Raw genomic sequence first — 129,789 nt, 5'->3', positions numbered from 1 at the left:
CTGTGGCGACCCCTGATAAATAAGGGACTAAGCTTTAAGAAAATGAATGAATGAATGTTTTTGGATTCTTCTATGAATATGAAAACTGCATTTATTTGAAACAACATTTGTTTGCAACAGTACACATGTATAGTGTCAATTATGACAAATTTAAACAAAAATATGAACATTTAATTTTACACATTACTTGTCTCAAACTTTTGTTAATATCTGCAGCTGAGTAATTAAAGGTCCTCTGTTCAGCAATATGTATATATTTATGCTTTCATGGACAAAGCCCTTTTAAAACATTAAAAAGTCACCACAGTCTCTCTCATTCATTTTATATTAAAAGACTTAAGATGTTTAAATCAATGCGACTTCTTTTCTAAATATTGCAATCATATTCCATAACAGCTTGTAAATAAGAGAAGTGGAATGCAATCTAAGAAAAACTGGTTTCATTCAAGGAGTTGTGCAACTCTATTTATTTAGACACTCACAGGCTGCTTGGAACATGAAATCATGTTTATCATCAATGTTGCAACTGTTATCTGTGGTTATGATTAAGACAGGAAATGCCACAGACATTTTCATATTTATAATATTTATTTGTTTGGCATTCAGACACTGTGCTTCTCAATGACACTTTAAGTGAAATGTTCTCCAAAGAACAATTTTCTCAATGCTTGAAGAACAATTTCAAAACATAAAGAACAGTTTCCACACTTTTAACATTAGTTTTAGATAATATTTAATAATATATGTTAATTTTGTAGGTTGGTTGGTTGGTCTTACACTTTGCAGGCGATGTATAAAGGATAGTTCACTATTTACTGAACCTCAAGTGGCTGTAAACCTTTATGGGTTTCTTTAATTTGTTGAACATTCATTTATTCATTTTCTTTTCGGCTTAGTCCCTTTATTAATCAGGGGTCACCACAGTGGAATGAACCGCCTACTTATCCAGGATATGTTTTTACACAGTGGATGCCCTTCCAGCTGCAACCGATCACTGGGAAACATCCATACACACTCATTCACACACATACACTACAGACAATTTAGCTTACTCAATTCACCTGTAGTGTTTTGGACTTGTGGGGGAAACCGGAGTACCCGGAGGAAACCCACGCGAACACGGGGAGAACAATCAGCGACCTTCTTGCTGTGAGGCAATCGTTCTATCCACTGCACCACCATGACACCCTCTGTTGAACACAAAAGAATATCTTTTAAAGAACGTCGAAAACCTCCATTTTCCCAGTATTGGGTTGTTGCTGGAAGGGAATCCGCTGCATAAAACATATGCCAGAAAAGTTGGTGGTTCATTCCTCTGTGGCAACCCCTGATAAATAAGAGACCAAGCCAAAGAAAAAAATTATTAAACCTGCAACCATTGACTTCCATGGTAGGAAAAACAAATACTAAAGTCAAATGTTACAGGTTTTCAGCATTCTTTAAACTATCTTATTTTGCTTTCAACAGAATACAGAAACTCAAATACGTTGGGAAAAAGTAAAGAGCGAGTAAATGATGACAGAATTTTCAGTTTTGGGTAAACTATCTCTTTAAAGTTGTTGTTTAAAATCTCATTATAAATGCCCAACTTCTCATAGTAGTTAGGTACTTTTATTTGTGTATTTACACTGACCCCAAAGATCCTACTGACCCCAAACTTTTCACAGGTAGTGTATATTTATGGGCATGTGTTTCAAAAATAACAGTACTCATACAGCCATTATTAGCTGAATACATTTGACATTTGACATTGAACATTAATAAATAAATAAAGAGCATGATCCAGCGAAATGTCTAATCCGATACCATTATGTTCATCATTATGAGTGTATTTTGTTAAATTTAAGTGGTGTTTTCACTCAGCAGATGATAAGGTTATATGATTTCACAGCATCAGAAATACATAACTAGGTTTGTAGTTACAGCATGTCTCCTCCTTTTGTTTAGGTGTAAACAAGTATATTTATGAAGGCCAAAACTAGCAAAAATGGACAGAATATGATAGAGTTGCTGTGCTAAAAGAGAAAATGTAAAGTCATGAGATATATCTTTTATATTTTGTAACTGCTTATGCAATCCATCCATGTAAACGCTCAGGCAATCCATCTCATGAACACTTGATGATAATTATTGTGGAACCAACATCACTACTTGCTATACACTTTATACACATTTACACTTATTTAACAACACACTTTACTTGCCAATGTGCACATAACAGCTGCACATATAACGTTGTATATAGTAATAAACACGTACATACACTTGTCAATTTGTATATTTGCATTCACTACTTGTATTTTTTTAAATATATTTATTATCTGTTTTTTTGTCCTGTCTCTGTTATCCTGTTGCACTGTAGAAGCTCTGTCACGAAAACAAATTCCTCGTATGTGTGAACATACCTGGCAATAAAGCTCTTTCTGATTCTGATTCTGATAAACCCGTCATAATTAAGGTAAAATATTGAAGCAGATCATAATTTTAATGTGTTATAACTTATGATGAGAGGTGTGTTATGAACAGAGCTGAAAAAATAGATGGTTGGTTAAATTTTGAAAGTTAATGTTTGACATCTTCAAAAAATAATTAATTTACCTGAGAGAGTGCTGATAGTTTTGAAGGTTGAGTTGCTTTGTCAGTTACAGATTTGAAAAACAAAAAGGCGGGAAATAAAGAACCCTAAACTCACACAGAGTTCTTCAGGATGTTTCTAATTTAAACCATTACTATTGAAAAGTACCTTTCAAGAACCATCTTTGTTTTTAGAGTGCACTATAAAGAACCTGAACTACACTGTTCCTATTTACTGTGACCTTTTATGTGAAGCTGCTTTGACACAATCCACATTGTATAAGCGCTATATAAATAAAGGTGAATTGAATTGAATTGAAAACCTTTGGTGGAATGAAAACGTTCTTAATGGAACCACCAATTCCATTACAGAATCATTACTTACAAAACCAAAGAATACTTTGGGGTTTACCATCAACCATACTGCACTACTAAAACAGAGGACATTTACACCCTCTGACCCAGACATGAAGGAGAGTCCAAGGCTGAAGTGACAGACCATGGCAGCAGTAGGTGACTGGACGCTTGAGTGAGTCTTATTACAGACCCCCTGATGAGTGTAGACCAGCCTTGCACACACGTCCCCTGTCCTGCTCCAGCTGTAGAGGAGCTGCTCATCTTTCATAATTCATCACGAGGGCCTAGACACAATGCAGACTCTGCCCGCAGGCTCTGCTTCTATGTGAACCGCGCTGCATTATGCATAAGATCTGTTACGTTGTGTGCTTGAGAGTGAGCGAAGGTCTGCCCTCTGCCTCGTTGAGTGATTGGGAAAGAGGGCAAATGTCAATGTGTATTGTGATGACCCAGATGATTTGTGAAAATGCTCCTCACGAGTTACACAGCAGGTCAGCATGAAACTGTCACTATGCTGAATTGCACGCAAGGATGACCATGGTATGTGTTTAAGTGGTTAAAAGTAAAGATCTCACGCTGTGAAGCCCCTTCATTTACTCATACTCATACAGTACGTGGAGTGTTTTTAATTTCTGTAGCATTTCATACAATCCTGACTGTCAAAGGTATATGATCTTTCATCTGGGTGAAACAAGTTCAGTTTATTTGCCTCATTTATTACCTCAGAATGGTGGTTTTGTTGTTAATATATATATATATATTTTTGTAAAAGATGGTTCTTAGATTTTTTTTAAATTCTAATTGGAAGCATATAATTGTGAAGAACTCTTTTATGCTGTGTGACTTTAGAGTTCTTTGTTTCCCGCCTTTTTTCAAATCTGTAACTGACAAAGCTTTGCTAGTTACAGATTTGAAAAAAAGCACCTTTATTTACTCATCCTTGCATTGTTTTAAACCTGTGATGTGTCGAGTCATTTTAATTTCTGTAGCATTTCATACAATCCTGGCTGTCAAAGGTGTATGAAGTTTCATCTGTGTGGAACAACTTCAGTTTATTTGGCTCGTTTATTTCCATAGAATGCTGGTTTTGTTCTAGATATATAATTTTTTTTGTAAAAGATGGTCCTTAAAAGATTCTTTAGAAATTCTATTTAGAAGCATATCATTGTGAAGAACCCTTTAATGCGGTGTGAGTTTAGAAAAAAGCTTTGTCAGTTACAGATTTGAAAAAAGGCGGGAAACAAAAAACTCTTGCCCATTCCTGGTTTAAGGAGCTCAAGCATCAACTATAAAAACTGTCAACACTTTTTCAACATAGTAAATCTTTCTAAAAATGTCTGAACATTTTAACTTTCAAAATGTAGCTTGCTTTTAATCATAGATATTTACAGTAGATATTGGATATGGACCCTGAGCATGCGTCAATAGTGCCACCACATTTACTACAGTACTCCCAGGACAAATATCATTCAACCGCAAAGCCAATGTTAAGATGCTGGACTTTAGCGCTGTGTACGGGTGTAGTGACGAGAGAACAAAGAAAACAAAGCACAAAGGCAGAACATTTCATAGGTAAGATTTAGTTTTGTTTTTGTATGTCATAAACTTTTTTGCTAAACAAGTATTGATGATAATAAAGTCTCTTACTGCACTGACTCTAATTCAAAGTAGCAGCAATTCGCACTAAATACTAGGTTTAAGCTAGTTTTGTTAAATAAAATAAGCAAACAATTTAAATAAAATTTGACAAAAAGATGCTGCAGTGCTAGAAAATTGTATTATTGTCAGCTAAGTGAACTAATCGTTCATAACAGGAATTCATTCACAAACTAATCGCTCCCTCCGTTAGAATGAAAAGTGAAAGCAAGAGAGACACTGTGTTTCAAGACACGGATTAGATCAAATTTAACAGGGAGGGATGATAATACATTTCCATGCACACAAACACATGCTCTTTGTCGGCAATGCGCATGCGGTCACTCTTACATCAATATAGAAAAGTGATGTAAAATTATAATTTTTGTAATTTAAAAAAATATTTGCATACTGACAACCGGGAACACTCCCGATCATAGACATATGTATATATGTGTATATATCTTTGGCTCTGGATGACCAGTCCTCCACTGCATCTTGGTCCCGCCTTCATTTCAAAGGAGCGCTACCCTGTACTAAAATGGCAGCTCTATTGACGCATTCGTTTTAATAGACAACAATGCGTAGACAATGCGTAAGCGACATCTTTTGTAAATGTCTAATGTCCATGGCTTTTAATCATATTTTTTCTGTTTTAAATTTAACAGAGCTGTTCAGTTGACTAGCCTATACCGCACTACTCTTCTCCACAGGATAAGACATGGAGATATTGAATTTATGATCCAAATATATATCTTAGGTTTTGCAGAAACAGATATCCCATGATTTCACTTTTTAACACAGTAACTGTATTAAATTGTCTCAATTTTTTGGCTTTCATAAACATACTTGTTTACAACCCAAACAAAAGGCAGAGACATGCTGTAACTACAAACCCATTTGTGTACAGATGCTGTGAAATCTAATAACCTCGTCATTTTGAGAGAAAATGCCACTCAATTTTAGTAAAACACACTCACAATGGTTGACATAAAGGCAATATAGAGGATTGTGATGACATTTAACTTGACATTTAACATCTATGTCCTGTTCCACTGATTTATTAATGTTTATTCATTTTCAGTGTCAGTTTACATTTATTAACGTAGTCAGCTAATAACTAAGTACTATAGTTTTTGCTAAAGGTTAACAAAAAAAAAACAACAACAAAAAAACAATAAAATAAAACGCTTATATTTAACACCAAAGAGGGTTCTGCTATTCTAACACGACAAAGAATCCCAAAATGGTGTGCTCAGACCATTTTTCCTAGAGTGTCATTTAACGATGATTCAGTTCAGGTATAATGTGTCAGTTGAAGGATGTGACTAACTATAGAACAGCTCAAACAACAACAACTAAGTAATCCATAGGCAACAGTGACAAGAATCGAAACCCACCAACTGACAGAAATGGAGAAACAATAGGAGAAACCAGGCTCTCAGAATAATTATTTTATGTTAAGTTCCACTGTTACCAACATAGTACAGCTATGAAACAACATAATTTCACTCACAATCAGCATCTCAAACTAGTTTGGTTGGAGCAACAGCTCTCAGCCTGTGCAGACTTTCCTCCTCGTATGATGTATCGACTTTAATATAATTCAAATAATAAAACTTGTTAGTTACAGCAATAGTCTGATATTATATCAAACTCATAATGTATCGCTCCATCACCTGCATGATGTCATTAACAGCGGTACAGTACTAATCAGCCTGGTCTTAAGAAAAAGTTTTGTTTTTATTCATATTTCTGCATAGCCTTGGTTCTGTAGTTTTTTCCATAGTATTGCAACTATGGCTTGTTGTTCCCTCACACTTTCCACCTCCCCTGTTTTTTTTTCTTGATATTTCTGGATCTGATAATATCTCTTTTACTTATTTTAAATAAACAGTACTTCAACTTACACTTACTCATTTCAGTTAGTAGCCAAGACAGCATTTGTATTTTTTCGTTTACATATTTCATAAAATATTAAATAGTTTTATTATGTTAATTATGTTCAGCTTGGATTTAAAACTACCAAGAACAAATTATAGTTTCAGATTACCAGTGACAGCGCTGTATATTGCCCTTCTTTAAAATGGCCGGTTTTAACTGTTTCTATCACTGCAAAACAATGCTAATTCCACTATTATCATAAAGCAATCAACACATCTACCATGTGTAATAAAAATACAGTAAAACTATGGTACAGCTACAGTAAAAATATGGTTAAAAAAGATTAACAATAAGTTTCATTATGATGAAAGCTTCGCAGAATTCCTTTTGTGGCACTTCACTTTTTATTTTAATTATTATTATTATTATTATTATTTTGTACAGTACATTAAACATTGTTGAATGTTTATTGCGTTCTTTCAGTGCCGTGTGTTACTGTGATGTTTAGTAATTGTTTTTTGGTAGTGCTTTGCCTGTGTATTATAAAAATATGATGTAGACATTAGTGTTTCATAACAATGGGTTAATATTTGTACATGTTGTCAGAAATATGACAGCTTCAAAATTATGAAATTTTGCTACCATATTTTTTACAGATTTTTTACTTATAGTATATAGAAGTATAGTTCAAAATCTCTTTGTCTTATTTCTCCTCGTCTCAAATTCTTTTGTCTTATCTCTTTCGTTTTTTTGTGTTCAACAAAAAATATAATATCACACAATTGGAATGACATAGATTGAATAAATGATAGCATATCGTTTTTCGGAAAATTTAGAGCAACACATTACACTCAAAAAATGACGTGTTGTTTGTTCAAACTGCATATTTAAAATCAGCTGAAACAACACAATTCTTGAGTTTTTATAGAACTAGTTAATTGTTTTATGTTCGATCCACTTAAATTTGTAAAAATGTATACGTTAACCTAATTCCTTCATGTTTTCCCAACAGAAATCGCTTAAATGGACCCCAGCATTTTTTACAGTGTACAATCTTCAATCAAAAGTGGCCTACATCTGATTGATTCCTTCATTTTACTGGAACATCACCATTTCTTTACATCAAATTAGTCACAACACTCTCAGAGTTCCGTGCAGTAACTCATGCAGTCATTATGAGTCACTCAATACAAGTCTTACCGGTTCACGAAGCAGCTTAGACGCTCTTTTATATGGAGGAGTGAAAGGATCTGCGCACTCTGAGTCAAAGACAACCACTTCATTAAAGATTTATAGCCTCGAGAGATGCAAAGACATTTCAGTTTAGAGTACAAATACTAGTATTGTCCAGCGTACAATGAAAAATATGCACTCCTTACAGCGGGATTTCTTTCAGAGGCTGTAGTTTTATCGTCGCAAATGTTTCGATACATGTACATTCAGCAAGAGGAAGCTATCTGTCTATGTGGACATATGTAAACTAGCTAATAATGATCAAGTTTGTGAGGGACGCAGTGAAGGGGAAGTGAAGGAGTGTGAAAGAATGACAAGTGACAGTTGTGCTGGGCAGATATTTGGTTGCGGATGTGTTTGGGGTTTGGAAATTTCAAGCAGTTTGACCCCGCTTGGAATGTGGCCATGTCTGCGAAGCTCTTTTTTTTGTCTGCAAAACTGCCAGAGGGCTTGTGAAATTCAGTCAATGGCACGACAGGATCTCAAACAGACATCTACAGTTCCACGAGAAACCTGCAAAGAATTACAAACCCAACAGGACGAAACATGTCTCCGAAGCTTTATCTTTATTTAATATTTGAAGCATTTTTCACACTTTTTGTAATATTACACTGCAGTGTTCTTTTAGTGTTTATATATATATATATATATATATATATATATATATATATATATATATATATATATATATATATATATATATATATATATATATATATATATATATATACTTTTATAGTGGCAAATAAGTTCTTTTCATTGCCTTTAAAGTAAAATAATTAAACATAAACATAGGAGACTGAAAAAAGGCTGATTTTAGGAGAAAATTTCAGACGGCATTTAAAGGTTTTTGCTTCTAAACTCTTCATATGTCAGGCCCGTAGCCAGGGGGGGTTCGGGTGGTTCAAAAGGTCCACCCCTCACTAACAAATATCCAGAATTTGTCCCATACATGAGCTCACTTATCCTATTGTGAATTCTCTGCCATAATAAATTGTGAAAATAATCCATTAAAGAAGGCTGGAACACCGAGCGGAATCCTGTGTTGGCTGTAGCTTCAGTGACTGAGGAAAGTTCAATGTGCTGGCCAGTTTGCTATTTAAATGAATGATATTTAAATGACAATAAGCTAGTTTTTAATTTAAAACTTTAACAGATTGCTTTTTTTTCTAATGATATATGGTGTAAAGCTTTAGGAAATGTTTTTGGTACATCAAAAAATCTGGTTATGATGACCATCCAAAAAGCCAATCCAGCAAAAAAATACTGTAGTGCTTAAAATGTTACTAAAAAATCTACCTATTTAAACCTCATAATTATATAGAAAATGACTGCAAAAAGGACCACTTTTTAAGAAAAAAGAACCACCCCTTTCACCAGGCTGGCTGAGGGCTAGTATGTATATAATGACAGATTTTCATATTTATATTTCAGTTTTGCATTTAAATGAATGTGTTCTATGAAGCTATAAATTAGATATTTCCAAGCTGATTTATTGGTTAATTCATTAGTTAAGACATGCAGTAACAAAATTGCAGTTGTGGTACTAATCTAAGAAAATTATTTAATAATGTGGTGGAATCATTTTTACACCTCATTCATTCATTCATTCATTCATTCATTTTCTTTTCGGCTTAGTCCTTTTATTAATCAGGGTCGCCACAGTGGACTGAACCACCAACTTATCCAGCATATGTTTTTCACCGCGGATGCCCTTCCAGCCACAACCAAACACTGGGGAAATGTTTTACACCCCAATAAAATATCATTCTTATTCACAAGCAAAATTAACACATGCAGAAACAAAATTGCAATATTGGTACATTATTTAATTTTTACACCCCAGTAAAATATAAAATACAATTCAAATTTACAAGATATTATGATATTAACAATATAAAAAGTATTATATTTTGTAGATTTTTTTGGAATATTTAGATTTTTCATTTTATTCACTTTTTGATTTTATTCACTATAACCTTCTATTTTTTATTACATATGTATATTGTTAATTGATTTTTTCTTTCAATTTTACAAACAGTTCATAAATATAAATATAAATTACATATTCTGTTTATTGTACAGTTTATCAGACCCTCCACAGTCTCGTTTCTGCTATCTGTTTTGGTCACTGCAATTGAAAAAGCCCAGCGAATTCCAGAGTTATGAAAAAAGTGAGAAAAAAAACGTCATCCCTTATCATTTGACTTTGTTCTGCATCGTGGTAACTAAATAGGAGGAAACTCATTGCATTCATATTTTTATGCAACTCTGAAAACTCCCACCATGATTATTTTCATGCCATTAAACAGAAACAAGCTGACAAGTTCTCCAGTTCCTCACTTTGTAGATGTCCTTTCATTTGTGTTAACTGAAGCTTCTTAATAATGCATTTCATTCAATTTCTAACCTCAAATCAAATTCATATCTCTGCTTTTAGCACTTTATAATCTGTACAATGTATTTATTTTGGTAGTCAAAGACCAGAATAATGGTTAAGTAAAGTTTTTGATTAAGTAAAGTTTGTTTTGCTGGTGTTTATTAGCTTATCTCCACCCTGCCATCCAAGCATTCTTGTATGCATGTCTAAATTGTTAAAAGTGCCTACCAAGGTGATATTTGTAACTATACTCATCGACTGAAGTTTTTGTGTTTAGATCTTGTTGTCTCTGTTTTCAGGGCTTGTCTTGGTTACTTTCTAACGTGATGCTAATCAAGAAAAACAACAACAACGCCCTGACGACACCCAATGACTGATACTGCTTACAATATTGTTCATGTGGGTCTCGGTCTGTTTTCTGTCAGATATCTTGATCTCGGTTTCAGATACTGAGCTTTTGTCTGGATGTCTGGTCTTGCTTTGACAGACTCCAGGATTGCGGTTATCAGCAAACCAGAGCATCTGAAATCTCTCATTTTGCTTTGATGCACAACGAAAGTGATAAACATACACGATACAGGGTAAATGTGTGGGATGGAGATAACTAATATTTCATTAAAATGAGTCAGAAATGGGGTTTAGTGACTCTAGAGATTACTATGAAATGGACATGGTGTAACTCAAAGTTTAAAAAACATAAACATTGTTTGGTTGTGGTGAAGTTAGCAATAAGCTAACTTTAAAAATTCACTTTAATTCTTTGGCTGTCATCTTCAGTGTTATAAATATGACTTCAAATGACACTGTAGGTTTGAGCGGGCATCACAATATTTGCTAAACAAGCCTGTGTGAATGTTGAGACTGTTTGAGAGCAATTAGCTTTTACACATGGTCAGTGAGGCAGAGATGATGTTTTTTTAGCACACTGTTGTTTTTAGCAGCAATGTTCACCTGAAAGTTGGCAGATATAAAATAACAGACAGTCAACTTCACAGTCTTTGTTGTTTTGTTAAGGGCTTTATGAGTTTCCCAGCATGCATTATGGCATGAATAAATCATTCAGTTAGTGATAAAAGATTAACATTTTACTTTGTGCCTTATTGTTTTTTGGCATCGCTGTTAGTTTTTTCTCTTGTGTTGATGTTCAAAGGTCTTGGTGCTAATTTTTATATAAAAAATGAGCTTGGAATTTTAATTTTAAAGTGTTTGGGGTCTTAATAAACACTTATTTTGAATAAAGCTATTCTAATGTTGATTAATATTTCACCACAGAACATATTGACTAATGTCAGAACACATTGACTATTGACTAACATATTGACCACTAATCCAAATTGACTGATCATTTTTAAACAATCGACGTCTTTAATTTTGCTATAAGTTTGAGAAACATGGATCTATATTTTATTTGATTTAACATTTAGCTTTATTCATTATACTTCTTAGGTCACAGTCTCCACGCCAGATAAATCAGATCCAGTCCCTGACGGCAGATCTTGTCAGGAAATGTCAGTTTCTCCTGGTATTTGGACAAGTCAGCAGTTTCCAATACCCAAACTTGTTAACCAGTATTCAACTGAATTAGCAGGCTATAATCAATATAGGAGTCGACTGTGGAAGAAAGCCAGAGAAGAGCAGAAGCAGGAGGCTAAAATGTGCAAATGAAGAAACTAAGATTTATAAATGATTATATACTCATAACTGAAGTTATCAATGCAAAATAAATAATAGAAAAAAACAAAACATAATATAATATAGAGTTGATTTCATTTAAAGCACACACTGGTTATTACAAATTTCAGATTCTACATACTTTATTTGATTATTTGGTCACACTTTATTTTGATGGTCCATTTGAGTATTAGTAGACTGTCTCCTTAATATCTGTTGATACTGCTCCTTCAACAGACATTTAACTGACGATAAGAAGCTTTGCAAGTACATGTCAACTAACACTAACCCTAACCGCAACCCCAACCCCAACCGTCTACTTATAATCTAATGAGAATTAGTTGTTAAATTCAACAAACAGACCATCAAAATAAAGTGTGACCGATTATTTTAATAATAGGAAACGCTGGCTAGTGTGAAATATAATATCCCACACCTTCAGCAGTTTAAGGTTAATGTTATGACTAAGATTACACTGCAGTGCATGTAAACTTTATAGCACTCGAACCTCAAAGAAATCAAAGGATCTCTACATGTGGTCTGCCTTTTAGTTCCTTTTAGAAGTTATCAAATATTTACATGCCCGTACCATCATAATCCTCTGATAAAAGCTTCTCTTATATAACCTCACATCACACAAAAAAGCAATAAAAATCCAAACTCTGTGCCCTTTAGAAATGTACAAAAGAACGGCCTGCTGTTTTATGCTACATTATATCATTGGGCCTTTTTTTAAATGCTAAATAAATGACTGAAAAGGAAAACACCTCATAATTGTAGTGCAAGTGGAAGTACAATAAAAAGCCCTTCTCTTTTATATATGTTATAATAGCACAGTTTGATATGCAACAAATCTATGTAACAGGGAGGCAAGGGGGGAAAGAACCCTGGGGAAACAGAGGAGCTATAAACTCACATATGGAGCAGGAGAAGGTGAAGGGCTCTCAGCAGACACTGTGATAATGGACGCTTTGCATTTTCCGGGTCATGCTAAAGCTCTCACAAACTGCGAGATGGTCTTCAGCCATTACCAACCACAAATTGATTGATTCCTGTAAGCATTAGGAAGCTTAAAATACTTAAGTTGCTGAAAAGGACACACACACAACAATTACCGCCCCTCGCTCTATTTCCTTATGAGCTCTGGAGTCAATACTGTGTCATTCACACACATGTGGCTTCACTGTAATGTTAGTTCAGACACAATTAAAGTATTCGTTTTAGATCATTTTACTCAAGACTCTGAAACATAAATGTGACAAGATAAACCAAACAGGGGTTTTCAGCAGCAAACTTTTGCGAGAATGGTTCTTCAAACTATTTTTGGTTTACTTAGAGATGCAGATATGAGCTGTGTGTCAGCTAAAGCTTTAGATCCAGGTTATTTTTTGGTTTTCAGAAGTTTACACTGTAAAACCCAACAGTCAACTTTATTAAATATTAAAATTAAATATTTGTAGTAACTCAAAATTTATTGAAAGTTAATTTTACTCATTTGAAAAGAGTTTTGAACTCAGTGTTGAAGGTAATGAGTTAATTAAATACATCATTACCTAAACCTAAATGGAGCAAGTTCACAGTACTCATATAGATTAGTTTTTAAACTCAAATGGTTGTGGCAATCAGTTTCCTCAAACAGTTTGAGTTACCTCAACTTATTGGGTTTTACAGTACTCAGTTGGTTTGAGTTCTCTTCATTTATTGGGTTTTACTGTGCTCAAATTACTTCGTTTACTCAAATGGATTAAGTTCACAGTACTCATTAGGATAAGTTTTTTTTAACTTAAATAGTTTTTTGCAATCGTTTTTCTCAAATGGTTTGAGTTACCTTAACTTTTTGGGTTTTATGTTGTAGTAATTGCTAGTAATTATAGAACTATGCAAAGTAAATGATACTGTGTTTATTTTAGTATTTCAGCCTGATTTCATGAGGAAAGTAACTACGTTTTGTTAGTTAAGTGGCTAATGCAAGTTCAGTCGTACGAAAAGATAGCGTTGAATATTTACAGTACAAAACTTTGTCAATGAATGCTACAGCGTATTAAGTTAACTATACTTAACTTAATACGCTGTAGCATTCATTGCCAAAGTGTTGTACTGTAAATATTCGACGCTATCTCACAGCAATTCGTATCTTTTTGATTTAGTGGCAAATTCGTATGAAATATTATGATCTCATATATATATATATATATGACCGTTTTTACTACAGTTAACTATTGTGTATTGTAGTTCATATAGTACATATAAATAGTTGTAAAAAAAGTATCATTTGTTACTATGGGTGTTGTATTACCATAGCATCTATAGTCCACAACAGGTAACTATATTACATATTTACAGATTAATTCAGGCACTTTACTATAGTATGGCTCAAAACCAATAAACAGTAGCTTTTACAATAAATTATTATAGAATTTTTCTTTCATGAGGAATTATGAAAGCTTTGGTTGCTTAATTAAGATTTGATTGATGAAATGTGCATCAACTGAATTGTTGTTGTGTCAAATGTTATGTTGCGTAAAATGAACTGGAGTTTCATATGTATACTACAATATGAACACATTTGTAAAATGAGCGTAAGGCCTTTGCCTTTCATATAAACCTCTTCTCATACCAAATGATCAACTAAGTTATTATTTGTTGTTCCTAAGACTTGGATAGGTAACAAGCCTTTTGTCAGGTAGTATCAATAAATCATGAATGAATACGATTTGTAAAGTTTAGGTAAGCAAAGACTATAAACGAAACCTCAGTTGTGGCTGTAAATAAATTTGTTTATACTCATGAAAGCTTAAAAGTGTTTATTATAACACCTTTGTTACACTGTGTTTTACAGCATTGACCAGTGTAACCTAGCACTAGCATATCTGATGATTTCTTGGATGCAATGGCCAATCAGAGGTATTTCCTTCACTGTTTCTGTGGGGAAATTGAACAATTCTAATAATTATAAACTGCCAATAAGCTCCTAGATTGATAATCTATTGTATTTTAAATCCATCGTTTCACATTATTTGAACTTAATAAGCAATAATAGTGTTATTTGTTTATAAAATCTACACTACCCATGATTTCTTTGCTACATGATTTCTAATTAAAGCTAAGTGCACAGTCTTGTACCTTTGTCTATTTGACGAATTCTCATGAAGTTATGTAATGTTGTAATTCACTTATAACTTTCAGCTTTGGTTCATGGTTTACAACACAACAGAAATACTTTTTTTATCCTTATGGATAAATGTTACCGGAACAAATGTTGCTGAAACAGTGGACGGGCACTAATGCACTCTTTAAACCTTATAGTCAAGTTAGACATCAAATTAAATTTATTGAGGAATAAAACAAGGCTGTTATGCTTACAGTCTTTACAATGCAATTTATGATCTGAGAGCACACAATTTTCCCAACTCATAACATTCAACATTTAATGAGGGTTTAGTTCTTAATGAGGGTTGTACTGTAAATTTAGAGATTTACAGTGCGTTTACACAAATATAAACATAAAATAATTCAGTATTTTTACTAGTTCAATCCAGTTAGTGTGTTGTATTTTTATCACTTACAGCCTCGTTTTCACTCCTGAAAAATATAAAATATGATGCTGCCTTGTTTAATGTATACCGCTCAAAGCACAATTTGAACTTTTGTTTGGTTTTTCATGCTTCACAAATTATAACAAACAGTGTGGACACTGTATAAAACATTCATTGACTCATTGAATTAGGCCTGTGCTGATAAGAAATAGAATTGATTATTTACAGTGTCAGATGAGCTCTTATTTTACTTCACATTTCTCCACATTAGCTGCATTCCTGCACTTTGTGTCTCACTATATATCACAGATGTATATTTTAGGCTAAATTTATAGTGATCATGTCTTTGGTTGTCTGTAATGGTGCAAAAGATAACGCTAACTTTTATAGTGACCTAAATAGAAATATTTGGTCAGGAAACCTAAACCAAATGCTAAACCACTTACTTTAAAGCTGCTAAATTCTCATAAAGCATTCTCTAGCATTTATTTAGCCCATAGACCAAAAAATGGGTCACACTTTCCATTTGCTATTATTAGTTAACATTAAAAATACTTCCAAAACATTAACATATAGACTTATTTTTGTGTATTTTTAACAATGAGACAAATCCTTCTGTATCTTGCAACCAGTTTTAATATTATGTTTATATTTAGTGTTAATATACAGTGTTAGGGAAAGTTACTTTTAAAAGTTAATGCGTTACAATATTGAGTAATTCCCTAAAAAGTAACTAGTTACTTAGGTACTTTTCATGGCAAGTAATGCGTTACGTTACTTTTGAGTTACTTTTTATTATCTGGCTGAGGCTTGATCTCTTTCAGAACTTGTCTATCTTTTTTTAAAAGAGGAGTTCTGCAATTAACAAGGTATAACCTGTATAACCTATAACCTTCATTTACCATTTAAATATATTTTAGGATAATTTTATCGGAGAACTGACCCCAGAGATATACATGCTATATATACAGATTATTGAAAGTTTAAAGCAATGTGTCTGCTACTTTTGTACTACTTGTCTTAAGTAAAATCACTGTCGATTGAGGCAATCCCCTTTTCCTTTTCTTCAATATGTTCAAAATAATGAACACACTCTCTCATTGACTGTGTGATTCATTGTGACTCTAATTTCAATTCAGCAATTTATTTTTAAAAGCTAATGAATTAAACAAAAAACTATCTTGCTTTTTCATTTACATTTTCAAAAACATAACTCAAATATTATCACTTATTTTTTAAACATAATGTGTTACTTTCCTCGTTACTTAGAAAAGTAATATTATTACATAACTCGCATTCCTTGTAATGTGTTACCCCAACACTGATAATTTATATTTTAACCAGGCGTCAAGAAATATTTAGCTTTTTACTTCATTTTTCTAAGAATGTTGCCATGAATATCATATTTGGGTCAAGTATGGGGGAAAATAAGTTTAAATAAATTATCATTTAAAACAAATAAAAAATTATATATTATGTTATATGACTTAAATTGGTTTGGTTGGTGATTTGGGTTGAAACAACTAAAAGGACTTGACTTTACACGCATTGTAAAAACCAATCTGTAACTTTAATTAAAGGGATATGTCATCCAAAAATAGGATCTCTGTCATCATTTACCCACCTGTTACTAGTTCAAAACCTGTTTGAAATTCTTTCTTCTGTTAAGAAGATATGCTGGTAGCTGGCACTCATTGACTTTCATAGTTACTATAAAAGTCAAAGAGTACCATCAACCAGCATTTAAAAAATATATATTGTCTTTTGTCTCCAGTAGATGAAAGATACTCATAAAAGTTTAAAACCACATAAGGAAGAGTAAATGGTGAGGCAAATTTCATTTTTGGGAGAACTATCCTTTTAAAAAGTGTATAAACCTGTTGCCTTAAAGGGGCCATGAAACCCCCCTCTTTCGGTTCAAGTCTACCTGAGAATTTTTCAGAGGAAGGAGTGGGCGTGGCCAGCAGAGCAGGGGGAAAAAAGGGGAGCGAAAATCTGTTGTCAGTTGGCTCACAAAATGAGACACAAACCGTGAGGAGACATATGATTTTATAGTTTACAAAGTTAAAATGCAAAGAAATAAACAGTAATTTAATGCTCTACTACATTTGTTGTTCGTAATTTCATATAAACATAACCACAATTTGTTATATCATTATAAAGATAACCATGTAAACACTATAAATGAGGACTTCTCTCCTCCTGAATCCCCGCGTTTGAACGCAGACACAGTGGATAGCAGTGCAGCAGGTCTCTTACCCTGTCTATTCCGATCATTATCCCTGCCAGTAATCTGGAGGATTTTAAACATGGGCGAACACAGCAGCACAGATAGGCGATGGGTCTGAATGGCAACGAACTCAACTGATAAAAGACAAAGTTCGCCATCCTCCAATTCTTATACAGCTCTCTCGACAAAAATGCTTGCTGCAAACCAACAGCTTTGCTGTATCTGCCCTGACAGCATCAGGGAGAAACACATGCAACAAACCTCGTGAATCATGGAAACAAACACAAAATGTTACGACCCTTCATGAACGGCAAAATACAGCTTGCCATTCGCGGATGTGGTCTCACCCAGTCATTGAGTCTCACAGCTTGGCTGGTCTGCCTTGCCTTCGTGCTTGCACATGCTCTCATAAATAATTAAGAAGCAGGGTCTTCTCATAGGATAAGAAAACTCTGCTATGATTAATAATGAGAAACCGACGTGTCATCACTCCATTAGCAAATACTAGCGTGATAATTTTGATCCCAAAAATTATTTTAAACCCACAAGATGAAATTAGCTGACAAAAGCTCAAAATTATCTAATTTTTCCCACAATTAAAGCTGGCAGGTGCTAACGTTGTCTTAACTGATGCTCAACACACGCAAAACTGTTAAAATAAATTTTAAAAAGTACTCCAGGGTATCTTGAACCTTTAAGGTGACAAGTAGACATAACTTTAAAAAAGTGAGACGACTCAGTTTAACTTGTAACTTAAGTTGCCTTAACTTCATTTGACTTATATTAACGCACATAGTTCATTTACTTAATATATTTCAGCAACAGGTTTACTCCCTTTTAAGTAGTCCATTAATCTCTTTTTACAGTGCCTACACACATACATTACAATCCTCTACTTTAAGCTGCATTGTGAAACTCACATGCCAGTAATTGCAGTTGTCAGTCACAAACACAACGTGATCACAACATCTGAGCGACTGTTCTAGTGACTTCCTCATTAACATGTTAAATGTTTTCTAGAAATGGCATTGCTAAAGAGAACACATGTACGGAGACACCATGTTATTCAAAGCCTGAGGCCGAGAGCTGTTCTCGCTGTGCCTCTTTTTGAAAAACACTGAAACCGGCATATCTACCAGAAAACGGCCCAAGGCTGAAGGCTCTAATCTCTAATGATTTGTGCATCACCTGCACCGGATCTGCTGGATCAGTCTTTCAGAGCTTTAGCAACTCACTACACATGAAAGTCATTTCAAGAACTGCCTCATGAACTTGTCATCTCTTTGAACAAAAATTGATTCAGAAATCACATTACAGAGAAAAAAGAACCAAAACCCCCTGCCCCAAAGTGTTTTATGTATGCCTTTATACTGTGTTTTTGTTTGTGTTTGTTTTGTTTTAACAGGCCTCAGAGGGGCGAAGGATTATCTGATCCCAAAGACTTTGGGAAAATGATCTGTTTCAGTTTTTCAGGGCCTGTGAGGTCATTTACTGTTTTCACAGGATGATGTCATGATCAAGTAACTACCGGTTACACCAGAATAATGTCACAAAACCCCCAATTTAAATGCCTCAAGTGCTTCAAAAGTCTAAAATAAATAAGTAAAATCATAATATAATATAATATAATATAATATAATATAATATAATATAATATAATATAATATAATATAACGTAATATAATGTAATATAATATAATATAATATAACATAACATAACGTAATATAATTGTAATGTAATGTTATATAATATAATATAATATAATATAATATAATATAATATAATATAATATAATATAATATAATATAATATAATATAATATAATATAATATAATGTAACGTAACGTAACGTAACATAATATAATGTAATGTAATGTAATATTATATATTATATTACATTACATTACATTATATTATGTTACGTTACGTTACGTTACGTTACGTTATATTATATTATATTATATTATATTATAACGTAACGTAACGTAACGTAATATAATATAATATAATATAATATAATATAATATAATATAATATAATATAATATAATATAATATAACGTAATATAATGTAATATAATATAATATAATATAATATAACATAACATAACGTAATATAATTGTAATGTAATGTTATATAATGTAATATAATATAATATAATATAATATAATATAATATAATATAATATAAGATAATATAATATAATATAATATAATATAATATAATGTAACGTAACGTAACGTAATGTAATGTAATGTAATGTAATATAATATAATATAATATAATATAATATAACATAATATAACATAATATAACTCAAATAACAACAGGGCATGGGCTCCGTTTTCAGGGAAAGCAAGATCTGCTCATGTGTGTAATTTCATTTTAATTACAAAATTGCATTTAATTACAAAATTAATATAAAACTATAGTATAATATTTGCATGAAAGAATTTTATTATGAGGTCTATTACGATACAACGTTTTAACTTCTGATTTGATACCGATATTGCAGCCTTCAGTACAAACCGATACCGATACAAATCCGATACAATAATCAGCACAAATCATGAGTATTTCACTTTTACCTATTTCGTTAAGTGGAATGTATGAACAGCTAGATCAAACTGAGAACAAAGTCAGCAACAATGAGTATGGAAAAAACAATCAATTTATTAGCTATTGGTTGCATAAATGTGAACCTTTTACATAAGAATACATAAAAAGAATTAAAGAATATTGAATAAATAAAAAAATATTTTTTAAAGTGCAAAATACTAATTAAAGGTCACTTCAGTTATTTATTTTTTACCATCAGCAAATGGTAGAAACAGCTGAGAGCTGGAACATAAGAAAAAAAATATTGTTAACTGACCAACTGCTAAAGGTTGAGTGTCCAAAGCTTAAATTTCACACACAGCTGAAAAATATCTTTTAGACAAGATTTGATGATTCACTTTTGTTGGTAGTTCATTTGTTTGTGCATTTCTATATACAGCGAGGAAAATAAGTATTGAACACGTCACCATTTTTTTCAGAAAACATATTTCTAAAGGTGCAGTTGATTTGAAAATTTTCCCTGATGTTGGTAACAACCAAAGAAATCCATATATGCAAAGAAAACAAATCAAATTAGTCTACAAATTAAGTTATGTGAAATGAAATGAAATGACGCAGGGACAAAGTAATGAACACATAAAGAAAGGGAGGTGTAGAAAGGCATTGAAACTCCAGACTGCAGCTGAAATCTCTCAGGAGTTCTTCAGCAACCCTCGACCATTCGCCAGTTTAAATTAATATTAGCATATCCAACATGTGCATAAAAATAGGTGGATGGAAACGTAGCTAATGATCCAAAACACAGCCAAGGAAACTCTCGGATGGTTTCAGAGAAAGAAAATCAAGCTGTAGAATGGCCCAGCCAATCACCTGAGTTGAATTCAATATAAAATACAAATTAAAGATCAGATTTGATAGACAAGACCGACAGAGCCATCAAGACTTTTACACTCTGCCGAAGTCTGTGTAAAAAAACTCTGCCATCATTAAAAAAGACTTTTATATAAAATATTCAATACGTCTCCATAGTTCAGTACTTTCTCCTTGTGTCATTCCATTGTTATTATACATAACTAGTTTTTCACTTTTTTTGTTTTGTTTTATTTTTACGTTTGTATTGTTTGAGTCTTTACCAAAATATGGTTCAATTCCATGTCAACACCTCAGTTGGATGTTAAATTCTTAAAATTAAGGTCCCACTTTATATTAAGTGGCCTTTACTACCATATACTTACATCTAAAAGTGAATACAACGCACACTGAAAAAAGTGTTGCATGCAAAACTGTTGCAAACAATTTATTTGTGTTGAATTTAAACAAACAAATTAAATTTAATAATGGTCAACTTAATTTGTTTGTTTAAATTCAGCCCAAATAAATTTTTACAACCACTTAACGTAAAAAAATGAGTAAATCCAAGGAATCATATTTGAATAATTTTTTTCAGTGTACTGTCTTCATAATGTGTTGCAGAACCCTTCTGGTGCTCTTGAGGTGGGATGCGGGTATGAGTTAGGAACAGGTTTGGTGGTATGGGTAGGTTTAAGGGTGGGTTTAGATGTAAGGGATGGTAAACAGTGTAATTATACATGTTATTATACAGTTACAGATGTAATTTCATGCAGGTACTTAATCAAGCATAAGTACAATGTAAAAACACAGTAAGTACATTCTACAGAATTATTAATTTCAATGTAAGTACATATTAGTTATGGCCACTTAATATAAAGTGGGAGCAAAAACAATAATAACAATATAATTCCAGAAATGAATCAAATAAAATAAAATATTAGATGCAATGGGCAGCAGTGTGCAGTTAAAAACAAACAAGCCAATCTTCTCCCTGGGTTCTCACTGCCAAGCACAGTGAGATGAACTAATGAAGCATTCATGCATTTGAGTTTGGCTATTGACTGACACTGGTGCAGGTCATTAAGGTCACCAACACCTCCCACAGACCTGTAGATTACGTCAGGGTCAAAGTGTCACCCTCCATCCTCCATTACATTCAGTATAATGAGGCTCTGCTGCTTACAGGCTCTCATTCACACTCTTCAGCTTCCCTCTCTCACACTTTTAATTGCCAAGGAAGCTCGCACGTGTTTTGGGGCCCCTGATTTGTACTCATTTGAGGCCAGTGCTTTATCAATGCTGGTTCACCTTGTCTGAGGTGTCACCATCGCAGTGAATCATCTTGTGAGGAATATTCAGCACTTTATTTGTCTAAAATGCAAAACTGCCGGCGGCTTTGTTCATTTGCGTCAGGCAAATCAAAGCAAGCAGAGTTCATGCTAGAAAACAATGCTTTATACTACAAAATATGCTGGCTACACAATAAAAAACTATTTTATAAGACTTTCAAAATATTATAGACCACAAACATGAGGACAATAAATACTTGATTCAATCATTTTGCTTATATAGTGTGGTGTGTGTCATGATGTGTTAAACACAACACAACACACACACCAAGATTTTCAACCGGAATGGGGAAGTCTTGCAATATTATTCGAGACTTCAGAATAAACACGGTGGACGATAGTCAGGAAGAAATTGTGTTTGATAGTGTTTGGAATTGTTTAACAGGAAATTCATGGCAAAATAATATACGCTACACTTACAAAAATATTTGTCCACTTGTTCCAACTAATTTAAAATGAGCCGAGTCAACACAATTCTTTTTTTTTTGTTGTGGGGGGGGGGGGGGGGGGGGGGGGCTTAATTGTTTTATATTAAATCCACTTAAATTTGTAAAAACAGTTAACTTAAACGGTTTGTGTTGGAAAAACATAGAGGAAATTTGTGGATCCCAGCATTTTTTTTTCCGTGTTTATACGTATTGACAGATACCCAGCAAACAATTTTGTGTTTAATAGGAGTCTAATCGACATCTAAACGTAGACAGCTGGGCTGTAAAAACAACGTAAACAAGCCTAAACTTGGGCTGTCAGTGAAAGTCTAATAGACGTCTAAGAATAGCCCAAAACTAGTCGTCAAACAGGCATCTTAGACAGACTTTATGTGAAGTCAATCATTACTGTTTATTTGATGACTAGTCGAGTTTTGGCCTATTTTTAGATCTCTATTTTCATTGACAGCCCAAATTTAGCCTTGTTTTAGCCCAGACGACTATGTTTATTGGACATCCATTAGACATCTTTTAACCACAAAAAAATGCTTGCTGGGAAGTATTTCCATAAATTAACAAGCTGATCTTTCATCTCTGTTGTCCAAATCCATTTGCTTTTGTGCTGCCCCATCGCTTCTATACCTTCTGTCAGGATTGCTTTTGATTGGATATTGTTTCGTTTTGTTGGTTTGTATAACATCTGACAAACGCCATCATCCAAAAAATATTGACCAAAACATAGGGACACTTATAAAACAGTATTTACTTGTAAAATGTATTAATAATTTCATGTTTTTAAACAACTGATATGAATAACAACTTCAATTTTCTATGTCTGAAGTTTTTTTCTAAATAACAGTTTTTAGCATAATAAAATATTAAAGCTGTAGGTTCAACTGGGCTGAGGACAAGGACAATGACATGGTTTGTACATTTGTAAAGTGTTTGTAATAAAGAACGAAAATCTGAGAACCAAATGATTGACATATTGCTTTAAAGAACAACTCACAGAAACCAACCATCTGTCCATTTTAGAAATTTTTGGGATGAAATACTTTTCGCTGTATTTATGTTTTTTTTTTTTATTCAGGGACAGATAATGTAAGTTTCTGGTAGAATGTCCCCACTACATGTGACCCTGGACCACAAAACCAGTAATAAAGTGTACGTTTTTGTCATAACCTTTCCGTTGACATGTGGTATTGGAAATATTTGGCCAAGATACAACTATTTGAACACAGGGTTCAGAAAATTGTACTTAAAATTGTCCAAATTAAGTTCTTGCATAGTACTCAAAATGCATAGTACCCAAAATTACATGTACACTTTTAAAGATACAGATTGTTCAAATAACTTATTTAAAACAAACTGAAACAACACAATTTTTTTAAAAATTTTGGGACAACCTAATTGTTTTATGTTCAATCCACTTAAATTTGTAAAAACTAATAAGTTAACCTAATTCCTTAGGTTACTTTTTAGGAACTAAAATGTTTAAAATTAAAAATGTTTTTGAGCGCAAATCCATCATGTGGAACCCAGCGTCTTTTACAGTGTACAGGAAATTTACAAAATATCTTCATAGATTTATTATTATATTATTATATTATTATTATATATATATACACTTCATAGAATTATTATTTCTTATTATAATATTCCAATGATAAATCGATACATTTTGACTCATTGAATGTATTGTTGGCTAAATATACCTGTGGGATAAATATGAACATTATTTATGTTATCCCAACACAAATAGATTAAAAGGCACCTATGATGAAAATCATCTTTTGTAAGCTGTTCGGACAGAACTGTGTGTAGGTATAGTGTGTCCACAGTCATATTGAAGTGATAGAAGCACAATAAGTCTCCCTTTTTTTATTTCGTTACGTTAAAATCCAAATATCCCTCCTATTTTGAGGTCCACGTGATGTAGGAGTGCAGTTTCCCCACCCACCAATTTGATTGACAGCCGCTCATAAACATGCCTCCATAGTAATGCCAGGATGTGCGCAATGCAACTGAGATTAAAAGATCTGTTCAGCGCTCTGTGATCATCAGTCATCATCGAAAGTTTTACATGCTTTAACATTTTTAAAACGGTGCATGTTTGTAATGAATTACAGCGATTTTACCGTATTTATCACCACAGCCCCATGTTAGTACAATTCTAAAAGAAGACACTTCAATCCCGGTTTGTGGACGTTAAATCAGGTTTATTTTGTACATTAACATAACAGATATTCATACAGCAGTGGATATTAATGTGTATCCTGTCACATTTGCCATTGAAAAACAGTGCAAAGTTAAACGCGTGTGTCCAATGTGTGTGTGTATCTATGTGTGTGTGTAAAGACATTGTGTGTGACTCATCAATGCAGCTCTATAACAAATACATCATAATAATTGGGAAAGTTCTTACAGTTGTATTTCTTGCAAACGTTACGTGAGATCCGCTTCCTTCATATCTGTCACTGTGCTGTTGAGGTACTCTCTGACAGGCACATGCACGGTGGATGGGGAGAACTAGCATTAAAGGCACAGGCAACAAAAACAGCTACAATGTGTTCAGAGAAAAAATTCAAATATTCTCAAATGTATAATAAATAATCTGATGGGTGTTTTGAGCTGAGGTTTTACAGACACATTCTGAAGACACAAAAGACTTATCTTAAATCTTGAAAAAGGGGTAAAGTAGGTGCCCTTTAACATATCATAACAAATTAAGGTGGATTGAACATAAAACAATTAAGTTCTCTCCAAAAAATATCCAGAATTGTGTTGTTTCAGCTCATTTTAAATAAGTAGCTTGAACAAGCAACCAAAATCTTTTATTCGAGTGTACTGTGCCCTGTTTATGAACTCTCTCTGAGTTGTCCTTTGAGAGAGAATCATCGTGGTTTGCCTTTGTTCTTCGTTCATTCATTCTCGTATCTATCAGGCGGGCTATTAGGAGGTGTGAGGAAGTACAATGCAAACCGAATGAGATGAGGGAACACCCCACCCCGTTCGCCCACCTGCTTTTGAGATGTGTGTGAGATGGGGGGTTTCAGCTAATATTGGGGCAATAAAATGCAAAAGAGGAGAAAAAAAGGTGGTTTGGTGGCTAACAGGGAGGAGGGTTAGATAATGGAGGGAGAAAGAAAAAGAAAGATGCAAATGGTACCAGGTTCAGATTGTATCAGGCAATGAAAGAGATTCTTGTTTTGCTTTGCTACAGGTTTAACCTGATTTTATGATTTGCATATTACTTGATGGCCATAGCTATTATTATTGGTTGTATATTATTGCAGCCTTAGGCACACTGCTGAGGATTAAAATACATGTCAAGGCACATTCTGCTTAAAAATGATAGGAAATGGTGTTAGTTCATCACCTATTATACTGACGAAGATCAGAACACCATGGTCAGGAATTAAATAATTTGTTTCTAATTCATCAACGTTTTATACTATTTTGTTCTTTCACTTTATGTAAAATGTTCACAATATGTCATTTTTTATGTTGCTTAATGACTAAATAATTGCTATATTGTAATAAGAGATTGCATTGTTAGTTCATCCAAATATGATTTTTTTTTATTCGGTATATGAAGGTTTCTAGCTCAAATTTCTAGCATAAAAACGTTAAAGGTCCGTTTACAGTAAAATATATAAAAATATTTCAGTGTATTATAAATGGTTAATAGAAAAGATGGGCTGCAGTTTCCATTCTGTGCTTAAAACTGTTTGGAGTAAAGATCAAAATTGTATATTTAGTGATGAACATTGAAAGAAAAATTGGCCAAAACTGTAAAGTAATGTCAAAAAAATTAGGAGGAGTACGCTTAATACAATTAAAAACTTTGAATCATTTTTATTGGACTCCAAGCTTTTTGTGGCTTGGGTTGAAGGACTCCGCTGAATGCTGGAGATGTGAGAGGGAAGAAGGAGACTTGATGCATGCTCATGCAGGGGCGTAGCAATCAGGGGAACTTTCAGAGACAAACCATTTAGAAACAGGTGATCAATAATTATATGAACGTATGATCTCATACAGCCGTCCCCCCCACTTTTAAAATGTCCGCTACGCCCCTCTGCTCATGTTAATACAGGAATTTTGGGTTAAAGTGCACAGTTACATTCAGGATGTTTCTGGATGCTGCTTTTTGTTTTGTCCTGGAATATGTACTGAGAGAACGGTTCATGGGGTCTGGTGTGAAGATGTCTGAGTGGATTCAAATAAGTATTATGATTGGAAGACAAATCATTATGAGGGGATGGCATTCAGCAGGTCCACCATCATTTCAAGAATGGGTTACAGAATTGGAGAAGGTGGCAGCATATGAAAAAATGACATATAGATTACTTGATACAGGCCGGTAGCCAGGGGGGTTTGGGTAGTTCCGAAGGCCCACCCCTCACTGAAAAAGATCCAGAATTTGTTCCAGACATGAGCTCATTTGTCCTCTTTTGACTGCTTTGCCACCATGGTCAAAATAACCCATCGAAAAATGGCTTTAAGACCAAGCTAATTCAGGATAGTGCTTAATATGTCACTAAAATGCAGCATTTAAATGTATAATAATTAAATTATATCATTATATAATCATATTTCATAATTAAATAGAAAATGTGATAAAGTTGATGTTTATCTGAGAAGATGAGGAAATTTCCTGGCATTTTTGGAGGATGAATAACGTCACTGTGTTGGGCCGCACGATAAAAGTGTGATTATTTTATTTATTTATCTATTATTATTGTTGTGTTTTTAATATTATTTTTTACTAATATTATTTTGTGGGTGGGTGCTTTTGATTTATTGAGATTATATTATTTATTTGGATTTACTGCATTTATGATAGCAACATCATCCAATTATCCAATTACTGTAACTGCCACTGTTGGGAAGGGGAGGGGAAAAGGATTGATTAAAGGATGTAAAAATGTGAAAACTGATGGCACTGTTAAATATATATATATACACACACACAATTGATTATCTTCTTATTTGTAGTGTGAGCACTTATCGTATATTGCTGATGAGTGTATATATGCTGGAATAAATCGATAGAGATCAATGGGATCCAGGTTACCATCTCGTAAATTTCCAGAATGTTTTGAGTTGTAACAACACATTCCCATTTTTATGGGAATCAATGGAATCCTGACTAATTTCAAATATTCTTTGAGTTGTAACAACTCATTTTTGATATACTTATCTCCTATTCTTTTAGTGGTGCATATCCCATAATGTGCATTGTTGCCATGACAATTTAAAAGGATGTCTGCTTTCTGGTGTAATAAAGTGAATGGATATTACATTTTTTCTTGGAAGAGTTTAAGCTAATAATTTTAGAGATTTTTTTTTCATGTTTTATATTTTACTATAATTTTAATATTTAAAGCAAATGCTGTCATATGATCAGATCTCTAGTGTGGAGCACTGGCTGTTGTCCAACTCATTATGCAAACCAAAAGTCTCACTGAATATTTAACTTTTGGCAAAATGAATATTTTGGAAGTGTATTCAAACTTCTGTGGTTATTTTGATGAAAGTAACAAACAGAACCATCTTGCATGTGATTTTGCATTTCTGATTTTATTATTTTTGCAAGAAGAATATGATTCAATGCCAAAAGTATTTGTCAAACTAGTGCTTCTCATACATTCTGACTGAGGTTCACAAGCTTCAAGACAACATTCAAATTTATGCAATCAGTCTTAATCAAATACTGTGGTAATAATATTTTAGTAGCTGGATTGAAAGTCTTGTTAACAGGTTTTAGGCATGATTTGGTTATGCGGCAAGCATAATAGTGTAAACATAAATGTGTTAGCTCATTTCTAATAACTGATTTATTTTATCTTTGCCATGATGACAGTAAATAATATTTGACTAGATAATTTTCAAGACACTTCTATACAGCTTAAAGTGACATTTAAAGGCTTAACTATGTTAATTGGGCAAGTTATTGTATAACTTTGGTTTGTATAACTTTATAACTGTTGTATAACTTTGGTAAGGTTTGTTTTAGACTATTAAAAAAATATAGCTTAAATGGGTTAATAATTTTGACCTTAAAATATTTCTTAAAAATTAAAAACTGCTTTTATTCTAGCCGAAATTAAAAACAAATAAGACTTTCTCCAGAAGAAAAAATATTATCAGACATACTGTCAAAATTCCCTTGCTCTGTTAAACATGATTTGGGAAATATATATGAAAAAAGATTTCAGAGGGGGTTTAATAATTCTGATTTCAACTGTATCTCAACTCTAATTTTGTGGCCCAGAATCATTCCAAAACACTGTGAGATGATCCTAGTTTCCAATAAATAAAACCAAGTAGTGAGTAATATCAAATAGGGAAGTTCAAGAAACCATTGTTGAGTCAGCTTTGTTTGAAGTGAAACATAATATTACGAAAATGATACTTAAATATAACCGCAGAACATCACAGGACAAGATAAGAGAAGTCTCATCAAGTGTTTTCTAGTAGGTTGGTAAATCAGTTTAGGTTCATGGCGAAGGGGAGGAGCCTCGGGGCCGATTTATAACCGCCCATCACCGCTTCAACAGATGCGACACGTGGGGATCTACCTCAAAGTTTGAATTTACTGACGTACGCAACGTTTGTTGTACTTTCCAGAACATTATCCAGCATCGACGCTCGTAAGGCAAGGATATTATTTCTCAGGAGTGAAACACTATCGCAGACTGCAGAAAGATGCAGCGGACCGCCTTTTTAACGTGCCTGCTCACCGTGTCCCTCATGAATCAAGGTAAAACTTGAATGTTTTTTCCCTCTCCCTCTTTCTCTTTGAGTTACAGAACGTTTGCATGTCTTTTTTAGATCGGTTACCATATGGACTAGCAAAACAAAACACTTTTCAAGAACATCTAAATTATATAGAAACATGTTATGAGATTATAAAGCTTACCGTTTGAAGTCTTTCTGAAAGGAAAACGTGTGGGTCACAATATCACTGTGAATTGTTTTCAGCACTTTTGTTGTTGATTTATTAGCAAGAAAATATCTATTAACTATATTCATCCACGTGTAAAAGTTAAAATTATTTTTCATGCGCGGTTTTGTCCCGCCTCCCCTTTCACTGGGCTACCTTTTCCTTGCACCTGTTTCACATGTGGAAAAAACCGCAGGATATTATCATGTAGTCAAGCCTACAACCTAAATATCTGGTTACGTTAGTAGTTTTGAGTAAATATAAATCTATTTGAGCCTCTTTTTATTGCCTTTTGTCTTCCGTGTCTGTTTCGTATCTGTCTGTGTGTGCGTTTATTAAGTGATTGATCTGTAGGGCGCTGTTTTCTCGTAGCGTTTGTTGTCGAAAGTGCATTGGTGGTATTATATTCAGGTAATCAAATAAAGGGCACAAAAGCCCGGCTCTTAAACATCTGTTTTCTCAGGCACCAGCCAGTCTGTCAGTGCTACTTTAAAGAGACTCATTCGCCTTTTGGGCTGTTAGACCAAAAGCATAATGATAGTGTGTCATGTGCTGAAAGATTGTTAGGTTGAAAGACAAGCTTGAGTTGTGACTGTCTTGTTCTTTGGTGTGAGGGAGGAAAGATTTATTTCTACTAAAGCAGCAGTGGATAAGATTAAAGTTTAACTTAAAATAGTGATAAATCTCTGTTTGAAATGCAGCTTAATCATTATTTTATTATTGTTGAGTGTAACTAGTTTTCAACCTGAATGCGAGTTAGATTTTGGTTCAATCATGTCATGTGCGAGTCATTTTTGTGTGTATTGTTACTTAATTTACGCCTGTGACTGTTTGTCTACTAAATTGGTTTAAGAGCCAAACTGAGTTTACAACTAGTAGTTGTAGCATCTGTTTGTTTTTTGTTCTCTCTCTCTCTCTCTCTCTCTCTCTCTCTCTCTCTCTCTCTCTCTCTCTCTCTCTCTCTCTCTCCACCCCTCCCCCACAACCCCCCTCAAAACACACCATCTGCAATGTCACACCCGGTTTTACTAGTTTAGCTGGTGGGTTTCTGTCAGTTTTTTTTGTACAAATTATATATATTTTTTATATATATGTCTTTCTGTGATAAACACTGCATTGAGGATAAATTTAGCTGTAACTGCGACACTGAGTTGCCTGAAGACAAATTTTCAGCCTCAACTCTTGCATTTAAACTTGCACAACTAGTTTTTTTTTTAACTGCTTATGTCTTTGTGTTAATTTTTGATGTGAAAATTCTATTCAAATTGTGATTGCAGGTGTATTTTGCAGTCTGAAACCTTTTGTGTAATCCATTGAACTGGTTAGTTGGTAGTACTTAAGTAAATGGGGTATATGCAGGGGATTTAAATGCACCCTTTCTACTTTTATTTATATTGCTGTTTTTTATATAACTCAATCATCTTTTTGACATTTTAAATTAATGCAATCTCTACATTTTTAAGTGATTAATTTTTTTTAAAATGAATTTACAACTAAAAATAATAAATATATATTTTTTATAAATTTTACTGTTGGACTGCTCCATGATGGATATCCATATTATGGTATATGATATTTTTGGTGATATTATTATTATTATTATTATTATTATTACATAAATACGATATTATAATTATATTTGATTGTATACAAAAAATACATTAAAATTGTATTTGTTTAACTCTCACCATAAAAATATGGTAGAAAACTATGATGCATATAGTTTATAGGTATAATTTATACTTCTAGATATTTATCGAGGGGCCCCAGATTTCCTAGGGCCCTAAGCGGTCGCTTGCCTTGCTTATTGGTTAAATACATATATGCGGAAAGACTTTAAATTAAGTAACCAAGGTTAAGTGCTTCCGGTGAACTGTATGCCGTTACAAAATCAGCACGTTTAAGTTCTGTTTTCTTTAAAAATCAACTATCCTCACTGCCTGATTGATATACGATAGAAAGTGGGTCTCAGAATGTTTAAGAAGCACTGCATTAAGTTACATTTTTCCACACCATGTCTTTAAAATATGAACATTTATTTTACCTCAGTAAATTCAATGGAGTTTCTGCGCTAGCCTGCTAATCCTTACGAGCATGTATGTGTAAACAGCTATTCATCTAGTTTTTTCGCTTGAACAACTGAATGAATGCTGAAGTCTATTAAACTGATTGTATTTTTTTATTACGTCGATGCTTTAAAAGTAACCGTATGAAACTGAAAATAGTTATATTAACCGTACACCAGAGGTTTATCAGTATGGGAATAAACACTAGCTGTGCATATACCCTATAGTTTATATAGGCACTGTTTACGACTGTTATTAAGATCCAATTTACACGTGGACAATGTTAAATAAAGGTGTGAAAATGATTTTGACCTTGTCCATACTTAAATACTCAGAGGTAGTCGAAAATACATTTGACCAATTTGCTTTGTGTAAACATGAAAAACTCAAACTTTCCACCTACTGATGAAACACGTGTGCACTGTTGGATGGGCTGTTGTTGACTAATGCTAACCATTTGGGATTTAAAGGGATCGTTCACGCAAAAATGAAATGACCTCATGATTTATTCTCCCTCATGTGGTTTCTTTCTTCTGATGCCCACAAAAGAGGTTTTGAATGCTGGTTGCTGGCACCCATTGACTTCAAGAGTAGGGGGTTTACACCGTAAAACCTGACTTTATGAAATGAAATGAGTGTAGTTAACTCAAAATTTACTAGAAGTTAATTCTACTCATTTGAAAAGAGTTTTGAACTCCGTGCTGAAGGTAATGAGTAAATTAAATACCTCATTACTTCAATTTATATGGAGCAAGTACTCGTTTTTAACTCAGATGGTTTGTGGCAATCAGTTTCCTCAAACGGTTTGAGTTGCCTTAAGACTTAACTTATTGGGTTTTACAGTACTCCGTTGGTTTGAGTTCTCTTCATTTATTGGGTTTTACTGTGCTCAAATTGCTTCATTTACTTAAATGTATTTAGTTTACAGCACTCATTAGGATTAGTTTTTGAATTTAAATGGTTTGTTGCAATCGGTTTCCTCAAATGGTTTGTTACCTTAACTTTTTGGGTTTTACAGTGTATGTAACATAATATATGCCGGCAACCAGCATTATTCAAAATATCATCTTTTGTGATCAGCAGAAGAAACCCAAATAGGTTTTGAGCAAGTGAGGGGTGAATAAATGACAATTTTCATTTTAGGGTGAACTAACACCTTTAACACCCGAAATTGCACGTTTAGTTTAATGGTGAACAAAAATGTAAAAAGTTGAATGTTCTTTTACCTGTGAATATAACCGAATAAAAGACAGAGCAGAAATAAAATCTGCTTTTCTTCGTATTGATGCGTGTTCATTTGTAACTTTCCATGAATGTATTTTCACAGTGTTGGATTGAATGATCAGAAAAAGCCCATTCATACACCCGCCTAATAGCATCTCTCCTCAAAGAAATCCAGAAGGTGGTCGAAAGTGGACAAAAGAGACCGATTAAAGCACCAGGTGTAAATGAGAATGTGTCTCTCTCTTCTACTTGCGATACAATCCAAAGTTGTAAAGGGCGATGAAGACCATTTTATTCATGTTTTAAATACAAGACATCTTTTATTCAGTAATGAATCGCCCACTTAGTTACCCGTCTGCCCTGTTGCATCGTCTAAACCCATTTTATCGACCTATTATAAAAGAAAGCAAACACAGTGCAACAAATGACTGTTTGCTTAGATTCCAGTCTGATGCATAGCATTCATTCAGACATTTTATTAATATGCTTCTCTCTTCTTTCGTGCTCTTATCTTTTATCTTGTAGTTTTCTCTTTGCAGTGGCCTTCATAAGAACTAGTTTATCTGTCATCAGGAAAAACAAGAGAGCAGTTGTCTTCTTGTGAGGAAAATTAGACAAGACACATTGTTTTACAACAGGATAGGCGTGTGTGTGCTTAGCAGTGGTGCTCTTGACTTGCAGAAATGCATCTATTCAGATGCATGAAGTCCCCTATGGCTCCTCTGAAACCTCCAGTGCACTTGCTTGCATCCACCCTGCATTTCGGGACAAAAAAGTCAGGTTGTTTCACTCTTGTTATTCGGTTTCTCCAAGACCTCCTCTGGACCCCTGTGGACTATATTGTCCGGCAGGTTTTCTTTAACTAATGCTTGTACAATTGCGACATCTCCCACGGACTCTTCTCCATTTGTAATTAAATTCAACTGTATACTTCCCACAGAGAAACCGTTATCTCACCCGACTCCTTTAAATGCCCTTCAGTTGAAAAAGACACCAAGTTACCATATGAATTACTGCCGCACATACTTCTGTTCCCATCATGCATTTCAAAAGCACCACTGAGAATGAAGTATTGCATGTATTTCGAGAGATGTTTGTTAACCGTGGTGCGGTTGATGCGACTAAATTTGATTTGCAAATGCTTGTCATTTTGTTGACTACATCCTGAATGCTCTTAATGTTAGACTTTTTTTTTTAAGAGGTCTTGCTGTTTTTTCCCCCCCAAGGTTGTGTCTGAGAGGAAGCATCTGTACTGTATATGTTCTATTGAAAGCTCTTAATCCTACACTATTTGAGTCAGTACTCAGGAAATGAAAGCGGCCATTACAATAAAGCTGCCTCCCCCTCTTTCCCGCCTTCTCTCTCTCCCCCATCTCTCTTTATCTCTAGTAAGGTGAGGCCAGAGGCACAATCCTAAATCATTTTTACTCCTGCCCCCTTCACTTCAGCTTGTTTCTTCATGTGTCACCTTTCTTTCTAAAGAACCCCCTAAGTGATTGTTGCAGTTGTATTAAAAGGTTGGCTTTCCATTGCACAATACATAGTGCCTCAATTATCTCTGTGGTTTTAACCACATGTTCCTTCCACATTGTTTTTGGCTGCATTTCTCAGCTATGTTAGCACACAGGTGTGCAGCTGATTAAATTTTTATATGAAGCGTTTAATTTATTACCCAGTTAATATAGTTTTTACTATTCTATTGTTATGAAATAATTGGCGGAGGGTAATTTACAAAAAGGGAAAAATTATGTTTTAATTGTGCAAGCTTATGAAAACGACACACACCGATATTTTCAGTGTGAAGTACAAAAATGTGGTTTGTGGCAAGTGTGATGTCATGCATATAGGTGTGTGCAATTTGACTATTTGATTGTGGAGTATTAAAATGTCTTCCCAATATGCTTTGCTAACATTGCCATAAATATCTACCTTTTTTTATTTTATATTTGGTCACATTGTAAGGCTTAGTCTGCCTTAGTCTGGCTGTACTGCTTAGACAACTTGCAGAATAGTAAAATCAACATCAGAAAGATTAATGATAAAATCATGAATTGTGGTTTTGCTGGAAAATGTTTTGATGTGATATATTTCCCCATATCACCCAACTCTTCATGCATTTTCAGGTCTACACAAACACCTGACAACCAAAACATTATTGCTCATGTGCAGACTAGGCCTGAGCTGGTATTAGATTCTGACAGTATGATAACCTTGGATAAAAATATCACGGTTTCACGGCATTGTGATTATTGTGCTAAAATATATTCTTTTTAAATGTCTGGTAAAAAACCAAAACTTTTTACTCTTTTGAACAAAATATATTTTATTTTGAGAAACATTTAAAATATTTGAAGCAAAACGCATGTCAGGCTGAATAATTCAAGTGAGTCGATGACTTCTGCTGTTTTCATTTGTTTCAAAAACACAGATTTCGGCACAATTTAAAAACAGCATCTTTGGATATCTTTTCTGCTGGAGATACCGTTGTCCTAAAGTAAAAATAAAATGTAAATAAAAAATCTTACATATACAGAACCTTAGGAACGGTATGGCAAAAAATGTTGCTGGTTTTAAAACCTTGACTTTTCCAAGCCGCGGTACACCTTGAACGGTTATCATCTCATGCCTAGTGCAGGCGTCTTGCGTTTCTTTAAAACGTGACCTTGTCATCTACTGGCCTGAAATGAGTAATACAGCTTTTTTAGTTATTTTCAAGAATCACTGCAGCATTGAGACTGACAAGTAGGTTGGGTTAAGGCTATCCGCTTAAGTCGTGACGTATGAAATACTGTTTCCAGGTGCAAGCCACTAAGTTGAATTAAGAAAATATTCGTTTGTAGCCACTTTTTAGTCATATCACACATTAAAGTGAATTTTATATAAAATCTTGGTGTACACAACAGTCTCTGGACTTGCTGCATCACTGACACCAATATTTTACCAATTTATAAAAATTAATCACTTTCTGGCCATCGTATATTAGGCATGGATCTATATATACATATTCCGATCATGATTTTCGAAAGTATTAAATCACTTTGTTTAATATTATTTATTTATTTATTTGATAATTTGTTGAGTCTCTCATACAGTTTGATAGAGTGCTTGGACCTGGAAGCCGATTTGCAACGTCACACTTAACAAGCGGATATGGGATTTAGCTATGATTACTGGGCATTCGCACATCAATAAGGTGTAATTTTTAGGTCACTGTACAGTAATTACTATTTTTGCATTACTTTTAAGGGAAGGTGTAGGGTTGTGGTAGGGGTGACCAAACTCTGTCCTGGAGGGCTTTGTGATTAGCCCTCCAGGAGTGTGATTAGCTGGTTCAGGTGTGTCTTATTGTGGTTAGAGCTAAACTATAGGACACCGGCCCTCCAGAACTGAGTTTGAGAACCACTTGTGTAGATGTTAATAAAAGACAATAGGTTAGACTAAATAAATCAATCAAAGTCCAATTTTGAGATCATGTCCCAACTGTTTGGAGCTGGTTCCGATCAGCAATATCAAAAATGTATATAAAAAAATAACAGCTGATCAGTAAAAGTGTGTTCAAATATACATGACTTGTAAACATGTAACAGTTTTCATGAAATCCAGTCATTTGCATGCTATTGGTTGGTTTCTGAAGCACACAGTAGAAAATCTTTTCCTTTTGTGTGTTCTAGCAAATAAATGCAGATTGTGCGTTTAGTGTTTGTTTCGGGTTTGCAATGATTGCATCTCTTTTATTACTCTTGCGATCTGTGAGATAACCCAGTTTGTTATCAAGTGAATAATTTGAATGCATTATACTTTTTTACTAGTTTATTTATCTGTTAAATAAAAAAGCAGCATCTTAAAAGCTGGAGTTTTATTGCTTCATAACAGGATCTAGATTGTAATCGTAATTTGTCAATCATTTTTTTGACAGGTAGCAATTAAGGTTTAGACCACTGTTTTAAATTCTCGTCCAAATAGCTTTAAAGTCAACATATTTTTTTCCCCAAAGAAAAATTCCAAAGAATAAGACTGTCTTTTGTGTAACTTCCTCTGAAACCGCTTAACTGATGATGTCATATACTGTAAAGGCTCTGTTCATCAGATGATGTTTAACCAAGTTCCTAAATCTGAGTGACAACTGATTAATTCTAAATCTTAATTGTATCTGATATTTTTCAGTTTACGGAAGTACCGCAGGTTGCAAAGAGCAAATTTACACTGAATTTAAAAACAAACATCTTTCGGTTCAAAAGTCAGCTTTTTAATGACACTGCTATAACGTGACGTTGGTTAATGCATACTGATATGAAAAGGCAGAGGCTTTGATGGTGCTTCTTTGGAAAAGTTTCCTTTTCTAAGCAGCACCTCTTGCTTCTTTCCCATAGTCCTTTGACATTACAACTTTTGAAGTTGGCTTTAGAAAAGGAGAATAAAGTTTTCTTTCATTTGTGGGAACTTTGATGTTGTCTGCTTTTTAGCTGGCATGCCTGCACTAGTTAAAGTAAACCACACCTGTCCCAGGTGTCTTTGCTCTCTGTCAACATGAGCCATACCTGTGGCTTTCCAAAATGGCACAGATTTGTAGTGTTGTCAACATCAGTATGGGTTAAATTTGACATTCAGAACAGTAGGTATAGTTTACCCAAAAATAACATTCCTGTCAATAATTACTTGCCCACATCTTGTTCCAAACATGTTTCAGAACACAAATGAAGATATTTTGGATTAAATTCCTCCATCACAATGGGTCCAGAAAGATACCAAGAACGTCGTCAGATCAGTTTGTGTGTGATCAGTGGTTCAACCAATTTTATAAAGCTACAAGAATACTTTTAGTATTTTTGCCAAAAAAAAAAAAAAAAGCACACTAAAAGCTACTTTATTTGACCAATTTTTTCTCTTCAGCATCAGTTCAAGTTGCTCTCTGTACATATAACTTGGTAAACGTGTGAATATTTTGACAAAGGATGACTTGGATTTTTACCCTTTTTTTTTTTTTTTTTTTTTTACATTTTTAAAAAAAAATGTATCTTTTATGCGCAGTAAATAATTTTCAGCTTTTATTTTTTAGCTTAATAAAATTGAACCTCTGATGACAAATGCACCTTTCTGACAATGTTCTTGGTACCTTTCTGGGCTTTGAAAGTTTCAGGACCCTTCCTGTCTATTGAATGTCAGAGAGCTCTCGGATTTCATAAAAACAGATAATGACCATTGTGACCTTTTTAACAGACCTGACCAGTCCCTGAACTGCACAGGAATGTGGAACATCTCTAACCTTTTGTTTCACAGCCTCCTATTTAGGGCAATATGAAATGGGTTTCTCCATAAAAAAAATGTTGGCTCTGTTTTTATTTTTCTTGGACCTTCATTCATTCATTCATTCATTTTCTTTTCGGCTCAGAAATGCCAACTGACCCAGCCGGGGCTCAAACAAGCAACCTTGTTGCTGTGAGGCGAATATGCTACCCACTGTGCCACCGTGTTGCCCTTTTCGTGGACCTTTTTATTTTTATAAAAAAAATACGATCATAAAGTTCACGCAATTGTTCCAAAACAGTGTGTTTTATTTAGTGTAATTTATAGCAATATATTTCTGTCACAAGTTTATCCAAATTTTTATTTTGTGTGTGTGTTTACTTTTTCCATGAAATGACTTTTCTGAGACTTTTTTGAGATTTTCTCAAATTTAAGTATTTGAAGTGATTTTCAGGGCAGTTCATGTGTTTGAGACATCAGATGCAGAAAAAACTGAGCATCACATTTACCTGAATTTATGTCGCAAGCAAAACCATTGCATTAATTCACATTAACAGCTAAATAGTTTAATATAGGCCTGTGCAGTTTATCGAAGCTGATTGTCATGCGCATTCTGTCAGTAAACTTGGTTCTATAGTAAACCTCCAGCAAATGCTGTTTGTGGAGATGCTGTTTGTGAACTACCGTTTGTGTAGTAAATGCTGCTGCATGTGAAAAATACTAAAATAATAGTGTTTCCTCTAGGATTTTTTCCAGCTGTGGTGGCAGGCCTTTTACACGGATCTTCCAATTACCTATGGTGTTATTTCAATGACGAATGTCATGAATGAGCACAGTATTACAAGTCTAGATCACATTCATGTAATATACGAGCATGCAAATCTATTGATTTGCACGCTGATTTCCTCTGTTCGTGCACAAAACTTCTTGCACTTCCTCAATTATATGCTGCTAAAGTGCAGATTTTCTTGTGCGCTCAAATAAACGCTGCTGAAGTGTGATTTGGTGCGTTTATGTAACAAGTATGTCTCCAACATTGATTGAATTTGCTAGGAATATTTATGAGTGTCTCCAATAGACCTACCAATAGACCTCCAATAGACCTACCGGCATTAATGTGTCCTGAAGTAAAGTGAAACCACTATAAACTCCAGCAAGATCAAGTCATTGTATGCAGAACCATAGACCTTTATCTATAAAGTATAATTATGGAAAATGTGTTCATCTTAACTGAAAGCTACGTTGTGTTTGCTAGCCTCATTCATCGTGCACCTGTCAGTCAGCATGTCACCTTAAAGGGTCAAACAAATAACGCACAGCCTTACTATGACTACAGAAAAGTTTGCGCTGTTATAATTCACTTACGTTTTGGTACGTTTTATAATGAAGCGCTATATAAAACTGTATTGTAGCTATGGTGGGAATGAATTTTGGTATGGCGCACCGCCATGCAAGAATGAATGTAGCGGAAACCATGTAATATATCATATGACATGTTTTTACTTAACTCTCTTCGTAACTTCGAGTGTTGAAATTGTGAAATGATTCTATAGTCATGTGATAATTACTCTTGAATCAATACAATTTAATGAATCTTCTGTTTATTAGCCATATGGAGATTCCTTTGAGAGTTTCTTCTTTGGGGTGTACTTGTAGTGTCCGGAAGAGATCGCCCTCTGGCTTTAGGAGGACAGATAAGATGTGCAAGATAATCACTGTTTTTGATTGACTCCCCAGCCTTAGTTTAATGTTCACAGATGCTATACCAAAGTGTAAATTCTAAAATGCAGTAAATTATCATTTTATGACTGGATTTCCGTCACATTGTGCTGAAAAAGACAGAGTGGTCTCATTAGTATTAGTGATTTACCATCACGTCAGAGACTATTAAACTTAACATAATTCTTGAGAAAAAAATCTCTCCAGCAGAAGGCCTTGAGCCTGTACTTCCCTGAGTTCTTGCTGTGTATTTTTATTTTTTTAATTCAGTTTCCCTCCCTGCAGAGGAAAGCTAACTGTTTCACTGCACACACCCACCAGCCATGCTTTCTGAAATCAATATTTGCTCTGCTTTTGTTTACGTAGCTTAAGGTGGTCTGCATGCTGGGGGCCGAATTGTTTTGCGCCCCTCTCACAACTTGGGAGGCGGCCCTTTCAGAGCCGAGCCCAGAGAAAGAGCTTATTTAACTCTCAATGCAAGCTTGCTGACCTCTGTGTTTTGGCACCAAATTTGATTGGTATCTCTGTGGCTGCAAGCAAACGCTGCTGTTATGAACACAAGGGGCCCTGCTGGATCTTGTGGAATGCAAATGCCCCGAGCCCCGAGGCATCTTGGAGCAAGGGAGGCTGGTTTTGGGAGAGATAAAGGCACTGTCTTTCTGTCTATAAATGTAAAAAATACGAGACACCTTGCTGCCTTGTGAAACCCTTTGAGAATATATGTCCAGCAGAACAGCTTGCATGTCAGGAATGTTGTTAATCAAAGACTACAAGAAGCTTTTGGGTCTAATTGCATGAAGATAAATCGTGAAGATTGCAGGTCTAAAATTCTTTTAACTTCCACATCGTGATAATCAGATCTACATTCTGAAGAGCCTGTTAATTTTTATACAGTGCATCATGCAAGCCTAGGTATACTCATGTCTTGGTTAACTGATAACAGATGAACTTTTATGACTTCCTGTTAACTTTGATGCAAATTTCATGTTCCCACCAGGCTCTAACTTGAAACCTGTGTAATATAATCAGTTCATTTGCACATTTGTTTATTTATTCAGTGACACCTCTTCTGTTATAACCATGTTGTAATATCAGAATTTTTTGAAAAGTTTTACTTGAAATCAATTCTTGAAAAGAAAATCTTATTATACTTTTTCTGTTCAGCTTCTTAACTGCTTAAATATTTGAAAAACTTAATCAAACAAAAGTCATGTCTAATTAACTTGCTGAAGATGGAAATGTATATTTTATGACAAGATAAAATTATTTACTAGTGTAATTGCATGTGGTAGGTAGGGCTGCACAATTCTGGCTAAAATGAGACTCACGATTTTTTTTTGCTTTAAATCAAGATCAGGATTTTCTCACGATTCTGTAGATGTAGAATAAAGGGTAACATGAGTAGATTATTATTTCTCAAATATGGTAAAACAACAATAATAATATTAGGCCTATGTCTAGCTCTACTATTGGATAAATGTAAATTTTGTATAGACTTTGAATGGTGCACTTGAGCAGACTTTAAATATGTCCTGTTTGTTAATTCACAATAAAGTGAAGACATCAGAATAGAACTATTTATAATTCTAAAAATGAATTATTGTGTTTGAGACATGCTTGCAATCTGTCATTGACAGCATTATTAGACCATTTTTTACTGGTAAAATAAGACATTTGTAAATATCAGTTTCAACTCCTGCATTATATTTAACATTATATAGGCTAGAGTGGTTATACTGACACTGTTAAACATTTATTTTCATGCACAATACTTTGTTTTCCCTATGAAAGAAAAAAAAATGCGACATGATCAGTTAAATGACGTGTGTGCCGGTTTCACTTTCACTACTGCGTGTGGTTCATGTCATGGCTGTCGTCACTCTGAGAAAAAAAATACTTTTAAATCAAACTACCCATGCGGCTCCCAAATGATCACTCTGTGCAACAAACTGAACGTTATTTACAACTTTATTACCTGTTGTTCACTGCCTATGCAGGTTCTGTTCACTAAAGTAGACATGGCGGGCATCTCTCGGTAGTAAACAATTAGTGCATCAGCTCATGTGTGGTTTCGTGGTCACCAATACATCAAGACATTTTACATTTAAGGAAGAAATGACATTTTTGGGTGAATTATACCTTGTAAATACAGTATGTGACACTTTTAACACCATTTGGCGGTGTCCATGATGCTGAGCAAAGTATATAAAACAATGTGAAGACTTGTGAAACCACCTTTTTACGCTTCTCTCTTGATGTTAAAAATATAATTTGCTGAATCGTACAAAAGCAGAATTAAGATTGGGTGTAGGGTCGAATCGATATCGCGATCTTTTATCGATTTAATCGTGAATTATAGTTGACCAGGAGCCACAGAATTGTATTTAATTTCTGTATTTACACATAGTTCATATGAATTATGCAAAACAAATGCTTTTCTTGGTTAGAAATTGTCTCATTTCGAGTCTAACTATCTACATTTCAAAGCGAATACAAGATTTTAAATTATTTAATAAATTATTTGTGCCTCAGTAGACAAATGACGACATGGAATGAACGTGTTGGTGTTTGAAAGCAGGAGACACCGAGCACAGGTGATCTTGACAGTTCTAGAGGTAATTAATAATATAATAACACTAATATTGAAATGTTTAAGGTGTTTTAGAATGACCAAAACAACATTTCCGATGCCTTACAATGTGCTCAGCCTTCTGGTTTGTCCATTCACACACATTTTTATCATCACATGATCTCTTATAACAAAATCAAATTTTTTTTTAAATTTAATGCACATACAGGAATTTATTCGGTAAAAGTGTTTCCATCGTAGTTTATTCGCATTTTTTCTTATCGAATTAAAAGTTTATTCTCAGTTATGCGCATATGGTTTTTTTATGTATATTTTCAAAATTTGTGCGCATCTTGTGATTTCCATCAATCGTTTTATTATGCTTGTATCTAAAATGCTCAAAATAGAAATGCTCAAAAAAAAAGGTGGATGGAAACATAGCTACTGATAAAATCATTCAGTCAGTTGTTCTCATTTTAATTGTGCAAGTATTTCAAAACCAACATGACTACAAAGTAAATATTTAAAGGACTGTGCCTATATAAGCCGTATACAGTTGTCCACTTTTGACTTGGATCAAAAAAGTTAATCAAAGTTGTTCTAAGACAAGCACAGGTATTGTTTTTGGTTTTAGAACTTTGATGTAAGGTTTGTTCCCCTTCAAATTTTGACTTCTGCAGTATATTGTTTCTTACAATGAAAATATATCAAATGAGAAGCTTCAGAAATACTGTATTTGTTTGGTACACATGATTAAAATGGGTCCCATACATTTTAGACCCTTTAATGCACACCCTACTAACAAAAAGTACGTTTTTAAGAGCACATGCTTTTAACTGATTTTCTTTCTAAGATCATCACGGATAATCTTAGATTTTTAGATTCTGCAGCGGCAGCAAAATGAACAGTCTATCATAACCTTGAGCTGGTAAATTGCTTTTGGGGTTAATGGACCTCCACGGAAGCTGCTTGACTGTATTTTGTTAATAGTTCTCTATTTAGTTTAATAGCCGCTCACGAATGGGGGCCCGGTGGTAATTCCTTTGGGTCAGTGTTGAATCTGCCATGATCTGCTGTCAGACGCAGACATTCTTGAGGGTCCCTGGGGGGCCCCTGCAATCAAATACATAATTTAAAACTTAATGGATGGGATTTCTGAGTGCACTTATCACTTATGAGCCCAACCTGCTTGATGAGTTTTGTTTGGAGAGCAATTTCAGGCCCGTGGTTGACTTAATTTATGGCGTTTTCGAAGAAGCCTAATGGCTCTTGCTATGTTGGAGTGAGTAAAGGAGGACATTTGGTGTAATAAGGCAGGCTCCAAATCAATTCCTGCGTTGTCAGTGTCTCCTGGATATGCACTATGGTGGCGGTCTGTCTTTGCCGGATGCATGAACACTTAACTGACTCATCCTCAGGTTAATGGTTCACGAACATCTTCTCGTTAGTGCCGTTCTGAACCTGTTCACCCACTGTGTTTGTTTGAGCCATATGCAGCGTTTGGGTTGACTGGACAATCAAATAGTTAAAACTCATTTTAGCAAAGTTGAACATTTAATCATATTGATTGATATTCAAATGTATTTGAATTTCTTCCCTCTTTGGTTTATTGTAAAACATATCCTTTCCAGTGTCTTTGGGGGGAAAACATGTTGATTTCATTCCAGGTCCAGCTAATATGAACATTGGGAGTTGTTTGCATGCAATATATGAATATGGGTCGGATTGTTAATTGAGATTCACTACTGCATCTCAAAAAAGATTTACCTTACTGTGTGATTTGCTAAATAATGAATCTAAATGTTTACTAGACAAAAAGGCTTGTAGAAAACCTGTGAAATGGCATAATGGCTTCACAAATGCATTTAAATTGCAAAAAAAACAATGTAACAAACATGTTAAACACCTTATGAGTGAACAGGGATTAAAAGGACATGGATGGCAACTATGATTTTGGTACAAAGCAGCGAAGTCCAGATACCTTTTCTTGGTATGCTTTCTTTATTGTCTGTTTAAACCTGTGTTTTAAAAGATTGAAAGACTTGAAAGATCCTCTGCATCAGTATCAACTAAAAATGATGAATGCTTGCGCTTTTATCCACTCATCTGATGAATGAACAGCACATAATTGTAGATGAAACAGACAAGACAAAAACTATGTCAAAAAAACTGATCAACAGTAAGTTTTGATATCTGCTGCATTGCACACTTCATTCATTACATGAGTGGATCTAAGCACACGCATTTAGTCATTCCAACACAATCTCATGGCAATTCATAACTTTTATTTTAGTGGCTAATTTGTATTAATTTGTATGATCTCATTCATACAGTTTAGTATGATTTGCTTATCCCCCAATGATGGTTGGGTTTAGGGGTGGGACGACTGAACTCGTACGAATTAGCCTCTAATAGAGGCGTTTACCTATACTGGTCTCACGATTCGGTTACGATTATCATGCCATCGATTCGGTTCAATTCGATATCACTGTGCGTTGACAATGCTTTCCATACACAAGTTTATATTTTACTTCACAGGCTCTGTTCACCGATGAGTGACACTGATAAACTGCAGCGGCGCAGTGTTGCCAGATTGGGTGGTTTTGGATGGGCATTTCGACGGGTTTTGGATAGTTTTTGAGCTGGAATCAGTCAGCTACATCTGGCAACACTGCAGCGGCGATCACAGCTGATCTATGATAGACGCTGTGGAGAAAACTCGTACACTCGTGTCTGTATCGCTGTAACAGCCGAGAGGAGAGGAAATGTCATGCAGCCCGTCAAATGGGGCACTGTGAGAGTTTACTTTCATTTTCTCAATCGCAGTGAAATAGGGGCTTCTGCTGTAAGTGTCAGTGAAAGACTGTCCAGCAAACACAGTTTCTGCGTTTTTAAGCAGTTGAAGCATTGTAAATACTCACGCTCGCCATAGTAAGCTACGACGACATATAAGATAAATTACTTTTACTGATTATTATTATTATTACTGAACCGATACCGAATTGTCCGTGTCTGCATCGCGGTGCACTGACAAAACATTTAATTGACACCCCTAGCCTCTAATTTGACACAGCTTAAAATACTTTCCTCGTGCAATCAGGCTAGTCATTCAGTCACATTACTGTGTGTTTACACCAAAGGCAGCAAGAGCATCAAAGTTCGCTTTGGCTACCCTGGTGACAACTCTGTCTGCCTTCCTTGCTCCAGCGGCAAGAGCGTCAAAATTCGCTACATTGATCTCTTATTTAAAGGAGCCGTTGCAGCATATTAGCAAATTAGTTACATTCCCACATAAAAACATGCTTTCTAGCGTGAAAATGTTGCACACTTCTTATCAAATTTATTTTACTGTGAAAGATTGTGTTGTTTTGTGTGCTGTGACTTTGCTCCACTTATCCAATATGTGTCCATATGTCTGAAATACTCTGAAGCAGCAATGATGATGTGTACTGTCGTTATAGTTGGCATGAGTTTCCCACTTAAAAAAAAAAAACATTAATGGAAAAAAACAGTAACTCGCCAGTAACTTTTAAAAAAAAATGTATGTCCCTGTAAGAAAACATTGTAAATAACTGGAAATCCAGTGACTGCAAAAATCAAACCACTGGGAACAACTGTGGTCGGAACCAAAGTTCACAGGACTGTGTTCTCTGGAATCCTCCCAAGCGGTGGTCTTTTACATTCCGATTGCTTGCCGCCGAACCGCATCATAGCTCATTACCATAAAGTTGACTTGATTTCAACTCCCCTCGATGGCCGATAGCCGCTCCTCGCCAACTGTTCCCATTGAAAATGAATGACCTCCAGCTACTTTGACGCTCTCGCTGCTTTCAGTGTGAACGTACAGTTACTGCATTCAACCACATGAGGATCTACACTACAAAAACAGTCCAATTAAATGAGTTTCCTACTTCTGTGTTCAAAAGGGCACAAGTTCAAATCCCTTTATTTTGCACCTGTATTCAATGTCATCCACTTGTGATCTGATTAAAAAGAATGCCTCTTAATAGTTGATGTAAACTGGACCCTAGTAAGCTCAACAAAGACTGTCAGTACTACCTTTTACTTCAGTGCATTGTGCTCTGGGTGTGAAAACAAACAGTGGAAAGCCCTGTAGTCCGTATGCTTTTAACAAATGCACTGTTGGCTGCAGGACATGTTTTCCATCAAGAGCCTTTCCGGCAGCAGCCAGTTTTAACAACAGGTGCGTGAAGAAGCTCCTGCAGCAGCACCTGCTCATGGAACAAAGAGCAGAGGGATGATGGGGTTGGAAGGGCAGAGTTATTTGTTTACTTCACCTGGTTCTGGTTTAGACGCTCTGTGGACACCCTGACACTCGATCCATTGCTTTTTTAGCGTCAGACGGCATCTGTTTGCTTTTTGCTACTACTACCAGTCCAATGTCACCCAAGAGAGTGTTATAAATCATACTGAAAACAGCTGTTAGACTGAAGTCTTGTGGTAGATCGTCCTGTCTGGTTATATACCGTTACATTTGAGATGATCTACAGCTAACAGGTGTACATTAATCACAACTTGAGGTACAGGAGTTGCCAGGTACAGTATTATTGGACCATATAATATTGATCCAAATGTAAAAGCGAGATTTGCAAAGTGGATTATGAGCTTTAACGCATTTGCTCTTGAATGTATTGTTGAAAACGTGGCCATGGAGCAAATGTAGTTTTATGGCAGGTTATTACAGGTAAAGAGCTTTCAGCAGGAAACCACGCTCAACTGAGCAATGAGACGCTAATGTATCTTAGCATAAGAGTTAAGCTAATATCTGCTGGCTCGGAGCACATTCTGTTATCTCCTGTTGCGCTTGTCTGACTTGAACTTGTCTGTTTTTGTGGACACAAGATGGAAGGTTTTAGATTGTATACCTTTTTACAGATTAATTTGGGATGTATGAGAAGATTAATTTGTACTAGGGCTCCACGATATTGGAAAAACCTGATATTGCGATTATTTTTTTCTTTGGCGATACATATTGCGTTATGAATACAGTTTCAAAGATGGTTTGAATAGCTCTAGTTGACGGATTTATGGGAAGTCTTAACAGTATTCAGATAGAGAAATTAAATAATCACAATGCAAAAAAGCTTTTCTTTTTGTCTCATTTTTAGCTCAAATATCAAACTAATTCTTAGACAAAGTACAAATATTGTATAGTTTTCACCATCAGAAAACTAATAAAAAATTACGTTTTTTTTTTGCTTGTTTTAGAGAAATTATGTTCCTGTGGGTAAGTGAAATCTTGTTTTCGCTTTTGAAATGTAGAAATGTGGACTGGAAATAAGACAATTCTTGGTAAGAAATGAAAATAATAATAATAATAATAATCAGTATTTTGAAGAGTTTCACAATATACAAGTGAGTGGAGATATTGGTTTCTGTAAAGGAAACTTTTTAAACCTTCACTTTTGCCTTTTTTAAACATTTCAATTTATTTTTATTGTTCACTTAGTTGTCAATTTATCTATTTTTAAATTCTTTTTAGTAAAAAAAATGACTTTCGATAGTTTTAGTTCCCAATAATGCAGTATAAATAAGGGCTGCATGATATATCGTTTCAGCATGGATATCGCAATATCCATTTTTTTGCAAAATTCATATAAATTCCATATAAATATAGTGATTTAAATACAATTTTATGGCTCCTGGTCAATTATAATTCAGACAGAACATTGCATATCTGCGACGTGACAATTGCAAATGTGAATATTGCGATGTCTATGCTGAAACGATATATCATGCAGCCCTTATTTATACTGCATTATTGGGAACTAAAACTATCGAAAGTCATTTTTTTTTACTAAAAAGAATTTAAAAATAGATAAATTGACAACTAAGTGAACAATAAAAATAAATAGAAATGTTTAAAAAAGGCAAAAGTGAAGGTTTAAAAAGTTTCCTTTACAGAAACCAATATCTCCACTCACTTGTATATTGTGAAACTCTTCAAAATACTGATTATTATTATTATTATTATTATTATTATTATTTTCATTCATAGACGGGGTGAAAAATCGCTTGAGAGTGCTATTCATCATGAGCGTTTGTGTATGGATAAAACTAGCCAGAGTGCCATCTGCTGTTAAAACCTAACCTCCAAGTCCATTCTAAAGAGAATAGCGATACATTTTGAAAATCGATTTCTCTGGCTTTTCACCACCGCTCTAATTTTTCATGCCAAGCTAGTAGATGATGATATCAATTTGTAAGTAAACGCCACATTTGCAGTCCTGTAGTTTGCCATTATTGCTTTGGCACCTTTGAGGTTTAGTTGTTTACTCACCCACAAGTGGTTCCGAACCTTTGGGTTTTTTTTCCTGTTGAACACAAAAGATGTTTTGAAAAATATTATAAACCTGTAACCAGTGACTCCCATAGTATTTGTTTTTCCTACAATGAATGTCAGTGGTTACATGTTTTCAACATTTTTCAATAGAACTACTTTTGTTCAACAGAAAAAAAGTCAAAAAGGTTTGTGATAACTGTCAAGAATTTTCAGCTTTGGTTGAACTATACCTTTAATGTGGTAATAAAATGTCAAAAGGTAAACTATTTAAGCATATAACTAATAAAAATGACAATAATGCCAAGTAGCTATTTAGAGGAGTGTAAAAAAAGGTTACATATTTTTTCTCTGTGTCTCAACTGCCGTAGTTTTTGCATTTTTAAAAAAAATCTGAAATAAGTTTTTGCGTCTTTTAGTCTGGCTTGGCATGTTACAGTGGCATTTTGTCAAAAGGATGCGGTTTTGTGTTCTTAGTCTTATCTCTTACAACCTTTATCAGGTCTACTGTTGACAGTTATCCATCCCAACTCTCCCATTCTCAGAAATGACTCTGAAAACCAGTTCAACCGGCTTAAGGGTTTGCATAGAAATTGAATTGAGTCTTTTTCAAATTTGAATATTTCCTTTTAGGTGAAGTTGCTTGTCAAATTCATGCATACTAAAAACAGTTTCATCTTAATTCCAAACATTTATTCTCTTTTGTATTTTCATATTGAAGCTTGAGAAGGGCACAGAAATCTATACATTTTTTTCCTTAAAGCATCTAGTAACATGAGATCTAAATCGATGAAATAAAGTTTACATTTGATAGCTGTGTTCATTAATGTCATTTAATTGCATCATTACAACCTCAACTTCTTGTATCTGGTGTTTGAAGAAGACATACTGATGTTTGACTTTCAATAAAAATGAGTTGTAGCCTCAGACTACTGTTTGAATATTCAAATCATCCAGGCAAACGAATGTTTTAAATATGAAAATGTTGGTGTCAGACTGAAGTCACGGTCAACTCCCTCATGATGATTACTCAACTTTATTTTCAATATACCATTATCATGTAAAAACTACTAGATTCAAAATGTTAGAATATCTTAAAGATTTGCTGATGCTACTTAACTGCTCGTTTCATTTGCATCTCAATCTCCAAGCATTGTCCACTGAAACCTCTATTAAAAAAAATTCAATGTATAAACTCTAGTTAAACTATTTGACTGCAGCACTGCCAGCATATTCTTAATAAAGAAAGCTTGGACATTATTTTACCTTTTTAGTTTCTTAAATTACCTTAAACTTTGCTCTGTCTGAAGTATGTTACCATTTAAATCATGCGTTCACAATTCATTTTATTTTCCTTCATGTTTTTTTTTATTGTCTGTTTTAGTGAGTGGTTTGGAAACAGTCACTGGCAAGTACGGAGACACTGTTGAAATCCCATGCAACCGTGGACTCGTCTCAGACGAAGGAGTCACGTTTGTTAAGTGGAAATCTGTAAGTACATTTTTACTTCATTTAGGAGTCATCATTTAAAGTTGCAATTTTGAAAAATAAATGTTTGCGGACAAACATTTTAAAGGTTCTTTGGTATTTCAATATCTATTAATTCCCTTCCTTGCTAAATGTACCAATTGCAGAAAGTGGTACACATAGTCTTGGCTGATCAGTTTAAAAAACAAAACAAAAAAGAAACCACAGAAGCACTGTATTTTCACTTAAACATGCATGGAAGAATGAATTTATGAATGGCATTTTTGTCATATCTGGTAAATGTGCTTTTTATTTATGTATTATTTGTTTGGTTTTTACCAGGACAAAGATGGCAACATTCTGGTAAAACACACGGGTCAGAATGCCACCATTCCCAATGATGGTAACTACAAGAACAGAGTCAGCATTAAAAAAGATTTTGGCCTCGTCATCACACAAGTGTCCCTGGCGGATCAGAAAACCTTCACCTGCATGGTGGTGGCAGCAGACGACATTTTGGAGTATCCTGTCCAACTGGTCATTTACAGTAAGAATCATTTATAAAATAACTGAAATAAAAGTTTTAGTAACCTAGGGTATTTTAATACTACAGTGTTGTATTAAAACATTTTTAACATTTGTGTAGAGATGGCAATTGTCAAAATAAGCCGTTTACACAGAACCACTAAACATCAAAAAATTCTTAATGAGATAGATGTCGCTATACAGAAACACTATGCACACATATTATAACAATATTGTTTTCAAAGACTTGCAAATTGAAGCCTGTTTTTGCAAAGTTGTTAATGTTTCATGAGAAAAATGTACATTTTTAGTAGAGGTGTGAACCTATACTGGTCTCACGGCTCTGTTCGGTTACGATTATCATGCCATTGATTCGGTTCAATTCGATATTTCGGTGCATCAAGATGCATTGACGATGCTTTCCATACACAGTGTTGTATTTTGGGAGGTGGCTATAACAAGCTGTCTGTATGAACACACACACACACACACATACACACACACACATACACATACACATACACACACACACGGACACAGCACCACACTGTCTCTCATTCACACACATACACAAACAGCACCAAACACGCGCACTCTCACACACACACACACGCCACGCGCGCTTGCTCGCTCGCTCAGGAACGATATTGTGAGACCGCCCACTCCTGTTAAAATTACACCAGAGTTACCGACCGCTGCCGCGCTTTATGCGGAAATTTATTCCCGCGCCACATGAAATCTGGTTGGGTCCCACGACAATGCACAGGTACAACCACGGGAATGCATACAGCCAAGAGGAAAAGAGAGGGGAGGAAGCGTCACGCCAGTAGCCGAGAGGAAAGGTCAGGCCAGCAGGTGAAATGGGCCACAGTGAGAGAAAGAGAAATGGAGTACTTTCATTCCCTCAATCACAGAGAAATAGGGGCTTCTGCTGTAAGTGCCAGTGAAAGACTTTGGAGAAAACACACACACACAGTGAAATATTAAAGTAGTTGGCGCCTGTAGTGTTGTAAATACCCACGCTCGCCTCCCTCGCAACAGAGCGCATATGAGATAAATGACGTCAGTACATAATAACCGGTTATGATTATTACTGAACCGATACCGAATTGTCTGCGTCTGCATCGCGGTGCACCGAAGAAACAATTAATTTTGACACCCCAAATTTTTAGTTAAACATATTTTGTTTAAACGCCCCATTAGAGATAAAATCTACATTTAATTGGATGCATGTATGAACTTCAATGTCTAACAATGTCTTTACAGAGACTCCATTGCAGCCTCAGATTGCAAACCTAACCACTGCGATGGAAATCGGAAAGCTGACTACGGTAGGCTGTTTGATTTAAAGTACATGGATCACAAAATGTGGTTGAGTACATTTGGGTCAAACACAAGTTTTTTATTTTACTATCTGCATTAAATTAAATTTAACAAAGGTATTTGACATGCATACAAAGCATATTAACTGTAGTATTCGATTTTGTGTGTAGGTATACCTGAAATTTTGTTGGGCCTTTTTTGTTGTTTTTGGAATAAAAGAGTTCTTTGCATTTTAATGACACATGAATTTTAAAAACTCTACAGATTCTTATAATGTGCACCAAATATTATGATATGCAATTCATTAGATGGTTCACAGGTTTTTATGTGAATTAAAGTTTTCCTTAAGCAACATTTTGTTCTTCTCCTTTTATTTACTTTTATCTCATCAGCTGGCAGAGTGTCATACTGAAGGTGCCAATCCAGCTGCCAACATTACGTGGTTCAAGAACAAAACTCCACTTATTGCTGATGGAACAGGTAAGGGTGAAATCTGAGAGGTTATAGTTTTTCCATATATTTAAAGGGATAGTTCAGCCAAAACTGAAAATTGTCATCAATTACTGACACTTGTTACAAACAAAATTCAAACAAAAATTAATTCCTATGTAAGATTTTTTTGGTTCTTTTTACATGCTTTCACAAAGAATAAATGGCTAATGGTCATTCAAACCTTTCAAAGCACTAGAAAAATGTTCTAAGAGTCATTCCAAAAATGAAAAAGTAAATGAATCATCTTGTGCATCATTTATTTCCATTTCTTAACATTTGGTTCTTTCAATTACAGCCGTTAAAATCACCAGTGATGTGGCTGTTGATAAAGCGACAGGACTGTCGACCACTAACTCTAAGCTTGAGTACACTGCAGTGAAGGAAGACATTAATTCCAAGTTTACCTGTCAGGTTCAGCACATTAAGTCTGCTAACATGGATTCCTCACCGCTTGTCTTCACTGTGAACTGTAAGTTCTTTCTTATACTGTTTACACTTTAGTTTGGATCAGAATTTTTTCCTGTAGTTGCAGTCACATTAGTAAAATTTCAGTATAATCGTACAAACAAAAAGGCCACTATTAATAGCTTTTCAATTGGTCAGCTAGGTGTATTTCGCATGACAAGTGAAATTAGGGCTCTACTATATTTGAGCATGTCCGCAATAGTTGGATTGCAGGATGTCTGAAGTCAAGTTGTGATTAATTAATTGATAACTGATAATTGATAATTTATCTATAATAGTGAAAGTTTTATCATTTGCACAGTTTTTTAAAGACCCGTAAGGGTGCTTGTCCACTAAAGCATTTTCACGCAGCTTAAAACACCAGTGCTCTTCTAAAAATGCACACTTACTGTGTAAACAGTAAATTTTCAGTCAGTCTAAAAAAATAAGATGCAAAAACAATACTTTTTACAGCTTTAACAAATATTAATTGCATTTAATTAATACAGTAAAGACCTATTCGGTGTTCTTCATTATGATTATTCAGTTTCTTGACCAGACTCGTGACTCTTCAAAAGAACAGAAAACATTAATTTATTTATTTAGTCATTTATATATTTTATTGTTTTTATATTTGCTTGTAATTAGTTTAATTATTAGATTTTATACAGATTCGCTCCTCAACAAACACACCCCTGTCAGTTAATTATTTTTAATAGTCATTTAAATGCTTTGTAAAAATTCATTCATTCCATTTCGGCTTAGTCCCTTTATTAATCAGGGGTTATTCAGCATATGTTTTTTGCAGCGGATGTCCTTCCAGTTGCAACCCATCACTGGGAAACACCCATACACTCACATGCACTACAGTCAATTTAGCTTACCTAATTCACCTATAGCGCATGTCTTTGGACTTGTGGGGGAAACCGGAGCACCTGGAGGAAACCCACGTGAACACTGGGAGAACATGCAAACTCCACACAGAAATGCCAACTGACCCAGCCATGGCTTTTGATGTGAGGCGACAGCACTACCCATTGCGCCACCGAGCCACCCTATTTAAGAAATTGTTTTATATAAACGATTTCTTGCAATAACCTGAAGTCCGATCTGTGTGGTGAATTTTTTTATTTATTTATTTTTTAATCAGAAAAAAAAACCGTTATTAATCATCCAAATTCCTGTTGAAATGGCTTGATTTCGCCAAAGCTCTTTGACATTTCACAGAACAATAATAAAAAGTCCTCCATAAATCCAGTTCCAAACAATGTCATTTAGAGCAAATGTATTCATACACTCAAGTGGCTAATGGTCTAATGTTGAGTACGATTCATTGAATTATTCAGAATAACTCTCCTTCTGAAGTAAAAAAGTGGCCTGATCAGAATCAAATGGCATGTCCAATGAGATATGTAATTTGGCCTCTATAGAGCAGACCGTTTAGATGGTGAATGGGGTTTTGTCTCGCATCTGGCTGTTGTCGTGAAGCTACTAGCCCCTCCGCTAACTCTCAAAACCATTTCTCATCATGAGAGGGCTCTCAAAGCCTCAACTCTTGAGCTGAAGGGCCTCTTAAGTAGGTTCTCTGAAGTGCCCTTATCTGCATGCGCTCTAGCTGGCCTTCTCTAAGCTGCCTGCCCTCCCTTGCTTTACACAGACCCTTCTGAGACAGTCAGTTTCCATGTGCTGCCCGATGGTCCTGTTAAGGAAGGGGACAACGTGACCCTCAAATGCATGGCAGACGGAAACCCTCCACCCACTCGCTACAACTTTTACATCAAGGTAAGTCTAAATTACTGTCAGTCTGGAAATGAAATCTGCTTTTGGATTCGCTAAATCTGCCTTTTTATATCCATAGGGAGAAAAGAAGACAGTGGAGAAATCGAACATCTTTATCTTGAGTAACGTAACTAGGCAAAACACTGGAGAATACAAATGTTCATTGGTGGACAATGAGAAATTGGCAGCGTCTAAAAATATCACAGTTGAATGTAAGGAAATACTTTGCCATACTACTTTTTACATATGTGATTGCATTGTTTCATAAAAGATTATCTTGAAAAAAAGGAACTTTCAAAAATGTGATCTCTTTTCTCTCTCTCTCTCACCGAAAGATCTTGACGTGATTTTTAGCACCACCGGTAAAGTTTCCAAGAAACTTGGCGAGAGCTTTGATACAACTATTGATATTAAAGCTTCAGGAAAAACAGAAACCTTTTGTAAGAAGGTAAAAAATAAATAAATATTCTTTGAGCATTAAATATATATAAGTAAAAATGTACATTTTTAGTTGTTGTTCGTTCCTAAATGCAAAACTTTATTTTATAGGGCAGTGAAAAGCTGGTTGGCCCTCCTAAATTTGCCAGCTTGAAGTACACAGACACTGGTGTGTATGAGTGTGTTGTTACAATGCTTGGCCTCAAGAAGACACAGACATTTGACTTGAATGTTCATGGTAAGTTTGCAGTGCTCTTTGAATATGATTTATCAGATTGTACTTTAGCCTTTAAAGGATAATTCGCCCCAAAAATATTTATTTATTCGCCCTCAAGTGGTTTCAAGCCTTTAAAAAAGCATAGTACACACAGAAATTTGAATTGCCATTATTTACTCACCCTTCACTCATTTCTAACTTGTTACAGTTTCTTTCTTCTGTTAAACACAAAGTAAGATGCACAGAATGTTGAAAAAGACGTTCATAGTAGAAACAAAAATACTATGGATGTCTGTGGCTGTTTTTTGCCAACAGTCTTTAGAAAATCTTGTTTTCTGTTCAACAGAATAAAGGAAATATTGGTTTGGAACCACTTGGGTGTGTATTTGGTGAGAATATTTCAATTGAATAAATTTAAGAGATTTTTTTTAGTAACACAATGAGATATTTTGAAGAATGTTTGGAAACGCGTAGCCATTGACAAACATTGTAGAAAAGTAATATGGATGCCAATGGCTACCAGTTACAACTATTGTGAAACTGGTAGCCAAAAGCCACTCAAACAGAAACAAGTGGAGTGTGAATTAATTATGACTGCTGTAATTTTTAAGTGAGCTATTACTGGTGTACCACAGTCCATTGTAAATGTGAGAAATGCTTAAAGTTTTGATTTTGCAGGTCAACCAGTGATCAGGAGCCTGACCAAGAAGCGTGGTGACGGTACGAACAAGATCCTGAGCTGTGAAGCTGAAGGATCTCCGAAACCTACAGTGCAGTGGATTACCAATGGCACAGAGGTAAGTCTCTACACAAAGTGTAACTTTCTGACACATGTAAGGTATACTTTTTTTAGTATTATTTAATTAAGCATCTGTTGATTGAAAATCTTTACGGTCACTGTTAGAAGTTGCCTATGTTTTGGAATATTACAAATGTGCATTTTGCAATCTGATTATTAGCAGTTATGATAAACGAACAATTTAATACTTAAATTGATCTAATATTCAGGTGGATGTGGAAAGCATAGGGACTGGTATGTGATTTAAAAAAATACTCTTTTGCCATAACTTAAGCAAACAAAATACTCTGGTTTAACTCACTTGGCTTAAATTTAATAACTTAAATATTTAACATACTTAAAATAATTGTAGAAATTGGTTCATATTGATTTCTGTATCCATATCAAATAGAATAAAATGCTTTAGAGTTGGACAAAATTGATCAATACTGCCAATCATTAGATTTGTGTTAAAGAGAAAAAAAAGTTGTAAACAAATGAAGAGTCATAGGTGAAAAATGAAAGTAGTAAAAGTGAAATCAATATTCATTTAGAAATAGTTTGTTTGGAAATTTAAACAACTGGAAATTTTCTCTATAAATTGCTAAAAGGGGAAAAAGCATGCTGTTTGCCAGGTTTTCATGTTTTCCAATGCATGCATTGGGGCAAGCCAATGAAATAATTTATTTGTACCAATGAATAAAATTATTTATTCAACTAATAACAGTCTCATGCCATTAGGTATATTATCTATTACTAGAGCTGCACATGAACATTTTTTATAAGTATCATAAAAACTAAAACCGAGTCTTTCAAGAAGCCTTTATGACATTTCTGCACTTTATTATGAAAATGCACTTTTATAATTCACATTCCAGTGATAAACTGCTGATTCAACAGTGTGTTTTTGTAAGTAAACATTTCATATTAAACAAGCCAGCAGCTCATATTCAGAGCCGATAAAGATGTAACATTGTGACAGAAAACACACATGTAGCTTGTTAAACAACGTGGTCATCATTGCTAGCACTTGGATGAGGTCACTATTCAAACACACCAGATGACTAGTTTGTCTAACTGGGTGTGTACAGGGGAAAGCCATTAATATAACGAGGCTTTGACGTGCTTCCTGTATCATGTGGTTTTATATTGGTACAAATTGAGCCGTCAGTGCAACTCGTCAGATGTCAAGAAAAGTGCGCTAGTTCATTAGCCTGCTTTCTCTTTGTCTTAATTGTGTGCAGAGCAATAGCGCTCTCTAGTGGTGATATTAGTGCTTTACAACAAAACCGTGTGCTTTGTGTATCATATTGCATAAACCCTGCAACAAATGATTTTCTTACTTGGAGGATTTGTCTTTATTTATACACACGCACACAATTCAAAATATCTAAACGTTTAAATCAAGAACTAGATTCTAAACAAGTAGAAATTGTCTCTTCATTAAAAAAATCCAGCTGTATTTTTCCTTAAAAACAATCTAAATAATCTGCAAGTAAGTTGGTGTAAGCAAAATAATCTTGTTTTCAGATAATTTTGCTTGTTTTAAGGAAAGATTCACGTTATTTGCACTAAAAACAAGCTCTAAGTACGATAGTTATTTTTGCAATGCAATGTTAAGTCTGTTCATCTTTTAATGGATTTTATTGTTTTATTTGTTTATTTTATTGTGTTGTAGGTGAAAATTCAAGAGAGCGAGCATGTGAATGGAAAAATCACATACTACATCACTGTCAGTCCAAGGGCCAATGTCACTGTGTCCTGCACGGTCTCCAATGATTTGGGTTCTGACACGAGAAGCATCGATGTGTCATCGCGTAAGTGTAACTTCTGTCCGCTTCTCTTATTTGACTACTAAACACTTATTCATGACAAGTTCATTCATCGTTAACAAAATCATTGAGACGAAACTGTTAAAGATTAAATATTTAAAAATACCATTGGCTGATGATTCGTATTTATGTAAATATAAATTGCGTCCTGTCAAGATCAAGATTTTATTTTAAACCTTATTTTTCATCACCATAATTACTGTAGCTAAAATACCAGTGCAATAAGCAATTCATTTACTCTCTCTCTTTTTTAAAATCTTTCTTTGTTATAAATGCAGCATTTTAGTGTAGCTCATAATAATGTAACTTAAGTTTATTAATGGTGTCACGGTGGTGCAGTGAGTAGCATGATCGCCTAACAGCAGGAAGGTCACTAGTTCGAGGCTCGGCTGGGTCAGTTGGCATTTCTGTGTGGAGTTTGCATGTTCTCCCCGTGTTCATGTGGGTTTCCTCCGGTTTCCCCCACAAGTCCAAAGACATGCACTATAGGTGAATTGGGTAAGCTAAAGTGTCCTTAGTGTATGTGTGTGAATGAGTGTGTGTGGATGTTTCCCAGTGATGGGTTGCAGCTGGAAGGGCATCCTCTGCGTAAAACATGTGCTGGATAAGTTGGCGGTTCATTCCGCTGTGGTGACACCGGATTAATAAAGGGACTAAGCCAAAAAGAAAATGAATGAATGAATGAATGAAGGTTACTAATGTATTACTAAATGCTGAAATTAAGAAACATTCTGTGAATAGCCTAATAAATGCTTCAGTATTGCCTCTTTGCTAGGTTATTATAGCAAGTGTCAACAAAAGTAACTTTATAGTGATTATGGTGTTATGATATAATGAAATAAAATGTAATACAGTGGTCCCTTGTTATTCGTAGGAGTTACATTCTAAAAAAAACCCGCAATAGGCGAAATCCGCAAAGTAGTCAGCTTTATTCTTTACAATTATTATAGATGTTTTTAAGATTGTAAAACCCCTCACTACACACTTTATACACCTTTATACACCTCAATCAGGCATTAACATTTTCACACTTTTCTCTCTTGTTTAAACACTCTCAAAGTTCAGACCTTCGTAGAAAATAAGTCCAGTATTATAGAATGAAACCAAAGATCAAAACCATTTGATCCTCATTTATTTATTCCGTAATGGCGCCCTTCAGCCACGTAACTTCTACCTTCCTTTAGCATGTGCAGAGGTTCAACATTTTGTGCGATGGTTAGTATCTTTCTCTGCCTTCGACTGTGCAGAAAGTTTTCTTGACATTGTGGGAGAAAACTTGCCAAATTTACATTCTGAACTGCACAGGAGGCATGGAAGAGTTTGATTGACAATGGTCTACAGCCAGTCAGGACACAGAACCCAATGCGCTGTATTAAAAAATCATGTCAAATTACAAAAAAAAAAAAATCGGTGAAAATGGGAGGCCACCAAATGTGAACCGAGTCATAGCGAGGGACCACTGTTTAATATCTATATCTTATAATCTAACTATGATAAAGTAGCATCCATTTTTGTTTGATGTAAGTTTTGTTTAGCCTACACATTCTCACACACACTCACTTTTTACCAATTGTTACTTTTAAAGCAAAGTTTTGTCTAAATGGTTTTGTTCAAATTACATCAGTTGTTCTTTACAACTTTAGTGCATTAGTTAACATGAACCAGCTGTTAGCATTTTTACAGCATTTATTAACAAAGCTATTCATTTGTTTATTCAAGTTAATTCTCAGTGATGCTGCTAACAAATTTGCCTTTTGATTTGAGCAATTCATTGTCAAAATATGCATTAATTAATGCTGTAGATGGTTTTTTTTTATCTTGTTGTTGGTTCATGTTAACAAATTAAACCTTACTGTAAACCGTTACCAATTCAGTGTATGTAATATAACATTGAAATATAAAAAACATCTCCAACTCATGTATATTATTTATTAAAGCTCATCTTTCCTTTTTCTTCCATTCTGTTTGTCGGGATGCTGGTCTGTTCTCTGACTAACATGTGCTTTGACTTTACATCACTAAGAAATCTTCTGACTAACCCTGGGTTAAATTGGTAAACCAACCAGAGCTGTGCACTACTGGATTTCTGCATTTACACGCATTGCTTTTTCATTCTGGGTAAAAACTATTTCACTTGCAGTCAGTTGGATGGATGTGGATAGAATTTCTTCAGTTTTGTAGGCATTTGGCCTTTTCATTCCAAACTTGTAAGCAAATGGAAGTTAATGTGACTTTTATATCTGATTACAGTTGTTGAGGACGTGACAATGGACAAACAAGGTAAGACCGTGAGCTGTTGTTTACAATCATGTGTACAGTCCAGTGGACAGCCTTGCATCATACAGAGAGCATTTGCCAGCATCAAATTAGTCAAATAAATTGAAGGCTTTATACATACACTACCGGTCAAAAATATACTATTATTATTATTATTATTATCATTGTGTGTTTGTGTAAATTGTGTTGTGGTTCAAAAGTATTATAAACAGGGTTCGTACGGATGCTGGAAATCCTGGAAAATGTTTGATTTTTAAAATAGTGTTTTCAAGGTTGGAAAAGTGCTTGGATTTTGGACACAGTGCTTGAATTTGAAATTGCAGGGCTCGAAATTGCGACCGTTTTGGTTGTATATGTGCCCGAAATTGTATCTATACGAGTTCAAAACATTTGGGAGCATTTGTGCGAGAGCATAAAATTGTTGCTGTCCGACCAGTTTTCATTGCAAAATGTTCACCACATGCACCGATTTAGGACTCATTCACGCAAAATGCATATTTGCACCTAAAAACACCAAATGCAGCACTCTGGAATGGCTTAAATGTCAACGTGCTGCTGTAAACAAAGCCTGCAATGCCTACCCCACCTTAAAGCTCTTCTGATTGGCCCACTGCTCTTAAACTGAACGCGAATGAATTGGTTAATATCAGCTATCAATCACTCAGTTCAGATGACAGGGAGCTGCTAAAATGTAAAGGTCTGGATATGAGAGAATGAAAAAAACACTGACACATTTTGTTTTAGAAACCACCTAAAGTTACAAATAATGGCACATCTGATCAGGGATCGTGTGGTGAATGTTAATCCACCCTTGACACTTTTCGAAGAGTGGATAAAAGACGTTCAGTAGGGTAAAGTCCGGTATGAAAATGATTAAAGCCATTCACTGTAAAGTCTGTGAATAAATGCCAATAAATCTATGCTTTAAAGTATTCAACAATTTAAGTTGAAATGTCTTATTGTGTTGTTTTTTAAATAGCACAATGGATTTAAATGTAAAAAACCAACAAACACATACAGCATATATAAACGTAATTTACAGTGGTTGTTAGGTGTTTGAAAAGCATAAAAAATGCACCTTGAAAGTACTTAAAGTGCTGGAATTTGAAGTTGGAAAAGGTGTAAAACCCTGTTTAAAAGATGTATTGACTTTTAGTAATCAAAGACACAGATTGTTAAAGAGTGAAAGACATTCATAATGTAAAAACTCCTTCAATTTTCTCCCCAAAACAATCCCAAAAAGTAAAATGTATCACACTTCCATAAAACTATGAAGCAGGAACAATATTTTCAACTTTGATGATTGTAATCATTAATAATAATTCAGTAGCAATAATAAAGGGACAAAAAAGAAAGCAAATCCGCTAATAAAAATGATTTCTGAAAGATCATGTGACGCTGAAGACCGGAGTAATGATGCTGAAAAATTCAGCTCTCAGTTACAGGAATAAAAATACATTTGAAACTACATTCAGCATGAAAACAGTTGTTTTAAATTTGCAATATGTCATAATTTAGCCATTTTTAACTGTATTTTTAATCAAATAAATGCAGTCTTTAAGAGAGGGTGGGACATAAAATAGCTCCTCTCTTTAAAAAGTCAGCCAATAGTGTTTTATCACCGCTCTGCCAGTGAGAGTGGTTGAGCTCAAGTGCGTCAAATGAAAAGGGACGGGACATGTTAGATACTAGAGAGCGTTTGATTGGTCAAGATTTGAAGAGAAGCTAAAAGTATGAGGTGACGTGAAAAAAAAAAATCATTGATCAAAATTTGCAAACTTTGGATGTTTGTCTTCTGAACGCAAATGTTGTCACTGTTTTGGAGCACACTAGCTCAGAGGTTCCTAAACTTTTAAGCCCGCAACCCCCAAAACAACAGTGCCAGTGACCCCCAATATTCTCTGAGGTTTCAAATATATAAACCTTGCACACAATAGCGCACACATACCAATAGGCCCAAATCTATTCACCGTTTAATTTTGGAGAACGCCACTCGTAGACTATCCTCCATGTTCAGTTGTTGCCTGTGTTTATTTATTTTTTTTTATGTATGTGAGTGGCGTAAAGGTGTTGTTTAACCTGATGCCATAAAAATCAATGTGCTGCATCATCTTTAGTATAATGTAATCACACCAGCGGTCTCAAAAAAAAATCAAAAGCCTGATGGCTTTTTATTTGCATGTGGTTTTTAATGTTTATTATTAACATGTTAACAATGTAACCATTAACTACTATTTTGTTCTTCAGTTGGTTATGAATAAAATATGCTCATTCTAATAGTTTAATAAAATGATTTAGATTTTTGGAAATCTACAGCACTAGCTTATAAATATCCTTAAATCTACCTAACTGCTACTAATATTATATTATTTTATTTTATTATAAATTATTTTAATTTCACAAGACCTTCAAAGACATTTAAAAAAAGAACGACATACAAATCCCAAACTTTTTACCGGTAGTGTATGTGTAATTTAAAAGAATACATGTTTTTAAAAAAGGCTTAAAGGTGCTGAGATGTCCAGCATCCTGACAAATATCATAGTGGCCATCAGTGTTTTTTTTTTTTTTTTTGTCATTTGTCTTTACCTCCTACAAGATGTCCATGTCCTTTTCTGATGGTTTCACCTCTTTTATTTCCTAAACAGATCAGTCAGAGGACTACGGTGACCAGACGGCACTGGCTGTTGGCATTGTTGTTGGCTTGATGCTGGCAGCACTTTTGATAGGACTGGCCTACTGGCTGTATATGAAAAAGTTCAGGTACTGGCTTCCATAGTATTCATTCCTCCTTATTAACAGTTATCATTCATCTCATTTTGCTTATTAAATCTGACTATATGGGATTCATTTCCCAGTGATGGGTTGCGGCTGGAAGGGGCATCCACTGCGTAAAACATGTGCTGGATAAGTTGGCCGTTCGTTCCGCTATGGCGACCCCAAATTAATAAAGGGTCTAGGCCCAAAAGAAAATGAATGAATGAATGAATGAATGAATGAATGAATATATGGGATTCAGATTTGTTAAAAAGGCAGAAAATGTAACGTTTAATCTGAATGCAGGCAAGGATCTTGGAAAACCGGAGAGAAGGAAGACGGGTCAGCAGAGGAGAGCAAGAAGCTGGAGGAGAATCAGAGCCAAAAAGCTGAAGTGTAATGACAAAGAAGACATTCAGGGTGAGACGACAAGAGGACATTTCAGAAACCTGAGCGATTTTATTTATTTATTTTTCTGCTCACCAAAGTTTTTAAATTAATATGGTAAAAGCATAGTAAATTATGATATTTCTACAATTTAAAAAAAACTGTTTTGCCTATTAAGCTTAAATAAAATGTAACTCGTGTGAGTTGAAAAACCTCTGCAAGTAGAACAAGTGACACGGTGTGTGTGTGTGTGTGTGTGTGTGTGTGTGTTCTCTGTGAATAAAATAACTGAACCCAGCATTTTGTTACTTTCACAAAAGTATTAAGTGGATAAGGGTGCGAATTAACCCCTCCCCTCTGAATAACGTCTTAACAATGTATGGGGGGTCAGTCCTTTAATACTGGGAAATATTTCACTCTGTATTTTTAAAAATAATTAATAATTAAAATAATAGATGATATAAATATTATACAGTTGACCACCCCATAACAGTTCAAACCATTTTGAATGCATAATTGTGCCAATCAGTCTATTCGAGGAAAAAAAAGGCTGAAATTGCCAGATTTAGTGCAACAATTGACATCGTGTTCGCAAGTCTTTGTTTTCTTATAAAATAGGTGTTTGTATCTACATTTAGCCTGAAGGCAAATTAGTTCAAATTAGTCGCATCATTTGTAGTTTAACCTGCAGTAATATCTGAAATGGCTAATCAGAGAATACTGTAGGGTTGGGCAAAAATACATTGAAATGCATTTTACAATTAAAAATCAAATACATTTTGTCTTAGGTGTATCAAGATAAACTACAAAATACAGCGGTCACAACATGTATCAATATAAATACAGCATGTTGTATTTAGAATGTAGTATTTTTACTACAAAATACTTTTACAAGGGAGCCTGGCATTTCTTTGCAAACCTTTCATCAATTAGACCTATTCGATCAATCCCTTAAACTGACTCCGTGATGTAAGCAATTTTTGATAGCAAATGTGACCTGTAGAATTGCCATCATCTCTGTACAATGATTATTCATCCTCTTAAAGTTTTAAAAGGGTGTTAAATAAAGAGTGAATGCATTTTTGTTCACAGAATTTTTTTAGAAATCTAGTTTTTTTTTTTTTTTTGCTATTAAACTCTTCAATTCTTACAATACTGTGAAAACTGTATAGGAGCTTTTGATTATTAAATATTTGTGTTTCAGATGTTGTGACATCTTAAGGCTTACATCTTTCCTCTTCTTTAACTATACAGTTGATCAGACCCTACTGATCAACTACTGGCATTTGAAACAGCCAATGAAGTATTGTAGGAATTGCCACTGTAGGACTTCTCTTTATGCTGTTTGTTTTAACGACAAACATTTGGCATCAGCAATCCATCCAAAACTATTATTTGTACGGTATACGCTTTCTCCTAAGATTTTTTTTCAATTCTACTTTACATAGTCAACAACATTCAAAGCACCAATCAGAGGGTGCATTTAATGTCTTGATGCAGATTTGTAGATTTGATGTAGATGAAATATTTTAAAAATAAAAGACACTAAAATATTTTGATAGAAAATATTAAGCCGTTTTCATCAACTTTATCGATTTTTACAAATGACAAAATAATATTTTGTATTTAAAATACGTATTTGAATTGCGTGTAAATAATTCCCATCTCTGACTGTAGGTCAGATTACAAACTTAAATATGTTTTATTAATAAACTAGACGTAACCAAAAAATAAATACATAAATGACTGAAAGCATGTATTACACAAACTATCCAGAACAGTTGACCTCCCTGATCGTCAGTTTATACTTCGCACATTGGATGAAACTAGTGTCAGATGGTCCTTCAAGAGCGTTTGATACTAGTTTTTTTCTACTTAATACTTTTGTGAACGCTGATACTTTTCATTAAAGAACGCTGAAAATAATAATTCATATAAAAACTTAGTTTAGATTTAGACCACCAGTAGACATCGTGTTCACAAGATTTTTTTTCGTTAAATAGGTGTTTGTATCTACATTTAACCTGAAGGTAAAGTCAAACGAGATGCATTGTTCGTAGTTTAACTTACAGTAACTTCTGAAATGGCTAATCGGAGAATACTGTAGGTCAGATTACAAACTTAAATATGTTTTATTAATTAACTAGATGTAACCAAAAATAAGTAAATCACTGAAGCATGTATTACAAACTAACTAAAACAGTTGACCCCCCCCCCCCCCCCCCCATTTATTATTGACACATTGGATAAAACTTGATGGACCATTTCATACTATTTTTTTCTACCTAATACTTTTGTAAAAGCTGACACTTTTCATAAAAGACTACTGAAAATAATAATTCATATTAAAAACTTAATTTTATACATCCTTGTTAAATAGTCTTATTTTGTAAAGATGGATCTGATCCATCTCAGACTTTTGAATGGTAGCGCATCGCTGTTTACACAAATATATTGAGCAGCTCAACTGTTCCAACATTGATAATAATCAGAAATATTACTGAAGTGCCAAGTTAGCCCATTTGATTGATCTCTGAATAATGATTTAAGACTAATCATGTCACCACAGAAATAAACTACATATTACAGTAAAAATAACTGCAAAAACTTAATATTTGACAGTTTTACTTGTAATTTATCAAACAAATGCAGCTTTGTTAAGGATAAATCCACTAATTATGCTTCATCTTATGTTGTCTTAACCGGCTGAACCGTTTTCTTATGCATTTTGTCTTTCTTTAGGATGAATTTGAGAAGAATCCCATTTTCCCTGAGAGAAGGAAGGAAGGAAAGAAGATTGGTGGAATCTGTGAAAAAATGGAGTCAGAAGCTGTAATGGAGGATTTGAGTAGCTGCGTCAGTTACATCGCCACCATCGTCTGTAAGATGTCTGCGCCTCCGCGTGCTGGGGCATTTAATTGAATTGAATTCGTAATGCGTGTTGTAAAATATGTGAATCTTTTACATTTGAAGATCCAGCTTGTTCGGAAACCCGTGTCTGTAAAGTGTTCCTGGGTTTCACATTTGATCGTTGTTTTTATTTGATTTTATTTCTTTTGTCCCAGGTATTTAGTTATGCAAATTTGTTTTTTGCAGTTTCATATGGTAGAAACACTGTGGCCTTTAGTGTCTGTAAGGGATTTTTTTCCCTTTAGAATTACACATAGTAATCTGTGGCATGAATATGAAGCATGTTTTGTTTTTGTTTTTCACATTTATACTGAGCACTTGGCTAGTTTTCAGGTTTTAAGTCAGTGAGCAAAAAATATATCCCAATATTATACTTATTGGGATCCCGATAACCGTTATTTACCAATATTTAGACATTTGTATGCATTTAAATGAAGATTTTTGCCCTACAATTTGAAGACATCATGAAAGCCATTGCCTTTTGCTTGGAAGCATACAGAAGACTCACCAGAATCCAGGTTAAATTAAAATCTTCTTTTGTTTTTTATTTGGAAAATGAAAAGTCTGTTCTCGATAATGTATATGTACATTAACACTTCATCATCGCAGATCATTATATGTTTGTTAATCTTAAATGTTTCGTTCTGCTGCAGAATTGTGCGTGCTCTGGATTAAGCATTACTTGTAAATATGGTCAACTTTTTTTTTTTATTGTTTTGGTTTTATTTATATTGTTATGGTTTAGCTAAATACCAGTGTTTGACATTTTACACTAGCTAGTTTTAGCCAATTTTCCTGAAAATATACCTCTGTTGCTGTTGAATGGTATGGTGAAATTGATGGTATTTACTTGCAGGCTTTGAAATTGTGAAATGTAATCTTGCAGCTTTCCAACTGTATTGCAGTGTTGCTGCGTTTCTGCTTGAGCGTCAACTCAGCGGATTTAATCCACCATCAAAACCAAAGAGGTTGAATGTGGCCATGCAAGTATTGTACATACTGACCATTGTTTTGTACTCTTAGTTGGAATAAAGTGTACATTTTTAGGAAAGTGTTTATTTGCTGTTTGTTGACGTCCTTCTGCAATGCATGCTCACATTTATTATGTAATTGTACACCAATATTTAAGTGTTTTTTTTTTTGTGTATGTTTTTCCAAAACTCACTACTGCAGTTAAAGTGTGTGGTAATGAAATAATTACATTTCCACATGTTATAGTTTTATAGTTATGATTGAAAAAAAAAAAAAAATTGGAGTACTTTACTCTTCTGTTGTCTTAGAATTCTGTATACATCGTTTGTCCGTTGGGTCCAAAAATGATCCACCTTCGCTTAACCTCTAAAATAAAGCAGCGACAATTAATTTCAATCCTCAAATCTGTGTTAAATGAAGAAACCACCTCATCTTCAACACGAACTTTGTGAATGGGTTTTCTTTGTGTGCAGAATTTCTTTAATTGTTAGGGCATATCACTTCTTTTTGATTAGAGGGTGTAAATAGTTTTGGCAAGACCGTATTCATAAAAGTTAAAGCAGCATATTCTTTTTGTGTGTGCGCTAGTTAAGGCTGGGTGATTAATCGAAAAGTAATTGAAATCGACATTCAGAATCTATAATCGATCTAATTTTCCAGGTCAATTTTTTTTCAATTACCTTGCCTACTATATGTTGGGTCACGTGACCCCGATCTAAGGCTGAATTACACTCTTTATATTATGATTTATACTTACTATTATATTATACTTCTGCCAAGGACATGTGTACAGTCCAACGCAGCCTTCGCATACTCGAGCACCAGTCAAATTTATGTATTTGTACATCACAACAAAATGTAGTGCAAGCTTTGTGATTGGTCGGTTTGGAAGCAGTGACGATGGTGAATGGCGCAGAGAGCCAGGTGTTTCAATTTCAGTTGTTCAGCGTTGATGTTCAATAAATAATCATAGTCTGTTTACTTCAATTATTTTTAAATATTTTTCTGTACAAAACCTGTCAGTGAACTATGAGGTCAAAATCATAAATAAATTAAATAATCGTTCATTAATCGTAATCGAGTTCAAATGTTCAGTTAATCAAGATTTTGATTTTAGGCCAAATCGTTCAGCCCTAGTGTGAGTAGTTAAAAATAGTTTTATTGGCAAGTCAAAATTGACCCAGACAACTGTTATACCCTAAATATGTACAGCCTTCAAGAAACATTTCTTTTTTTTTCTTATGTTGTGGATATTTTAGAAAAATTCACCAAACTTTAAGTAAAAAAATAAATAAATTCTGCTGCTAAAATGGTGCCTGGTTCATTTTTGACCCTTAGTCAAGAAGAGGTTTAAAAAGAGAATTCTGTGCAAATTAAAATAGTTTTTATTTCCATATTTCAATTGAAAACATTACACGTTTACTTCTAAATGTGTTAAATTCTTTAATTCTAATTTAGATTTAGATTTTTATCAATGTAAATGTGTTTTTACAAAATAAATATTTTATTCTTTGAACTGAAATGCTTCTAAACTAAAGACTTTACAGTTCAATTTAATTTACTGGAGTAATTTTTTGTTCCATAGCCAATGTTTTCAAGAACTGCTGCACATTAGTGTTACATTTGAGCCAACAAACTTCACTCAAAATATATATATTTTGCTCGTTCAAACTACTTATTTAAAATGAGCTGAAACAACACAATACTTGAGATTTTATTGGGACAACTTAATTTTTTTTGTTCAATCCACATAAATTTAAGTAATTTGTGTTGGGACAACATGAATAAATTGTGTGGAACCCTGCATTTTTTACAGTGTTCTAGCAGAAGGAAATGGGTATTTCAGCCCAGGGAGAACAAACTACATCCCACAGTTCCTGTGAATTTGGGGTTTTGCTTCAGAAACTGCATTTTTTAATGTCATTCCATGGGTTTTCAATTGGGTTGAGATGAGGGTATTGACCACTCCATTGCCTCAATACATTTGCCTGAAACTAAGGTGTAGCTTAATTACTTTTGTGTTTCTTGTTGCTGCCTTTTCAGGGGCATTTCCTCTTACACATTCCTCTACATGTTGATTCAAATGATAAATGTGCCCAATGCCACAGTATGAGAAAACATTCCCAAAATCATGATTTTCACGCCATGTTTTACCATCTTTCCAATTTGGTTCCTGGAGTCTGTCGATTATGTGAAAATAATAGTTTTACTGCCATCAATCCACATCTCTTTAGGCCAGTCTTTGGCAATTTTTACAGATTCTGCACATACTGTTTTTTCAACAATGGTGCTTCACGGTGACTTGTTGCTGACCGCTGAACTTTCCTCAAACGCCTTTTGACTGTAACTGTACTTGCAGGTCATTTTAAATCATTATGAATCTGTCTGAAGGTGATGATTGGCTGGATCTTTGCCATTCAGACTATTTTGTTTCATTTGAAAAAGCATATGAGATCATTTCAGATTTCTTTGTAAGTTTTCACTTCTCTAATCAACATTTTAATGAAGACATTTTTCTTTTGAACAAAATTTGCAATGAACCATTTTATATCAGTTCAGAATTAAATTTTGCTGACCCTTTTCCTTATTAAAAGGACCATTAACACCAATTTTTTAATAGAATAAGTTAATTTACTCATTAAATGCTACACTGCTGTTATTTTGAACACAAATCTTTTAATGCATTAGTCAATTACTCAGAACAAGTAGCACACATGACACAACAGTTGGCTATATTGTTTTTCAATTACCATAAATTACATCCACAAATAAATCATTTGCAAAGCACAGATATCACTATTGGTAATAACAGTGGGTCAAGAGATTGCTGATGTTAATTATTTGAACACGACTATATATTTAACTTGCTAAAATCAAATTTTTAAATGTGAGTAATTATAATTGTAACTCATGTTTTTTTCAGACACTTTATTGCAAAATATATTAAAATATATATTTATATTTATTAATATATTAATAGCTGATGAGTAACTTTCAAATGTACAGCGTTATATAATGCCTAACACAATGTCTGGTGTTCTTGGCAAACCATGTTCAAGAAATGTTACATTTCACAAATAGAGTGACAATTGATCAGCAATGGAGTTAAAAACAGATTCTCTTATCTCTGGACGTTCACTAACATCTCTAACTGATCATTAAAGCACTATTCTCATTTTTCACAGGCTGTTTCTAAACTAATTACAAAGTAAACAATTTGCATAAAAGAGATTGGCAGACTTTGCAGTTCTCTGGAAAATATTTTGTTTCTATATCTTATACATTTGAGAATGTTACGACTTTATCCAAATGCTGCCACCTGCTAAGTCTCCCCCAACAGTTTTTATTTCACAGTGCAGCTGTTGCTGTCCATGGTGCTGTAAGAGGAACTAAATGTGCAGATTCAACTGTGATGTGCTGCTTTAAAAATGAATCACTGCCAGTATCACATCTTAACCTATGCAAATATTTCATTCGGATAACTTTATGGATGTAAAAATGATAAAATTGACCACTGATCAATAAGCACACAAGGAACCATAATAACCTAAGAGACACAGCAGTGTCTTAATATCTAAATAGTCTCAAAACAACAACAAATATCTTTTGCATTTGAATTCATTAGACTTTTCAGAGCAGAACCCCTTAAAGAAATTATTCATGGATTTACTTCAAATAAAACAAAACAAAACATGTTTTCTGTAGTTAAACAACAGTATCCACAACTTACCCATAATTAACAACAGTTTAACCCTGATGTAAGTTTAATTTACAATGGTTATCAATCCACCAATAAACATGGTTATCCCACTTTTACCAATAAAGCATGGTTAATTTTCCTATAAGTGAACTGGCAGATATTTGTTTATTTTATAATCACGCACTAGTTTCTTTTAGATCAGTTTCACAGAAAACAAGACTTTTTAACTAATGTAGTCAAAGTTTTAAGAGATTTTATCAATGTAAATGTGTGGTGTTGTTTTTTGCAGAACAATAGAAGAAATATTAATGTTACATTACAATATAAAGATTTTATTTTTTGAACTGGAGTGCTTATAAACTAAGGACATCTTTTTACAATTCAGTTTAATTTACTGAAATAATATTTAGCCATTGTTCTGCCACATTTAGCTATTCTATAGCCAATGTTTTTGAGAACTGCTGCACATCAGTGTTCATTAAGACAACAAACTTCTAGCAATAGGAAATGGGTATTTCAGCCCAGGAGGAACAAACTACGTCCCTCAGTTCCTATGAATTTAGGTTTTTGCTTCAATACACTTGTTCCTTTTAGATCAGTTTCACGGAAAACAAGATTTTTTCAACTAATGTAGTTTTGCTTTTGAAAAGATTTAAGAGTTTGTAGACATTCGCACTAGAAAAGATGATCTGAAGATGAACACGCTTTTATGTGTGTGATCAGAAGCTACAGTAAAGGGTACTTCCTTATTCTAGTGTTTGGGAGTAGTTATTCAGATCTAGATTTTATTTTAATTACATTTTTTATTTAATTTCTTTTTGGGGTGGTTGGGAAGGAAATTTCGGCTCCCAAAAACAGATGTGATCCAAAACTTTATAGTGGGATTATATAGGAATGCATTGTGTTTGTTGGGTGGTGGTCTTTTTGTAAAAACAACCATATTAAACCTGCAGAAAAACTGTCTGGTGTTTTGAAACATTAACGATCCTAAATTTTGAACCAACCGTTCAAGCTATTAATGAATAAATAAAAAACAGGCTTTGAGGTTAGGCCCTGCTGGACCAACCATATCAATTTGTAACTGGTACACAAACATGGCAAAAGTTGAGTTCCTTCCAATTATTATCAACACATTAGGCAAACTAACCCAACCCTAACCCTAACATACTTGGTCTTAATAGTCTTTAAAAACTGCAAATATCAATTCTCTTGTTTTAAAGCATTACTGATACTACGTCACTTTACAGTCTTTGCTGATAACTTTGTGCATTTTTGTGCAAATTGTATATTTCTAGTATGTTTGGGTTGATTCTAACATTTTACAGTTGATTTTCAAAAAGTTTGTGCAAGCTATTAATAAGTTACCAAATTAAATGCAGGCCAAACTGTATCCTTCAGCAAAATGATTAAACTATTGTGTTTTGTATGACAGTTCTACTTGACTGACACAACCTTTACTCCTCCCCTCCTACGAATCGTCATCTGAGCATCCGGGTACTAGGCTGCTTGATTGACAGTTGCCATAGCAACAGGCCAGGCTGTCGCCATTTTGTCAGTTGCTTTTTTAATCTTTCAAATGTTTTCGCTTCCCGCCGGAATAATGCAGTCACGCGCATCTAACGGTGACAGTTTAGGAAAGCCTTCGCCAACCGCGTCGGACTAAAAACCACATCGGGGACAAAGAATCGGAATGTCAGGAGTATATTTGGTGGGCTAGTAGTCCGTGTCTCGGGTCCGCCGGGCCGGTCCGCTGCGCAGGTTTGGAACGCGCGCCATTTTGTGAAAACTGACAGAAAAGCTTAACGGTTTTTGTTCACCTTTTTACGCAGCTTTTTTTACAGCATCCTCACGCAGCTTTTTTTTCGCGACTAATTTAGCCTTTGAAGGCCATTAATTCGCGTCTCCGCCTCTCCATGAGCGAAGAATCTTCAATGCGCGTTTCCGAGCGCTAGCTGGTTAGCTGCGTTCGTTCAAGTCACTGAGACAGAGCGCTAACTAGCCGCTAGCCTTCACTTCACCACTTATAAACCATGATCAACGCACAAATGAAGTCTGACACGGGCAAACACGAACTGGAAAGACGCTGTTGTACCTGTCAGCTCAAATAGGAAGGCATTTAGCCCCGTCTGGCTCAGTACATTAGGGGTGTCTCATTGGAAGCAGCGTAGAGAAACTGGATCAGTCGCTTCACTTTACTGGATCTGGCACTTTAAATGAAGATCACACCATCAAAGGTGAGTCTTTGACATTTGTGGAGGTCTAACTGGAACGAATGGGCTCTGTGGATTTGTTTACAAGCCGTGAATGGTGGAAGCTAACTGTTACAGGCTAGGATTATTCGGCCTAGACGGCTAGCCGATTAATAACTTTCTTCTGTTAGTTAGCGATCTTTGTTAGCTCGTCCAATCACCTCCGCGTGTTTTACGCTCCCCGTGAGCATTTACACACGTTTTAGAATAACGTTAGTCTGTTTGTGGTCTAACAGGTAACGCAACCCGTGTGTAACAACACTAGGTCAGCTTGTTAGAGCAAACGTCGTGTGTGTTTTGCTAAGCCTAATGATTTTATACACCATCAGAAAGTCAGCCAGCTGGTGATTCGAGAAGTGTAACGTTATGATCACATCATCAGTCTGATGGGAGTGTTTGGTTGGTAACGCTGCTGGTGATGAGGATGATGATGGCGATGATGATGAAGCCCCATGACTAGCGTGTTGTCAGTTAGCCATCAGGCTGGTTTCCTGTCGGGGGAGGGGGGCTGACATTAGCCAGCGATGTGATGCCTAACCATAGTTATCCAGCAAACATTGCTCAGTCATGTAGTACGTTACGAGTTTAGACTTTTGCGTGACGTTAAACGAGTCCCATCGAGCCCGATGAATGGCTAGTTCAGCTAGAGAGGTAAGGTCCGCTTTACCTGTCACTATCATTCCTTTTAACTCTGGCTACTTACATCAAGTTATTTATAGTTAATGTGGAGGAACTGGGATGGCACGCTGCTCCGATTTGCATTCGCCAATTTATTGACTGACGCTTTCGTGTTTGTTTGATGGCTGAATAATGATCTCTGAGCAGGTAAATACAGGACAGGATGTAAGATTTTTCCCCTCACTGTCACCTTAAGGTTCAGCTCTGGCACTACTGTATATACTCAGGGCCCTAATAATAGTACAGGTGATGGAGATGTGAATGCAGTAACGTTATTCACACACATACATGCTTCTCAAAAGTATGGTCGTGGTTTGTTGCTTTTGAGGTAAACTTTACAATGGAAGTTTATAGGTGGATCTATGTCAGATGCCATGTTTTGTTGTTTATTACTTCCACAGCAGTCTACATGTTTAATTGACAGTGGTCTGAGTTAAACAGGTTGCTTTCAGATGATTCATTATATAGCACAAACCTTATTTAAGTTGAAGAAACGCATGCATTCTGTTAGATATGCAGGAATAGGCCTTCAGGAATCAAAAAGGACCAGCATATGTTATTTACTCTTTAGCTTCATGCACAGTCACATGCCTTTTTGTTTCCATCTTGTTGACTTTGTTTTGGACTTTTAGTGGTGCTGAAATCCAGCTGTTCTGCTGTAGTGTGACTTGAGGGCCTCTGTTTGATTAGCCTTTTGGAACATTTTAAAGAAACTTTGTGTATATCGAGAATATTTTATTGAGGGCATGGAATAAACTTTTTGAACACTTTTACATGTGCATGTTTAAAGTAGGAGGTATTGCGTTGATCATACTTTATGACCTAAGTTTGATGGTACTTGTAGGATAGGCATTTTGTTACCTGTGTTTCTTTTTTTTTTAAAGTGAGAAACAAAACTGCACCACATACTCACTATTATGATGAATTGTATTGGCCTTTTTAGTATGGTGTTTATGTTGTATTGAAGTTTAAATGCAGCCATCCTGTCCAGGCATAACTCTGAAGAAACTTTGAAAAAGTTCGACATATTGCGAGCAAATCAATCATTTTACTTCTATTAAGCGTTTACTTATTCTCTTCAGGTTAGCTGTTGTAATACATTCTTGTTTTGAAACAGAAATTGTTGACTAGTTATTTATTTTTACTCTTTTTATTTTTGTGGTGTTAAGTCGACTAATTAATTTAAAGTTGAGCATGCAGTCGCTTAACCACTAGGTTGAAGTGGAATATATTGTAGGTAGTGAACGCCACAAGTAGCTGGCTGCTTTTTTTTATTATTAGGTGTGGCTTAGTCATAACGTGGGCAAAGTTTGTCTTTGTTTACAATAGTTACTTTCGGTGCTAAATGTCAAATAATAGATTTTCTTTAATATAGTTTAGTTATTTGAGAAGGTGTCAGTTATTACACTTTAAGTAATGTCTAGTTATGTTGTTAGAGTTCCTGTTTATACATTGAAAAATGTTTGATGGAAAGCCATAATTGTTAGTTGAACCATTCTACATTGAATATACATGTTTGGTGTTGTGAGAAGGTCACTTAATGATCACATTCCCCCCACTTTACAGTAGTCAAAGGGATTTGATGCAAGTATGTTTACCTGGCCTAACCAGGAAAACACCACACATTGCCTCTTCTAATAAATCATTTTTGCATTTAATGGCAAAAGTTACTGTTAATAATACAGAATTTTTTCACACTTTATAATCAAACAAACTATTTTTTGATTCCTTTTAAAAATAATTATTACAGATTAGTAAACATTAACATTAAAACATAATGTATCATTAGTTTTTCATGATCCTTTTTCTTGCAGTGAAATGCGATTCAGAAATGTAAATGTAAGTCTGAGAAATTCACATGTAAAATGACTTTAAAGATTAACGAAATGCTTCTCTGAGGGTCTTTTTGAATGTTTCTATTTTCACAGACTTCATTTTTAAACCACTAGCCTTATAATTTTAAAATTGATCTCAAATTTTTTTGGGTAAAATTGATTAATTTCCTTTTTTTTTTTTTTATTCTAGAGGCATTGTAGGTCATTGTAAGCTTGTAAGTCAAAGGAATAAATATACATTCAGAGGATTTTTTTTCTGCTTGACTGTGACATCAGGTTTCTCTTGGTGAATTACAGTCCTTGACAACATGAATCATTAAGCAAGTATTGAGAAATATGCCTTCGCAGAATAGATAAAAAAGAGAAGCATTTCAATAATTCTAACCATATTAAAAATATTGAAAAAAAACATTTAAAAATCTATTTTTAGATCCCATCAATTATACTTCTGAATAATGTGTCATTATAATTTCTTCGCCTTCTGTGTTCAATCCTTTAAAATGGTTGTGTTTGAGGCTATAGAAGTGTTTCCATCCTCTGATATTTTGTGGATCACATGAATTTTTTTGCCCTGCCTTAGTTAGGTCAGCTGAATCATTCTCTGCTCCTACACCATGAGTGGGGTCTGAGCTGCTATTTTGCTGTCAGGCTCCAATGTGGTGGATGCTTCATCTAAGTGTGCCAAAGTTCAATTTTATTTCTTGTTTATTTCTTGTTTTCTTATTGGAAAATGGGAGCAGCTCTGCCCTGGCAACAAAAGTAGGCTATTTGCATACTCTTCTGTGATTGGCTTGAACATTGATGGGCTTGCCAAATCACACTGTATCTTCTTGGTGATAGGCTATGCTAATTAGGTGCTGTTGCTGGGATTCTGAATAGTGGTGGGATTCTGTGTGGCTGTGGTGCATTGTGTTGCCTGGCAAGAGATGCTGATATATGAGCAAGCTCCTTATAATTATCACAATTTACAGCTAAAAGAGGACAGATTTCTTTGATCAAACATTTCTGCACTTGAAATCAAATTTCCACTGAAGCCATTTCTGTTCTTTTTTTTCTTGAACATGTAAAGAGAACCGTCTTATTTTGTGTACAGTTATATTGCATGATGTTTTTATTGTAGTTTTAATTGTTAATGTCTCAGATTTTCTGCCATTTCTCTTAATGGAACATGTTTCTTTATTCTGATAAACAAAATTGCAGACATGCATAGAGATTTTTTTACATGTTTACTGTACTGTTCTGCAATATTTCTACTTCTTCAAGCCTATGCTTAAAGATGGTTTAGCCCTCCTAAAGCAGAGAAAAAGGATTGTTTTAATAACCTGAAAGAGGTTTGCTGTTCAAAGGATCACAGGGGGAGAGGGGAATTTTGTTCTAACACGCACTAATTTAGCTTAAATTTCCTCCAGGGGGAGAGACCTCAGCATGCAAACCCTCGTCTGTCCGGCTTGCACCCTCTCTTTCTTTCCATGCTGCTGGTCTTCAGATGGCTGCTCCCATGCCTCATTCGCACCAGCAGTACAGTGACTGTCACCAGCAGAGTACAGACCAGTCTGTCACTGTACTGCCGTACAGTGATCAGACACAAGCACTCACTGCCAGCCAGGTACTGAATGCTCTGCTTCTGTTTATGCACCCTGAATAATTATAGATGAAGCATACCCAGTGTTTGCATTTAGTTAAATTAGTTTTTGATAAATACGCCTGGCCAGACAGAAACTGCAGACATTTTTAATGCTGATTCTGTGCAGAATTTTGTACAAAATCTATGAACTTGTGGAATGATTTTGAGAGTATTCTAGTAATTAACTTTTACATTGTAAATCCAATTAAAACCACTTGTTTTGTAAACAAAATTATAGTAAATCTTTCAAATATGTGCTAAAAAACAGAAAAAATTACTTCACAAACTGTATTGTACATTAATCATATAAACTAGGGCTGCACAATATATCATTTCAGCATCGATATCGCAATGTGCGCTTCCGCAGTAGTCACATCGCAAAACTATGCAATGTTAAGCCTGAATTATTGTCGGCCAGGAGATACAGAATTGTATTTAATCACTGTATTTTTGTGAAATATATATGGATGGAGTTTTTCAATAATTTTTGTCTTGTTTCTAGTCAAAATATTAACATTAAAAAAAAAACAAGATTATTTCAAGAACATGAGAAACTCCTAATTTTCGATTATTTACCTGACAGTGAAAACTAAACAATATTTTTACTTGTCTAAAGATTTTATGATATTTGGACTACAAACGAGACCAAAAGTAAGAAAAGCTTTTTTTTTTTGCTTTATTTATTCAATTTCTGTAACTGAATACTGTTAGACGTCCCAGAAAACTGTCAAGTAGAGCTATTCAACTATCTTGTGAAACTTTTAATCACAGAAAAATAAAATATCGCAATATCAGATTTTTCCAATATCGCACAGCCCTAATATAAACATTTGCATTTTCAATAATACTACTGAAAATACTATAAAAACTGAATTAATTTAAATGTACACGCATTTACATAAATAAATAGACACCATGGGCGCAGATTCTGTTTGGGCCAACCTATGGATTATATGACCATTTGTCAAAAGTATGTGGAATGACTAAAAACAAGATTGAATATTGAATGGCATTACCTATTAAATCCGTTTCCCTGTGTTTATTGCAGAGGCACATGCCCCAGTGCTTTCGTGACCCCACTTTAGCTCCTCTGAGGAAGCTCTCCATAGACCTGATCAAAACCTACAAACACATCAATGAGGTAAAGTTCATTTTATTGCTGTCCATATTTATTTTTTTTACGATCCTTGCCATAGTAGTGCACTGAATAATTGAAAATCCTTCACACAAAAGTACCTCAGTATTTTTTTAGGAAGTTCTTAGGTTTATAAATAAAACTCCTTGAGCATTGCTGTGCTTACAACCTTCTTATGTTGACTGATCTTGATTGTATAGGTGTATTATGCAAAAAAGAAACGACGGCATCAACAGGGTCAAGGTGAGGACTCCAGCCACAAGAAAGAAAGGAAAGTCTTTAATGATGGCTATGATGACGAGAACTACGATTACGTTGTCAAGAATGGGGAAAAATGGATGGACCGCTATGAAATCGACTCTTTGATTGGAAAAGGGTCATTTGGACAGGTTTGTTTTGTTTTTTTATTACTGGGATAGTTTCAGATTTATTTTGAAATGGAAAAAAAATATTTGAATTCATCGTTTTCAAGTTGTTTGAATATCTGATACAAAACTTACAATTACTGTTGTGTGAATGTAATTTGTTTTAGGTTGTAAAAGCTTACGACCGAGCTGAGCAAGAGTGGGTAGCTATTAAGATCATCAAGAACAAGAAGGCCTTTCTGAATCAAGCTCAAATTGAAGTACGACTTCTCGAGCTCATGAACAAACATGACACAGAGATGAAATACTATATTGGTAAGGAATTGTATTGAAAAGTATTGCATTTAATTACAAGACTTTACAAATTCTGCTATTAAACATAAAAAATGTCCTTATGTTTCTCTCCTCAGTGCACTTGAAACGGCACTTCATGTTCCGAATCATCTTTGCTTAGTATTTGAAATGTTGTCGTACAATTTGTATGACTTGTTACGAAATACGAACTTCAGAGGTGTTTCTTTGAATCTGACACGGAAGTTTGCCCAGCAGTTGTGTACAGCACTACTGTTTCTCGCTACACCTGAGCTCAGCATCATCCACTGTGACCTAAAGCCAGAGAACATCCTGCTATGTAACCCCAAGAGAAGTGCCATCAAAATAGTGGATTTTGGGAGCTCCTGCCAACTGGGACAAAGGGTATTGTGAATCATTTTATTTATTGTGGAGGAAAAACAGTGGTGCAGAGATTGCCTCAGTATTCCTGAAGTATTTTTGTTTCTCCTTTTTCATCAGATATATCAGTACATCCAGAGTCGATTCTACCGCTCCCCTGAAGTGTTATTGGGAATGCCATATGACCTGGCCATAGATATGTGGTCTCTGGGCTGTATTCTGGTGGAAATGCACACAGGAGAACCTCTATTTAGTGGAGCCAATGAGGTAATGATTTATTATTACCCAAATTCCTAAACGTCACAAGTATAAACTTTTAAGATTGACAGTTACAATTTAAAAGTGGAAATGAATTAATTCCCTAAAAAATGTGTGTGTTTATATGTGCACAGAATATGGGGGTAAGGCCATAGTTGACTATGATTCTGCAAAATTCAAACTGATAGTTACAGGACTCAATAATTTGCCAAAACATATGCTAACCGTTTTAAATGAAATTCCATCAGGTGGACCAAATGAACAAAATTGTTGAAGTACTTGGGATCCCACCCAATCATATTATGGACCTAGCACCAAAAGCCAGGAAGTTTTTTGAAAAGCTGTCAGATGGAACATGGAGTATTAAGAAGACCAAAGATGGAAAAAGGGTACGTGCTGCTAATATTTGAAAGTGGATTCGCCATCAGGTGATTTCTGCAGGAATGCTTGTTATTTTGTTGTAAGTGCTAGAATGTTTCTTTGCCTTTCTGCGAGCAGTACAAACCTCCGGCATCTAGAAAGCTCCATGCCATCTTGGGAGTGGAATGCGGTGGACCAGGCGGTCGTCGGGCGGGAGAATCCGGCCACGCAGTAGCTGACTACTTGAAGTTCAAGGACCTCATTCTCAGAATGCTGGACTATGACCCCAAGACGCGGATTCAGCCCTACTATGCCCTCCAGCACAGTTTCTTCAAGAAAACGACGGATGAAGGAACCAATACAAGCAGTAGTGTGTCAACAAGTCCTGCACTTGAGCAGTCGCAGTCATCAGGGACCACTTCTAGTACATCCTCAAGCTCAGGTGCTGCTACCTTTTCTGGGATCTAAAATTTTTAAAGTGCATAAGTCAGATTGCAGGAGTAAAAACTCCATTCATTTTCTCGATGGTGTATTTTGAACAATAACTCATAAACCTTTAAATACCAACCCGCTATGTGCTCTGAGATTGCCAATCAATTGTTTATGCATTTGCATTTTTTTTATTAAAAACTATTTTTTCTTCATAGTTATTGTAATTTTCCTGCAATGATAGAGACATTTTTAAATTAAGGAAAAATATAAAAATCTAGCAGCTTTGAGCCCGACCCACACCTTTGATGCACTGTAAATAATGTAATCTAGTCAGTAGGGCTGGGCGATTGGCCCAAAATCAAAATCTCAATTAATTGAACATTTTAACTCGACGATAACAATAATTTTTTTTGATGATGATAACAATTTAAAAAAAAAATTTTGTTAACCCATGGCGCTTGTCTTTTGTGTAGCCATGCATGTATGCTTCAGCGTGCTGTTCGTGTTCTGAAATAGCACTTCCGAAACACTAGCTGGCAGTAGGTTTTTATGTTACTCTGTGTCGAGTTTTTTCACAGAGGTTTTGTTTTTTCTGAATGCTACCTTAAATATACAAGAAGCTAAAACTTGCACATTTAGAGGCAGGAACCGGAGGACGTGCAACAACTTTAATCGTAAAGTAAACAGAAAAAACAAAAGGTTTCATCTGGAGCTCCTCCATGAGACTTCACACTTGTAAACACTCATTTACCCACGTATTAACGCTACCAAACCGGCCATTCATCGAGCTTGCCATGTGTATCGTCGCAACATGTAGTACGTTTTTGGGAGGTGCGTGGGTATACGACTGCACGAAGGCTGCCCTAGTCTGTACAGGTGCACTTGACGCAGAAGTATAAATCAGCCTTAACATAGTGGGGTCACGTGACTCCACACATGGTAAGGAAATTAATCGAAAAGATTTACTTGGGAAAATTAGATCGATTATAGATTCTAAATGTCGATCTCGATTACTTTTCGATTAATCGTCCAGCCTCCCTTTGCTTTCAAAGTACTTGATTATTCCTGTGTATATATTTACAATCAACTCTAAATCTATTGAATGGGAAAAATTCTCCTGGAACCAGTGGGCGGCTCTAACGTGCTCTATTAAAACTAGCTTGATCATTGTAGTGTCTCTGGGTGAAGCTAAACACTGTTCCTTTAACTTATCTCCAGGAGGATCATCTGGAACAAGCACCAGTGGCAGAGCAAGATCCGATCCAACTCACCACCATCGGCACAGCAGCGGGCATTTCAGCACAGCTATGCCAGCCATAGACTGTGACAACCTGTGCCCTCAGGTGAGCCCCTCTGGCTTGTCTTGTCAAGTAGTTAAAGCACTCAGAGTTTGACCTTCCTCACTGAACAGTTCTTTTTCTGTTTCTGGTTTGTGCAGGCGAGACAGCCTTATCATCCACCAGTAGTATGGCCTGGAATCGTAGGACCAGAACCTGTCACTGTAGAGACTCATCCAGTCCAGGAAACCACTTTTCATGTGCCTCCCCAGCATCCCAAGGCATTGCACCCCCATCACCATCACCACCATCATCACCACCACCACCACGGACAGGTCATTGCAACGCGACCACGGCCGCGACTCTACAACTCGCCCACCAACAGCGCCTCCACCCAGGATTCCATGGAGGTGGTGCACGGTCATCTGTCCATGACATCTCTGTCTTCCTCGGCATCCTCTTCCTCCACATCTTCCTCTTCCACAGGAAACCACGGCAACCAGGCTTACCAGCTCCGCCATCTTCCTGCCAACACCCTGGACTTTAGCCAAAACGGAAGTTTGAGTATGGGTTTGGGTGCCTTCTCAAATCCTCGCCAAGAGACTGGTATGGCTGGAAATCCCACGTACCCCGTTGCCACAAACACAGGAACTGGTCACTTTATAGCAGAGGGACACCTGGGCATGAGACAAGGCATTGATAGGGAAGATTCTCCAATGACTGGAGTCTGTGTTCAGCAGAGCTCGATGGCCAGCTCGTGACTTTAGCTGAAATGGGTTTGTTTTGTTTTGTGTGTGAATTTTTCTTTTTATTTTTCGTTTCTTTTGTTTTTTTAATGGTGGTGTTTTCATTTTCTCCTGTTTTTTCAAAAGGTGCATAGAGAATAAAAGCTGCTCACTTCAGAGGGGAGATATCACTGAACCGCTACAAATTGAAGAGTATTTAAAAACAAAAGTCTATATGTATTTCCATCATTTTACGTTGTCGATTTCTAGATGAGTTAGTAATGCAGCAGATAACCATAGTGGAACTGCCCATTCACTCAACTGCATACAGTACTTGTCCACCATCTGTTACATCTAGATTGGTTTTATTTGTCCCTTTTTTTCATTCAATACAGTGAGCATTTCAGAGCTGTGAGCTGTCGTACAGCTTTTTATATGTAAAGCAATGCAAAACATTTGTTTAGTTCAAACAAGTGAAACATTGGACATTATCATTTGGCTGGTCGTTCTTTTCTTTACCCTTTAAGTGAAACTTCTCTAAAGAGCTGTGTGTTTAAACCTGTAGCGTGTCAAGGAAGCAGTACTTGCAGTGATATTTCGTGTTGTCGGTATCGTGTAACTCTTGGAGCGGGGCACTGAGCTGCTGAGCTCTGCTGGTGTTGGGTCCCGAGACAGACAGACAGACAGGCAGGTGCAGTACTCTTCAGGCCTGGAGGACCGGCCAGCTTCGACTACGTACAGCAGCTGAGGAGGAGGAGATAATGATGGAGGTGTGCTGAGGAGGGGGAGCAGATCCGGATCCAGGCGGATTTGGGGGCTGCTGTCGAGAACCCTTTGGCCTTATGACTTTTGGACCTTGACTGAAAAGGAGCTGGACTTTATCATTAAACAGATATGATGGCTGTCCTCTATTTTTCACGTTTAAAGAAAGAGTCCTTAATCGGTTAGGGAAGCTGAACGAGAATAACGTTATCCAGAGGCCTTTATTTAGCAAAGATTTCTCTCTTTTAAAGGACTCCAAATTGCAGGGTCTTGCTCAAACGTCCCTAACATGACTTCCTAAAATTGCCGAAGTGGGATTTCACATTGAAAGTATTCGTTTCTCATTGATTGGCTTGTTTTTTTCCGTTTTCTTTCCCGTCAAGCATGTGGTTCCCATTGGAAAAACATCTGCATAAATTTGCCTCTTTGTGTTGAACACAGAAGATATGTAATGAGATTTATGTGACTGCCTTTTTTCTCCTCTTGAATTATGCTGTGAATTTTACACCAATTACTTTATTATTACAGTCTTTTCTTTTCTTGTCTTTTTTTTTTTGATATACCAAAGCAGTTGTTTTTTATAGCACTAGGTGTCTGTAAGAAATAATGTAGCAGTTCACCACTTCAGCCCGAGCTTCATCAGAGTCCATTTTAGTCTGTACACGCTCTCTCTCAAACTGGAACTTTTGCTGAACTTTGTTTTAAATGTTAAGGAAATACTGAAGTCGGTTTAATATATGGATAAACCTCCCCGATTTGTTACCTTTTTCCTTTTGTTTTTGCTGTCAAGGGGAGGGAAGAGGAACACTGACGGTTACTCTGCAGGCTCCAGAGTAGCTGAGAGCTCACAGAAATGTATTCCGAGGAGAGAAAAAGTGTTTTGTTTTATATTTACCTGGTCTATCAGTCAGTGATGCTGCCTTTTATACCTAATTTGATGAACATGCTAATTTCTACCTTTTTAAATCTAAGTGGCTACTTAAATTTATTTATTCAGGCAGTCTACTGTAGCTACTGTGACCTCTGCGTCTGAGTTGAATTTGTTATCCAGCGATTGCTTGCCTCAGATGTAGTATTGAAAGGGAAGCGCTGCCGCACAGACACTGGGCACATGCATGTTTCTGAAGAGGAGAAGTGTTTATAGTCACGTTAAGGATAGCTATGCTCACTCTCGTCTTTATATCAGAGGCTGTGAGCCCCCCCACCACCACCACCTAGCTTCTCACTTAAGGTCTCAATTGAATTCTTCAGAGAAGCCCTACTTGGCTCAATCACAGACAGTGGGACACTATCCTGCCAGAAAGCGCGTGGTGTTCACTTTTTTTGCTTTCGCGAAGACATCACTTTCAGACAGAATCATGTTTTTGGTATATTTCTCACAACGGCTAGTGGAAATCTGAAGAAAAGGAGTTTACCTGAATGTTAGTTACAGATGTTTTTGCCTATATATAAAAACATTGGAGTGCAGTTTGCTGGCGTTGACATAAACATTCCAAATATCAAAATCTTTAAAAGAAAAATGGCAGAAACTTTAAGAGTGCACCTGTTTCAGCTGTTACTAAATGAGGTCTGATTTAGTGCAGTTTTCATGAAATGCAGCCCCTTTTTAATAGTTGAAATAGAATTTATGTATATATTTATATTTTTTTAAATAAAGGAAGTATAGAACTCACTACATTGCTCCTGCTGGTATGTCAATTACATTGCCTTCTGTTTGCTTACCTGTTTATTTCCCCCTGCCTTTTTTCTTTTAAAACCCCTCCTTGTCTTGGTCGATGGACCAATATTGCTTTTAGTCAGGTGCATTTGACACCAACAGGACAACATTAAAGGTAGGGCTTATGACTTGTACCGAAGGAATCTTTTCACAGGGTATGACGCATGTGTGTGTGTCCACACTTTTTTATAATGCTCATGGTTTGCTAGGTCTGTTTCTCCCCTTTTCTTAGAAATGCATTCTAGGTATTTGTCACTGATACACAAGATCATGTTTTTTAATTCAGCATTCTTCTGCCTTCTGATTATTTTTGACTTTTCAGATTTTCTTGACCCTTTTCATGCAACATGCACTATATAATTGAACAGCATGGGGAAAGGATAAGTGTCCACAGATTGTAAGCTCTAGTCAAGACTTTGCTGTGTATATGAAAATGCCCTTTGTATTATATTCAAACAGTCTTATGTATGATATATAAAAAATAACTTAATTGACGCGCTCTTGGCTTTTTTCTTTATTCCATGGCTTGTTGCTTCACTACATCGAATCTAAACACTTCATTATACACGTGTAAAAAGACTTGCTACGTATTATCATTTAAATACACCAAAGAATTAGAAACTCATATACATAAATAAATTTAGCGGATGTTAAACTTTTGTTCAGCCGGTAAGTAGATGTTTATGACGCGGGAATTACTCTATTTACTGCGCGGCTCGTTGGTCTAGGGGTATGATTCTCGCTTCGGGTGCGAGAGGTCCCGGGTTCAAATCCCGGACGAGCCCAATTATTTTACTTCTAAATATGTTTTCGCATATGTATGAACTCACATGGTTTAAAATGAATGCTACGTTCTCAATTCCGAATGAAATATACGTCGTTTACGCTTAAAATAAACCACTTATCTAAATAAAGAGATCAGACTAGTTTGATTCTTCGTTATGACGTTTTGTTCGGTTCTTTCGAACAATTCATTTCAAAGAGTTGGTCCAGATTTAGTGATTCTTTACGTCACGATGTAGTTACGAAATCACGCGCTCCATCCAAGTAACTCTTTTAAAGCTCATGTTAAATAAAACTTGGTTATTTAGTGGTTATAACTTTTTTAAATGTATAAACTCTTAATTAATAAAAAGTAATGTTAACGTATAACAATGTTCAATTTTCGCTTTACTTGTAAAAACAGCGCTGTACACAAACAATACACATTTAAAAATATAAGTAAAATTAAAGTTACAATCCATGTCCTTACCTATAATCGAGCTTAATAACCTTAAAGTAATAACATTCCATATCCACACAGTAAGCTGCCCACACACAACCCCAAATTCAAACTTCATCTTTGTGAATTAGAGGAATCGATAAAGCACCTGTTTTTTGAATGCACATACACCCAAATGTTTTGGTTGGATGTTGAATATTTTACATTTAAACTTACAAAATTAAAAAAAAATCAATTTCTTGTAAAGATATTTTTGACACAATAATAATAAAACTTAGGAGCACAATTTGTTTATTAGTTTAATGATTATATATGGGAATTACCATATACACAAACAAAAATGGTCCAATGATAAACCTAACAGTTGTTTAAAATTTATCTTAAGTATTACATTGAAACCCTAAAAGACAAGAAAAACAAAAAAGTTATAAGGATGTACGCAATTTTGTAATCATTTTCTTAAGCGAATTTCTTGTAATTTATAAATGCCCTGTAATTATATTTATTTTTGTTTTTAATTCTGTATTGAGGTGAAAACATTTGTAAGCACTGTATTCCTCAATTTTTCTGTATGCTATTGTTCTTCTTATGCAATTAAAAAAGAAATTCAAACTTCAAATTTACCAGGACAATCCGCAACAGACAGTTTCAACAATAAAACGCATTCATATAAAGTCAAATGCTAAAGTAAAACAATAGTGTTTTTTTAATTGTCGTTTTAATTCTCCAATAGTCGAGCACTGTCATATAAATAACATTAATGTCCTTCTAGAAAACACTGGCAGGTAGGTGTTTTAAAGGTACCATTTGAAAATCCTGCATATTTGTAATCAATGTTATCCTTATTAAATCAGCATTATGCTTGATGGTCACTCAACAGTACGATTCTGCATTCCCTACTGTAGATCAAATGTGGCATAATGTGGGGTAAACTCAAACAATCTTACTATAGTATGTTGAGACAGATATGGCTAAGTTACTGTCAAGTCAATTGCTGCCAAACTAAATGTATCAAACAAGCTTGTGCTGAGAATTTATGTAAGGGAACGGGGGTCTGTTATTAAGATGCCCAATCTTTGCTGCCATCTACAGGATTTATAGATCCTACTACACCAGAAGATCATGCGAGGCCAGAAATGTGAAGAATTTTCCCTCAGGGTGTTTGACTGACAGGCGAGGCACGGGTACTTTTATTAGGCCTACATGCTCTACACAACATGTCAGGCCCATAACCATAGACTGTAAATTATGCCCATAACCGGCCTGGCGAAACTTTCTTAAAAAGTGGGCCTTTTGCAGTTTTACGCCTCATTTTCTCTTTAATTATGAGATTTAAATAAATTTTAAGCACTATTTTAGCTGGATTAGCTTGTCGGATGGTCATTATAACCCAAAAGTATTTCCCAGATTTAGAATAGGCCTAAAGAAATATGAAAACATACTTATTTTTTAAAATACAAATTTATTCCATCAAATATCATTAGAAAAAAACTGTTTTATAATAATCAGTATAAAAATATAAATAATCAGTTTTATATTAAAAACAAGTCTATTGTCATTTATTATAATTAATAAACTGGCCAGCACATTCAACTTCCCTCAGTCGAATTTGAATAATAATAATAATAATAATAATAATAATAATAATAATAATAATAATAATAATAATAATAATAAAAATAACGTTTCCCAGTGATGGATTGCAAACTGGCATTTCATTCCGCTGTGGTAACCCCAGATTAAAAAAGGGACTAAGCCGAAAAGAAAATGAATGAATGAATAGAGCTTCACAATTTTTCTAGCCTCTCTGTAAAACAGTACATTTGAAAATTAATGGATAACAGTTTCAAATTATAATTATTTTAATTTGATTGGTTTTAGATGGGTTATTTTCACTATTTGTGATGGCATAGCAGTTAAAATAGGATAATTGAGCTCATGAATGGGACAAATTCTGGACCTTTGTCAGTGAGGGGTGGGTCTTTCGAACCACCAGAACCCCCCTGGCTACGGTGGTTATTTGTAAAATTTACTTCACATTTAGAACTAACAGTGACTGCAGTACAAAGAGTGAATAAAAACACATCTCACCCAGATCTCACCTAATGCAGAAAAAGCCTCCTCTTCCCGGTCTCGTTCCTGGCATATCCAAATACGGCAGAAAGCCACATGTCGCTGGAGTCCACCACGTTTTTATTAGTGGGTTCATTTAAAACATGACAAATATCCATTTTACATCACAGATATCCTGCTAAAGCGGGGGAACTTTGACATTTCCTGTTAACTAAAACAACAAGTTAAGAAATAAATATGAAATATTAATTACGTCATACTTTAAAAAATAAACATGACTTTATACATTGAAACCGTATCTACTACTTTTCTAAAAGTCCAATGCTTGTGTGTAACCTGGAATTCAACCAAGTAAAAGAGCCGTTAAAATGACCCACACGCGTTCTGTCCAAACGGTTCACTATGGAGCCAGATCAGTCTCAAAAATATAGAAGACATCCTGCTGATTTTAAATAAATCAAATTAACATTGGGAATTAAAATAAAAACCAGATTAACAATTTTATTATAAAACACTGTTTGCAGAATATCTGCCAAAATTAAATTATTTATTGTGTCTTGACACGAAAATGCAGTGAAAATGAAATGTTAATTAGGCAACTTCATTTTATTTATCGATTTGACAGGGACGAGGTGTTGTCACAGTGAAAATGAAAATTAAATAATTTAATTTAATTTTTAGTTTATTTAAAATCGGCGGGCATCATGGTGGCGCAGTTAGGTGGATAGGTTAGCGGTTCATTCCGCTGTGGCGACCCCATATTATGAGACTAAGCCGAAAAGAAAATGAATGAATGAATAAAATCGGCAGGAATTACCTTCCATACTAAAATAATAAAATGAAACTCACACATGCACAGCACAACAAAATCCAATCTGTACCTTTGTAAACACAATTCGTGAATTTACAAGTAAAAATCATAAATATTGTCACCAAATAAACTGGATTTGGATATTTATGAATCGCGATTTAAATTTACGAATTGGATTTTGTGAATGTGAATTTTGTTGTGGATCTATGAATTGTATTCTGTAAATGTTTATTTTTGAGACTGATCTGGCTCCATAATTCACTGAAAAGATCCGAGTCAAAAGAGCGATTCGGATGGCTGATGCATTGTGGGATCTAAGCGACTTGCATTGTGGGTAGACACGCTAACAATGCTAGTGCCTCTTACTTACGCGCCTAGTTCATTTTTTCAACGTTGAAATGATTCATTTAGTGTCACAATAACTTAAAGAAACTTAGTTTTCATCAGACACAATGCCAAATTTTTGTGCCGCTCCGAACTGTACCAGGAAAAGTACCCAATCCGATTTAGCTTTCTTTAGGTTTCCACGGGATCCAGAGAGGTATGACTGTTTTTACAGCTTCAAAACACTGTTACTGGCGTTCAGGAGTATCATTATATCAAATTAATTATTCACGAGGACTTATTCATGGCTTTAATGTTTATTATTTATTTTCATAGATGCTGGTCGAGCTAATGTTTACCCAATTGTTTATTAAACATGATTGTGCATGATCGTATTTGTTATATATACTGTAGTGCTTGGTTGCATGTAGTAAAATAACGTAAAATGCTATATTATTTATAGTAGCCATACTATACTACGGTTGTTATTGCAATACTAAAGCTATAATAATCAAATTGACACAACTATATTGTACCACGATTCACCACAGATCACTGTAGTAAAAACTATACAGTCTTTATTACAGTTTATGATGAGTTCACTATAGTTAATAACATGATATGCTGTAGCATTGATTAACAACGATTTTAAATACTGTAATATATAAATAGACTTTGAAACACTAGTATTTACTATAAGCAGTTGGGAAACAAGAGTACTGAAAAATTATACTCAAGTAAAAGTACTATTACTTGCCCAAAAATATAGTGAAAGTAGAGTAAAAGTATCTGTTGTAAATATTACTCAAAGTATGAGTAAAAAGTAGACCTTTTAAAAGTATTCAAGAGTAGTGAGTATTATGCTGTGTAAAGTTACATTCTGTAGTGCATTAGTGTTATCAGTGATTTAGTCCTATATTCCTATTTGCTTACTCGTATGTTTGTTCCTTCATTCCTTCCAACCTTCCTTCCATTGTTTGTTATGTTCTTGTATTGAGTCACTGAATCACATGGGGGCGCTAGGAGTTACTCTGGGGTCCACTGCAGTTTGTTTGTTCTGTCCTTCATTCATTCGTTTGTTTGCTTTTTTTCATTCATTTATTAGTTCCTTCCTTCGTTCCTCCCCTCATTCGTTTGCTCGTTCATTCGTTTGTTTTTCATTTATTTGCTCCTTCCCTCGTTCCTCCCTTCATATTTTTGTTTGTTCACATTTTTGTTCATTCTTATCTTAATTAATTCATATTTTCTTTCCTTCATATGTTCGTCCATTCATATTTTTGTTTGTTCGCTCACATTTTCGTTTGTTCGCTTGTATTTTTGTTTGTTCGCTCGTATTTTAGTTTCTTTCTTTCTTTCTTTCTTTCATTTGGCCTTTCCTTCCATTCTTCATTCGTTCCATTTAGGGATTGTTTAAGGGTGTTTGGTGATTTCAGTCATCATACAGTCGACATCCTTAATTTTCTCATCATTGACATGCAGTCTATAAACTCTTGGTCATTGCGGCAAAATAAAAGTACACAATTCCTGTGAAAAACTACTCAATTACAGTGGTTTGGAGTATTAGTAATTTGTTACTTTACACCAATGACAATATGTTACTATAGTAAATGTTGACCAAATATTTCAGTAATTGACTTGAAAGTGTAAACGCTTTTTCAAATTAATCTGTTAAATGTACAGTAGCATTTGTAATTCATTTTTAAAATGTTTTATTCCCTAATCCTGCGAATAAGTGTTACAAGAGAGTCATTGTTTATTTCATAAACCTTTGTGCTTTGTTTTACTTCACAGATGTAGGTTGTGGGTGGAGAACTGTCGGCGTGCAGATCTGGAGGAAAAAACTCCTGATCAACTGAACAAGCACTACCGACTGTGTGCGAAACACTTTGAACCAGCCATGATATGCAAAACTGTAATGCAAAACACTTCATAATTGTAGTTTTTCTTTAAGATATTTCATAATAAAGTAGGAATTAGAATATTTTTAATCATATTTTCTTATTATCTGAGTCTTTGATTTGTTGTTTCAAATCCACACGGATCAGTCAGTTGAATGTTTTTGTTACTATGTTTTTCAGAGTCCGTACAGGACGGTACTAAGAGACACTGCTATACCCACAATTTTTGATTTAACCAGTCATCTAGGCAACCCCCACAGCAGACATCGCAAACGCATCAAAGTTCTGGTAGGAGAAGCTTCTCTTTCATGTGCTTTGTAAGAAATATTCCTATTTTATTTTTGAGGTGTCAAATTAAAAATCTGCCCAGTGTTTCTCATGTTTCTTATATAATTGTAGTTATTAAATAATAGCACAGGAAACATCTGATATTAAGTGATGCTTTCTATTGCTGCTTTCCTCAGACAGATGAAGAGGTTCAGAAAATCAAGGAAAGGCGATGTAAGTAAACTATATTTGATTTTGAACTAATAACACTTAAAATTCACGCTGCAGGCCATGAATCATGAACATTCATATTAATATGGATCACACATAGGGTTGTACGAGACTGGAATTCAGTACCAATCGATGAGGGAATTTTAAAAACCTCCATTTCACGCATTTGAGCATTGTTGAGCACGTTCTTAAACTCTGCTGATTTGCCCTTGGGTTCACATGCTCAACAGAAATGACTGTGATTGGCCGTAAAGGTCATCAGTTCACCGAGCTCACCACTGTTTACTGAGTGTAACCACAGATACAGGGACACTGGAGTGTTTTAAAAGCCGTGGTTCATCAGTGGATCATTCGTGTGTCAGCTTCTAGACAAACCAGCTGATCAACGTAACTTTGAAACACTCCAGTGTCCCTGTACCAGTGGTTACACTCGGTAAACAGCGGTGAGTTCGATGAAATGATGACCTTCACAGCCAATCACAGTCATTTCTGTTGAGCAATGGCAAATCAGCTGTGTTTAAGAAAGTTCTCAACAGCACTAAAATGTTAGCAGAAATCGTCGTTTTTAAAAATTCAGTATCGATTGGTACCTAATTCCAGTATTGTGACAACCCTAATCACACATAAGACTCACTTGCTCCTGATTCATATAAAATAAACTCAATTTGTGCCATCTTGATTTTAGTAAAAGTGGTCTCAGGGAACTGTAATGTTCACACTACTGTAATGCTGCAGTGCTTGTCTTGTTGCCGGGCTGATTACTGTGTGTATAAGTTTGTTTGGATCAACAATGGGTTCCTGATCACCCAGATTACACCTTGGTTACACCTGTTATTAAAAGAACAATCCACTTATTGAGTTTTAGCATTTTAAAAATTTGTTTAGCCGATCTCAGAGTCTGGTGGGAGCACTTTTAGCTTAGCTTAGCAAAGGTCACTGAATCGATTTAAACCATCAGGGAAAATGACAAAAATTACCAAAGAGTTAAGATAATCTTTCTAGTTAAAGCTTGACACTTCTGTAGAGACACTGTGTACTGAGACTTAAAATGAAAAGTTTTCATTTTCTAGGCTGATATAAACTATACTCTCATTTCAGCATAATAAAGATTTTCAGGCGCTGTGTAATGTCTTGTGTTATTACCAATGACTTGTGTTATTACCATCAAGCCTCCTCCCTATCTTACCTTGGTATACGGTATTAATATTATATAAGGCTCAGACAGCGTCACCAAACTGTTGGCTTGTGTCTAAACCATTCAGAAACTGAATACTGTATATGCTACCATAGGTTTGCGGTCACCCGTTTGTCTTGTTCATATTAGAGAACTGCGCTGGATCCTCTCTCTCTCTCATTCACACACACACACACACACACACACAGACACTGACCGCTCCCACGCTTTATTTGGAAATGTATTGCTGAATGCAGACCTCTAGTTTGTATTTACCCATCTCCCTTCTCGTTCGGTCAAAACCCGAAATACTGCCAGATTGTGTTCTTTTTCGAGACAAGGTCACTTGGTGCGCGACTCGCCATCTTACCTCACCTCCCTCCCTCCCTCTCTCTCTCCTTCTCTCCCTCTCTCTCTCTCTCTCTCTCTCTCTCTCTCTCTCCTCTCCACACTGTTCCTTGATGACAATCACGCATATGCATTTTTAGGCATTAAAAAAATAATATTTATTACTTGTCTCCTTTATAAGTGCATTGTTTTTTATGACGGCATAACGGTATTGAAACTGATACCGTTGCTATTTTTAGATCCTGCAGTATACCATATTACCTTATTACGGCCCAAGCCTAATGGACAATGTGACAGTGCAAAACGATTCATGACGGGGACTGTCACAAAAAAACTGCTGAAATTAGAGCCTGGGCATTCTCAGAAGGACTGCCTGATGGAGCCAGAGGCGGAGCTGCGAAATCAAACTTCCAACCAAACGATTGTACGCCAAATCAACCACACCTCCCGAACTTCTCATTAGACCGCCCGTATTTGCACTGTAACAAAGGCTCGCAAATATATAAGCACTTACATTTACAAACACATAATAATATATGATTTATTAAAAAGGTGTGATATAAACTGTTTTTTATTTAACTATAAATTTTATAAAAACACAAGGCTATATGTTAGACTGCAAAATAAACAATCTTTCATACAAGCCTAAGTTAATGAGCCCAAAAAATATATTTTTAATAATAGATTGTTGGTATTTGTTATCTTCATAGGGGTAGAAATAACACTTGTAAAATATTAACAATAACTTATAAACAAAACATACATTTTTAGAAAGGCTTTTATTTTTAATTAGCAATCAACAGGACCCAAAATATACACACCATGGAGAGCTATTTCCCATGCGGGAAATATTGTGCATTTAAAAGATAAACACACCAAGATTTCTAAATATCAAAAGGATATTTACAAATCCCATCCCTGCACTATATAATGTAATCCTTATCAATTTGTACAATAAACTTCGCATTATTAATACATCAACTGATGTCTATCAGCTGCTGAACATCACATCTATATTGTTTATCATTTTTTGCCTCCGTTTTCATTTGGTTTATTCCATGCCTGGATTATTTCTGGCTAAAGAGGAATTTACATTTTAATGTTTAATAGGTGTTTTAAAATAAAAAGCCAATGGTAAATGATGTTTATAAATAATATATAACATTTACAGGTCTATTTATGAAAATAAGATTCTGTTTCTAAAATTAACATTTTATAACGGCAAATTCAGTAGATTAACTCAAAAACGTTCTGAAACTCAAAATGTCAGAGACGTCCTGTAAATCAAGTTCAAATAACATTATAGGAGATCAATCTGGACATAGTCTAACATTAGTTTTGTCTTCCAAATTATTATCTCAGACCCATAAAGAGAATTACTGCTAGATAACGATCACCTGTATTTTGTTCATCATGGCGTGTATCAGCAAACTTATAACGTAAACAGTGATACGTCAGATCCTGTAGGTCAGAAAATATAGTTTACTGCTGAACAACTCGTATTATCATGGTAAAATAACACAAAAATCAAACATTGATAATTCAGTCTTCTCCTGAAACTCTGACAGTCTGCTTAGAGTAGCTGTCAATCATGATGACACGCCCCGTTTTTATAGCATTAAGTTACTGGCTAAAAACATTCTCTTTACAAAAATGAAGATCTGAACCTATATCAGCTTGATAACCGGTGCCTTAATAGACAAGTCATCGTTCAGGACATTTTATTGCAAGTGTAATTACTTTTTTATTTGGGCTCAAGTCTCGTTCATTAACACAGAGGAGGTGGGGTTTAGGACTTGTACTGCAGCACCCCCCACTCAAAAGCAGGCGTGTGGCACACTTGGATATTACACAGTGTAACTACAGAAGAGTCAAGCTTTAAATAGGAAAATTCTTTGGTCATTTTTGAGCGAGATGCGAGTGGCCTAATACGATTCAATGATTTAGGCCAAGCTAAGCTAAAAGTTCTCCTGCCAGATGCAGAGATCAACTGAATGGATTCAAAAATAGTAGAACTCAATTGTTGTTTGTTTTACTTCAGAGCAAATGTAAAATGAGCTGTTACAAAAAAAAGTGAAGTGTTCATTTAATGCCTGGTGTAAAGCAAGGCCTTTTTGAGAATGTTATAATGACCAGTGGTAGGGATGAATTAGTATTGAAATTTTGACAGAAACTAGTCTTTATAATCAGAAGCTGAAAATAACGTATAGGCCAGGGGTGGCGAACCTGTTTGGCATGATGAGCCAAAAAAAAAACTTTATCACTGCAAAGAGCCACACAACAGATGCGCAAAACATACGTCTCTGAATGCTTAGTAAATTTTCGGAAAAGCTGAGTTTGCTTTTCTGCCTGACCTTTCAGTGTCTTTACCTTGTGCTTGCGAAGTTCACTGCCTTCGGGAAATTCCCGGGCTACGGCAGAATGGAGAGAGGTGAAATGGCGCTCGAGATTTGAAGCCTTAAAATGTGACAACGAAGTCTGGCATATCAAGCAGAATGGCTTTCCATTTCTTTCAACAAAAAATATAAATCCTCCCATTCAGATAAAAATGTTCTGCGCTCATCTTCGTATTTACGCTTAGCTGTACGCTTTCCTGACTCTGCCATGACGATTGATACTAACGAACTGCACGTCACTCGTGTTGCACCCCAATCACACGGGGCTTCAGTGTCAACCCTTGACTGAAGGCGTGTCTGAAGTTAGAGCTGAAACGATCGTCATAGAAGCATCAGAAAATGAAATTCAGTCAGCAATAGGCCACTGTCTAGCAGGTGTATTTGCATACAGCGATCTGATTGGCTGAAGGGTCCGTTGGCGCTTGAAAAGTTGAGCTACTCCCAGCTTCTGCAGCGAGCAACGCTGAAGCCCCGTGTGAATGGGGCATTAGTCAATTGGTTAATGTATGTTAAATCACACGAGAGGTTGAGCCGCACAAGAGCAGTAAAAGAGCCGCAAGCGGCTCGCGAGCCGCGGGTTCGCCACCCCTGGTATAGGCTGATTAAATCCAGATCTTGAAACACATTTTCTGAGCCTGATTGTGTTTACAAAATGCAGAGAAATCATTACCAGTAACATTAAAAATAAACATTTATTTAGTGAAATCACCACCAGTCAACTGGGTAACTGTACCATCTGATTTAAAATGTGTTAATTAAAGCTTTGTCTCCATCTCTATAGTGGAGTCTTCAATTGAACAACTCTCGAAAAAAGACAGTGATGCTCAGGATGACAGCGAGACCACCGATGATGTACCTCGGCTCACGCCTGAGCAGAAAGACCTAAGAGAGTTCTTAAAGTCTTCATTTGAAGTCATGATTTTGATAGGAAGGCAAAGCTTTCCATTCAGCAGCAATGCAAGAGAAGATGAAATGCGCTCTAAGGAGGAATGGCTCTTTAATTCAGGTAACTTTCAAGCATTGCTTGAGAACCGCATCAATGCAGGCGATGAGTTTCTGGGGAGGAGATTTGAGTCAGCAGCCGTTAATGAGGAATATTGTCCAGCCGTCCAGCAGAGGCAGCTTCTGGAGGTCTGTGAGAGATGCGTCCGTGAAGAGATCCTTCAGCAAGTCCGAGAATGCCGCTTTTTTTCCGTTGTCACCGGTGAGTTGGTGGACTTCCCAGACGGAGAGCATCTACCCATATTCCTGCGCTTCGTAGACCAAGACAACACTCTCCGGGAAGAGTTCATCGAGTTCCTCTCATTCGAAGGAGAGGAGGTCACTGTTGCTGAGAGATTGGAGTCTCAGTTGACGAAGGGTTGGGGCTTGAGTATGGAGCACTGCCGAGGACAAGCGTACGCAGGGTCTGGTATACTTGGCACCAAGATGAAGGTCATCACTGCCCAGCTGAAAGAAAAATATCCCATGGCGGTGATCACACCTACTTCCACCTGTGCTCTTAATGTTCATCTTGCTAACGGGATGTCGTTGACCGGAGTGCAAGTCGTGATGTCAGTTTTAAAAAAGTCAAATGCCTTTTTCAGAGCCTCCCCATTGCTACAGACCGAACTTGACAATGCCATCTCCATTCTCTGCCAGGGAAACCTGGAAAAAGAAAGCATCCTCAAAGAGGGCTCTCGATCAACCTGGACAGATCTTCATAACTTGTTTGAGATGGCTGTCGATTTGTTGGAGCCACTTCTACTGTGTATGGACAGCATACATGATAATGAGGATCTAAAATGGAGCGACCAAGTCACCAGTGACGCTTACGCCATTTCTGAGGCCTTGGCGGACTTTGAGTTCATTGTGACGTTGGTTATTTTAAAGAATGCATTGTCTTTTACTAGAGCGTTTGGGAAGAACTTGCAAGGAGAAACCATTGATGTATTTTTCGCCGCCAACAGTTTAACAGCAGTCCTGCATTCGCTGCACGAGGTGTCGGACAATCTGGAGGTATACCATGAATTCTGGTTCGAAGAGGCTGTTAATATGGCGACTGCAATGGAGGTCCCGGTGAAAGTGCCGAGGTTGTTTCTTCGGAAGCAACAAACGGTGGACACTATAGAAATACAGGCAGAGTCGTTCTTTAAAGAGTACCTCACACTGCCGGTTATGGAGTACATCACGCAGGAGGTCAAGGACATCTTCTCTGAAAATCATCTCAAAGCGCTCAAGTGCCTGTCTCTCGTTCCTGCAGTCATGGGCCAAATGAGGTTCAATACCTCTGAGGAGAGCCACGCAGACATTTACAGGACCGATCTACCCCATCCCGACACGCTGCCTGCTGAACTGCATTGTTGGAGGATAAAATGGAAACACAGAGGCAAGGAAGTTAGCTTGCCATCCACCATTTACGAAACTCTTCAGCACTCTGATGTGAAGTTCTTCCCCAATGTTAATGCCTTTTTGAAAATATTAGCCACATTACCTGTGCTGAAGATTGATGGGAGTCATGGTGAAACTGCTCAAAGACGCTTACAAGCTTACCTTACAGACACTGCGGTCAGCCGGCGGTGTAAAAATCTGGCGGTGCTAAATATCAATTACCATATAAAGACAGATCTTGAAGAAATGGTCCAGTGTTATTTAAAACGTTACCCAGAGGAAAGCGAGAGTGATTAACAGCTAAGAGATATAGGCTTCCCGAGTGCTGAAAACCTTTGAACTGGAAATGTAATATGTATTGGAATTGTTTTATAAGTATTTTGTTGTTTTTCATCCCAACACCCTCTCCTCCAAAAAATAAAATACTATTTTTACATTTATTAGGACCTAAAAAAAATGATTTACCATGTAAGTGGTCTAATAAATGACAAATTTGACTTGAAGAATCAACTATTAAAGACAAATTTACGAGTTTGTGTTTGTATAAACTGCTCTATAATAAAATGAAAGCACTTTTGATGCTTCAAAAGAAGGATTCTAGAAGGTCTTCTACACTGTAAAAATTCTGTTATTTTATGTTTTTTTTTCGGCAGCTGGGGTACCTGAAAAAAAAAACTAACAGTAAGATGGGCGTGGTTAAATGCTGTGGCTGAATCTGTCATTGGCTGAATATTACCATAATGTTTTTAGTTTTTCTGTGGATTAACTTGCATGGATTAATTGTTCGCCTAAAAATAACAATGTCCACTAGCAAATTAAACATTGTAAATTTGGATTTCACGCAGACTTTAACAGAAGACAGTAATTCAGTAGTCTTACTTGGTTCCCTCATATAAATCAGCAGTGACAGCAAAAGACTGTACTCCAAACCCATCTATCGTAAACACTGCTTTTCATTAAAAAACCGTGTTTAATATTTGAAATTTTATAATGTATTTAGTAAACATACAAAATTTTAAATTAGAAATGATGTAAAGCATTATGGGTGTCATGGTGGCGCAGTGGGAAGCACGATATCGCCTCACAGCTAGAAGGTCACTGGTTCAAGTCACGTGGCATTTCTGTGTGGAGTTTGCATGTTCTCCCCGTGTTGCCGTGGGTTTCCTCCAGGTGCTCCTGTTTCCCCCACAGTCCAAAGATATCTGCCATAGGGGAAATGGGTAAGCAAAATTGTTCGTGTACATCTGTGAATGAGTGTGTATGGATGTTTCCCAGTGATGGGTTGCAGCTGGAAGGGCATCCGCTGTGTAAAACCAAACGGCAACCTCCCGCTCTCTCTCGGGAAGCCAATAAGAAAGTAACTAAAATTGCAATTCATCGACTCACCTTTGGGGGCTGGCTCCAGGAAATCTAGATGTTTTCTGACTGCAATGGTAAATTGGCCAATTTTACAGTTGATAAAAACGTTTACAGCCTGGTACAAAAGATAGCTTTGGCGCATATAGCTAATATTACCCTTCATGACAACTGTGAGTAGGGTTGGGGGGGTAGGGGTTATAACTCATCCGTTTTGTTTATATTAAGTCTGCATAATTAAGGGTGGAGCCACTTGAGTCACAGCTAAGTCTCGCTGCTCACTGTCTCGTCACCTCAACTGATTCCGGCTGGTTAGCAGCTGAACTCATATCGATCATATTTTTGTTTTGTTTTATGTGGCTTTACACAGTCAACTGCCTTTTGGAATTATTTCCTACAATTATCAGATAATATGGCATGCTGTTTGCACCTACTTGTGCTCACAAACCGTTCAAGTTGCCTCCATTTCAGGTGAGTGAAATTATATACGTATATACCATCTCTATAAATGTATTTGTTTTACTTAAGATAATTTATCATTTATAATGTTCTTTAGACCTGTAAAGCACTCCAGAATCTGACAGACTGATTAGCTGTAGGTCATATAAAACATTGTCCTACAGTGTTATGCCTGGATTTCTTCAATATCCTTGCATTTACTAACACAGACTATATTTAAAGTGTTTGGAAGTAATTTGCGGTTTCCTCCTGTAAAGCATCATAACAACAATGTTTAGTGGCTCAATGTATTACTACGGTGTTTTTAAAAGACTTAATACTTTTGCATACGACCAAGCACATGTGGTCAGAACACAAACGAGTCTCAGGTAATAAAGTATTAAGTGTTTATCCCAAAGAAAAGCCCATCTAAGCAAAATGTTATCAGGCGTTTGTAGCTCCGCTCACACTCTACTTCTTTTCTCTTGTTTGGTCACCTCTGGTGGGTGCGATAATGCGCGAACAAAATTGCAACGATTGGCAACGAATACTTGTATAATGCATATGATTTGGATATAACACCTCTCCGATCCAGTTCTATAAATCCGAGTGCTTCATAATACACACAATTATTAATGATTCCTACTTGTCTTTCTCGTGATGAAAAGTAAGCAAAATCTGATATGTAGTGGGGGGAAAAAGAAGTATGTGATAATCAGACGCTGGATTCAAACCGGGTTCATGATCAATCACGTCAAAACATGTTGCCATGCGTTTTAGGAGCTGCGCCATTCATGCGGCTGTTGATTGCACTCTCTAGTTATGATGTCTCTGTCAATAAAACGGTGATGGGCGCGAAAATCTGCATCCCAACCCGCCCCTGGCTCTTTAGAAACCTATGGGCAGTGGTGTAAAGTAACGAATTACAAATACTCAAATGACTGTAATCGAGTAGTTTTTCTCGAGAATTTTAATTTATAAAGTAGTTACAAATCTGTACTTTTACTTTACCTTGAGTACTATTAGTGCAGTATCGGTACTTTTACTCCACTACTTTCTTTCAATCTGCTGTTACAACCTAATTTTTTCTTGTCTATGGGGATTATAAAAATCAGTCCTGTGATTTCTGTCCAATCACATCGCACACAGAAATCGCATCATAATGAACTACCTCAAGACATGGGCGATTTATAACTGCAACAAACTGTTTGGAGGCATTAAACGTGTCAAAAAAAGATTTCCAAAATCTTTACACACATTGACCCAGAGACTGTTTAGATGCATGTCACTGATGAGATGATGAATGTTTACTGTATGATGACCAAAATGGCCCCGCAACCATGTTGCCAACGTCGTGGGGACGTAGCATTTTGTTTGGAAATGAAAATCGAGTTTACATCAGAACTCAATGTCAACGTCCAACGTTGAACCTAAAATCAACCAAATGCCAACATCTAATGATGTTACAGCTTGACGTTGTGTGGACGTTACCACTATGGCATCTATCAGATGTTGGATTTTAATTTTGGTTGATACCAGACGAATAAGTGCCTGTATTTGACATCAATATGACGTTGGTTTAAGATGTTGGCTCAACGTTTGATTTTGGTCACTTTCCAACCTAACATAAAATCAACCAAAAATCAACGTCATCAAACTAACATTGTCCTTAGACGCTGACTATTGAATTTTGGTCACCTGACATCACAACCTAAATCTAACATAATATTAACGTCGTATGACACTGTGTGACTGCTGGGCAATAACTAAAGGCATTTCAGAATGTTACGTTTACTCGCATAAATTACATGTAAATGCATCAGCTTTTCACAGCGTCATACTCGCTACTCTTGAGTACTTTTGAAAGGGCTACTTTTTACTCCTACTTTGAGTAATATTTACAACAGATACTTTTACATTACTCGCACTACATTTTTAGGCAATTAATGGTACTTTAACTTAAGTATGACTTTTCAGTACTGTTTCCACCACTGCCTATGGGTGACATCACGGACACTACGTCCATATCTTTTACAGTTTATGTGTAAAACATATGCTGGGTAAGTTGGCAGTTCATTCCGCTGTGGCGACCCCAAATTAATAAAGGGACTAAGCCGAAAACAAAATCAATGAATGTAAAGCATTATAGTGCATGAATAATGTCAGTTAGTCTTTGTATTTTGCTCTTTGCAGTCGTTTCCACTCTGCTCCTCAAGGGAGCAGCATTTGTAAGTATTCGTTTCTCTTAAAGGAACACTCCACTCCACAAAATAGGCTCATTTTACTAGCCCCGTAATGTTAAACAGTTTAATTGAACCATTTTTAATGTATTCATGGAGAAGCACTTTTAGCTTAGCTTAGCATACATTATTGAAATGGATTAGACCATTAGCATCTTGCTCATAATTCAAAAAAAGAGTGTAGATAATTTTTCAAAATATCCATTATAGAATCTACGACAGCAAAGTTCTTTGTTTATTTAATTCTGCTGACACAATAAAAAACACACAGGGAGACTCAATTTGTATCTATGATCATGTGAATTAAAGCAGGTAAAACATTGTCTTATCATCCCACTGATTTCAGGGAAATGCAAAACAGTGGAAATTTGTGTATGCTGAACAGCCATGTGCATGCTACATCCTCTCATCCAAATACTCCATTAGAGGCATCTAAGGTTTCTGATGTCAGGATTTTATTAACTTCTGTCACGTTTAATTTTGCTTTTGAAATTTCTGCCTGATATTTTAATTGGGGTGAGGCATTGCTTTCCATGCAACATTCAGTAGGAGGCAGATCACAGTGGCATCAGTGGATTGATCTGACCATGCCGGAAAGCCCCACCCTATGAGTTACACAATATAACACACACATGCACAGCACATACTGCTTTAATCACACACACCACTAGATGGTCTGTTGGACACATGCAGGATGCAATACAACAAAAGACAGTGGGTGCAGCTTCTTTCATTGATTTATGCAGGGTGGGTCCATGTTCACTCAACTACTATACATGCATTCACACGTGTGACATTTTAGCTTTTATAAAATATCTTACAAACACTTTACAAATCAAATTAAGAAGAGTCCATTTGGATGAACTAATTAAACATATTCGTTTAAAAGCTGTAATAAAAATGTGTTTTATGTTTTACTATTATTAAAAACCACACAGCCTAAAATAATGACTGCAGAGGAAATGCTGGAAAGTTATTGAATGCAAAAACAGTTCAGGTCAATAATCATTTGATGACATTAAAAGATTTTAAGGATCAAAACAATTAGTAGATATATTAATTAATTAATTAATAATTCATAAATAATTTAATGTTAATGAAGAGACTGCATGAGACTGTTTCTCAAATGTGAAGATCTAATAACAGTTTTCAGGAGATGACAATTGGTCATAATGATGATCTTTATTGTTGTGATCCTAATATGTCTGTGTGAGATCATTATTATGTTAATATTTACAGGTCATGTTGCTCCATTTTAGCAAATTTATCAGTCATATCTGCCACTCAGTGATGATGAAACATTATTTTATCCACATTTAGATGTTTTATCTTTAAAACGTATTTTACAGTGCTCAGCATAATTGAGGACACCCCATTTTGAAAATGAATATTTTTATCCATTCCTCAGTGAATATAGGCGATGTACTTTAGTGCAATTAAACAAAACAGATTTATTAATCAGATATATTTATTAAAATAATATTTTAGTCACCAAACATATTTAGAAATATTAAGAAAATACAATTAAATTCAAGCAAATTATTGCAAAAAAAATTACAACATATATTCAACAACATTTTTCAATGTCTTTTGCTTCTCTTGATTTTTCCTATTTTATTTTACATTTGTATTTAATATTTTTCTATAACATATAAATTAGGCTGTACTAGTTTTGGACTGTTATCGTAAGTTATTTTGTTAGATAAGCTCCAGATTTGGCTTCAGTACTAACTAATCTAATGTATATGCACAAATATAATATTGTATAGACCATTTTGAGGAATGTAAACAATAACAGTGGTCCTAATTTATTTCCTGTTTTACATTTTTAATTTCCATAGCTTCCAAAAAGGTCCACAATCTGATAAATAATGTTATGATAGCTGTTTTAACGTAAAAATATGATTGAATTGCCTCTTGTTACAGTTATAAAATAGTATGATAAGAAGCAGGAAATGATCATGGGCCATGATGGGCAAAAGGCATGACCACTTTTAATTATAGCTTCCTAATAAAAATATGAATTTAATAGATATATTTGTGAGGGGTGTACTTATATATGCTGTGCACTGTATTTAAAACACGTCCTCCATTTAATGTGCTTTCAAATTTTCTAATATGTATGAGTAGCCTATATTATGGGGAAAGTATTGTACACAAGATCAGCCAATATTAATAATACATCACTAATATTGATCAAATGTTGATCAAATATACCAGTTGTATAGCATTGTGTTTTTAAAGTTCACCAATTAAAGGTTTCATTAAAATCAACAAGTTCCAGAACCCAGTAGCATGTGTAGGCAGAGATGGAGGAGCAGTGGGTGGATGGGTGTGTGTGTGTGTGTGTGTGTGTGATGTGTGCGTGTCAGTGTTGAAATGGTTAAATGAGCGGCGTCTCCACCCGAAGCTGACCAGACGCTAACGGCTGCAGGTGACAGTTCACTCCGCAGACCACCAGAAGCACGAGAAAACCGGGGCGGTGTCTGGTCATACAGCTGCTAATGAAGTCTGCAGGTGTCCTGTTTTTTTAACATTGAGATTTTTCGTTTCCATCTGTAACTGACAGAAAACAATCACATCGCCGCTGTCGAGAGGAGTGCGCAAGCGCGTGCGCTGCGAAAACAGGGAATTTCGAGATTCTGGAAGGATTTTTTTGCATCGCAAGGAGAATTTAAATAGAGGAACATCGTCGGCTTGATTGTGAATTCGATCTGAGACGTCCTATTCCTAATTTCGGGATCGTTTCTCTCCAATTTTAAGCTTTCGCCTCGCCGTTATCGATCATGGCATGGCCCTGTATCACCAGGGCTTGCTGCATCAACCGCTTCTGGAGCGAGCTGGACAAAGGTGACATTGCAGTGCCTTTGGTTTTCACCAAATATTCAGACGTGGCCGAGGTGCAACATTTACACCCCCAGCCCAAACCGGTATTATCACAGAAGCCGGTGGCTACAGAATCTCAGCTCGCTCATAGCGCCCATCAGGAGGTGTCGAGCAGAGCGACTCACGGCGCCGCGGATGCCGCAGCAGCAGCATCTCAAGACGGCTCCGGCGCGTCGGTGATGCGCGAGGATTTCAAAGCCTGGAGCGTCCGTCCAGAGCGCAGCTGCAAACCCAGAAACCAGTATCAGCCATCAAAGACCCCCTTTATCAACGAGACCCAGTATCAAAAAGACTACAAACCCTGGCCCATTCCGAAGAAAGGAGATCATCCGTGGATCCCCAAACCCACTGCAGCTGCTGCGCCCTGCAAGGCTGAGAGCAAGTTCTCCAAACACGAGCAGGCCGCTGCTGAGGTGGAAACTGGCGTGGAGAAATGTGAGATTGAGGAAAAGCAGCACGAGAAAGAGAGTAAAGAGAGGAGAAAGAAGGTAGAGAAGAAGGAGCCCGTGTCTGAGGCCATCAAAATGGAGAAAGATGTTGCGGTGGAGGGAAAGAGGAGGTCTGCTGCAGATGCTCTTAACCGGCAGATCAAGCAGGAGGTCACTTCTGGAAGCTCATATAGGTAATTATATCATGTTTTATTTAATTTTTATAACCTTTCAATGCTGTAATATATAAATATTGTCTGTCAGTTGAATTTCATGTAGGCCAATTGCTTTAATTTTAAATAAACTGATTTATTTTGACAGTATCTATAACTTTTTGAATGTACTGTGATTGGCCTATTCCCATCTACCATTTTGTGGCATCTAGAGCATTTTGGGGGAATTAATTTTGGGTTATTAAAAAACAAACTAAAAATCACTCTTGATGTTATTTTTTTTAGATTGTCACAAAAAAAAAAAACTCCCTGCAGTGTTCTGGGAAGGTTAACTTACATGTTAACAGTCCTAGAATGTTATTAGTTTTTCTAAAACACAAACCATTACCAATACTGTTAGGGGAATGTTCTGTGTTTTAGCTATTGGTTTTATTGATTACGTATTGATGTTTATTGACATTTTCAGTGTCATTTTCAACATCTGCTATCAATGCTATTTTTAGCTGATGAAATAAATACTTAAGAAGTCAGCTATTGACTAAATATAAAAGATTTGCAACTTCTTTTTTAAATGCATTAATGCATAAGGTATATAAAATGTCTGGGGCCTGTGGGGCACAAAGAATTTTTGTAGAAAAGGTAAAAATATAAAATAAGTTATTATGAAATAATTTAACTAAGGAATTGAGATAATAACATTAAAGTAAATAATCAAGAATTTAAGAATAAATAAAACAATAAACTGTTAAATAAAAAAAGGAAAGTTGGAGTAAAATAATTGCAAGAAACTTACCACAAGATGATTATTCAAGAGCCAAATTAATAAAGTAATACATGGTACATTTGCCCCATTCTATTGGTCACCTTTTCAGTTCTGGTCTTTTAATGTATTAAAATAATTATACTGGTCATTTGCTGCTGAGAAGTGTACATTTTGGGGTAAAATATATTTTAGTACAAATTAAACAACTATAACATATATAATGTCTAAGAAAAAATCAATTAACACTATATGTAAGAACAAAATAAACTAAAATAATATCATAATATAGAAAAGTCTTTTTAAAAAAAAAATTAATTCGCCCCTGTTGTTTCCTTGCTGTGTCTGAGGCTGAAATATGTCGAGTCATTCTTGATTGTACAGATTATTTTGTGCACACTCACTCTGCATGTACTGTAGGTGTACCACAATAGATGCACTTTATGTGTTTGTCCTGATTTTTTTAAGAAGTATTTTTTGTTTTGGTTGAGTTAAAGGTGCTTAAAGGAACACTGCACTGTAAAAAACAACAGTCAACTTCATCAAATGAAATGAGTGTAGTTAACTCGAAATCTACTGAAAGTTAATTCTACTCATTTGAAAAGAGTTTTGAACTCAGTGTTGAAGGTAATGAGTTCATTAAATACCTCATTACTTCAACTTAAATGGAGCAAGTTCACAGTACTCATATAGATTCATTTTTTAACTCAAATGGTTTGTAGCAATCGGTTTCCTCAAATGGTTTGAGTTGCCTCAACTTATTGGGTTTTACAGTACTCAGTTGGTTTGAGTTTTTTTATTATAATTATTATTTTTGTAACCTTTTTATTGGGATAGGATAGTGAAGAACAGACACAAAAGTATTGGGAGCAGAGAGAGGGGACGGGTCGGCATAGTACCACGAGCCGGGAATCAAGCTTGGGTCACCGTGAGCACCATGGGGTGCTATATGTGCTTCATTTATTGGGTTTTACTGTGCTTAAATTGCTTCTTTTACTCAAATGAATTAAGTTCACAGTACTCATTTGAATTTGGTTTGTTGCAATCGGTTTCCTCAAATTATTTGAGTTACCTTAACTTTTTGGATTTACAGTGTAGAAATAGAACATTTTGGAAATAGGCTCATTTTACAACTCCCTTAGAGATAAACAGCTGCGCTTTACCATTCTTGAATCCAAACAGCTGATCTTCATGTCTGCCAGGAGCATTTTTAACTTAGCTTAGCACAAATCATTGAATCAGATTAGACCATTAGCACCTCACTCCAAAATTTCAAACAAGTTTAGATCATTTTCCTATTTAAATCTTGACTATTCTGTAGTTACATTGTGAACTAAGACTGAAAATGAAAAGTAGCTCTTTACTAGTCAGATGTGGCTAAGAGGGGCGACACGGTGGCTTAGTGGTTAGCACTGTTGCCTCACAGCAAGAAGGTCGCTGGTTCGAGTCTCAGCTGAGTCAGTAGACATTTCTGTGTGGAGTTTGCATGTTCTCCCCGTGTTTGTGTGGATTTCCTTCGGGTGCTCCAGTTTCCCCCACAGTCCAAAGACATGTGCTATAGGTGAATTGAATGAACTTAATTGGCCGTAGTGTATTAGTGTGTGTGTGAATGAGTGTGTATGGATGTTTCTCAGTACTGGGTTACAGCTGGAAAGGCATTCGCTGTGTAAAACATGTGCTGGATAAGTTGGCGGTTCGTTCCGCTGTGACGACCCCTGATAAATAAAAGCACTACGCCGAAGGAAAATGAATGAATGAATGGTATTGCCAGGAACTATACTCTCATTCTGACATAATAGTCAAAGACCTTTGCTGCCATACTATGGCTGCAACAGGCACAATGATTTTATACAGCATCTGAAAATAGTCCCCAGCTAGGTGAATAAATAAAAGGTACTGTGTAGTATTATTGCTCCTGCTGCAGCCATGGTACTGCAGCAAAGTTTCTTGATTATGATCTATGCTAAGCTAAGCTAAAAGTGCTCTCGCCCGACCTGGAAATTTGCTGAATGGATTTAAAATTTGGTAAAACTCTACTGTTTACTTGGGTGGAGGGGGCTTGAAATATGAGCCTATTTCCTAAAAAAGGTGGAGTGTTCCTTTAATACTGACTTTACTCTCTTTAAACAGATCAACTTTAGATGTCTTCTAAATAAAGCATTGCCAAATTACAAATCACTTTGTTTCTCTAGGAGGGAGTTTAAGGCTTACAGAGACGTCAAGCCAGTGAAACCAATTAAAGCAAAATCTCAGTACAAACTCCTAGTGGGGGAAAAGACCAACCTGGAAACGAGTTATAGCGCCACTTTTAAAGGAGAACAGGCCAAACCTCAGACCACAGACAACAAGCTGATGGAGCATCGCCGGATACGAAGCCTGTACAGCGAACCGAGCAAAGAGTCCAGCAAGGTATCATCATGATCATGCAATTTGCAGAGCTATATTGCCATTTTTATTACCAAAGCAATGAAATTAACAACTCCTGATATGGGGGTGATCATCAAGAAGTTAATTACACTGAGAGAGTGAGTCTATCTGAAATGGTTTATTTTATGGGGCTCTAACATTTGTCAGGCTAATGCTGTCCATTCTGACAAAGAAAAGAAAAATGCAGGGGTATCATTTACTCAAGCTTATGACATACCATGTGATGTTTTAGGATTAAATTTTTTCTCATTTATATTTTAATTTTTTTTATTTTAATGTTAGTAATTTAGTGTATTTGCAATTTTATTATTTAAATTTCTATGTAATTTAAAAATATATATATATTTTCCTTTTTATATCAGTTGGTTGCCTTTTTTACATTTTCATCTAATGTTTATATTCTATTATATCTCTTTTTGAGTTGAATAGAAACAACAATTCTAATATTTCCATTGTAGTTAGCCGCTCATTTCATTATTTATTCTCTTAGAAGACATTTTGAAGGATTGTACTGGTCACTGTTTTTCATTAATGGGATTTTCCAATTTAAAAAATGAGCAATAAAAGTGTGTCTGTGTCTTAGCTGAAGTCATATCCAGCTTTCTAGGACAAACAGATGGATCATTTGCCATTCTGGGAACTGTTAACTACTGTCATCAGATCAATGAATCTGTGGATTACTGGATTACTCTGAACTGCAAATCACTCAAAGTCAGTTAAATTAAAGGTTCCAAATTTTGTGTTAGAGGTCTCTTACCATAGGTTTCCTTCCATCCGAAGGCAAAACAACACTGCCTTTTTTCATAATGTAATGTGTAGCATCAGCTCTTTCCTTATAGTATCTGAAGTGGTCCATTGAATGATCTGGTTTATGTTAACTCTGCCTTTCCGAGAGCTTACTCTGCTCTGATTGGTCCGGTACCCTGGACTGTTTTTTTTCTGTTGCTGCTGATAAGTTGTATCAACTAAATGCATGGATTTGTTGGATTTGCTTTTGCAGCACAGAAAACAGCATATATTTAAATTGTTGACATGATCTCTTCTAGGCCACAGCTACTACACTGAAAAAATGATTCATTGGATTTACTAAATCTTTTTAAGGTTGCAAACAATTAATATGGGATGAATTTAAACACTAATTCAGTTGATCAATACTAAATTATTTTCTTTTTGTTTAAATTCAGCCCATATAAATAGTTTGCAACCACGAAAAAGATAAGTCTAAATCCAATTAATCGTTTGTTTCAGTGTACTAGTGTTAAATCAGTAATTGTTCAGGGGTAGCCAATGAAGTGACCCCAAAAAAGTTATGAACTTTGGATCAATTTATTTCTGCCACACAACAGGCTCCTCATCAAAAGGTTAGTTTAGTCTTTTGATTTCTTTGGCTGATCAAGGTTTGGTCACTGTAGGGCTTTCGGTGCAAATTCTCTTAAACGTAAAGACTACTGAGATACAGATCTTTACCCTATTCACCGCTGAGCTGGAGAGCAATTCCATCTGCAGCGTTAAAACTTTTGCACATTGATAATCTCCACATTCTCTACTTCTTCATATATTGCCCCCTCTTGGATTTGTCTTTCAATGATGATCAGCCTTTTTGAGAGACTTGACTAAGTTATTGACACTGTAATGATTCTTGAAGATTGTAATATCTAGAATCACAGATTTTGAGCAAACCTTCTCTTGCTGTTCATCTGGACAACCTGCTGTTGGGTTTCAGTTTAGAATGGCTCACCATCTTGGAAACTCAGTAAAAGCTGCAAAGTTCGGGGTTTGTCTGAAAATTACCAAGATTAAAGACCCGTTCACACCAAGCGCAATAACTATAAATATATTTGCATCTATGCTGACGAACACTAAAATCTGTTTCTTTTTAGTCTAATGCATTTAGCATAAACCCCTTGTAAACAGCAGATGTCCTGAGTGTATCTAGCCCATCTGACCAGTGAATCTTTTTTTTTTATTAATTAATCTAATCAAACAAATTTAGTCAGTTTAGTGGAATAAAAATGACAAATTATTTTCCCAAGTTTTTTAAAGGAGACAACACAAAAATGCTGGAAACTAGCACTGGACACATGAGGTACTTTTATTTTGATACTCCAGTTTGCGTTACTATTTTATTAATTATTTGCTTTGGTACAACAGTTGTTTTCTAGAATATTATCTTTAAATAATCTTTGAAAAGGGGGCTTAAGATCAAGCAGTGCTTCTCCACAATATTGTCATCTGTGGCTTTAAATTGCACCAGCCATTTATATTTTAATGGATTCTGACTGGCTGTTAATGATTTTTTAGTTTATTTGCTGCGTAAAAAAATTCTTACATCTTAATCGTTATAGATGGGGTCTGAACTTGAAAATGAATGGTGACTTTTAGAATGATGTCTTTATCGTTATCGCAATGCTATCTCACAGCAATTGATAACTTTTTGATTTAGGAGATAATTTGAATGAAAGCGTATGATCTCAGTTGTATAATTTAGTATGATTTGCTTATCCCCCAATAGGTTTAGGGGTGAGGTTGGGTGCCACGCCTCCTTTTAAAATTCATTCGCATTTTCGTACAACTGAACTCCTACAAATTCGTACGAATTAGCCACTAAACTGACAGAATGCAAAATAGTTACGTTTTCTTGTGAGATTGGGCTGGCTATCATGTTTGGTGTGAACGAGTACTAATAAAGACTAAACAACTTGTGAAATATGCTTAAAAGAAAAAAAGAAAAATACTTTTCTTATACCCATATAGGAAACTTCAAAAGGAACTAAGCAATGACCTTGAAATTAAAGAAATTGTATTTTGATTAGGGGTGTAATGGATCATGTTTGATCCGTGATTTGTAAGGATTGCAACCCACGGTTCAGAACAACATTGTCAACAACATTGAACAGCAATCTCAACACCCGCACAACATGAATTATAAATGTTTATTATTTATTTATTTATTAATCCTTCGAATCGCTGCATTCAAATCTGTATTTGAAAAACACAGTCGAATAACACAGAAGTACTGGGATAACAGTTTATAGTTTAGATAAATCCACTGATGATTATGGTAAAGATTGAAATCTCCATCATATGCATTTAACTTGATGCTCAAAAATGAAAGTTGTAGGCAGCAATTACATTATTTAACCAATAGGTGGTTAATGGCATCAAAAATATGCACTGAATAATTCTTCAAAAATGACACATCTAGCAATGAAACATGAAGTTTTATAAGTAAATAACTGAATCATTTATTGAAAATGAAACTAAAAATAAATATTGATTGTACATATTAGATTTCTACATTTAGTGTGCTCAGCAACAGTAGTAGTATAGTGAACTTTTCACAGCACTGAATATTTTACGATCTCTTTTTTATTCAGCAGATTATTTCTTCATTTTATTTTTAATAAAATTACAGATTTTAAGCTCTGTTTGTTAAAACAAAAAGTTTCTTCCAGTGCTGTTTTGGTAAGAAATGGAAAGCAAATTACATTTGTCTTCTCCCCTTTTTGGCTGATCTGAAAAATGGTCCGATCCGTGAATTAAAAACCCTAATCTGATCCGAACCATGAGATTTGTGATCCATTACACCACTAATTTTGATCTTCACTCCACATGAAAGGGAATATCTGAAAACAGTGCAGTACATTCTTCAAAACGTTGTCTTCCACAGATTGAATACACACAGGTTTGGAACAACATAAGTGACTCAATAAGTTATAGATCTTGACTTTTTTTTTTGGTTCAATTACAACCTGAAATGTACAGCAAACATACTGAAAGAAGCAGGTTTGTGTAGTGTTGATGTGCATGTAATGTGTTGATGTAGCCCCTCCCTCTCTCACTCTCATAGGACGGTTCTGACAGTGACAGCAGCTCTGTTCAGTAGTCAGGTGTGTTCAGTGACTCTTTTGAACAGCATGAATCTGGAGTATCTCACCATACAGCTCCACCATCACAGAGACCCCGGTTTCGGGCTGATTCTGATGAAATCCTCTCCACTACGAGGATTTGCTGAACACAATATTTTGTTTTGCATGAAACTATAGTATCCTCACTATCAAGAGGGGCTCTTTTCGGCTTCCATAATGCGAATGATTTATGCAAGGTTACCGGCTTCAGAAAAATTGTGAGAAAGTGGTCGAGTGATGATAGATACTAATAGGTTTCCACTCCATTAGTATCAAAACTAAGCTCACCTGGATCACTGCAATATGCTATCATGCAAGGCATGCTAGAATATATGGTAACCTCGCAAAATAGCAGAAATCCACTATGGTACATGGATTAGTTGCACATTATTTGTTATAAACCTTTGTGGCAATTTTGATAGCTTGCTTTACCAGACTTGGCTGTCATCAACAACTAACTGCATCTCTTATTTTGAGTATGCAGAACAAATCACCTCTTGTTTTGAACACATCATCTGCATTTCGGACATTCAGCAGGGCCTGAAAATCACATCCTAACACGTATTTCTGTCATGGGATACTAACTTGGATGCCACGATACTAATTGAAACATGATTCACTTTTTCAGAATTGTTTTATTGACATTATTTGACATAGACTGTTTGCACTGAAGGTGATGATTATGGAAAATATGCACTTTCCTTTATTATTTATTTGTTTGTGAACAGAATGGTGCACAGGGTGTGTGAATGTTTATTATCAATTTTTTTTTGGTAAAAATTACAAACACAAATGTGAAAAGGGATAGTTCACCATTATTTACTCATCCACTCTTCTCTTTTTAAAAGCTATTTTAGGATCTATCTATCTATCTATCTATCTATCTATCTATCTATCTATCTATCTATCTATCTATCTATCTATCTATCTATCTATCTATCTATCTATCTATCTATCTATCTATCTATCTATCTATCTATCTATCTATCTATCTATCTATCTATCTATCTATCTATCTATCTATCTATCTATCTATCTATCTATCTATCTATCTATCTATCTATCTATCTATCTATCTATCTATCTATCTATCTATCTATCTATCCTACCTGACAAAAGTCTTGTTGTCGATCTCAGCTGTAAGAGCAACAAATATTAACTTGGCTTCTAGTTGATCATTTGGAAAAGTAGCAGAAGGTCGATTTTTCTGATGAATCATCTGTTGAACTTCATCCCAATCATCACAAATACTGCAGAAGACCTATTGGAACCTGCATGGACTCAAATCAGTCAAATATGGGGAAGGAAAGATCATGGTTTGGGGTTACATTCAGTATGGGCGTGTGTGAGAGATCTACAGAGTGGATTGCAGCATCAACAGCCTGAGGTGTCAAGACATTTATTTTGGTAAAATAAGCGTAATCTAGAGGCCTATCTAGATTATCTAGAGTCAAGTTATTATTTGTTAATTGATAAAAATGCAGCTATATTATTCTAGTTTAAAACAACTGTTTTGTATTTTAATATATTTTAGGATTTAGATTATTCTTTTTTTGCAAAGCTGAATTTTCAGCATCATTACACATGAGCCTTCTAAATGATCAATTAGCTAATTTGATGCTTAACAAAAATGGGTATCACTTTATTTTGATGGTCCCTTTAGGTAACATTGCATCTACATGCCAACTAATTCTCATCAGATTATAAGCAGACTGTGTAGAAGCTGTATTAGCAGATATTAAGCAGACAGTCTACTAACACTCAAATGAGACTTAATTGGCATGTAGTTGAAATGCAACTTTTAGTCAACAAAATGTGCAATAGGGACCATCAAATAAAGTCTTACTCAAAAGGTATTATTATCATTAATGTTGTTCATTTTTTAAAACTTAAAAAAAAAAAGTATGATTATTTTTTAGGATTTTGGGTGAATGAACAGTTTACTAGAGAGACGTTGAAATAGAAATATTTAATAAAATTCTACTTCTCTTCAGTGCTACCTTTGATTAACTTAATGCATCCTTGCTGAATAAAAAAAATATTATTTACGTACCAATTTTCATTATTAACTAGTGGCTTATTACCTGCCTATTATTAACGTTTATTAGTACTAATAAAGAACTTATTCTTCATTCCTACAAATAGACATTAAACACATCACCTATATGCCATAAAACTGCAAATTAACTATCAATATAATAACTTTTATTTGATTGTAAAGCAATAATGTGCACCTTTTGTAAAGCTGCTTTGAAACAATAACCATTGTAAAAAGCGCTGTACAAATAAACTTGAATTCCTAATACCTAAACCTATTAATTAAAGCAGCAAAGTGGTAGTTTATTGAGGCAAAAGTCATAGTTAACGGTTTATTAAAAGCAAGAATTGTACCTTAAAACAGTATTTCCCAACCCTGTTCCTGGAGACACACCAACAGTACATATTTTGGATGTCTGGATGTCTGTTATATGATCCATTCATTTCAGGTTTTGGAGTCTCTTCTTATATTATGAATTGATTCAAGTGTGTTTTATTAGGAAGAGGTTGAAAATGTGTACTGTTGGTGTGCCTTCAGGAACAGGGTTGGAAAACACTGCCTGAAAATAAAGTAACCAAAAAAAATCCCAAATGTTTAAATACTATATGATAAAAGTAATAATCATATTTTATCTTTTATTTATATATATATATATATATATATATATATATATATATATATATATATATATATATATATATATATATATATATATATATATATATATATATATATATATATATATATAAGCAAACAGGAATAATTAATCATACACAGAATAGACTGAGGTTTGTTTGTGTGTGTGTTTGCAGCTTAAAATAATGCACTGAAATCTCTCAATCTGTTTTGTTCTCAATCATAGGTGGAGAGGCATAATTTATCACTTACCAAGCCAAAAAAGACACCAAGCCATAGCAAAACAGTGAAAAAAGCAAAGGAGAAGCCTGTCGCTGGGAGCCAACCTGCCAAGAAGAAAACCTCAGTGAGCAACCAGGAGCCAAAGCCAGAGGGAGGCGTCACCAAGAAGAGCAAAGAAATGATCAACAGACTAGCTGAGGCAAAAGATTAAGTGCACTTTTGTGTTTTTTTCTGTCTTTATTTTTGGGCAGAGGGGTTGAGGAGGCTATAATACAGAATAGAGGACTCTCATCCCCTTGTTCATGACCTTAATCTAATGGCCTGACTCTGATGGTGTCTTTACCTACGTATTGTAGTGGATCAAGGCTTGTCTGCTTGATTTGTCTTGACTTGTCTGGTCTATTACGAATCTATCTTTGCTTTCGCCTCACGTCTGCTCCCTTTCCATACACATCAATAGCTTTTCTCTGTGGCAAAGATGATTCACCCATTCCCTGATGCATGCGGCCCCTGAACAAATGGCCTTATTATATGAAATAAGGTTTTTGCTTTCTCTTGCATTGAAAGATAGTTATTGCAGACAGGATCGGTTGTTTCTTTCTTTCAAGCAATCTCATTTAATGTGAGTTTGAAGTATATGGACCACTTGAATTAGCATTGTTGCCATGAGACATCTAAAGATAAATAATATATACAGTATATATGAAATTCTGACTACACTGAATATGGCGCAGTGTGAGCGAAAAATCTTCTTGTTTATTGGTTATGACACAAATCTGATGGAAATCATGTGGCGCTTTGTCATATCCAGTATTGACCGATGCTTCTGTGGCGCGATTTGATGCGAATGACAATGGTCACGTTTGGTGTTAAGCCCAAATATAGAGTTTAGTGCAGTGTTTCCCAACCCTGTTCCTGGAGGCACACCAACGGTGCATATTTTGGATGTCTCCCTTATCTCAGACCCATTAACTTCAGCTTTTGGAATCTCTTTTAATGTACTGATGAGTTGATTCAGGTGTGTTTGATTAGGAAGAGGTTGAAAATGGGTACTGTTGGTGTGTCTTCAGAAACAGAGTTGGGAAACACTGCCTTAACACTGGTTTAGTGAACATGCGCAATTGAATTAACAGCCTTTAAAAGGATATCCCAGTTGATATTGTGGGAACACATGTCTAGAAAGATTCAGTTTGTGCGTATTATCTAAATTATGAGCAATAAAATGTGTTTAGGATTGTATAAAGAAGAAAAGGGAGTATTTTCTCCTCACAATTCTCAACAAAGTAGCGAATGTTGCTTTTGCTGTCTTCAGTAATTTGTTGTTTCGATGGCCACACCGTATCAATATAGATATGCTCAAAACTTGTTCGGTATTGTTGGTTAGTATTTTAAAAATATTAATAATACTAAACAGGTATTTCTTTCATATGATTTCTGTATTTTTGTTTATGTTTGTCCTTAAACATTCAGAGGTGACTTTATATTTTCCGGAACACCTAGTTCTAAAAGGTACAAAGATATCTTAAGAGTACTGTGAGAATTTAGGAAAATGCTGCCATTGGGAGGTTTGAAATGAAAGCATTTTTTTTATAAACAATCATATTAACTTGAACACTATTAACTATTTAATATTATTTTTCCTCATATTTGGGTTTGCTATTAATTGCCAATATGTGTTATGTGGATGTGAGTTGATATTTAGAATAATTATCTCATTTTATATACATTCGAAGACAAAATGATAATCCCCGTAAAATTTTTATATTACTTTTATATTAAAATCCAAAATCAAACAAAATGTGCTTCAGGGGTAATTAATGTGTCAGTGCTCTTTAGATAAGGGATTCATAAAGATAAACAACAAAATCATTAGTCCAAGGCATTCGAAAAGTAAGTGAAAAAGCTAAATAGCCTTTAATAATAGCCATGTTCATAAAGGCTTTTTAGCTTTTGTTGTTTTCTTTTATATATTATATACATTAACAATAAATTAAATAAATATATTAAATAAATATATTTAAGGTCAGTAATTTTTTGATTGGCTGCAATACAAACCACTGTTGTCTAATGACTTGCCCAATTAAGTTAACTTACCTAGTTAACCTAATTAGTTAAGCCTTTAAATTGCATTTTAACCTGAATGCTAGTGTTTTGCAAAATACCTAGTAAAATATTACATCACAGCAACAACAAAAGAAAAGTCATTAGAGTCATCACAGCAAAGACAATAGAAATTAGGCATTATAAATGAGTCATTAAATCAATGTTGATTAAATAAAATGTATTGGAAAAAAATCTTATCTCTGTAAAGCAGCACTTGGGAAATATTACTATTGCACAGGAGGTCTGATCATTTTTTTTATTAAGCTTTATTTATTCATTCATTTATTAATTCACTCACTCACTCATTCATTCATTTATTTATTTATTTATTTATTTATTTATTTATTTATTTATTTATATTTAATTTTTTTATTCATATATTCATTTATTTATTTTTTAATGAAAACAAAAATGGAAAAAAAAAAACACAATTCATACATTTTAAAGAAATAATATGAATCTGTATTGTTAAAATTGCAAAAAAAAGTATTGGTACTGTACTGAATTTAAATTAGTATTGAAAATTCTTACACTGTAAAATAATGATATGATCAATTAATCCTGACAGCATATGTTTTTAGTTAATTGTAACCTATTAAACTAACTTAATCATGTTCTAACTTAATTTTATAATTTACACAAGCTATTTTAAATCAGTTTAACATAATATAAGTTCAATGGACTCATAAGGTTAATTTGATTCAGCTTAAAAAATTAAGGCAAGCAGGATCTCTGTAGGTGTGTCTCAAATTGTGTGCTTATGCACTATTCTGATCCATTTTCTTTTTGTATTAGTGCAAGTCATGCGATAACGCTTATCTAAGAGAAAACAAGCAGGTTGTGTGTATACACTACTTGCCTACTGTTCTACTGATGAAATTTACATTGCAACTACTGTATCTATGCTTAAATGCAAAAACTGGAGTATACTAAAGACAGCAAAAGTACATATGTAAAGAAATTGAAATCAGTGTAGGGGAAATATTTAATATATTATAATCTACAGAATAGTCACTTTTTAAAAAACGTAACTAAATGTGTTACTTTTTAAGGACATAATGTGAATATATGTGCTGTTATTTTATTGTAATTTGGGTTTTTAACTTTTTTAAAGAGTAAGGTAGGCTTAAAGTTGTAATATATTACGTTTCATCCAACACTGATAAAAATATATCTACTTTAAACTATCCAAAACCATTGTTATCGCTCATAACCTTTGCAGAACCAAATCACAGACCCTGCTTAGGTTTAATATTACTAGTGCACATGTGTCAAGCACCAGTGTTTGTGCACACACACATACATTGTGCATTTGACGGCACATGTATGTTATTGTTAGCATACGTGGACATTTTTCACCACACATCTGGATTGCGAGATCGTATTCGGGCACGATAACTGCATGTTTTAAGATCGTTTGACAGTGTTACACCACAAATTAGCAGTTAGATGTCGAATGAGTAAACAACACGTTTAGCAAACCAACACGATCTAGCTTTTACCTTCAACGATCAAAATGAGTATTTCACTTCTTTAGACGACAGACTTTTTAAACAAATTGAGGCATGGTCTCTTTTTAAAGTGTGATTGTAGTGTAGAGCATTATGCAACATATATTTATGCTTCGCTTGCTCTGCTCACAATGAAGCAACATTCAGATGTGATCTCATGCTAATGTAATAACTCAATTCGCTGATGTAAACCTAAAAACTGCCTGCTTTGCTTTCATATCACCCATGACTGATGCAGTGGAGGTCCGTGTGATTGTCAGACAGACCCATTCCTGTCATAAGCCTTGTTTTCATCCACCTACTTGTATGCAGATTTTAGTGTATTGCATAAAGAACGCTGAATGGACAGTCTAAGACGCGCTCAGTTGAGTCTGATAATTGTTTTAATCTGATGAAAGCGCATTTCCTGAATAAATTCTTTATGTGCGGTGGCACGGTGGCTCAGTGGTTAGCACTGTCGCCTCACAGCAAGAAGGTCGCTAGTTCGAGTCCCGACTGTGCCAGTTGGCATTTCTGTGTGGAGTTTGTATGTTCTTCCCATGCTCGTATAGGCTTTACTCCTGGTGCTCCGGTTTCCCCCACAGTGCAAAGACATGTGCTGTAAGTGAATTGGGTAAACTAAATTGGCCGTAGTGGATAAGTGTGTGTAAATGTGTGTGTGTGTGGGTGTTTCCCATTACTGGGTTGTGGCTGGAAGGGCATCCGTTGTATAAAACGTATACTAAAATAGTTGTAGGTTCATTTCGCTGTGGCGACCCCTGATAAATCAGAGTCTAAGCCGAAGGAAAATTAATGAATGAATTCCTTGACACACAGCAAAAAACGTATATAATTATGCTTCAGTTACATCTGATTGGATAATTAGACTAAGTAATTTAATCCCAGACCACCTCAAATGTTGTTTTAATACTACTACAAACACCTTTAGGGAAAGTTCTTCAATAAAAATGACTTTGTATATTTACCTCGGAGAGAATTGTCTTACACAATTGTTACTCTAAACATTAGGTACAGATCACAACACCATGATTATCCTGCAAGCATGTTTTGTGTTTAAAAGAAGTCTATTAGTTGGTGCCAATAGCCTAGTGGTTACTGCGTCGACACATAGCACTAAGGTGCTCACGGCGACCTGAGTTCGATTCCTGGCTTGAGGTCTTTTGCCGACCCTTCCGCTATCTCTGCTCCCCACACTTTCCTGTTTGTAAAAATCTCCACTGTCCTCTCCCAATAAAAGTGAAAACCCCTAAAAAAACAATAGTCTAATATACATCTAAAAGACATCTAAACATACACTGTTAAAATGAAGGGTTGCACACAATTCATTCATGTTGTCCCAACACAAATCGATTCAGTTCACTTAATAGTTTTACAAATTTTAGGGAATTGAACATAAAACTATTTAGTAGTCCACAAAAAACCCCTTAGGAATTGTGTTATTTCAGCTCATTTTAAACAAATAGTTTGAACAAGCAGCAGAAATTTTCTTTAAAAAATCAGTTAAGTGAACTTAATAGTTCCAAGTTGGAGGAGAAATGCATCAAATGTTTTAAGTAAAATCAACTTGTCACTTTTAAGGCATTGGGTTTACTCACTGTTTTAGGTAATTGCTTTTTAGAGTGCAAGTTGTTTTGGGTCAACTAAATTCTTTTATGTTCAATTTACTTAAATCTGTAAAACTATTAAGTTAACTTAATCAATTCGTGTTTAGGCAACATGAAGGTATTGTGTGGAACCGAACATTTATTACACTCTAAAAAGTGATTAGTTACTTAAAGTGAGAAAACCAATTGCCTTAAAAGCACCAAGTTGACTTTACAAAAATAATGTAAGTAAACCCATTGTAACTCGGAACTGTTAAGTTTACTTAATTTTTATAATCATGCTAATTGTACTCATTTAAAAAAAGTAAACTAATCACTTTTTCCAATAAATCTTTTTTATATTCGTTTTTTCCCCAGCTTTTCTGTATCTAGCAAAATGACATACAGTAAATAATTCTGCTCTTTCGTACTCCAGTGTTTCTTCTAAATTCCATACAGGCTATAATTGTAGATTTTATAGACTTAATGAAGCGCCAAATATGTAATATTGTAATAATTACAATAATTATTTGAAAACAGACGTGATAAAATAGTCTGACACTGTAAAAAGGAATTTGTTGATTTTAAAAAAGTGAGTACAATTACCATAATTATAAAAATCAAGTCAACTTCACAGTTCCAAGTTACAATGAGTTTACTTACATTATTTTTGTCAAGTCATTGCTTTTAAGTTGCTTTTAGGGCAATTGGTTTACTTGCTTTAAGTAACTTATCACTTTTTACAATGTAGACAGCTTAGCTAAAAAAAGAAGCTAAATTTGGGCAGTCAGTGAAAATAGATGTTAAGGAAGAGCTCAAAACTACACTGTCAAAAATAAGTTGACTCAACTTAAAATTTTAAGGCAACAAACTTCAGGACAATTCTGAGTTTACTCAACTTAAACCAAGTCAGGTGAAGTAATTGGGTTGAAAGTTGAGTAAACTCAAAAATGTCCTGAAGTTTGTTGCCTTAAAATGATCACATGTGAAGTCTGTCCAATCTGTCTGTTTGATGACTAGTTTTTGAACTATTCTTCAGATTTTCACTGACAGCTCAAATTTAGCCTGAGTTTTAGACAAACCATCTATGTTTACATGTCTACACTTAAAGAAATATTTTGCTGCTTGTTCAAAGTACTTAATTATAATGAGTTGAATCAACACAACTCAATGAGTTAAATCAAGTTTTTGGGGGAATATCGATTGTTTTATGTTCAATCAACTTATGTAAAAAACAATTAAGTTAACTTAAACAACTTGTGTTGAGACAACATGAAGGAATTGCTTGGAACCCAGTATTTGTACACCCACTATACTGTAAAAAATGCAGGATCCCACACAACTCATGCATGTTGTTCTGACTCAAATCTATTAAGTTAATTGATTTTAACAAATTTAAGTGGACTGAACATAAAAGTAGGGATGCACCGATATGGATTTTTGGGCGTGATAGCCCATACATGCGCTCGTTATAATCAATATACATAAGCCGATCAAACTGAATACAATCTTACATCAACAGCAAATGGCAAGCAAGGTGTTGATAATAACAAATAATGAAATTAGATTACAAACAACCCAATGAGTTGTTTAGCACATGTACATCTCTGCTATTATGTTTACACATGTATTTTTTTCCTGAGGCGATTCAAACCAAAATACAGATTGACACTCTATCAAACATATGTACAATGATAAGGAATATGGTTACTTACTGAGTTTTTAACACACAGCAATACCACATGAAGGAAGGACAGACTTTGAAGGAATAAACAATGTGAGGAAAGCTTAGTTATAGTGCCTTGGACAAGTCTGAACAAGTTTCGCCCACGCATGTGCGAGACAGGCAGTTCTGTACAATTACGTAATTTATCGGCTTAAAGATATCAGCATAATTTTGACATCAGACCGATAATGATAACATTAAAAATAGCTTTTATCGGCCGATAACAATATGGCTGCCGATATATTGTGCATCGCTACATAAAACAACTAAGTTGTCCCCCAAAAAATCTAGAATTGTGTTGTTTTAGCTTATCTTAAATAAGTAGTTTGAACAAACAACAAAAAATGTCGATCTTTTTTTGAGTGTATTAGACATTTACTTTGGTGGCAAAAAATGGTTTCCCCGCTGGCAGAAAGTTTAATATGAATTATTCTAATTTTGAGCTAGAATTGTTTATTCTAATGTCTTGAACACATGTGATGGTAACATCGTTTTAATCGTTTATCGTTTTATTCGTAAACATTGTGTGCGATACATTAAATTTGTGCATAAAGTACAATCGCTTTGGATGAAAACATAGCTATACTGTCATCTGTATGTCAATAATCAATTATTGTAAGTGGGTCTGGAGGGGTGAGAGCCCTCTCAGTGTTCATCTACAGCCCCTTGGTCCCGAGCTCCTCCTGGGTCGTCCTACACGTGCTGTGGTCATTTCTAGGTGCTATTCTCAAGCTATGCTTTCCATTACGGCAGTGCCTGTATATTGAGCAACATAGGGCCATCAGATGTGGGCATTCTTAAGTGTGATGTGCTTGTGTTGTGAGCTTGCATCGAATGAAACTGATTAAAATCATTAAAGCTATGCATTTGTGATGTTGTTTGTTGATCAGTCTCTTTTTTGGGGAAATCGTAACACAATTGTATTGTTGATGCTAAGTTCTATTAGGTATGGAATTATTGAAGACAAGCCATTGAATTACTAATAGAATATAATGCACATCTGAGGTGTGTTCTGGGGATGCATTATACTCTAATAGTTCAACAGACCAGAGTCAGTTATTTTGATTATATCATCGCATCATAATGAACTACCTCAAGACATGGGCGATTTATAATTGCAGCAAACTGTTTGGAAGCATTAAAAGTGTCCAAGAAGATGTCCAAAATCTTTACACGCATTGACCCAGAGACTGTTTAGATGCATTTTACTTATGAGAAGATGACGAATATTTACTTTATGATGACTGAAATGGCCTCAAACACCCAGCAGGCACAAGGCGTCAACATCATGTCAGATTGACGTTGTACCCCAACGTTGTGGGTATGTTGCATTTTGTTTTGATAATGAAAATCAGGTTGACGTCAGAACTCAACATCAGGCCAATGTCATTGTCCAACGTCCAACCTAAAATCAACCAAATATCAACATCTAATGATGTTACAACTTATCGAGAAACGTTACCGCTACGATGTCTGTAAGATGTTGGATTTTGGTTGCCAAACTTGATGAATAAATGTCAGTATTTGACTTCAATATGACTTAGATATGATGTAGGTCTTACTTACGTAGATACCTTTACTCTACTTGCACTACATTTCTGGGCAAGTAATGGTACTTTTACCTAAGTATGATTTTTCGGTACTCTTTCCAGCACTGGTTACCACACAAAGACACAATTCAGATGTTGTATTTCAAGACATTTGTCAGGATTTTGTCCTCAAATTGCTCCTGTGTGTGGGACTGGTTTCTTTGATTTTTTGACAAGATTTTGACTGTTGCAGGCTTCAAATATTCATCAGCCAATAGGAATCAAGTATTCAACAGCCATGTAGTATGAAAAAATCTAATTTTTTGTACAGTACTGTAGCAAATGTTAAAATTAACTATGTAACTATGTTAAATTAATATGTTTTAGTTGCCTTAATGTTAAAATTAGTTATGACATTACTAAAAGATACAAGTTCATATTTCAAATCATTTTAAAGAGCATATCATGAACATCTTGTGTTTACAGTTAAGTGTTATAACTACATCCCCAGTGCATCCACCAACCCAGAAAACTTGAATCTACAAGCATTTATCTACAAGCATTTGAAAGAACAAGCTTCTTAGATTTTGCCCCCCTGGTGATTTTTCCTTTACAATGTTTGCACCATAAAAAAAACATTACAATTGCGCTGTTGTTAAATAAACATATGAGCCTCCATTGACTTCTGACATCTGATCCACTGAGGACATTCATTACATTTTTTTAAAGTTTGGAGAAGAATGCCAGTAAAGTGTTATATATATATATTTAAACAACAGTTCTGTCTGCTTCCTGGTTCTTGAATCTGATTGGCTGATAGCCGTGAGATATTCTGCAATAACAGCACTCGTCCAGCCTCTTCACCCTTCTCCTTTGTATTACTCCGCCCACATACAGCGACAAGAGGACACTCTACAGTTTGACAAATATTGCTGCCGTTGAGCAACATAATGTACTTTTTAGGCTTTTTTAGTCGAGAATGTAGTTGTTTAGATTGAAACTATGCAGTTTATTTATAAAGATAGTGCCTATTTTGAAATATTTATAATTTCTGAGAGACAGCACGTCGGCGTCCATTAGCCAAAGATGGTTGACGTTGTCTATCCACAACATGGCACCAGGACTGCATAATAAGCCCTTGCTTAGAATATTAAAACAACATGTTTTCTAACTACAGCTGATCAAATCATTATTAAACTGGTAAGTGATATTCTAAGTCGATCTCTCTCTTTTGTATAGATTGCAACTATGAAGAATCATAGAATCATTCAAACACTAACGTCTAAAGTGACGTTGGTGAATTAGTAATGGCTTCTGCTGTTTTGACGTCAGCTGCAGATGTAAATGAATGGTGGAAGAAAGTAGTTCCTAATACAAAAGGGTTTTTACTCTTCGTGTTTGATTTTCTTTTCTATATACACGATTGTGCTGCCGAACTGTTGTAGAAACGCAATATCACACTCGTAGCAGTGCGATATGGCTGTATATCAGCACTGGTGGGACGCTAAGGCACTCGGCTCCCACCGGTGCTGATATACAGCGATATCGCACTGCTACTCATTGCTCATATATTTATACACCAGACTGCTTCACTAATGAGGGTCAGTTCAAGGATTAAGGAAGAGTCAATACCAGCTCTTTCTGCTTCATCTCTAAAACAAGTATTACTTGCTATATCGAGAAAGTTTGTAAACTTCATTTGAATGTGCTTGTTAATAGGGCTAATGACTATATGCCCTGATATACTTCAGAAGAAATCGAAAAAAGAGCAAAAATTACACAACACAACAGCTCACCAAGGTCGAGTAGCAGAGTTGGTACAGATGTATCCGCACCTGTATGATCGATCACGAAGAGATTTTTAGGACTCACACTGGACGAGAAGCACTGACTTCAGTCTGACATTGGTTTTTGTTGCATCCTAACATTGGTTTGATGTCAGGCTGATGTTGGCTTTAGCCTAACATTGGTTTGTAACGTTAGTCTGACATTGGTTTTCGATGTCTTCTTGACATTGTTTATGACGTCAATCTGACATGTTTGTGATGCCAGTTTAAAGTTGGTTTCAGCCTGAGATTGGCTTCTGACGTCAGCCTGATTTGAATGTTATCACTTGATTGAATGGGTGTTATCAGTGGTTATCAGCTGATAGATATGGGCCAGTATGGTTTAATCAGCTATAGATCATCTCCAACCATACTCTACCGCTATTCAGCATATTTACATTTTCAAAATACATAATTCAGTATGATTTATTAGCTAATTTTATTGGTTTATTTGAAGGGATATGTTGTTTGGTCTCCACAATCTTGTGAATTCAGGACTTCACGCTAACACACACATATGATTAAAGGGGACTCTATAAACATAATGCTTTTTATACAATACAAATGGTATATAATTGTAGTTCAATTAATGTTACTATTTGTATTGTTTTATCTCAGTTCTAAAAATAGTTTTTTATCTTGAAATTACCCAGTCAGGAAAAGGATTTTTTTTTAAAAGTAAATAATTTTTCAATTAGACTAAATACATAGATTTTATGTGATGCTATTGATTAAACCTCAGACAACGAGCCAGTTGACGATTATGGTTTTGCTGGCCTGCAGTGTCAAAAAGGAGGATCACAGATGCACGGAACCCCTGACTCAGTCGTCCTTACAAAATCCAATAAATAATTCAAGATCGGGCTCTGCATAGTGCTGGAAAACTGAAGTGGCACGCATACTGTTACTGCAAAGTGAAAATGTGGAGACTATATGATAATGACTCAGGTAAAAATGTCAAGAAAAAACTATTCCATTAACACTCAACTCACACGTACTGTGGGTATTGAACTTACCTTGGTGAAGTACAAACAGCAACACAAGGAAGAAAACTGACAAAACTGAGAAAGAACTGTCGAACTTTATGAGAATGCAGACTGAATGTTTAGAATGGGACGTCACTGGCTGATCTGATCATAAGTGCTGAAGAGTTTAAAGGTGTGTTCGACTTCATGCAGCACTGCGCAGATCGATTGAAATCTGTCTTAAATCGGTCCATGCCAGCAGGGGCACAACTGCACTTTTACCAAAGAGCATAGAACGACCAAGAGGCGACATTCTGTTGCTATTTGGGAAACAGCCACTAGATGCCGCTAGTGTCATGCGGCGGCCATTTTGGAATGAAAATTCCAATAGGAAAAAAGCACGGATAACTAACATTAGACAGAATGAATTAAAATATTGAATTAAATATGAGTTAAAATGAGTACATCCCCTTTGAAAAGTAACATTCTAAAACAATATCCCAATAAAAAAAGAAAATTTCCAAAACGTTGACAAGACTAAGGTTAATGCATCTGATATCTAAAATATCTGTTTCACATAAAACATAAAAGTAAGGTTAACTAACTTAATGACTATTTTTTTTTGTTTTACTCAAATTAGGGTGAAGCAAAAAGGAGTATACACAACAAAAACTATACATTATCTGGTAGTTTGTATGGCCTTCATGATTTTTAATGACAGCGTTAAAACATCATGAATAAAAATAAATAAAAATAAAAAATAAATATATTTGGAGAAAGTTGCTTTTTAAATAAAAATTGTATTAGTCTTTTTTTAACAGACAACACTTGAAAAAATACTATGTCCTATTATAATATAATACTCCAACAAAAAGTGCTCTTAATCTGTTATCAACATCCCATTTTGAAAGTCATGTTAATTTAACAGTGCGTAAACTATTAAATTAAAGTAATTTTAAGTAATTTCACCTAAAAGTTACAGTTTCAAGAAAACAAGTATAATTAATAGATTAAACATTAAGTCTGTAAAATAAACTATTTAAAGTGCTGATAATCACCAGTCTATGATTGAAAGTGTTGTATTCTCGTCTTTCAGGTTGTAATTCAGCTTTAATACGCTGACACTCAGAACGGAACAGCAACACCCACGTGAAATAAGGCTCAGCTGATTTAGTTGTTTCCTAGTGACATTAAAAAAAGCGCTTCTGTTTTTCTTGTCATCAATCAAGGCAATGCGGTTTGCCTCAAGTTTTTGGAATGAAAAAGTGCGTGCAGAAACAGTAACATGTGCAACCACACGTGCATACAGATGTATTTTGTCAAAGAAGCAAAATGAAAGAAGGATATTTCTGGTCACAGTTTGACACAGATGAGTTGACAAACCAGAGCTGATGCTGAACGCCTCTGTGCTGTCTAGAGCCGCGTCATAAACTCAACAAATAGGCTATAGATGATTTAGTGTTCAACCAACAAACCAACCTTGTTTCCATTTGAAAAATTACCGTTATTAATAGTTCTTATATTATATTAATTTATTAATAGCCTACATAGCCTAATCTACCAATCAAATAAATCCAAAGTTTTTCTTGATTTTTGCATAATGAACTTCGCACCAACCTAAGGCTTTCATTTTACAGCTTAAAACGTGTATGCAAATTAATGCAATACCATATGTAAACAACAAAATTGTTATATGCTATGTAGTAGCCAATACTTTACAAAAAGTCAACATAAGGCTCATTGTCATTGTCTTTCATTACACGTAGCGCGTGCACACATGGGGCTCTATTTTGACGATCCATGTGCAAAGTGCAAAGCGCTGGGCGCTACGCATTAAGGACATGTCAGAATCCACAATTGCTATTTTAAGGATGGAAAAATCAGCTTTGTGCCATGGCGCATGGTCTAACAGGGTTGAGCTTATTCTCTTAATGGGTTATGGGTGTGTTTTGGGAATAAACCAATCAGAGTCTCATCTCCCATTCCCTTTAAGAGTCAGTTGCGTGGTGCCATGGTGAATTTGCTATTTACATGGCGGACTTTGTAAGTGGAAAAACTGAACCCCTCACTAGCAATAAAACAGTTAAATAGAGCTTCTACAGCACGAGAATGAGCTGGACTATAGACCTGATTTGATCTGGTCTATTGAACAGTCTATTTAAGTTCCTCAAAATAGCAACGTGTCAGCAATGCGTCTCAACAAGCCTTCTTTTTTAGACCAGAACGCCTATATGTGCACATTTGAGCGCAAATGTATTTGCTATTTAAAAAGCGTGGTGCAAAATGTCAAAACGACTTTTGCGCCAATCTGAAACTAGCAAACAACAATTGCGTCCCGCCTAGTGTGAAGATGCTCTGTTATGTTCTGTATGATGTTCGCATGTTAAAATAAATCAGTATTTTAAAATGCAATATTTATTGTGTCACACAATAGGCATGTCAATTTTTTATTTAATTAATATTTTAATATTAATCTGTTAACGGTTAACATTCGGTTTTCGGTTGGCAAAATTAACCAAAATGAGCAGTAACCCTAAGTCAAATAATATATCTTCTTTAGTAAAAAATAACAGACCTATAGGTATACATGACAGACGGCACAATCTAACTAAAAACATGCTTGCTGTAAACTAGGCTACATTATTTGAGCATTCGTTATGATATTGTCATTTCCTTTTAAATTTTAAGATTTTTCTTTAAAATCTGCAATAGGCTACTATTGACATCGTTGGTAAAATAATCAGCCTTTTATTAAATTTATTAAATTAAAGC

At 35.2% G+C, this 129,789-nt stretch overlaps 4 protein-coding genes and 1 non-coding gene across 7 annotated transcripts; all 5 read left to right on the top strand.

The window, feature by feature from the left end:
• The first annotated feature begins 29,236 nt into the window (after nt 1-29,236).
• Nucleotides 29,237-67,441, top strand: alcamb (activated leukocyte cell adhesion molecule b). 2 transcript variants are annotated; one of them, XM_056473766.1, is made up of 16 exons: nt 29,238-29,455; nt 50,146-50,252; nt 50,571-50,775; nt 52,020-52,084; nt 52,469-52,556; nt 52,864-53,037; nt 54,670-54,794; nt 54,871-55,003; nt 55,127-55,239; nt 55,341-55,467; nt 56,125-56,243; nt 57,903-58,041; nt 60,307-60,336; nt 62,982-63,096; nt 63,397-63,510; nt 66,220-67,441. In XM_056473766.1, exons 1-15 carry the CDS (start codon nt 29,401-29,403, stop codon nt 63,488-63,490), a joined length of 1,689 nt encoding a protein of 562 aa, XP_056329741.1. In that variant the 5' UTR covers nt 29,238-29,400; the 3' UTR covers nt 63,491-63,510; nt 66,220-67,441. The 2 variants fall into 2 exon arrangements, with proteins under 2 accessions (XP_056329742.1, XP_056329741.1); XM_056473767.1 differs by lacking the exon at nt 60,307-60,336 and having other exon boundaries at nt 29,237-29,455.
• A 5,139-nt stretch (nt 67,442-72,580) lies between these two features.
• Nucleotides 72,581-85,642, top strand: dyrk1ab (dual-specificity tyrosine-(Y)-phosphorylation regulated kinase 1A, b). The gene is given in 12 exon segments (XM_056473242.1): nt 72,581-73,293; nt 77,231-77,427; nt 78,494-78,586; nt 78,781-78,969; nt 79,113-79,260; nt 79,356-79,379; nt 79,382-79,641; nt 79,738-79,884; nt 80,124-80,264; nt 80,374-80,677; nt 81,886-82,010; nt 82,106-85,642. Coding segments are annotated over 11 exon segments (2,151 nt in total). The 5' UTR covers nt 72,581-73,293; nt 77,231-77,307; the 3' UTR covers nt 82,706-85,642.
• A 219-nt stretch (nt 85,643-85,861) lies between these two features.
• Nucleotides 85,862-85,933, top strand: trnap-cgg (transfer RNA proline (anticodon CGG)). Its single transcript has one exon. It is a non-coding gene; the product is annotated as a tRNA-Pro (tRNA).
• A 3,643-nt stretch (nt 85,934-89,576) lies between these two features.
• On the top strand, nt 89,577-98,793 carry thap12b (THAP domain containing 12b). Its single transcript, XM_056473469.1, has 5 exons — nt 89,577-89,795; nt 91,370-91,490; nt 91,657-91,764; nt 91,941-91,977; nt 96,674-98,793. Exons 1-5 carry the CDS (start codon nt 89,707-89,709, stop codon nt 98,557-98,559), a joined length of 2,241 nt encoding a protein of 746 aa, XP_056329444.1. The 5' UTR covers nt 89,577-89,706; the 3' UTR covers nt 98,560-98,793.
• A 5,904-nt stretch (nt 98,794-104,697) lies between these two features.
• On the top strand, nt 104,698-117,436 carry map6b (microtubule-associated protein 6b). 2 transcript variants are annotated; one of them, XM_056473033.1, is made up of 4 exons: nt 104,698-105,804; nt 108,736-108,952; nt 112,821-112,860; nt 115,779-115,865. In XM_056473033.1, the coding sequence occupies exons 1-3, from the start codon at nt 105,083-105,085 to the stop codon at nt 112,854-112,856; spliced, it is 975 nt and encodes a 324-aa protein (XP_056329008.1). In that variant the 5' UTR covers nt 104,698-105,082; the 3' UTR covers nt 112,857-112,860; nt 115,779-115,865. The 2 variants fall into 2 exon arrangements, with proteins under 2 accessions (XP_056329008.1, XP_056329007.1); XM_056473032.1 differs by lacking the exon at nt 112,821-112,860 and having other exon boundaries at nt 115,779-117,436.
• The last annotated feature ends 12,353 nt before the right edge of the window (nt 117,437-129,789 follow it).

The sequence above is a fragment of the Danio aesculapii genome, chromosome 15 (assembly GCF_903798145.1).
Source record: "Danio aesculapii chromosome 15, fDanAes4.1, whole genome shotgun sequence".
In the NCBI taxonomy this organism is placed as follows: Eukaryota; Metazoa; Chordata; class Actinopteri; order Cypriniformes; family Danionidae; genus Danio; species Danio aesculapii.
This window is presented reverse-complemented; position numbering and strand designations above follow the sequence as displayed.

Bases quoted from the DNA above. Each gene is read 5' to 3' on its own strand.
- alcamb (XM_056473766.1), top strand. From the start codon at position 29,401: ATGCAGCGGACCGCCTTTTTAACGTGCCTGCTCACCGTGTCCCTCATG. The intron at 53,038-54,669 runs GTAAGTTCTTTC...TGCTTTACACAG, and splicing joins GCTTGTCTTCACTGTGAACT to ACCCTTCTGAGACAGTCAGT. The intron at 63,097-63,396 runs GTACTGGCTTCC...ATCTGAATGCAG, and splicing joins CTGTATATGAAAAAGTTCAG to GCAAGGATCTTGGAAAACCG.
- thap12b (XM_056473469.1), top strand. From the start codon at position 89,707: ATGCCAAATTTTTGTGCCGCTCCGAACTGTACCAGGAAAAGTACCCAA. The intron at 91,765-91,940 runs GTAGGAGAAGCT...TGCTTTCCTCAG, and splicing joins GCAAACGCATCAAAGTTCTG to ACAGATGAAGAGGTTCAGAA. The intron at 91,978-96,673 runs GTAAGTAAACTA...CCATCTCTATAG, and splicing joins GAAAATCAAGGAAAGGCGAT to TGGAGTCTTCAATTGAACAA.
- map6b (XM_056473032.1), top strand. From the start codon at position 105,083: ATGGCATGGCCCTGTATCACCAGGGCTTGCTGCATCAACCGCTTCTGG. The intron at 105,805-108,735 runs GTAATTATATCA...TTGTTTCTCTAG, and splicing joins ACTTCTGGAAGCTCATATAG to GAGGGAGTTTAAGGCTTACA. The intron at 108,953-115,778 runs GTATCATCATGA...TCTCAATCATAG, and splicing joins CGAGCAAAGAGTCCAGCAAG to GTGGAGAGGCATAATTTATC.